Raw genomic sequence first — 144179 nt, forward strand, 5'->3', positions numbered from 1 at the left:
CTGGCAATAAAATGGTGCTGCCATGTGGAACGCAGTTGTTGCCATCAGAAGGCTCATCAGTAGCCACAGCAGATGGCTTGCCAAATCAGACAGGGAATGAGGTAGCTAACAGGACCTGTTCCTAAGTACAAATGCCCCCTTAAGAGACTTTGCAGGCATTTTAAGGGTCCTGCAGTAAAAAGGGATGACAAAACCCAGTGAAATCTGGGTTACTTTATTTTTTATTTTTGGAGATGGAGTCTTACTCTGTTGCCCAGGATGCAGTACAGTGGTACAATCTCAGCTCACTGCAACCTCTGCCTTCTGGGTTCCAGTGAGTCTCCTGCCTCAGCCTCCTGAGTAGCTGGGATTACAGGCGCCCGCTACCACACCTGGCTAATTTTTGTATTTTTAGTAGAGACAGGGTTTCACCATGTTGGCCAGGCTGGTCTTGAACTCCTGACCTCAGGTGATTCGCCCGCCTCGGCTTCCCAAAGTGCTGGGATTACAGGTGTGAGCCACTGCACACAGCCAAGTCTGGGTTACTTTAGAAGCTAAGAATACATTTGCGGATGAAGTATCCTCCAGTGTCCTCTATCCCTTGGGAACTTAGCTCAATTACGACAGCCTGATCAGAATATGAATTGAGGAAAATAAAGCTTGACATAGTTTTTGAACTTAAACTCTCTAAGTAATGATGTAGTGGGGCAACTACTAACTTGATGAAAGTCAATTTACCAAAACAGAAGTAAGGGAGTTTAAAGAAATGTCATGCAATTATCGTAGTCCATTAGATTCTAAGATACCACTGAAAGGTGTGCCATTATTTTATGAACCCCTACGAAAGAAAAAACTGCTAATTACAAATTATGATTGTAAGACACAATTTGAAATGTTACAACATTTTTTAGAAAGTGTCATTGAATTGATGAAATATGAATTATAAATACTTCATCTTCTTGTGGTTTGTATGTTATACATCTTAAAAGAAATATTTTAACTCTTAAAAGAGTTATTGTCCTGGGGTGAAAGCAGACTAAAGAGTCCAAATTCCCTTGAGAGGTACATCATCACGGCGGAGTACAGTTTGCTAGCAAAGTTTCATGATCCCATCTGCTGAGATCATATTTATCTAATTCTATGCTCGTCAAGAAAATAAATTGGTGTTCCTAGCATCCTTCTCTACAAAGAGGGAATGTGCTGACCGGTCTGCTTAGGTATTCCATTATGCTTGGCAGTCAAAACTTTTATTGTGAATTAATATATCAGCATTTGATTTACTCATTAATCTCTTATACGTTTCATCTAACTGAGCTTGATCAACTCCAGTTCAACTGATTCTCAGCCTGCAAAGCTAAGAGCCAAACTCTGGAGGAAAATGATACCACAGCATCATCAACACTAGGTGAGGCACCAGTTGAACAATGAGCTGATCTCTTTCTTTGTCAGTTTTAACATGCAAGTTTCATGTGCATGTGAACTCGCAACTTTTGATCCATTCCACCATAAAATATTTGAGAGCTGAGTGTGTTCTATTTACCTTCACATCCTTCAGGGGGCATGCATAATGATACGCTGAGTAGCATAGCAAATGTGTTCTTGAATATTAGATATAATTTTCATTAAATATGTGTATACTAAATCTATTTTGTACTATGTTTTACGAGGCTTTGTTTTAATTGAGATTTGGAGAACTTTATTATCTATTTCCTTATTTCTTCCATTCCCTGGTAAATTGAGAGTTGATTGTACCTTTTTGTCTAGCTCTTTCCTTGAAGTATAAAAGCTATTGAATAGCTTCAAGGAACTGTTTTACTCATCTTTTTCTGACAGTGCCTAGTACAGTACCTTGCATAGAGTAAACGATCAATGAATGTTAGTTGAACTGAATGGAATTATTTATTGCATACCTGCTATGTGTAAAGTTCTGTGCTCAGGTCAGCATGGGACAAAAATAAGTATAAAACTTGGTTGCTGTTTACATCATCTCTCTTTCTACTCCACACATCCTCCCTACCCCCACTCCAATGAACAAACATACTGAACTATTTGCAGTTCCACAAGAGTGACTTGCTTTACAGTTTTGGTATTAGGAGGTTGATCCAGAACTAGTGGGATACTGAGCAAAATCCACACTTGATTTGACTTTATTACTAGTAGATTAATGTTTCATTTCTTTCTTTTTGGTTGGAATTATGAAGTATTGGAATGAGGAGAATTATTTGTTTTTATTCAAGACTGAATTGCATTTTGTTTTTGAGCAAGTCATTTGAGACCACAACTTACTTTATGTTTTTTATCAGGTAATTCCATTCACTGGTAATCTGGTAATAACTAATGGATTCATATACTGTGTAAAATATGGTCAGATTTTAACATATTAACAGTAACCACATTATTAAAAAGTCAAAAAATAACAGATGCTGGTGAGGTTGCAGAGAAAAGAGAACACAAATACACTGTTGGTGGGAATATAAATTGGTTCAACTGTTGTGGAAAACAGTGTGACAATTTCTTAAAAAGCTGAAAACAGAACTACCATTCAACCCAGCAATCCTATCACTAGGTATGTGCCCAAAGGAATATAAATCATTCTATCATAAAGACACATGCATATGTATGCTCATTGAAGTACCCCTCACAATAGCCAAGACTTGAATCAACCTAAATGCCCATCAGTGGTAGACTGGATAAAGAAAATGTGGTATGTATACACCACGGAATACTATGCAACCATGAAAAGAATGAGATCACATCCTTTGCAGGAATACGGATGGAGCTGGAGGCCATTATCCTTAGCAAACTAATTCAGGAATAGAAAACCAAATGCTGCATGTTCTCTTATAAGTGGGAACTAAATGATAAGAACACAGGGACGCAAGGGAGGGAACAACACACACTAGGGCCCACCTGAGGGTGGAAGGCGGGAGGAGGGAGAGGATCAGAAAAAAATAACTACTGGGTACTAGGCTAAGTAACTGCGTCACGAGATAATCTGTTCAAAACCCCTGTGACATGAGTTTACCTGTATAACAAACCTGCATATGTACTCCTGAACCTAAAATAAAAGTTTCAAAATAACAGCAACAACAAAAACCAGTAGCAGCATCTTGCTTTTTCTTTCTTTAAAACATTTACCAGGTGTATTCATTGGAGCATCATTTTATTCACAATGTATTATGAATTTTCTCCCAGAGTCAAACTGTTTTCCACATCTTGACTTTCATTCTCAACTGCGATTTCCTTAAATATTTTGGCATTGAGCCACATAACTCGTCTTTGGATTTTTCCAGTACCTGTATTTTTTTTTTTTCTGTCCATAAGTTTATTGTCTTTATCTGAAAAATCCTCATAGAAAATTGTTTGGTTTAGCTCTCAGCAGCTCACTCCTGAACTCTGAGGAAGTTTGCCTTCATTGAGCTACCCAATCTTTCTTCTGAGCAAGGGACATTTTGGGACGGTTCCACCTCTTCTTTTTAACTTCTTTCTTGGGCTTCTTTTCATAGACTAGACTCTCTCATATAGCAGCATGAGCTTTCTCATACAACTCCTCCATCATGTCTGGAGTTACGCTGTTCTTTATGTATTGAGAGAACTGTTTCTTGAAGCATCTTCATCTTATTCCGTTAAGTAGCACATGTAATCTGAAACATTCTGGCCCATGATGTGCTTCTGGTGTACTTCTGCATTACATTTCTTGCTTTCAGAATCATAACCAGGGAATTATTTAGTACTGTGAGGGACAGACAAGCCTTCATGCACAGCTCCCTTCAGGGCACCAAAACCTTTATTGCCAGTGATAGTTCTGGCAAGACCTGCATCCTAATTGCAGGTAAAGGCACCTGGCTGACCATCAATGCTTACCACATTGTAGTTATCGCCAGTCGCCTCCACTTGGCCTTCATAGATCTTGTCCATGCCAAACCTATTGAGAAGCCTGCGGGCCAGCAGCAGGCCAGTACAATACGCTGCAGCATTAATTTGTCAGGTCAACCTTCACACTGTATTTTGGCAGTTTGTGTGCATATGCCGTGCAGACTATCATATCTCCCTCTATACGGGCATAAGCAATCTGACAAATGATATCTCTGTTTGTTACACGAACTATCATCCTGTATTTGGGTGTGTTGTATTTATTTTTATCCTGTATCACCAAACGTTTCTGAGCATAGTAATCAGTTTTACCCTCTTGTCATCTTCTAAATTTCACTTGGTATCTCTTAAAGTAGGCCTTATTCTTAATAACTTTTACAAACCACATCCTGCAGAACAGAGACCCGCGTCTGCGGCTCAACAGAGACCTTACGTGTATTTTTTTTTCTTTTTGCATTACTTTATTCAAGTTTTCTGTCATTATGTTTCTCCTATTCATAGACAGTTTTTGAGATCTATTTTGTTTGTACAGCGTTTCATCAACTATTACTACTTCTGCTATTATAATTACTGTGATTACTTTTACTGCTATTATGACTTCCACAGTATTACACTTCAGTTGCTGAGTTCTAGTGTAAAAAGCAGCTTCATTAGTGAGACACGTTTTTGATCATGGCTGAGTTCTGAGTGGTTCTATTTGCTTGTGTGTTTTGTCTGCGCGTTAGTCAGTGGTGCACATTTATGACAGTTATTTTCTTAGTAACTGCTTTTACAGTGATATAATGTGAGAATTTCCATAGTGCATAATATTTTTGTTCTAAGTCCAATAGTAAACTGAGAATGTCCAATTTTAATGGATTCTGCAAATGAAATGATCCAAAGTGCACCCCTTCCCCATTGACTGCAAATGTATACGTATTTATATTTTATTGTTTACACATTCATATAAATAAAAAAGGAAGATTTGCATTTTCTTTTTTTTCTTTTTTTTTTTTTTGAGACGGAGTCTCTCTCTGTCTCCCAGGCTGGAGTGCTGCGGCGAGATCTCGGCTCACTGCAAGCTCCACATCGCCGGTTCACGCCCTTCTCCTGCCTCAGCCTTCTGAGTAGCTGGGATAAAGAACCCAAAGAACTGTGTGACTTTGAGAAAATCACCTTACTTCTCTTTGTCTCATTGGGTTATAATGAAATCAAACAAGTTAGAACAATGTCTGGTAAACAGTAAGCACTCAAGTGTTAGCTATTAAGTAATAAAGCAATTAATGTGTTTAGTCAAATATTTGTTGTTTGGAATCTATGTTTGCTGTTGCCGAAGGCATCATTCTATAGGAAAGAGAATGTTTCTCATTCTTCTCAAATAAATGCAGTTATGGTATATTCTTCTGAATGTCAATAACATCTTGAGGGTTTGGAGGGCCACAGTAATGACAACTGTACAACTAAAGAAAACTTTTTTATTTTTAATTTTTTAGATGAGTAAACAGAGGTTCAGAGAAGCCAAATAATTAAGGCGGGACCAGTAGATTTCTCAAGAACTCTTGGTTAATCTTAAACACGTTAGCAGTTTCTTGTTGGCTCAGTCGAAAACCAAAATAATAGCCCACTCAGTGTTTCTCTGCCCCCAGGATCCTGTGGTGAAGGCTTGTTAAAAATGAAAATTTCCAGAACCCTCTCAGGACTGATTCTCTGAAGGGTTAACCAGCATCTTAGGTGCTTCTTATATAACTTTAATTCGTAGAACCATGACACTTTCAGTAAGGCAGGGAGAGAGTATCCTCAGAGAGTCAAACTGGAGCAAACCTCGGCCACCTTTTAGGGCCGGCTGTCCGGGTAACTGAGATGTCACACTTGATGCTCTGCCTGGCCATCAAGCAACTCCCAACCATCTGCCCCCTTAAGATCCTAAAACCTTCCCTCTGCCATTACTCCACAGTTGTGATTGGCAAATATTGCATTCTTCGGCTGTTTTCCTCAACGGGAAGAAATAACAGAGATTTTTGCAAGCTCGTGATCATGGAACTCAAACCTGGGCCTGTTCCACCTTAAAGGGCCTAGGCATGCCTAGTGCTTGGGTCTTGCAGAGTTTGGGCACCACCATATTTGGAGCGTGCCTACTTTGGGGCGGGAACCTCCTTGGGAGTGATTAGGTCAGCGCTGGGGGAGGTGACCTTGTTTGGTTTCTGGCACCCGAGAACAGTGGTGCACTGTTTCCGCTGCCCCCGTTTGTCTAATTGGCCCAGACGCTCCACCAGTGCGAAGCTTTCCGGGAGCTCCTCGCTGGCCACCCCCGCGGCCCGCAGCCCGGCAGAGGCGGGAAAGCAGCGCGCCTGCGCCGTGGGAACCGGGGCTGGAGGCGAAAAGCGGGGAGCGGAGGGGGGCCGCTGGAGCCGAGTAGCGTACAGAACGGCGTGTGACGCGGGGACGCCGCGCGCTCCCAACGTCGCCCCGGTTTGACGCACACGGCACCAAACTGTGAGTTTCAGGGGTTATTTGGTCAGATTCGCCGGGACCCGAGTGGGTTTCAGGCCTCTGGGCTGTGGCAGCGGCGGGACTGAGGGTGGCGGAAGAACTTGGGGGACCCGGCCTCCGGCTCTCGAGCCCGGGGAGCTACGCCCTAGGCTGGGTCCCAACCATCCGAAAGGACGCATTTTGCCGCACAGGCTAAGATGGCGGCGGCGGCCGAGGAGGCGGAGTTGGTGCTACACAAGGAGCCCGGGTCCCGGGTTCGGGGAGGCGGCGGCCGCAGCGGTCGCTGGGGGCCACGGAGCCTGAGGTGAGCGGCGGCCGCCGCCGCGGGGCGGGACTCGGCGGAGGGATGGGGGGGCCTTTCCGCTGCGGCGTCGGAGGATCCGGTAGCGGACACAAAGGGGCTGAGCTGGGCACTAGACTTGGGGGTTTTGTTTAGTCACATGAAGCCGAGCAGCCAGTGAGCAGTAGGGGGAAGGGGCCGAGATCAGGCGGCTTGGGGAGCCTGGCGGTCGCCATTGCAATGCACTGAGTAACGGGGCGGGTCGAGAGCGGTCACCAACCCCTCTCGTTGAGGCTGCTCGGTTGTGGCCAGAAACGCCGGCTCCGGCATTTACTGTACACACCCCTCCCCTTACTTGGGACAGGACTGCATAGCCCTTCCCTCCCCCCGTCCTGCAAGATCTTATGCGACTAGGTGCCTGGGAAGTAACAGCAAGAGGTAAATCTCTCGAAGTGTTTGGGTTGCCAGGGCTTGGTGGGTGTCCAGCTAAAGCTTTTTGCCTCTCCAGGTCTGATTCTCTGGCCTTTGTGTCCCTGGGAAGTGACTCTGCCAGAGGAAAGCAGGTGTGCTCCACTTCTCCCGTGAACCTGAAGATGAGTTGTCCCAGACTCTTCTCAGTGATTGGAAGCTTAGGTGGTGGAGCTAAAGGTTACTTGTTACGAGACTTCTACAGACAACTCTTGTTGGGATCCATCTATGGTTTAGCAACATTAGTGGAAAAGTTTTCTTGAACTGTATAAGTAATACTGACTTTGAATATAAAAACGTTTATATTTAGACTTCAGATTTTGTGTGATCATCAAACTCAACGAGGGGATAAACATAATTGGGGGCGAATGATGGTCCTGTCTTGTTAATACTTTCAACAGAAGTATCAAAACACCACTGTCTATCCTGTCCAGTCCTGACTAATTCCACGCTTGCTGCATCTGGATGGTAGATTTGTTTTAATTGTGTATTCCCTCCCTGCAGTAGTTTGCTTTAGTTGTAAACAGTTTTTGGTCCCATAAGAAGGAAAACGTTTCAAAAAATAGACAACTAAAGTTTCTCAAAGAAAGGAAACCTGGCTCTTTGCCTTCAGTGGCATGTGTAAGTATCTAGGGAACTTGGTGGCAGTAATACTGCATTTTAGTAGGTTTGCTAAGAAAAAACTCGGTTTTATAATAAGGCTATAATCTAGCTTAAGACTTTTGAATTGGTGAAACATAAAGCTTGATTAGTATTAATGCAGTGGTATGTATTGCTTTTAAAAGCCTTACGATTTCTAACAAAGTTGTACTGCAATTATATCATACTTTGTGTTGGTATTAACTAATGAAGTACAAGATTTTGAAACACCTAATGTTTTGTGTTGGCTATTAACAGAATTCCTTGATTGGAGGGATATTTAAACACATCAGTGTTCAGGTCTCTGTGTTCAAATTGAAATTTGAATTTTTCAGAATTACTTAACTTTCATTTCCTTGTTCTTTTCAGATATTTATTTTCTCTTTTTTTAGCTTTTCTTCTAATACAGAACAGTCTTGTATTAATGAGTAGGAGATGCATTCACATTAGCAAATGTTTTCCTGGATCATGTAGTTTTACTGTGGAAGGAATATCAAAGAACAACTGCTCTTACCCTCCTCTTTTACAATATATTGAGGTCCAGAGATGATTTAAGTTAGTGGCATAATGGAAAATTGCCTTTCAGCCTCTACCCATTGCTGTTTGTATTTGTCATATTGCTGGGATGAGAAGGTGAATATCTACAACTAATAATGGTTAAAAAAGGGGATGTTATTGAGAATACTTGTTAATTAAGTATTATTAGGTTCATGAGAACTTCTGTGACAATAAGTTTAAAACTTTCGTATTGGCCGGGCACGGTGGCTCACGCCTGTAATCCCAGCACTTTGGGAGGCCGAGGTGGGCAGATCACGAGGTGAAGAGATGGAGACCAACCATCTTGGCTAACATGGTGAAGCCCTGTCTCTACTAAAAATGCAAAAATTAGCTGGGCGTAGTGGCGCGCGCCTGTAGTCCCAGCTACTCGGGAGGCAGAGGCAGGAGAATCACTTGAACCCAGGAGGCAGAGGTTGCAGTGAGCTGAGATCGTACCGCTGCACTCCAGCCTGGCGACACAGTGAGACTACGTCTCAAAACAAAAAACAAAAAACTTTCATATTATATGGTAACTTAGTTTTTAAAGTGACTTTCAGTGAAACAAAATCAGGTACAAAATACAGAAATATCGGATAGTTTCAGAGCAATGTTGCTTTTGAATTTTAAGGTTTTCCAAATGTAGTCATGACCCAGAAATTGAAAAATTAAAAAACAATCAGGTACTTGATAAATTTCTTTGAAAGTTTGAAATAACTGCTGTTATTGCCAGTTATTACATAAGAAAAGAAATGAGATCAATGCTGAAAATAATGGTGTCTTTCATTTTGTAATAGTGTTTTGGTTGGATAAACAAATGTGCCACTCAGAATGTTCCTTTTTTTTAAAACAACTTTTTAAGACTACTGCTTCTACTGAGTGGTATCTCTAAGGTCTGTCAGGAAATTGAACAAGTAGTGACTGTCATTTATGGTGCGACCCTACAGTGATCTTTAACTTCTTTGAATGTCAAATTTAGCAAAAAGTTAACTTGTTTTAAGGTTTTAAAAGTTTTTATGGGTCATTTCAGGTGCTTTTAAATTACTGATTTTTGTAAGTTGATAAGCTGTTTTACAATTTTCAATATTATGTGAGTGGATTTACTTACACTTTCATTTTGTGAAAATTAGAGTCACTTTCAGGTTATTTGTAGTTATAAAGTCGTCTGTCACCTGCCAACCTTAAACATTTTCCAGTTTTAATTTGTCCTTCAAGTTATGAGAGTGTTTTGGGTGAATTGAGACTGTTAATGGGTAGCAGGAAGAGAAAAGAAAGTTTCAAGGAGAATAGAAGTGGTGGGATATCTGCAATCTAGAGAAAGGTCAGGTCCATTTTTTTCTGTCATCCTAAATACTGTTCTTTAGGGTTACTTATTTTGACCATTTTCTTAGGATGTGATGGTTCTGGAAGGAAAAGTGAATCTTATTCTTGTGGGAAGGCTTTTCAGTCAGGTCCTAAGACGATTGTAGCTTGTAGCAAATAGAGAAATTGGCATGTTGAGTTATCTAACCCTAATTTTATAGAGCACTTGTTTTAGCCATTTTTTAAAAGTGTTTTCTAAATGTTTTAAATTAGTAACCTTGTAAAATAAAACAAGAGAATGAAGAGTGGATACTATGGATACATATTCAGATGAGCTTTTATTTACACTTGTTATTTTTCTGGTGAAGAGAATGTGTCATAAATGGAGAATCTGTAAGTATTGAGTAAAGTGGTCAGGTATAGCATTGACTGAAGCAGTTCTAGACGTGGTGTTTTTGATTCCGGTTTATTACAGGGAAATAAATTGCTATTAATAGTGCAAGCCATTTACACCATTGAGTTTTGGGAGATTTGAGAATCATGGAACTGATGCTAGCACTAGCTCACCCTGCTGGTTGGCTAAAAGATATCTCCTCTTCTCCTTAAGAAACAAACATGAAGATCACAGGAGACCCTGAGGGTAGTAGAACTCTAAATTAAATTCTTTCTTCAAGGAGAGGAAGTTCCCATGAAAAAGGTGTTTTCTCTTCTCCAAGGTCGTAGTTGCTGCATTCTATTTTTTTTTGCCGATCTGCCAAGTTGAACCATAGAGTTACTATCCTTTCTTTTTCTTTCTTTTTGGTGGGGGGACAGAGTCACCGTTTGTTGCCCAGGCAGGGGTGCAGTGGTGCAATGTTGGCTCTCTGCCACCTCCACCTCCCATGTTCAGGTGATTCTCCTGCCTCAGTCTCTCAAGTAGCTGGGATTACGGGCGCCTGCCACCGTGCCTGGCTAATTTTTGTGTTTTCAGTAGAGATAGGGTTTCACCATGTTGGCCAGGCTGGTCTCGAACTCCTGACCTCAGGTGATCCACCCGCCTTGGCCTCCCAAAGTGCTGGGATTACAGATGTGAACCACCGTGCCTGGCAGGAGTTACTGTTGTTTTTGAACTTCCTGGGAACTCTTATGTGATTATGGAGAGTTAGTAGATTTTTTTCTTTTAATTTCAACATAAGAAATCCTTTGACAGTTGAGAAATGTTAGGAAAACAGCCCTGTGAGACTAACTTTCCAGGAGGAAAAAAGCAGAGGATTTCAAGAGGAAGAGGACGAGGAGCCTGCCAGGGCAGAAGCAGCAGCAGTGCACACTTCTCTTGGTTGGGCGAAAGTGAGACTGGATTAAGGTTAGCGTTTCTGAGAGATTTTCTTTCCACTCTCCTTCTACTAATCTTGGCCCTACCCCTTCTGTCTGCTAGCTGTAGTCTTTCCATTTCGTTTGGAATCCTTGAAACAGATCTTGTAAGTAAAAATAAAGATAAGTGATTTGTTACATGAAACTTAATTCTGCTAGCCTAGATTTTGGTAGAATTGAAGTTGGGTTAGAGTGATGAATGCAGATTTTATGTGTTAAGCCTTTTGATATGTATATCTTCTTTTAAGTTGGAAATACAGCTTTTAAAATACTTTATACAGGCCGGGTGTGGTGGCTCACACCTGTAATCCCAGCACTTTGGGAGACCGAGGTGGGTGGATCACTTGAGGTCAGGAGTTTGAGACCAGCCTGGCCAACATGATGAAACCCCGTCTCTACCAAAAATACAAAAATTAGTTGGGCGTGGTGACACGTGCTTGTAGTCCCAGCTACTTGGTAGGCAGAGGCAGGAGAATCGCTTGAACTTGGGAGGCATAGGCTTCAGTGAGCAGATACTGTGCCACTGCACTCTAGCCTGGGTGACAGAGTGAGACCCTGTCTCAAAAAAGAAAGACTTTGTACAAACTCTAGAAACATAAATATGTCTTGAGCCAAATAGACAATTGAAAATAAAAATACCTAATAAAGTGTTAAGATTAAAATTCTTTACACTTTACAAAGCATGTTTACCTGTAGTCAATCAATTTTCCATCTAATTTTTTGAAAAGATTAATATTTTACTTACAGGTATCTCTTTCCTTAGTTTCTTGAGAAAGATGTTAAGTGCAGTCATGTGCAGCGTAATGGTGTTTTTTGGTCAGTAGTGGACTTCATTTACGATGGGGTCCCGTAAGATTATAATACTGTATTTTTACTGTATTTTATGTTCTGTGTTTAGATACACAAATACTTAACAGTTATGTTACAATTGTGTATGGTATTCAGTACAGTAACATGCTTTACAAGAGCGTGTTGTGACCTAGGAACAATAGGCTATACCAAGTAGCCTAGGTGTGTAAGCAGCCTCTACCATGTAGGTTTGAGTACACTTTGTGATGTTTGCACAGTGACCAAATTGCCTAAGAACGCATCTTTCAGAATGTACATCCATGCTTAAGTGATGTATGATTGTAAAACTAGTACTTTCAGAGCACCACTTAGTGGGGAGGAGAGGGGTGATTCCCAATTTATTGTTGGTTTGTGAAGGTGGGTAAAAGCCTTCACAGAGTTGGAATTGCCTTTTGTTTGCTACTGACTCACTAAATACTTTACACACAGACACACACCTCTGTGCATATATATACACACACACAGAATCACAATTGCAATTGTAATTATGCATATATAAAGAGGCAGGATGTGATAAGTTTTAAAAGTGTAAGCCTTGAAGTAAAATTGGCAGGGTTCAGATTTAGCTGTGTGAGCACTAAGCAAGTGGAATTAGTAATTACCATCTTCAAAGAGGTTTAGGGTTGATATTACCTAATTCGTGTAAAGTCCTTAGCTTTCTGGCACACAATACTGAGTAAAGTAAGTGTTAGTTGTTAGAGTAATATAGTTATTGTTACCATTGTTTGATTATTCTTTCTACATTAACTTGAAATTTTCACCTGTGAGTGATTTGGAGTTGTATACTTTTGCTAATGTACCATTTTAAGCCATGCCTATAAAGACAAGGTTGTTATAGAGGAAGTGAGAAGTAGGCATCAAAGTGTGCCTTCTCTGATTCTAGCAGTAGAATCTTATAACCAGGTTAAATATTTCAGGAATGCATTCCCAGCACTGTCAGCAGATGAGTAGATGCACTTGGGAATGAGTACATTTTAATGAAGTTATTTCCCAACCAGTGCATTGGTTTGTCTTTGTTACACATCCTGAATTTCTTCACTCTTCTTTCAATTTTTGACTGTGAGGCCATGTGGTGACCATTAGTAGAGAGAAGAAGGTCAGTGACTATGCATATTTGTAATGTACATATAAACCCAAGATGAGAGTGAGGAGTGACTGGTAGGTAGCTAGATTGAGGAGGGTGGAATCTAATCTTTTCATTGGATAGTCTGAGTTGGGAATTTCCCAAACAGCATTTCCTTTTGCTGTTTTCCTCTCCACACTTTGTTTTGTATATGTCTGTGCTGGTATGGTGTTAAAGTTATCAGTTCCCCCTCTTTAATTTTCTTTCTACCACTAACCTCCTAGCACAAACACAGATTTTAAGCTTATAAGCAAATTTGTCAAAGACAGCTTATAAAAATAATTTTAGGTTCACATGAGGAGGGGTGCTAGTATGAAATTGTAAGTTTTTCATTTATGCTTGGAAAATATTTACAGCAATTTGGAAAGTGAGGGGTGAAGTCACCCATAATCTTATTACCATTATATAATTATTAGTATTAAAGACAGATGACATTAAGTAAGCATCTACTATATTCTTTTAATAATCCTGTGATATATATATTCCCACTTTACATGTGAGGAAACACATCCACTTAATAGTGTAGCAGCCAAGTTTGAACCTAGGTACATCTTGAGAAAGGTCTGGAGAGGAGACCTTTCTGTTCTACCTTCCTGCTCTTCTTTTATATATATCCTTTTACCTAGTTGTTATACAATTTGTAAGTTTCATCTCCTAGTTTTAAAACTTAGCATTATAAAAACATTTTTCTCCCTACCCTTATTTCAAGTGGTGTCGTATTGCTCACATTGTCTATTCATACCACCATATAAAGGCTCTTTGTCTTGGCTGCTGGACATTGATACAATGATATTGACCAAAATGGATGCTGCCCTTTACTGAGTGACTAAGATGAAAAAAATCAGACTTAATCAGAACTAATACTTTATGGGATTTGGATTGCTACAGGTTTAATCATGCCATCTATCCTTGCTGGTGGGACATTTGAACTTAGAATTGTATATAAGTAAAATACAGATGAGAAATTGAATAATTTATAGCTATCTGAAAACAACTTTTTAAAATATATTTTAACACTTTGAAATGCCTTGCGCTTCCTTGTGAAAAATCTTAAAGGGATATTAAAATTAAATGGGCACTTAAAACTTATCTAGTTACTATTAGTAATTCCTAATATAATTTTATTTAATTCATAAAAGAAAAAAGCGAATTCTGGCACTCATTGGGAAGATGGCATTATATGTTGATATAATTTGTGGGACATAGTGACTATAGTTAATATTGCATACTTCAAAGTTGCTGGGAGAGTACATTTTAAGTGTTCATACCACAAAATATAACTAAGTGAGGTAATCCATATGTTAATTAGCTAAATTTAACCATTGCATAATTTATATGTTTTTCAAAATGTGTTGTACACCATAAATATATACAATTTGTATTAGTTTAAGAAGAAGAAAAAGATAATTTGTGGGCATTTATAAATAGATTGTATAGGTCAACACTGCACAGTAGAAATATAAGTTGAGTCACAAATGCAATTTTAGATTTTCTATAGCTACATCAAAAAAAAATAAATAGGTGAAATTTTATTAATGGATTTTTATTTAACACAGCATATCTCAAGTACTATTATTTCAACATATAAACATGATTGAACTACTTTACATTTTTTCTTTTTTTTAACCATATTAAGTCTTCAAAATCTGTTGGTATTACATACTTAAAGCACATCTCAATTCAGACTAGCCAGACTTCAGGTATTCAGTAGCCACATACAGTTACTGTGTTAGACAGTGCAATTACAGATAGTCCTATAGGGGTACAGAGAAAGAATAATATAGAAATAGAACTGAACAGTAAAGAATGGCTGAAAACAGAAAATGCTTGAGAAGAATATTCCCATAAAGAAGTGATGGGAATTAAAATTAAGCAAATACAGTTTGATACCAGGTAATAGAGTGACTTGAATCCAGTTTAGGGAATATAGTTTGGGGTATGTGTGTGTGTGTGACTGCGAATATGTATTGGAGGGTGCCTAATTCATGTCTCATACATGAGCACTTGATACATACTGAATTAGCTGGGTGCATTGGCTCACGCCTGTAATCCCAGCACTGTGGGAGGCTGAGGCAGGCAGATCACCTGAGGTCAGGAATTCGAGACCAGCCTGGCCAACATGATGAAATCCCATCTCTACTAAAAATACAAAAATTAGCTGGGCATGGTGGCGTGCACCTGTAATCCCAGCTACTTGGGAGGCTGAGGCAGGAGAATCGCTTAAACCTGAGAGGTGGAGGTTGCAGTAAGCCAAGATCATGCCACTGCATCCCACGTGGGTGACAGAGTGAGACTCTGTCGCCAAAAAAAAAAAAAAAAAAGATAAATATTGAATTAATATTTAGAGAGAATTAATGTGACACCACAGAAAATGCTGGAAAAAACATCCTAACAAAGCCTTGTGGATCTTCAAAAGGGAAAGAGTTTCGTTTAGGGAATATTGATGTTCTGTAATTAACAATACGATGGATTGATAAAGAAGGATGAGAATTGAGAAAAGGTTTTTAGATTTAGCTATTATTGGTTACTTGTTTTTAAGTGTTTTATTTAGGTATAACTTTCAGTGCACTTACAGTGAGGTGCACAAATCTTAAGTACAACTCAATAAATTTATACATATAAGTATACCCAGGTAACTCCCAGGTACTGGGAGGTACTGGGTTACACCTGGGGAGAAGAGGATGTAAAAAAAGCATAGACGTGAGAGTTGTGGAATGCAAGCATTTTCCCTGGTTAGAGCCTATCTATTTTAAATGAATTACCCAGATTGAGATGTAGAAGAATGTTTTTCTTCACTGATTAAAGGCGCCTTGTGCTCCCTCCTATTAATTTCTCCCTATAGAAGTAACCACTATTCTAGCCTCTAACCTCTATCACCATAAATTAGTTTTTGCTTGTTTCTTTTTATTTTCCTTCCTTTTTTTTTCTTTTGAGACAGGGTCTCACTCTGTCATCCTAGCTGGAGTGCATTGGCACAATCTCAGCTCACTGCAACCTTCACCTCCCAGGCTCAAACGATCCTCCCACTTCAGCTTCCTGAGTACCTGGAACTACAGGTGCGCGCCATCATGCCTGGCTTATTTTTTTTTTTTTGTAGTAGAGACGGGGTTTTACCATGTTGCCCGGGCTGGAGTTTTTGTTTCTGAACTTCTTATGGCATATTTGTTCTCCTTCCCAAGGTTAGTGAGAATTGATGCTTGAATCCATCTCTCTTTTCTTCTGTCCTTGTTTGGCGTTGTTATGAACTGGGAGGTAAATCAGGTGAAATTTGGTACTATGGCCCTTTTTTCCCCCCAGTGACAAAATCAAAGAGGTGCTTCTTAGTGTTCATAATAGTACTCCTTTAGACATTAGTTTTATGACTTGATATTTTGTTTAGAATGCAGAGATTTGAGTTGCCTCCACCGATAATATAGTTGCCTGGCTTGCTGTCATTACAGTGTTCTCTAGGCATATAGCCAGGAAGTAGGTGGAGGAGGTTGTGGATTGCCTCCTTATATAACGGTTTTTGGAGCCTCTTTGATAGTAGCTTCCAGGCATTTTATCAGTTAGCTATTAGGCATTTTAGGTTGCTTATTAAGGTATATGGGTATTTCTGATTTTAGTTTTAGAAGTAGGAATAAATAGGTGTACTTTTTTTTTTATAGGTAGGTATCTAACCTGTCCAACAGAAAAGTAGAATATAACTAGAATGTTACCTTATGGACAGTTGCTTACAAGTGTGAATGGTTAAAGCCCATGTAGGAGACTTTATAAATGGAAAACTGAAATAGAATTGTTCATCATGGTTTTTACTTTTAGTGCTTGAATCAGTTTTTTTCCCCAAATGGAATTAATAGTTGTAGCATTATTTTTTGTAAATACTGAATAGTAGAAACCTTATTGTAGTATAGAAATATTAAATTGGTGCTTTGCAGATAAAGAATTTTTTTCTGAAATGTGTATTATAATAAAGTTGTTAAAAGTACATAATAATAAAAAATGTGTCTTCACATTCTAGTATATCTAGTTTTGAAGAATGAATATGTAAATTGTGCAGAAATGGATATGAAAAGACTTTCTCATTAACATTTGGATTGCGAATGCTCTTGAGTTTATAAATGAAAATATTTACTCTATATAAAGAAGTTTTGTCTTTTGGAATTTGTAATAAATTTGTTTAATATACTCTTGCTCCAAGGATTTTAGTATTTGTCTTGAAGAAATAATAAAATCTCGCCTGTCAACTTTTCTTATTGTAGCTTTTGTGAAGTATAAAAGGCTAAAGCAAATTGGTTAAATTAGACATTAAAAAAACTATATGATTATTATCTCCAAAATATTGAGACTTTATACATAACAGCTTTTGGGGGCTAGATTTAGAAAATCACTAACATAAAACAATTAGAATTTTCTTAATTATCATCTTCAGAACTAATGTATGTAGGAAAAAATACACTCAAGTTTGTGTTCTGTGTTTACATGTTGTTTTGACAAAAATGAATGTTACATTTGAATTTAGTTTTGGGAGATTTCAGTTTTTTTGTATTCAGAAAAGTCTTGTCTGTCTGGTTGTATTTCCCCCAGTTTTCACATGTTTTATTTAACTGGGTTAGTTGTCATACAAAATTCAGCTAATGCTTCACTAGGAGTAGGGATGCACATATACAGAGCACAGGATATGGCGTCTACTCCAAAGAGCTCATGATCTAAGATATAACTTGAAGAGTACTTAACTGTGAAACATTTAAATTACTGAGCTGACAAAATAAAATCTGTAATAAGATTAATTAATAAAGCTTCTTGACAAAAATAATTTTTTAACCTAGATTTTGAAGAAGTGGTATGTATAGGTTGGTGAAAAGGGAAGGAAATAACAGCTAGGGGGAAGAGCATGTTAAAAAAGCGCAGATATTTTGGGATGCTGAGGCAGGTGGAGCACCTGAGGTCAGGAGTTTGAGACCAGCTTGGCCAACATAGTGAAACCCAGTCTCTACTAAAAATACAAAAAAAAAAAAAAAAAAGAAATTAGCCAGGTGTGGTGGTGGGTGCCTGCAATCCCAGCTACTCGGGAGGCTGAGACAGGAGAATCACTTGAACCTGGGAGGTAGAGGTTGCAGTGAGCTGAGATTGTGCCACCACACTCAGCCTGGGTGACAGAGTGAGACTGCGGCTCAGGGGAAAAAAAAAAAAAAGCACAAACATGAGAGTTGTGGAATGCATGCATTTTCCTTGGTTAGAGTCTATTTTAAACGAATATAGTAAAAAATAAGATTGTGGCATGAGCTGGAGGGATCTAAAGAAGTTTGGATTAGAAATTGGAAATAAGGAGTTCTGAAGATCATTGAACAGAATTACATGAAGAAATATGATTAGCAGCCAGATACAGCATGATTGGAGAGGAGATTGAAGTGAGGAAGGCCAGTTAGTGTTTATTATCTTGGTGAGTGGGAAGGGTATATTAAGAGTAAGGATATGTAGTTTTAAATAAGTCAAATCAAATATTGTGGCTCCTCAGTTTGTAGTACAGAGCTAAAATAAGAATAAGAATTTTATTATCTTCTGATATTCAAAATAAATGGAGATAGAGTTTGCATATAACTTACTAGCACTAAATTGAGGTAGGCCTTTCTCTTAAAAAAAAAAAAACTGGCTTGGACTTTTTTTTCTGTTAAGTTTATTTTGAAAACCAAGAAAGTTATGCTATAATGGCGTTTTCCTAAGTAAAGAATATTTAAGGTAACTGGTAAGAACTTGTATGCTCAATTTTGAGTTAAAATTCTATATTTTATTCATGGCTTAAGAGACATTATAATTTGCATTGGAGCTGGTGGGAAAACAGGAAATAATAAAAATTAACAATGAGTACTACGTATTTATATTTGTTTTTAAGTAGACACTTGTTTTAAAATATAGGAACATTTGGGAATACTCTGCTTTTATAGGAAAATAATGTTCTTAAGATGTAGGGTTTTTAATAATTCCTAAATTGAATGTACATTATGTTTTATAATGGGTAAAGGTCATTTTTAAAATAGAATTAGAAAAACAGGAAAAATTATAAAAGTAATACAATTTTTTAAATCCTCGTGGTTTTTTTTTTAAGAGTTAGGAAATAGAACAGAAGCTTGGGAACTAATAGTTTTAGAGTTTTAAGATACCATGTTTTAGCTTAACATTTACATTTTAAACATTGTCACAGTTAAATTAAGCTTTTAGGATTTAGTATGCAGTAGTTCTCTGCTGGCACTAAGTCTTTCCCCTTCGCTCCTTTCCAACAGGTGTTGCCCAAGCTCTCATAAGCCATTCTTTTCTTTCTATTATTATTACTATTTTGTAGAGACGGGTCGCACTTTGTTGCCCAGGCTGGTCTTGAACTCTTGGGCTCAAGCAGTGCTCTTGGCCTCCCAAGGTGCTGTGATTACAGTTGTGAGCTACTGAGACCAGCCTTTTTATTCTGATGGTCAGTACTGATGAAGTCCTTTCCAACTTTGGGCACACAGCCTTCCGTTATTTCTGCCGTCAGTTTTTTGTCTTTCTACTGTGCTTTTCAACCTTGGTTATTTATGAATCACCTTCATCTGCGCAATTATTACTTACCATTTAACTGCAGCAAGTAAAGACATTAATAGTGAGGTTTTTGGGAACGTGGTAAAATCAGGAGGTATGTTTCACTTTGTCCAAGTTATCTGATGAGGCAGATCAGCTAAAGCAAAATACAGTGGGTTGCTCCCTACTATCACTGGGACCTAGAGATTTCATCTACATCTCTGAAAAATGAGGTTTCTGTATGATAGTATGGGTGAAAAGGAATGTCAGCAGAACTATCAGCTGTTTTCTGATTATCCTGATGAACTAGTGGTATAGGAAGCTTTTCTGAAAATGCTGCTCTGAGTTGCTTGCTTAAGTAGTCGCTTTTTAATACCTGTGTATGGCTCCATAGTTCTTGAGAATAGCCCTATCTCCATTTGTTTGTAGATGAGAGAAAGCTGAACCTTCTGCTGTCAGTGGAGAAGGCCTAGAATTAGTCTAGAACTGGTGCTGTAGGGCCCTGGAATGCTTCAGGAATTGGTGTCTGCAGGGACCTCTGAAGGAATTGTCTAAAAGTCTGTGTAACAAGTGAGCAACACTGATGGTTCCAGGAAAGGGACTCCTGCCTCATCCAAGTTTTCTTCTTTGACGTTCAACCTGAGGATCTCTGTACTTGAGAACAGTAAGCACAGTTCAGGTTAAGGGCATCATACTGGAAAACAGAGAATTACATGAAAATCTACATGTTGATCTGAGAGTTATTCCCAATCTCTTTTTCCCTCCCAGTTCGGAGAATACTGGCTGACAAGTTCTTGCCCCATCTAGCTGTGAGATTAAAAGATTCATCCTGTGACAGCAAACTGATGAGATCAGGAAAAATGTCTAACTGATAACAGATGTGGCCCAGATGGATAATCCTACAGTATGTCTCCTCATTAAGACAGAATCTCTAGGCAACTTTTAAATGCCTCAACCTTAAATATGAGATTAAGGATCACCAAATATTTGAGGATAACCTTAATATGAAAGAGAAGAGGGAAATGGAAATACTTTAAGAAGAAGACAAGTTTTTATAAAAAGTTACTGATTTCTTCAGAAGTAGATACTGCATCTTTGAAACAAGAAAGGATGCTATGAAAAAGCAGTGCCCAGAAAAGAAGAGCTTCTAGAAATTTAGAATATGAAACACTTCATAGAATAATTGGAAATTCAGAATATTAAATTCTTATTAGAAGGTTGGAAGATAAAGTTGAGAAAACGCTCACAGAGGAGGACAAAAAGAGTTGTAAAGTGGGAGAAAATAAGAAAACTAGAGGATCACACTTGCATGCATGTTCAACGTATGAAAAGTAAGAATTGGCTGGATGCGGTGGCTCATGCCTGTAATCTCAGCCCTTTGGGTGGTTGAGGTGGGCGGATCACCTGAGGTCAGGAGTTCAAGACCAGCCTGGCCAACATGGTGAAACCCTGTCTCTACTAAAATACAAAAGTTAGCCGGGCGTGTTGGTATGCACCTGTAATCTGAGCAAATCGCTTGAACCTGGGAGGCAGAGGTTGCAGTGAGCTGAGGTAGCGCTCCTGCACTCCAGCCTGTGCAACAGTGGGAGACACTGTCTTTAAAAAAAAAAAAAAAAAAAAAAAAAAAAAAAAAAGGGAGAAAATGGAAGAAATTATGTGAATTTCCACAGTGAAAGGGCTCATGAATGCTCAACATGGTGACTGAAAAAAAGAACATCAAGATATATCATGGTGAAATTTCAGACACCAGAAATAAAGGGAAGATCAAGAAAGCTTTCGGGAATGGAGCACAAAGGAGGGATTAGAAATAGGTAGCATTGGAGAGTAATCAGTAATGGAATAATACCTTCAAAATCCTGAAGGGAAGTTATTTCCAAACTCTTCATTCTATACCAATCTATCAAGTGTGGTAGGAGGCTAAAAATATGAAACGTATGAGGTTGTTAGAATCTTTACTTCAAAAGTGCCATATCAGGAAGTTACTAAAAGGCACAGGCTCCATCAAAGTGATGGGATAACTAAAAAGAGGGGGATCCGGGAAATAGGATGCAGTACAGGAGAAGAGTAAAGAGAATTTCTAGGATGATTATGAAGGGAGATTCAAGGATAGTGCTGTACAGGAGGTCTGAAGAGTAACCAGTTCGGCTTGGGACAGGAGGATGAAGGGATCTAGATGGTGTGTCTTTAGAGGGGGAAAAAAAAAAAAAGGACTTTTCTGATTTAATTTATAAGGGATATTTGTTGGTAGTTTTCTTATGATAACTTTATCTGATTTTGGTATGAGGGCAATATTGGCCTCATAGGAATGAGTTAGGAAGTGTTCCCTTCTATTTTTTGAAAGAGTTTGAGAAGGAATAGTGTTAATTCTTAAAATGTTCCCCAGATTCCAGGGAAGCAGTCTGGTCATGGATTGTTTGTTTGTTTTTATGAGACAGAGTCTTGCTCTGTTGCCCAGGCTGGAGTGCAATGCACAATCTTGGCTCACTGCAACCTCGAACTCCGGGGCTCAAATGATCTCTCCTCCTGCCTTAGCCTCTCAGGTAGCTAGGACTACAGGTGCTCTCCACCGTGGTTGGCTAGGTCCTGGACTTTTCTTTGTGGGAAGTTCTTTCTACTTGATTTAGGTCTATTCAGATTTCCTGTGTCATCTTCAGTCAGTTTCAACAGTTTGGGTTTTTCTAGGAATTTGTCCATTTCATCTGCACTATGTAATTTGTTGGCATACAGTTGCATAGTGTTCTTCTATAATCCTTTTTATTAATATAAGGTTGGTAGTAATGACTCCTTTTCCATTCCTCACTGTAGTGATTTGAATCTTTTCTTAGTTTAGCTGAAGGTTTGTCAATTTTGTTCTTTTCAAAGAACTAACTTTTGGGTTCATTGATTTTTTTTTTTCCCCCTCTACTTTTTTTCTGTTCTCTATTTCTGCTGTGTTCTTTATTTTTTTTTTCTTTTGCCTGCTTTGGGTTTAGTTTGTCTTTTCCTAATTTCTTAAGATAGAAAGTTAGGTTGTGGATTTAAGACCTTCTTTTTTAATGTAGGCATATATAGCTGTAAATTTCCCTATAATAAGCATTGCATTTACTTCATCCCATAAGTTTTAGTATGTTTGTTTTTATTTATCTCAACATATTTTCTGATTTCCAGTGCAATTTCTTCTTTGGCTTACTGGTTACTTAGATGTTTGTTGCTTAATTTCGACATATTAATTTACCAAATTTCCTTCTGGTATTGATTTCTAGTTTCATTCCATTGTGGTCAGAGAACATACTCTCTGTGATTTTTATTCCTTTAAAATTTATTGACACTTATCTGATGGCCTAACACATAGTACATACTAAAGAACATTCCTTATTCTGCTGTTGTTAGGTGGAGCGTTTTGTAGAGTTTATAGTGTTCAAGTCTTCTATTTCCTTGATCTTCTGTCTGTACTATCCATTATTGAATGTGAAGTACTAAGGTTTCTAACTATTATTTTTGAATTCTGCCTTTCAATTTTGTCAGTTTCTACTTCATATATTTTGGGGTTCTCTTATTAGCTGTGCACATGATTATAAGTGGCATGTAATTTTGATGGATTGACCTTTTTGTTATTACAAAACATTCTCTGTTTCTAGTAACAATTTTTTGTCTTAATGTCTATTGTTTCTGCTGCGAGAATAGCTGCATCAGCTCTCTTTTGGTTGCTTTCTGCATGCTATAACATTTTTGATCTTTTACTTTCAGTTTATTTGTATCTGTTTAATCTCAAGTGTGTCTCTTATAGCCAGTATATAATTGGATTATGTTTTTTACCCATTCTGCCAGTATGTGCTTTTTGATTGGAGTGCCTGATTAATTTGCATTTAACATAATTACCAGTAAAGTGGAATTTACATCTGCTGTTTTGCTCTTTGTTTTCTATATATATCATTGTTTTTTGGGGTGGTTATTCCTCTAGTCCTCTAGTACTGCCTTTTGTGTTAAATAGATATTTTCAAGTGTATTACTTGAATCACTTGTTTTGTACTGTATATTTTTAATTCATTTTTGTAGTGGTTGCTCTGGGAATTATAATTAACAACTTAATTTTATTCTAGTTGAAATTAATACTGTTAATCTTAATAATATACAAAAAGTTTGCTCCTATATAGCTCTGTTCCCTCTCCTTCCTTCGTGCTATTATTGCCATACATACATCCTTTTATACCTTTTAAATCGAGAGAAGAAAAAGTCACAGAGAGAAAACAATTATACTGTCTTTTATATTTACCTATGTAGTTACCTTCACCATACTCCTTATTTCTTCAGATGGATTCAGCCTGCTATCTAGTGCTCTTTCATTTCAACCTGAGGGATACTCTTCAGTATTTGTTTAAATCTGTAAATGTCTTAATTTCTCCTTCTGTTATGAAAAATAGTTGTAGAATTCATGGTTGAGAGTCTTTTTCTTTCAGTACTTTGACACCATTGCCATCTGGCCTCCATGGTTTCTCATTAAAAATTAGTTGTTAATGTTACTAAAGATGTTTGTCTGTGACAAGTTGTTTCTTTCTTGCTTCTTTTAGGATTCTCTCTTCCTTTTTCAGCAGTTTTAGGATGATGTGTCTAAGGTGTAGATCTCTTTGGGTTTATCCTCTGTGTAATTCCTTGTGCTTTTTTGGATGTTTAGGTTAATGTTTTTCATCAAACTGGGGGAATTTTTAGTCACATTTCTTCAAATGCTCTTTCTGCCTCATTCTTATCTCCCCTCTCTTCTGAAACTCCTATTATGTATACGATGGTATGTTTAATGTTGTCTCACAGGTATTGTAGGCCCTATGCATTTTTAAAATTGTTTTCTTTCTGCTCCTCACACTGGATAATCTCAGTTGATCTGTTTTCAGGTTTGCTGACTTTTCTAGTGAATTGTTCATTTTAGTTATTGTGCTTTTCAATTCCACAATTTTTTTTTGTTATAATTTTTTATCTTTTATTGATATTCTCATAGTTTCAGTTCTTTAGACATGGGTTTCTTTTAGTTCTTTGAATATGCTTAAAGTAGCTGATTTTAAAACATTGTCTGGTTTAGTCAGTGCTATGTCTGGGTTTCCTCAGGGACAGTTTTGTGGACTGCTTCTCTCTCCATGTGTATGAACCGCACTTCCTTCTTCTTCTTTTTTATATCTTGTAATTTTTTGTTGAATACTGCACATTTAAAATAATGTCACAACTCTGATAATCAGATTCTCCTCTCCTCTCTGCGCCAGTGTTGTTATTTTAGTGATTTTTTTCGAAACTAATTCTATAAATTAATCTGTATTCTTTGTCACACGTAGGCACTGAAATCTCTGCTCCGTTGGCTTAGTGGTCAGCTAATGATTGGACAGAGATTTCCTTAAATGTCTGGGAGCTATACATCTTTTTGTTGAAGTTATGTGTGTGTTGGGACACTCCTTCAACACTTAACCAGGCAGTTTACAACTCTGCCTTACTCTTTAGTTCCTGCTTGTGCAGAGCCTCAAGTTTAGCTAGAGGTGAGCACTTAGGTCTTTACTGGGCATGTGTACAGCCCTTTCTGTACATGTGGCTTTCTATAGTCTCAGGAATATGATGGAGCTTTATAAAGCCCCCAGCTTTTCTTTTTAAAGATTTTAGTCTACTGTTTGCCTCAGTTGTTCTTCTCTCCCTCAGCCAGCTGCGATATGAAACAGTTACCTCTTTTTGACAAATGTCCTTTGGTTGTCCTAGGGTATTAGGGGAAGCTTTTTATACTAGATAAGTGCTGAGTCAAGTCAAATTAAACTAGCTTTGGGAGTAGAGCTTTCCAGGAGACCACCAGACATGTTAAATAATGAGTGCAGTGGCGTGGTCATAGCTCACTGCAGCCTCAAAGTCGTGGACTCAACTGATCCTCTGGCTTCGGCCTTGTGAGTAGCAGGGACTACAGATGCATGCCAACATGCCTGACTAATTTTTAAACATTATTTAGAGGTGGAGTACTACCATGTTGCCCAGACTGGTTTCAAGCACTTGGGCTCAAGCAGTTCTCCCCACCTCAGCCTCTCAAGTAGTTGGGATTATAGGCATAAGCCACTGGGCCTGATCCCCCAGGCTGCTAATTTTGAAAGCCACTACCCAGCTATGGGGGAGGATGGGAATAGGGGAAGATGAAATGCCTTAAAGTGTACTGGTCTTCCCAAATAAGATTCAGCCATTTATCACTCTTCCTAGATTGCTCCAAGCCTTTGGCTAATTTCCAGAGTTCACAGAATGTTGATTTTCACAGTTTTTGCCAGTGATCTTGCTGGTTTTATGGAGGAGATGATTTTCGAAGGTCTTTGTTCTGAAATTTTTGCTTATATTCTACTGTTGAATTTTGGGAGTTTTAAAATATTTTAGATATGAGTCTTTTGTTAAGTATATAGTTGGCAAATATTTTCTGTTATTCTAGAGAATATGTAGGGTTATCTCATAGTGATTTTTATTTTACGTCCCTGATTCCCAGTGTGACTGAGTACCTTTTACTATGTTTATTGCCAAGTTTTATAAATGTTTTGTGTGTCTTTGGAAAGAATGTGTATGCTGCAATTTTTTGGGTGCAGTATTCTTGTCTGTGTCTTAGTTTGGGCTACTGTAACACGTACTATAGACTGGGTGGCTTACAAACAACAGAAATTTGTTTCTCACAGTTCTGGAGATTGGAAGTCTGAGATCAGAGTGCCAACATGGTCAGGTTCTGATGAGGGCTCTGAGCCTCTGATGTCATATTTTTGATTTAGTGTTGTTACTACTTTCCTTCCCCTCCCCCTTTTAAAACTCTAGTTGTTGGTTTTCTCTGCCGGCCACAAACCCAATTTTTGTTTTCTGAAAATAACTTTTTTTCACCTCATTTTTGAAGGATAGTATCATTGGATATAGAAGATGTTGTTTCAGTGTCTCCATTTTTTCTGATAGATCAACCATTAATAGTATTGTTGTTTTTGATATGTTAACCAGTCATTTTTCTTTGGCTGCTGTCAATGTTTTCTCTTAGGCTTTCAGCAGCTTGACTATGATATGTATGCATATGTGGCTCTGTATATTCTGCTTGGGTTTGTTGAGATTCTTGGATTTGTTAAGTCAGTATTTTCTACTGAATTTGAAATGTTTTTGCCGTTGTTTCTTCAACAAAAATTTTTTTATGCTCGTTTCATTTTCTTTTTGGGACTTGATTTACATATGTTGGACTGCCTGATAGTGTCCTACTGGTCTCTTAGGATCTGTTTATTTTTCTTTAGTCATTTTACTTTCTGTTCTTTGGATTAGACGGTTTTGTTTCCCTGTCTTCAGACTCACCAATTCTTTCTTCTGCTATCTCTAATCTTCTGTTGAGTCATCTGATGAATTTTTTATTCTGGTTATTGTATTTTTCAGTTTTTTCTTTTTTTAAGTTTCTGTCAATTGTTTGAACATATTTTCTTTTAATTTTTGTAACATACTTAGAATAACTGCTTTGAATTAATTCAGGTAGATGCAGAATCAGTATCTGTTGATTTACTTTTCTTTTTTCCTGAGTCTGGGTCACATTTTCCTCTTTCTTTGCCTATCATGTTATTTTTTGCCTGCACGTTATGGATATGTTTTAGATTCAGTTAATGTTCTTAGAATTGCTGGTCTTTTTTTTTAAGGTAGGTAGTTAACTTACCTCGGCCCATACTGCAAACTTGGTCTCCCCTGATGTATGCAGCTGTGGCCATCTCTGCTCTCTTCTAGCTTTCCATTGCTGCTTTTTTGGCCTGGCTTCTTGGGGGTCTCCCAGTGAGTAAGTTGGTTGTTACCCAAAAATTTGTGGAGATTATAGTCTGATTTTGCGCTGTGGTTTTCTTGCTTCTTGGAATTTTACTAATTTCCAGCTGTTCTGCGGAGCTTCTAACCTTCACTAACACTTCAACCTTGTAGAGCTGCAGCTTCCTGCCACCTACACTGCATAGTTGGGGAATGCACTCTGTTGAAAGGCAACAAACTCAGTAATAACAGTGCCATTTTCAAGTGTAGCATCATTCTTTCTAGTTTCTGCCTACTTTTTCCTCAGTCCCTTCAGGTCTTCTCTGTGCCTACTGGTTTATCAGTCATCCAATGATTTGGGCAAAGTTTATACCTAGAATTTTTGTTTCACCCCTCTGGTTCTCTGACTGCCGTGTTTTTCCCATTTAAATTTCCGCTGTTTTCTCAGGCCTAAACACCAAGCCCTAGGGTGATAACTATCTTTCTCCAGAGATAATTTTTGTGTTCTTGTGGGGTCTCTAGCATTCTGTGATTACTTTAATTAAATTGTAGTGATTGAAGGATGGATGGGTGCATAAGGTATCTATAGGATGATGTCTCTATTTTTGGCTTGGATTTCTTCCATAGTAGTTTCATTCCTAAACATGTTCTCTCCATGAAGTGTGGCAAAGATAGCCACTGGCTGCTCTAACTTACATCATTCTCGTAGCTGTTTCTGCTGAGGATTCAAGCGACACTTTCCCAATAGTTTTTGCAAATGTACTAAGAAGCATTCTGTATCTCCCATTTCTGGATATAGTCCCATCCATGAACAAATTACTGTGCTAGGAGAACAGGGTAATCTGATCAGCCTGAGAGTCACTTGTTTATCCTTCCATTCAGGTGCCTAGGATTGGGGCCACTGTAATAGTTGAGTAAGAATGTGTCCCTATAGGGAAATTAAGGTTACTATTAAGTAAAAATAGAGGTAATGTTAGAGATAGAAGATTGCTCTATAACAGTTTTTATAGATTTTGGAGTGTCCTGAAAAATTTCACTGTATTGCTGGATCCAGTAAAGTTGTGTAGGAACAATATTTCACAAAAAATTATAATTGAGTGGTGACATTACTTACAATAATGATTTTGGTCAGTTTATATATCTCTGAGTTTGAAAAATTTTGTGACAGAATGTCTTGTAGAGTTACTGCTAATAAAAGAATGAAATAGATTTGGTCCTTTATTCCCCCCTTGTCTTCAAAAGTTAAGAGACCTAAATCAAATGTTAATATAAAGTAACTCCTAGGGCTAAGAAAAATTTCTTACAGTATTGTTAAGATAGAGTTGCCCTGTCAGTTAACTATTATTGTGTAACAAATTACTTTGAAACTTGGTGTGGTTTAAATCAATAAACATATATTGTTAGAAAAAGTCTGTGCGTCAGCTAGGCGGTGTTTCTGGTCTTGACTGGGCTCATTTATGAATCTGCATTTACCAGCAGGTCAGGAAGGTGGCTCTGCTTCTCTTGGCTGGATTCTCTCATATATTTGAGCATTGACTGGCCATAAGGTTGATCTAGGATGGCCTATATTGAGTTGGCTGTAGTTTGGTCTAGGGTATGCTGTGACATCTGGGTTACCCCCCCATCCTGAAGCAGATGAGAGTTAGCTTGTTATCATGGTGGTGGCAAGGTTTTGAAACAGAGAGCAGAAGTATACAATATCTCTTGAGGCCTAAGCTCAAAACTGGCAAACTGTGACATCTGCTGGATTCCACTGGTGTTTCTTATAAGGTCAATCCCAGATTTAAGAGGTCAAGGAGAGGACACTACTTCTTTTTTCTTTTTATTTTTTAAGAGACAGGGTCTTGCTCTGTTGCCCAGGCTGGAATGCAGTGGCACAGTCGTAGCTCACTGTAACCTCGAACTCCTGGGCTCACGCAATCCTCCTGCCTTGGCCTCTTGAGTAGCTAGGACCATAGACGTGCACTACCACACCTGGCTGATTTTTGTATTTTTTGTAGAGGCAGGGTCTCCTTGTGTTGCTCAGGCTGGTCTTGAACTTCTGGCTTCAAGTGATCCTCCTGCCTTGGCCTCCCAAAGTGCTGGGATTATAGGCATGAGCCACTGCAACTGGCAGACCACCTCTTAAAGAGAGAAACTACAAAACTTCCTTGCCAAATACATGGATAACGAGGTGAAACAGAATTGGGCTATTTTCACAATTGGGCTTTTTGTTTCAGTTGGTAAAATTAGATTAATTTTCAGTGTTTAGTTCTGAACTCACTATATTTCAGTAAGAATTGTTTGCATATAGAAATTGGGGCAGGTACAAATTTTGTATATCAATCTGTCCAGTAGTCCAGATTACTCTTTGCTGTATTTGTTTCATAAGTCAGGTCTGATGAGATTTTGGAAGCATTGTTTATACACTGAATTACCAATTGTAAGTAGATGTTGGTAAATTAGCAGTTGTTCAAAGGTGATTCATTTATATCTTTTTTTGGGGTCATAAATGACTTATTTTGGTGTTCATTTATTATTCTAACTTTGAGATTTACTTTTTTTCTATTCCTTGTATGCTGTGAATTTTTAACAGATTTGTTGAAGTACAATTGACATATTAAAAAATCACATTTAAAGTAAACAATTTGAACAGATTTGACGTCTGTATACACCTATGAAATCATTCAAGATAAGGAACATACCCTTTAGTTTTCAAAAAGTATGCTTATGCCTGTTGGTACTCCTCCTGTTTGCCCAGACAGTGACTTATCTGCTTTAGGTAATTTATAAGGTAATTTGCATATTCTGGAATTTTACATAAATCAACACATGCAGTATGTACTCTTTTTGTTTGGAGTTTTTTTTTGTTTGTTTGTTTTTTACTCAACGTATTTTTTTTGAGGTTCATTCATGTTGCATGTATCATTAGTTCAGTCCTACATATTCTGTTGCAGGTATATAATGTAAGGATTCACATGTTGATGGACATTTTTCACCCAGTGTTTGAATATTACAAATAAGGATGGTATAGACATTTGTATACAAATCGTTTGATATGGTTTGACTCTGTGTCCCTACCAAATCTCATGTTGAATTGTAATTCCCAGTGTTGGAGAAGGGACCTGGAGATAGGTGATTGGATCATGGGGACAGATTTCCCCCTTGCTGTTCTTGTGGTAGTGAGTGAGTCCTCACGAGATGTGGTTGTTTAAAAGTGTTTAACACTTCCCCCCTTCACTCTTATTCTCTTGCTCCACCATGGTAAGATAGATGTGCTTGCTTCCCCTTCATCTTCTGCCATGATGGCAAGTTTCTTGAGGCCTCTCCCAGCTATGCTTCCTATACAGCCTGTGGAACTGAGAGTCAGTTAAACCTCTTTTTTTCATAAATTACCCAGTCTCAGGTAGTTCTTTATAGCAGTGTGAGAATGGACTAATACATCGTTGTGTGGACATATACTTTCATTTATTTGGACAAATACTTAGGAGTTTCCACTCCGTGACTGGATCCTGTAGTAGATATATGTTTGATGTTTTAAGAAATGGTGAAACTTTTACAAAGTGATTGTACCTTTTTATCTTCTCATATGAATATATGAAAGTTTTAGTTCCTCTACTTGTTCACCAACACTTGGTTTGGTTGGTCTTACTAATTTTAGCCATTCTTACAACTGTGTAGTGATACCTCTTTGTGCCTTTAATTTGCATTTCACCAGTAACAAATGATACTGAGCATCTTTTGATATGCTTGTCATTCATATATTGTTGCCGAAGTGCTGCTTCAAATCTTCTGCCTATTTTGTAATTGGATTGTTCTGTTATTGAAGGTGTTAAAAGCAGGTTTATTGAGATATAATTGACATGTAATAAAGTACACATATATAAAGTATACAGTGAGAAAAGTTTTGACACATATATATACTTAGGAGGCCACAAACAAGATGATGAATATATTCATCACCCCCAAAAGTTCTCCTGGTGCCACTTTGTAATTCTTCCTTTTCTGCCACGTTCCTTTTTGGGGGTCTGTCTCTTTAACAGCATATAGCTTAGGATTACTTTCTTTTCCCACTGAGGCAAGACTCCTTTTTATCTGGTGTTACGTGAATTAGGAGATTTTCCACTCTTAAGAGAACAGGTACTATTGTGCTGTGTGAGACTAGGGCAATTCCCTTTCATCCTTTTGGGTGACTCTTCCTTGCTTGGATAGTTTCCACACAGAGTTGCTCTAATCATTATGTAGCTAGATACTTGGGAGTGTTCTTTGTTTGTGGAGTTATCTTCTCTTCAGTACTCTGCCCTGTGATCTTTAGCTGTTGACTTTTTTAGGCTTTTAGCTCAGTCTCTTCAACTCAAGGATTACCACCAGATTCTGCATAGATACTCTTTCCTTGGGCAGGGATCTGTACTTTCTCCAGGCAGTTGTTTGCTCACCTTATTTCCCTTTCAGGGTTCACCCTTAGGGGTTGCCTAATGTCTAATATCTGAAAACTAGTGTTTCGTATGTTTTCAGGGAGGAGGGCAAACCCAATTCCTGTTACTCCACCTTGGCTCTTACGTGTACTTTCTACTCTTCATATTTATATTTTATTTTGGTAAAAAACACATAACAGTAAATTTACCATCTTAACTGTTTTTAAGTGTACAGTCTAGTAGTGTTAAGTGTATTCACATTGTGTAACAGGTCTCTAGAAATTTTTCACTTTGGAAAAGAGAAACTCTGTATCTGTTAAACACTAATTTCACTATAAAAGTTATAGACTTTTATAACCACTCCACTTTCTGTGATTTTGACTATGTTAGGTACCTCATGGATGGAATCATAAAGTATTTGTCTTTTTGTGATTGGCATATTTCAGTTATAATGCCCTTGAGGAGATTGAGGTTCATCCATGCTATAGCATGTGATACAATTTCCTTGTTTTAAGGCTACATGATATTCCATTGTATGTATACACATTCCGTTGATCTGTTTATACATTGGTGGACAGTGGGTTTCTTCTTTCTCTTGGATCTTGTGAATAATGCTGTTGTGAACGTGGGCATGTAAATATCTTTTTGAGATTCTGCTTTGAATTCTTTGTGTATATGCCCAGAAGTGGGATTGCTGGATCATATGGTGATTTAACTTCAAATGTTTTGAGGAACTGTCATGTTTTTCATAATGGCTGCACCATTTTATATTTCCCCCAACAGTGGACCAAGGGTTCCAATTTCTCCACATTCTCACCAACACTTGTTATTTCCTGGGTTTTTAAAAATAACAGCCTCTAGTGGGTGTAAGGTGATAACTTGTAGTTTTGATTTGCATTTTCTGATGACTGGTGATGTTGAGTATCTTTTCTTTCTTACTATATTTTTTTTGAAACAGAGTCTTGCTATATTGCCCAGGCTGGAGTGCAGTGGCACAATTATGGCTCACTCCAGCTTTGACTTTCCAGGCTCAAGTGATTCTCCCACCGCAACCTCTCAAGTGGCTGGTACTACAAATGTGTGCTACCACACCTGTTTATTTTTTACTTATTTTTAATTTTTAGTAGAGACAAGGTCTTGCTATGTTGCCCAGGCTGGTCTCAAACTCCTGAGCTCAAGCGATCCTCCCACCTCAGCCTCTCAGAGTGCTGGGATTACAGTCATGAGCCACCACACTGGGCTGAGCATCTTTTCATATGCTTGTTTTATATGCCGTCTTTGGAGGATTGTCCATTCAAAAACTTGGCCCATTTTAAAATTCAGTCAATTTTTTGTTGTCAAGTTCGTTATGTTACATATTTTGGATATTAACCTCTTACCAGATACATGATTTGCAAATATTTTCTCCCACTCTGTAGGTTGTCTTTTCACTCCGTTGATTACTTCTTTTGATGTACAGAAGTTTTTAACTTTTAATGTAATTCCATTTTTTGTTCCCTGTGCTTTTGGTGTCATGTTCAAGAATTCATAGCTAAATCCAATGTCACGAAGCTTTCTCCTATATTTTCTTTTAGTAGTTTTATAGTTTTTGTATGTGGTGTAAAGGGTCCAACTTCATTCTTTTTCAGGTGGATATTGGATTTTCCCAGTACCATTTGTTGAAAAGACTGTCGTTGCCTCACTGTATAGTCTTGGCCCCCTTGTCAAACACCGTTTGACTAGAAATGCATGGGTTTATTTCTGGGCCGTCTATTTTGTTTCATTGGTTTATATGTCTTTTTATGCTGGCACCACTGCTGTCTTGATTACTATTTGTATTTAGTATGTTTTGAAATCAGGACTTGTGAGGCCTCCAACTTTGTTGTTCTTTTTCAAGTTTTTAGTATGTATTTAGTATGTTTTGAAATTAGGACTTGTAAGGACTCCAACTTTGTTGTTCTTTTTCAAGTTTGTTTTGGCTCTATGGGGTCCTTTGAGATTCCATATTAACTTAAGGATAGGTTTTCCCGTTTCTGCAAAAAATGCCATTGGGACTTTGACAGGGATTGCATTGAATCTGTAGATTGCTGTGGGTAGTATGACATTTTAACAATAAATCTTCCAATCTATGGATACAGTGTGTTTCCATTTATTTGTATATTTTATGGTTTCTTTCAGCAGTGTGTTATAGCTTGCAGTGTACAAGTCTGTTGGATCCTTGGTTAATTCCTAAATATTGTATTCTTTTTGATACTATTGTACATGGAATTGTGTTAATTTCTTTTTCAAATTGCTTATTGAAATACAACTGATGTTTGTGTGTTTGTGTGCTTTTATTTTTTGTATCCTGCAACGTTGCCAAAATAATTACTTCTAACATTTTTTTTTTCTTGAAAATTTAAGAGTTTTATGCATGTAAGGTCACATCTGAGAACCAGGGTAATTTTATTTCTTCCTTTCCAGGTTGAATGCAGTTTATTCCTTTTTCTTGTCTAATTGCTCTGGCTAGGACTTCCACTGCTGTGTTAAATAGAAATGGTGACAGTAGGCATCCTTGCTTTGTTCTCAATGTTAAAGGAAATGCTTTCAGTCTTTCACTGTCGAGTGTGATGTTAGCTGTGGGCTTTTTGTGTATGGCTTTTATTATGTTAAAGTTTCCTTCTATTTCTATTTTGTTTTCATATGTTGAACTGTCCTTGCATTCCAGGTGTAAAGCCCACTTGGTCATGATGTGTAATCCTTTTAATGTGCTGCTGAATTTGTTTTGCTCCTATTTTGTTGTAGATTTTTGCATCAGTATTAATCACGGATATATGTCTATACTTTTGTTCTTGCTTGTTGTGTCTTTCTCTGGTTTTGGTGTCAGGGTAGTGTTGACCTTATGGAATGAATTTGAAGTATTCCCTTCTTTTGAATTCTTTATGAGTCTGAGGAAGCTTGGTGTTAATTCTTGTTTAAATGTCTGGTAGAATTCTCTAGTGGAGCCATCTGGTCCTGGGCTTCTCTTAGTTGGGAAGTTTTTGATAACTGCATCCAATCTCTGTTTACTAGTTATAGGCCATTCAGAGTTTTTATTTTTCATGTCCTCATTTTGCTAGGTGTACATTTTTAGGAATATACCAGTTTATTCTAGGTTATTCAATTGTTGATGTATATTGTTCATAATATTCTGTTATAATCCTTCTGGCATCAGTTGTAATGTCCCCTCTTTCATTTCTGATTTTCATTTTTCAAGTCTTTTTCTTAGTCTAGCTAAGGAGTTTATTGATTTTGTTGATCTTTTTTTTAAAAACAAAAAAAACAAAAAATAAAAACCAAAAACGAACTCTAGGTTTCACTGAGTTTTTTTCTTTCCTTGTCTTCTTCTGTATTTAGTTGATCTCAGCCCTAATATGTATTATTTTTCTCCCTTCTGCTATTGTTTAGTTTAGTTTGTTCCTCTTTTTTCTAATTTCTTGAGATACAAAGTTAGGTTGTTGATTTGTGATTTTTTTTTTTTTTTAAACATGTAAGCTTTTGCTGCCATAAACCTCCCTGTTAGTACTGCTTTAGCTACATCTCATAAATTAGTGGTTTGTTGTTTTTGTCTCCGGATATTTAAAAAATTTCTTTGTAATTTCTTTGCCCCATTGGTTGGTTAAGAGTGAGTTTTTAAATTCCACATGTGTGGATTTTCTTGTTTTTCTTCTGTTATTGGCTTTTAGTTTCATTTCACTGTGATTAGAGAAGATAGTTGGTATGATTTCAGTCTTCTTAAATTTATTCAGACTTGTTTTGTGACCTACGTTTTATATAATTTTAATATGTATCTGAACTTTCAGAGTTAATTGTAAAGACTTTTCTGAATTGTCAGTGTTTGGTTTTCTAAAATATGTTCACGCCTCTTCAGCATATTTACAATATTTTTGAAAATTAATAGACATTCTTTTTTAGAAGTTTTTAGATTTACAAAATATTTGAGCAGGATAGTATAGTGTTCCCATGTTCTAACCACCCCTCCAACTGTCATTTTTCCCTGTTATTAACATCTTAACGTTAGTACAGTACACTTGTTACAGTTAATGAACCAATATTGACACATTATTATTAACTAAAGACCATAGTTTATTCAGATTTTCTTAGTTTTTACCCAGTGTTCTTTTTCTGTTCCAAGATATATTACATTTAGTTGTCGTTTCTTCCTAAGCTTCTGAAGACTTTGTTTTTGATGACCTTATAAGGTTTTTTTTTTTCTTAGCAGTTTTGAAGAATATTGGTGAGATATACTGTATGATCTTCTATTGGAATTTGTCTGATATTTTTCTCATGATCAGACTGCAGTTATGGGTTTTTGGGAGGATGTGTTATACTTGACATTTTAGTATTCAGGTGTTCTCTTAGAATACTGCTTGAAGCAAAACCATCTGTGCCAACTGCTTTTAAGTTTTATCCTCTTTTTTTGTACTCCCCCCCCCCACTTATATAAGTAATATTCCAATTGTATTTCTTAGGTATAGATTTTAAAATACGTTCTATCATACTTCTTTGTAAAATCTTTTTTTAAAAAAATATGTGTCTTCGCTATTATCAAAAAGATAACACATGTTGGCAAGGATGTGGAGAAAGGGAGCCCTTGTGTACCTTGCTAGGAATGCACAATAAACAGCCATTATGGAAAACAATATGGCAGTTTCTAGAAAACTAAAAATAGAATTACCATATGATATAGCAGTCCCGCTTCTGGTTATATATCTAAAGGAATTGAACTCAGTATGCTGAAGTGGTATCTGCATGTCCATGTTCACTACAGCATTATTCACAATAGCTAAAATATGGAAGCACCCTTGGTGTCCATCATTGCATGAAAGGATAAATGTGGTATATATGCACAATGGAATACTTTTCAGTCTTAAGATAGAAAAAATTCTGTTATTTGCAAGAACATGGATGAACCTGGAGGACATTATGCTAAGTGAAATAAACCAGGCACAGAAAGACAAACACCACGTAATCTAAATTGCGTGTAGAATCTAAAAAAGTTGAACTCTTAGAAGTAGAGAGTGAAATGGTGTTTACCTGAGGCTGGATTGGGAGTGCATGGGGCAAGAGGAGATGTTTATCAAATGGTACAAAGTTTTAGTCAGGAGGAATAAGCTTTAGTGATCTGTTGCACAGAATTATGAAATATAGTAATAATGCATGTATATTTTAAAATTGATGAAAGAGTAGATTTTAAGTGTTTTACCACAAAAAAATAAGTATGTGAAGTGATGGATTTGTTAATTAGCGTGAATTAATCATTCTACTATGTAAGCATATGTCAAAACATCACATTTTACTCCATAAATAGATAATATATACAACTATTATTTGTCAATTAAAAATTAATAAAATAAAAACAAAGTGTCTCAAATATGCTGGTTTAGGTTTGTGGGGAACAAATGCAGTTAAAAGGTTTTTTTTTTTCAGATTTTGGAGAGTACGAGCAAAGCAAGGTAAAATTAAACAACTTAAGTCGAAGTTTGTTTGTGTGTGATGTTTGTATATGCCTTTATTTTTTACTGTGGTAAAATATGCATAACAACATTTACCATTTTCAAGTGTACAGTTCAGTGGCATTTAAGTATGTTTATATTGTTTGTGCAACCATATATAGTTTTTAAAATATGCATTGGTCTGCTAGGACTGTCATAAAATACTACAGACTGGGTGGCTTACACAACAGAAATTTATTTTCTCACAGTTTTAGAGACTGAAAATTCAAGATTAGGGTGTTGGCAGGTTTTGTTTCTCCTGAGGCATCTCTGTCTTGCAGATGGCCTGCCCTCTGTGTGTACATACCTGTGTCTCTTAGAATGATACCAGTTGGGCCAGGTGCAGTGACACACGCTTGTAATCCCAGAACTTTGGGAGGCCAAAGCGGGTGAATCACTTGAGGTCAGGAGTTCGAGACCAGCCTGGCCAATATGGTGAAACCCTGTCTCTACTAAAAAAAAAAAAAAAAAAAAAAAAAAAAAAAATTACAAAAATTAGCCGGGCATAGTGGCGTGTGCCTGTAGTCCCAGCTACTTGGGAGGCTGAGGCGTGAGAATCGCTTGAACCCAGGAGGCAGAGTTTGCAGTGAGCCTTCATCTTAAAAAAAAAAAAAAAGAATGACACCAGTCATATTGGGTAAAATCCTCATAAGTTACCTTATTTAACTTTATTCCTGAAAGGCCCTTGCTCTAATGTCATATTTGGGATGAGGGTTCAATATAAGAAATTTGGGGGGAGACACAGTTCAGTTCATAACATCTTTTATATAGAGGTGCTTCCAGTTTATCGCTATCTTCAATGTATTAATTTCCTGTGGTTGCTCTAACAAATTAGCACACACTGGTTGGTTTAAAACAATAGAAATTAATTCTCTCACAGTTCTGGAGGCCAGAAGTTCTAAATCAGTATTATTGGGCCAAAATCAAGGTGATGGCAGAGCTTTGTTCCTTCTAGAGGGAGGCTGTAGAAGAGAATCCATTACTTGCTTCTCCCTGATACTAGTGGGTGCTGGCATTCCTGACTGTGGCCCATGTCCCTCCAGTCTTCAAAGGCAGCATTTTCAGTTCTCTCTGCCATGTCATCGTCTTCTTTTTTGGAGACAGAGTCTTGCTGTGTTGCCCAGGCTGAATTGCAGTGACATGATCTGGGCTCATTGCAACCTCTGCCTCCTTCATTCAAGCAAGATTCTCCTGCCTCAACCTTCTGAGTAGCTGGGACTACAGGTGTATGCCACCATGCCCAACTGATTTTTGTATTTTTAGTAGAGATGGGGTTTCACCATGTTGGCCAGGCTGGTCTCGAACTCCTGACCTCAGGTCATCTGCCCACCTTGGCCTCCCAAAGTGCTGGGATTACAGGTGTGAGCCACTGTGCCTGGCCTCTCTGCTGTGTCTTCTCATTGCCTTCAGAGTGTGTCTCGTTCTTATAAGGATACATGTGATTGCATTATGGCCCACCCAGATAATTCAGAATAATCTCCCCTCTCGAGATCCTTAATGTAATCATATCTGAAAAGACTTTTTTTTTTTTTTTTTTTTTGCCATGTGAGGTAACATTCTCAGGTTTCAGGGATCAGGGTGTGGATATCTTTTGTGGGGCGATTGTTCAGCTTATCCCACTCAGTTGTTTATAGTAGACTTTTAATGTTCTTACTTTGATTTTATAGTTTAGTTTTTAACAGGCCCCCATGTTCAGTTCTGGGTTGGTGGGAGATGATGGCATTGGGTGGCAGAGAAAGTATCTCATCTTTTCTGTATACTATGCAGAAAATTCTAGGTCTGTGGTTTTGGGAAGGACAAATCAGAGATGATAGTGAGTATGGAAATAAAACAATTAAAGTAATCTAGCTTGATAACAGAGGTAGGTATGGTGGTGCTGTTTTTTAAATAATAGAGAATTTAGAAGAGTCACAAGCTAGTTTCAGGTATGGGGAGGAGGGGATGTATAGAGTTTGGGACACACTGAGTTTTTAGAGCTTCTGAAATATGGTAAAATTAGTAATGATAGGTGTGTTTTTGGCAAATGCATGTTTAGTGGATTGTTGGAATAGAAGTCACTTTATACTAAATTAAGGATTAAGTTGAAGATGGAAAGTATTGACACATTCTATTCTCTAGAATAAGGGTGCTTGGCATTTAGTAAGTACTTAATCAGTGTTGGCTATTATGAGAATTACTATAGTGTTCCAATACTATAACATTTTTGTCTTCAGCTGTTTGGTGTACGTCTTGATATGTACATAATATTAAATAAATACTGATCTAGAAAGATGTGTGTTTTGTTAATTATTTTCATTATTGCCATTGCCATACTATTAAAATTAATGAAAACAATTTATTGTAGATTAAAAAAAAAAAGAATTAGAAAGTTTCGATTTCTCGTTTGAATAGATTATTATTTCTCAAAAAAAACAGTGGGATTGGGGGGGCACTTAGCAATAGTTTCCTAAAGATTAAAATGATCGTATTCTAGTTGAATGCTTTTTTTTATGTTATATCAAGAAATATAATTTGATTTATGGTTTTTCATTTAAAATCGTGGTGTATTGTAGCTGTAGTTATTCATGCTTGACACAAAAAATTAAACCTTGGTCTTTGTATGTATTCTTTCAGGTTTGATTTAATTTTGGATGAGATTGTTCTTGCAGCAAGATGTTAATAAGACAAAATCTAGGTAAGTAGAAGACTGCTTTGTTAAATGTACATATCGAGATAGGAATAATACCAAAAAAAATGTCTTAAAAATGTGGTGTTGAGTTCAGAACCAAAGAGTTTTTAAATAAAATTTTGAAATGCAAATAACTGTCTTTTTGACACACTTGGTCCACTTGATTTGATGGGAGTAAAATTACAGCTATCAAATTGTGGAACTAAATTTTTAGTTTCCTTCTTTTGTGTTGAGGTTAACTAAAGCATTCAGGTTTCCAGTGAATATTCTAACATGTTAGAAAATCAAGTTAGTGTTTGGTTCAGCCACTCTTCAAATTGAACTCTCACCACTTCGGTAAGACATTTATTGTGTCACTTCATTGTTTTCTCCTTTGTTGATAAAGTATATGAATAGTCATTGCTTTTGTGAATTTTGCTTCATTATTACTGTTAAGGAAACACTTTCCCAAATGGGACATTTGCCAAATTGTGATTTCTTTCTGTTAATATAGTATTCAAAATTGTAAATTATTGTTTTAATGTTTTCCTAATGGGTGTCTCTACTGAATGACCTCTCTAATACAGCATTCTGATTAGCTTTCTAAGGCTGTTCACTTTCAAAAAGTTGAATTGGCATCATGTACTTTTGGTCTGGTATGTGAAAGAATGCTTTTAAATAATATAAGCTGTTGACATGTTTTAAAAAGATACATTTACTGTTTATTGGTAAGTGAATATGGCTTCAAAACGGAAACAGGGGAAAACGAACACTGAAAAAATTGGAGTTAACTTGGTTTTCCCTCTAACCAGATGTTTCAGCTGTCAAAAATTTGCTGATCTCAGTGTTTGTTAAAAAAAAAAAAAGTCTAGGATGAAAAGTGCTGTAGTTCAGTAATATGCACTGAAGGAAATCTCAGTCAGTGGTTTGGGCATGTTTTGAAGCAAAATTTTCCTTTTATTGCTATTATATAATAATAATAGTAGTGGTAGTGTGAAGAGTACTTATTGTGCTCTAAATTCTATTAAGTGCTTGTCATACCTTATTGATCATTATAGTACCTCCTATTGTGTAGAAAAATTTTATTTTTTGCTTTATAGTGGACTATTTTTCTTTAGGAAGAATAATTTACTTTTGTAGCATTTATTAGAAATAACACTTGCCTATATATCCTCTTACAGTGGAGAAGAAGCCAGACTTTTGTACTTGAAGGTCTTATTAGGGATTTGTTTTCTAGTTGAATATACAGTGTCTGTTAGAACTTTTGTTCTGATTTTCTGTGTTTGATATTGCTTGTGGGATGACACTGGTTTAACTTATTCTGACCTTATTTTCCACCATGCTTATATATGTATTTTTTTCTTTTTTATTATGGTATAGTTTACATATATATAGTAACATAAAATTTGAGGTATAGAGCTGAATGACTTTTCGCATACACATTCATACATGTAACCGCCATCTAGATCAAGATATAGAACATTTCATTACTTTAGAAAGTTCCTTGTGCTTTCCCCGCTTCCAATCCAATAGCTTTTTTCCCCTGAAGTAATGATCTTTCTGAATTCTGTCAGCATAATTTAGTTTTGCCTGTTCTTGGATTTTATATATAGTATGTACTCTTGTATCTGGCTTTTTCATTCAACATAATGTTCTTGAGCTTCATCTATGTTGTGACTATATCAGCAGTTCATTATTTTTTATTGCTGTTTTATTTTTAGTAATATTCCATTGTATGAACACACTACAAAATATTTACGTTTTCTCTGTGATTTGGTTTATTGGATTCTCCATATTTCTGTTCCTACTTGCTAACTTTTCTATACTCTTTTCCTTCTTCTACCTATCTCTTTAATTGTCCCCCATCACTTTCGAAATAAAATGTAGTAAACCCTATAACACGGCATGCAGTTATCTCACTGTAGCTATGCCAGAATGCTGAGGATTATATGAATAAACTAAGTATGATGTTTCATATTCCTAGTTCTAGTCCTAGGTGCTTGTTGTCACTTTCCCTCAACCCCGTGCCTCCCCAATTGCCAGAGCCCTCTCTGCTAGTTGTCAGCTGATCTTCTGAAATAGCCTATCTGAAGCATCTGTCTGATCCTTTAAGCCAGGCCTGGGCATAGTTTGTCTTCTTTATTAGACTATGAGTTTGAAGGTAGATACCATCCATGTCTCATTTATCTTAGTAGCACAGTGCTGGGAATACTGTGTGCATTCGGTAAATGTTTTGTTAAACATAGATCAATGAAAAGTGTTCTTTTCTCCCAGGCAAATAGAGATTCAGAATGCTAGCCGGAATGGGATGGGGGCATTGGCACTTCAGTTGCTGTTGGGCCATAGGAAGGAGCCACTGAGGACAATCCAGAGACAGCATTATAGACATTTTAGAAAGAGAAATAAATTATTTCCCAAGTCTTCTTTCAATGGCTAGTAAAATATTCTTAGTTCAGTCCTAAAGTAAGACTGTCATTGTTGATTTTGATTAGTATTTCCAAGTGGAGGTATTAATCCATGTTGCAGAAATTTGAAGTGTTTGCTATGAAGAGTGTTTTCTTTGTGGGTTTGTACTAGTTATTTCTTTAAAGATTTTGAAAGGTTAGACTAATACAAGTAGAAGATTGGGAACACTAGTCACACATGTAAGAAGTGAAGAAAACTTTTCCTCATTTCTCTGAAGGTAAAAAACTGTTAGGATGGAGGAAGAAATTGTAGAATCATAGCCTGGAACTGTGGTAACATTTTCGATTCCCACAACTGAGGAAGCCTGCTATTTGTTGAAAGGTATTTAAAATTTTTTTATTGTAGATATGTAATATAACATATATGAACAATATGCTTTTTTTGTTTTGTTTTTGAGACGGAGTTTCGCTGTTGTTGCCCAGGTGGGAATGGAGTGGTGCAATCTCAGCTCACTGCAACCTCTGCCTCCTGGGTTCAAGCAATTCTTCTGCCTCAGCTTCCCAAGTAGCTGGGATTACAGGCATGTGATACCACACCCAGCTAAATTTGTGTTTTTAAGTAGAGATGGGGTTTCACCATGTTCGTCAGGCTAGTCTCAAACTCCTGACCTCCGGTGATCCACCCTCCTTGGCCTCCCAATGTTCTGGGATTACAGGTGTGAGCCACTGCACCCAGCCTAAACAATATACTTTCTTAAGAAATAACACACTTCTTAAATTTTAAAGCATTTTGACTAGTGGGTTTTTTTTTTGTTTTTTTTTGTTTTTTTTCCTGTGTTTGAAATTTGGCTAGTTGGTTGACTATAGTAATCATCTGTAGATTTTTATGCCTGAAGCTTGATTGCCCTCTAGCAAGTCCAAAGCAAGAAAAGGTTCTTCCCCACTGGGATCAATTTGTTGCTTTTCCTTTCTGTAGCTTCTGCCATAATGCTTGAACACATAGTTGGACATTGACCTTTTCTCATGCTGTTCCTTCTGTCTTCCCACAAGGATTTTCTTAGACATAGATTCTTACCGTATATAGACCTTGGTTCTTTTTTTTTTTTTTTTTTTTTTTTTTCTTTTTAATCCTGGATGTGAACTGTGTTTAGTCCTATTGTTGGTTAGGGTTGAGCAGCCAGAGAAATTTAACCTTGAGATTGCCTAACTTACATGTCTCCACAAATATTTTAGACTAATTTTTCTTCTCAGAGGCTGCTAGCTGTACCTCAGTTGCAGAGTCTTCCTCTTCATTTTGTGCTTCAGTATTTAACATAGGCAGCAGCTGCTAAGACTGCAGAATCCCCGAATCCAAGAATTTGAAATTCTTTATGGATATTTGTCTTAAATTAATTTATCTAGTTTCTAACTTCTCTGTACTTCATTTTCTTTAGTAGCACTGTAGATGTGCTGCCCCTTGTTGTAGCATGAAAAAGAAAACTTTTAAATTAATACAGTTCTTTGTTCTTCATTCTAGATGAGATTATACAACATACATTGACCCTTTCCAGCTGTATTGCCAAGTAACAGTTAGTATTTAGTATTTCACTTTTTTTTTTTTTTTTTTTAAGACAAAGTTTTGCTCTTGTCGCCCAGGCTGGAGTACAATGGCGCAATTTCGGCTCCCTGCAGCCTTGTCTCCTGAATTCATGCGATTCTCCTGCCTCAGCCTCCTGAGTAGCTGGGACTACAGGTGCATGCCACCACACCTGGCTAATTTCAGTATTTTTAGTAGAGATGGGGTTTCACTGTGTTGACCACGCTGGTCTCTAACTCCTGACCTCAGGCGATCCACTGGCCTCAGCCTCCCAAAGTGCTGGGATGATAGGCGTTAGCCACTGCACCCAGCCACATTTAGTATTTTCAAAATGTAAATTTTTTATAAAAGTCACATGTGACTTTATGAGCAAATAGTACAGCAGTGTTTAAAGTAAAAAGTAAAACTCTTACCTCCCACCCAGCACTGTACTCCCCATAAGTTACCAAAAATAGCTGGTATGTATTCTGCATCTTTCTCTTTCTGCTTATCAATATATTTTGGACATTTTTCTATATATGTACCACATTTATTATAACTGTTACCTTATTAATATTTAGGTAAATCTCAGGATATTTTGCCTGTATATAAGTATTGCTGCAATAAATATTTTTGATTATATCAATGGGAGTGTGTGAGAGTGTCAGGATAATTTGTAGCAGTAGATTGCTGGGTCAAGGATATGTGCCCTTTAACTTCTGATATAATAAAACTGCAATGAGGTTGTACCACTTAATATTCTTATTGCTAGTTTATGAGAATATCTTTTCCCACATTCTGCTAAATATTTGTTTTATCCTGCTAGTTTAATTGGCAGAAAGTAGTATTTATTTTACTGTGCATTTTTTAAATTGTGAGAGTGCTCAAAGGTTTGAAATATCACCTTCATTACAACTTAAATTCTATTGGAGAATATATGTGAAGATTTTTATTTTTTGCTGTTAAGTCCATCAGTTCCATCAATTAACATACCTTTGTGTTTTAGGTGTTACAGTCAAAGTTAATATTGAATAATCAGATTATTTGCCTTTTTTTTCCCTTCATACTATTTTTTTTAAGATAAATATTTCCTTATGGCAAATTTCTTTATAGTTTGCTACAAACTAACATCAGCATAGCCTGTAAATAAAAAGAAAATAAAAGCCATTACTAAATATTAGGTTCATTAAGTCTAGATTAATAGCAGTCTGCTTAAAATCTATTGTCTTTTACAACTCAAGCATTAGAATACTTTGCTTCTTTGTGGTTATTTTTTACTATTCTTATTATGTATGATAAGCTACAGTTATTAGTCTTAATTCCAGCTTTAATATGAGTGAACTCCTTTTTTTTGAATTATTTAATTCTAGAAAACTTAAATACTTAAATTTACAACTGTAAAAAAAGAGCTGAGAAAATCCTTAGTGTTACTATGATAGATTTCTCTGAGTCATTTTTACAAATTGGCATCTTTTGGTATTTTTAAAATAGTATTTTCTAGTGTGATGCCTTTATTCCTAGATATGTTTATAGTACTATGCCATATTATATAAGGGATTTGAGCATCTGTGGATTTTGGTATCTGGGGGGTTGTCCTGGAACCAATCCCCTTCAGATGTGAAGGGTCAACTGTATATCTGTCTCTCTTGATCTACATCTCTTAAAACTCACCCTTGGTTTCACTGTGCTGTTAAATTTGTTTAAAGGGAGGCTACATTGTTCTTTTTTGAAGTTGAGCTGTCAGTAGTTTTTCCAAAGAAAGTTTCAGCCATGCTTGGGTTTAGTATAAAAGTTTCTTTCCAAATCTGAAATGTTTTTAAACCTAGCAAAGACTAAGTGGCCAATATCATTCCAATGTGTGAACAGGAAACCATAAAACTGCTCCTTCAGACCAAAGAATTTTGCCATGGCTATACTTTAGCCTTCTATGATTGGTCTAAACTGTAAATAAAAGTGCTAAATAAAACAAGGCAATCAGTAAGCCTTTACTGAAATCTAATATTCTAGGCACTGTGCTATATGTTAGGGATGCATAATTAGTCATTAGAATTCCCAGTATCATTCGACTAATTATAGTACAAATGATGAACACAATACTGCCAAGTCTGAGTAGTACAGTGTAGTAGTAGGCCTGAGGAGGACGTTTTTAAGGAAGAAGTCAGGAAAGGCTTCATAGAGCAAGATATCATTTAGAGTTGAGAAAAAGAAGAGAATTTTCACCTTGGGAAAATATGGGCAGATGGGGCATGAACTAAAGCTCTTATTTTAGTTTCTAGACATTATTTCGTAAAAACAGTTTCATTTAACTGAATGTCCATATTGCCAGAGTTACTGAGTTTCTTAAATGTACTGAAGTGTACAGTTTACCACAGCTTAGGAATTTATTATTTGAACTGTTTCCTTGTGCTATTTTTTTCAAACTGTGGAAACAAGTTTAATTTTTTGAATCTACCAAGAAATAAATGATACTGTGAAAACTTTCATCCTCATTATTTTGATTATTATAATATTACACTTAAGTGTAAGAGATTCAGAAATAATAAATGACTGGCTTGAGGTTAGGTAGGTAATTGCAGAGGCAGAATTGGAACCTAAGTCTTCTGATGTCTGATTTACTATTCTTTTGAGATGACCATTAAAGTAGATATTTGAGACCAGGCGGGGTGGCTCACACCTGTAATCCCAGCACTTTGGGAGGCTGAGGCAGGTGAATCGCCTGAGGTCAGGAGTTCAAGACCAGCCTGGCCAACATGGTGAAATCTCGTCTCTACTAAAAATATAAAAATTAACTGGGTGTGATGGCAGGCGCCTGTAATCCCAGCTGCTTGGGAGGCTGAGGCAGGAGAATCAATCACTTGAACCTGGGAGACAGAGGTTGCAGTGAGCCGAGATCGCGCCATTGCACTCCAGCCTGGGAGACAGAATGAGACTCTGTCTCAAAAAAAAAAAAAAGTAGATATTTGAAACTTTTACGGTCTTCTAACTAGGCTGAAGCCTGTGGGCTCAGTAAATTTTTGTTTAATATTTTATTGATTTATCTGATGTTTTATGAATTGGTGATTGTAATTAAGTTGGTTTTAGATCACACTTTACTAGTCTGAGGAGAAAAGATGACTAAATAAGTAATTATAATCAAGTATCATTAGTATTGTGATAGTCTCTGTTCCTGGAAGGCAAGGGCCGTGTCTGTTTTATTTATTAAGATATATATTCAGTACTTTAATATAGCTAATACTTTACTCATAGTAGACATTTAATAAATATATATTTAATGACTGGATGGAAATATGGCAAGGCCTCCCAGAAGTGACACTTAAACTGAAACTTGGAGGAACTGTTTGGTGATTAATGTAGATAAAAAATATGGGGAAGGCCTGTTAGCAGAAGAAATAGCATGTACAAAGGATGAGAGGTAACAGAAAGGGAAGATTGCTGGAACTGAAAGAAATGTAAGTTTTGAATGTAGAGCTCACCGTGGGGTGTGGATGTGGGGAGTGGCTAGTGTCAAGAGATAAGATGAGAGAGTAAGGCTGGGCCATTTTATTGAGGCTTTTATAAACCATTGAAGGAGTTTAAATGCGAGGAAATGATTTTATTCTATCTGTTTTAGCAAACGAACCTAATTAAAATGGGGAGAACAGATCACAGGGAAAGCTAGATTGGAATCAGGATGACTAGTTAGTATGGAGAGCATGCTAGCCTGACTTGAGAGTGGTAGAAGTGGGGATAGAAAGATGTGGTTGGATTTGAGGGAGACTTAGACGACAAAAGAGACCAGCTTTGGTGGTTAATTGTAATGGAGGTGGGAGTGAGAGAATAAGGAAGGAGTTAAGGATGACTCATGTTTCTAGCTGGGCAGTAGTGCTGTATTATTCACAGATAGGTACTGTGAAGAAGAACATTTGGAGAGAACAAGAGCTACATTTTAGATGTATTAAGCTTTAAGTAGCTCAGGACTTGTGATTAGAAATGTCAGGTGGCAGTTAGATATGAGACCTGTAACTTGAGATGTGAGAATCGTCAGCATGAAATCTTAATGTCTCTCAAATTCTTTTTTTTTTTTTTGAGACAAGTCTTGCTGTATCCTCTAGGCTGGAGTGCAGTGGTGTGATCTTGGCTCACTGCAACCTTCGCCTCCCGGGTTCAAACGATGCTCATGCCTCAGCCTGGGATTACCGGCGCCTGCCACTATGCCCAGCTAATTTTTGTATTTTTAGTAGAGATGGAGTTTCACCATGTTGGCCAGGCTGGTCTCGAACTCCTGACCTCAGGTGATCTACCCGCCTCAGCCTCCCAAAGTGCTAGGATTACAGGCGTGAGCTCGCCTGACTCATTTTTTAATTCTAATATCTTTCTGCAAGATATTACAAAGCGTGTTTATACATTAAATATTCTATTGACCTAAAGATTGCTCCATGTAGACTTATGAGCTGCTGTTTTTATTAGAGATTCTGGCCTCTGCTTATTGTTAATTGAACAAGATTTAATACCATTAATGAATAATTATGCTACTGATGGCAAAAGTCTTACCAAAAATATTGAATGGCTAAGGGTGTATTGAATGTATTAAATCTTAGATTTATATTAGTGTGTCTAAGTAGCTGAATATAAATACTAATATTTGATAATGCAAATATTTTCCACCCTGAATAGCAAAGTTTAGGTTAAAGTGATCCTGTGGTCTTTAGATTAATCATGATTCAACAAACTATTAGAATAAAAGTTACACACAACAGTATGATCTTGCCTACCTTGTTAGCCATTACTCACTGTCTAGAGCAGTTCTTGGCACAGAGGTCCTCAATATTTGTTGAGTAAGCAATCAGTATTGACATACAATGCTTTAATAGCTAATACAATTTTATTTTTGGTCAGGTTACAGCAATGGCAGACTGACTTTTTTAGTTCTTAAAAAGAGTCTTATCCCCAACTTAAGGAATTATATTTTTATTTGAGCAATATTTTCCCCCTTAAATTACCCTTTATTCATATTTATGCCACCTTCTTTCTATATACTTTGCTTCCAGCAAACGGACACATTTCTGTTTCTAATCAGAACATTTTTACTGACATTTATGAAACAAGTCTTCTAGTAAAAACAGTTTGGACATTTCACTTGTGTATTCTGACATCACCATGTCTAATGGTGATTCGTCACCTTTGCTTTCAAAACCTATTCTTGCTAATGGGATGACCATTCTCTCGTCATGGAGCTCAAAATCTCTCCAAATATTTGTAGTGCTTACCTTCTGTTATAAAGATTTGGTCAGTTATTAAGTCTTTTTGCTGTTACTTCGGCGATATAACATGTATTTATCTTTTTCTTTCTATTCCCATTGCTATTGTTGTTTGCCCATCTTTTACACTCATCTTGGATGATGTGTCTGTGTTCATTTCATTTGGATAAGACCATTTGATTCAACTCTTTAGGAAGTTACCTTAATTATATTACTTGTTCAAAAACATTAACTACTCCTTAATAAATTTTAATTCTTAGGTATTATATCTAGGAGGTTCCAAATTTATGTTCTAATCAACAGTTTTATCTCCTGCTATTCTTTAGTAAGCATTTTGCTGCAGCCTGATTATCATTGTTATATGAAAAAACCCTCACTTTCATCTTTACTCATACCTTCTTTGCCAGTCTCATCCTCAGTTTATCTCTACCCTTGAAATCTAACTCATCCAAGAAAGCTTAGCTCAAATCCTGCCTCTGCCTTGAGGGGTTGACATAGTCCCTGGTATATGGGATGTAGTTCTGGTATATTTCCTCACCCATCCCTAGATTCATGGTGGAGATCTCTCTAACCAAGACAGATTAACAAGAGAAGTGCATACAAATTTATTTAATAAAAATTTTGCATGACATGAGAGACTTCAGATATGAAGACTTGGCAAAACAACAGAAAGCTGTATTACTATGGACAGTTATGCAGGAGAATGATTAGAGGACAAAAGGGTATGATCTAATGGTGATAAACTAGGGTGGAGTTAGCAAAGCCTGTTTGTTCAGATTCTTCTTGGCATCTCTATGTGACACATCTATAGGGACACCTATCCCATAAGAGTTTTAGGAGAGAAGGGAGAGAAAAAGTCAAAGAATGACTTTCCTAGATTTTATGGCCTACTTCAGGGGAGAAAAGAAGGAGAAAGAGAGACCTTCCTGCTTCTGCTGTTTTCTCAAATGCCAAGGTGCCATATTTTGGGGGTAGCATTTCCTACATCTCATTACTGGGAAGTCACTTTCTCTTGATATTTATGATTGTAAACTGAGCTACCTATTAATTGAATGACTTTAAAGTGTGATAAGATAATGAAGTGCTAAATATTGACATCTCCTGCAACACCCTGTATAGTTGACAGGCTCCTCTATTTTTTAAACTGGTAAAAACAAAAACCGTGGTTACCTTATATATATATATATATTTTAACAGACATTTATATGTTTACTCTTTCTATGCTTATCAGATATTTTTTGTCTGATGGATTAAAAGTCAAAACCATGATAAATGCAGACTTACTTAACATTTATATAGTGCTTACTACCTGCCAGACGCTGTTATAAGTACTTTTTAAATATTAACTCAATCCACATTTTACAGATAACAAAACTAAAATATGAGTTTAGCAATGGAAGAGCTAGGATTTGAATGGAGTAGTTTAGCTTGAGAGTCTTTGCTATTAAAGCCTTATGTTATACTCCTCAACAGAGTGGTAAAATAATTTAGTAAATATTAAAATAATTCAGTGAAATAACGTAAGAAATACTACGCAGGAAAATACATAATTACATGTATACTCTTATTTATACTCTCACCCATTTTTTTCCTGCCCCTCATGTTATTCTGGAGCAAATCCAGAGATATTTGTTATTTATTGATGTCTACCTCATCCCCATTGGTAATTTTTTTCCAGTTTTTTATTATGGTAAACTATAAGTAACATGAAATTTGCCATTTTAACCATTTTTAAGTGTACAGTTCAGTGTTACTGTATACATTTATAATGTGCACTCATCACCACCATCCATCTTCATAATTTCTTGTCTTGTAAAACTGAAACTCTATACCCATTAAACAACAATTCCTCCATTTCTTCTGCTCCTGAGGTCCTGGAAATCACCATTTTTCTGTCTCTTTGAATTTGACTACTCTAAGTGTCTCATAAGCAGAATCATATAGTGTTTGTCTTTTTGTGACTGGCTTATTTCACAAGTGTGTTGTTTTCAGAGTTCATCCATGTTACAGTATTTTGCAGAATTTCCTCCCATTTTAAGTCTGCATAATATTGCATTGTATGTATGTAACACATGTTGTTTATGGTGGACACCTGTGTTGCTTCCACCATTTAGCTATTGTGAATAATGTTGCAGTGAACATGGGTGTACAAATATCTCTTCAAGACCTTGCTTTCAGTTTTCAGGGATATATAGCTAGAAGTGGAATTGCTGGATCATATGGTAATTCTATTTTTAGTTTTTTGAGGAGCCACCATAGTTTTCTGTAGTGGCTGCACCATTTGACATTCCCACCAACAGTGCACAAATGTTCCTATTTCTCTACATCCTTGCCAACACTTGATATTTTGTTTTTGTTTTTTGATAGTGGCTATTATGTGTTATGATGGTTTTGATTTGTATTTGCCTAATAATTAGTGATGTTGAGCATCTTTTCATATGCTTATTGGCCATATGTTTGTCCTTGGAGAAATGTCTATTCAAGTCTTTTGCCCATTTTTTAATCATGTTGTTTTTCTGTTGAGTTGTAGTTCTGTATATGTTCTAGATACTACTCCCTTGTTAGATATATGATTTGCAGAGATATTTTCTCCCATTCCATTGGTTCTGTTTACTCCGTATATCTTTTGTGGCACACAAATTTTTACATTTTCACAGAGTTCAATTAGTCTTTTTTGTTTGTTTGTTTGTTTAGACAGAGTCTCATTGTGTCGCCCACGCTGGAGTGCAGTGGTATAATGACTTGGTTCACTGCAACCTCTGCCTCTGGATTCAGGTGATTGTCATGCCTCAGCCTCCTGAGTAGCTGGGACTACAGCACTTATTTGCATGTTTCATTGTTTTCCAGCCTTTAGCTGTATGCTTAAAATGCAAATGGAATAATATAAGAATATAAGAATAATGAGAAGTAATACTTGGAAATGTTCTGAGAAATGATGAAAAAAGGGCCTGGTTTCTATCTGATTGAAAAGAGATGAGACTTGGGAGAGCAGTCAGACTCCCTCTGTCCTTCCCACCTCTTCTCATCCCCTCCCCTAAGTGCTCTGGCTAGGAATTCTAGTACAATGTATGTAGAAGTGGGCTTTTCTTGCCCTGGCGTGGTGGCTCACACCTGTAATCCCAGCACTTTGGGAATCCGAGGTGGATGGATCATGAGATCAGGAGTTCGAGACCAGCCTAGTCAACGTGGTGAAACCCCATCTCTACCAAAAATACAAAAATTAGCTGGATGCGGTTGTATGCACCTGTAATCCCAGCTACTCAGGAGGCTGAGGCAGGAGAATCGCTTGAACCCTGTGGCGGAGGTTGCAGTGAGCCGAGATCAGGCCATTGCACTTCAACCTGGGTGACATAGTGAGACTATTACCCCCCATCAAAAAGAAAGAAAGAAAGAAAGAAATGGGCTTTTTGTGTATTGCTTTTATTATATTGAAGTAGTTTCCTTCTATTCGTAGTTTGTTGGATCTGGTTATTAACGAAAGGATATTGAATTTTGTCTTTTTTTTTTTTTTTTGCATCAATTGCGATGGTCATGGGTTTTGTCCATTGTTTTGTTAATGTGCTGTGTTACATTGATTTTTTTTTTTTATGTTGAACTATCCTTGGATTCCAGAAATAAATCTCACTTGGTTATGGTGTATAATCCTTTAAATATGCTGTTGAATTTTGTTTGCTAGTATTTTGTTTGAGGTTCTCAATCTCTTTTCTTTCTGGATAAATGAAGGCATACAGATAATTTTCATAATAAAGCCATACTACAGTGTATATTTATAGTTCAATGGAATGTAAGTAATTTTTTTTTTTTTTTTTTTTTGAGATGGAGTCTTGCTTAGTTGCTAGGCTGGAGTGCAGTGGCGTGGTCTCTGCTCACTGTAAACTCTGCCTCCCGGGTTCAAGTGAGTCTCCTGCCTCAGCCCCCTGAGTAGCTGGGACTACAGACACGTGTCACCACGCCCAGCTAATTTTTGTATTTTTAGTAGAGATAGGATTTCACCATGTTGGCCAGGATGGACTAGATCTCTTGACCTTGTAATCTGCCCGCCTCAGCCATGTATTTTTTTAATAGATAATAACTTATATACCCTGGTATTTGGTTGTATATGCTTCACACTAATTACAACACATGATAATCATATGATATCTGAACGCTAGACCATTGTTTTCAATTATGGCTGCACATCACAATGCCAAAGGAGATATTCACACACACACTATTGCCAGTCATTTAGATTGGAATTTTTCCGAAGGGGACTGAACATCAGTAGTTTTAAAAAAGTCTTCAAGTACAGAAATATTTAAAAATTCCTTACATTGTTTTGGCTACACATCCAAGTTGTATGGGGTGCTTTAAAAAGTCTATAGGCCTTGAAGTGGAATCAAATTCCAGGGGAGGAATTGCACAATCTGTCATTTTTAAAAGTTTCCCAAGTTTATCTGAAGCACAGCTAGGTTCTTAATACTGGTCTAGAATTTTCTCAGTCACAAGAAAGGTTAATTAGCAATTTATTTTGATTAAGGTAATTTGCAAGGGCCCTAAATACAGATTTTCTATTGTATGGGCCGAAAGGAGAGCCATATGTTTTATATTGTCAATTATATAGGAGCTAAGTTGTTTACTTAAGGAAATTGACATAGGTGCTTATCTTCATATTAATCTAATTGCTGTATGGGGTTGCAATAATATGAATAGGCAGGACCACCAATTATTTTCTTAGGCAAACTTGTTCTTATGTCTAAACTGGTATTCTGTTCACAACTCAGCATTTAGCATAAAGCATGTTCGAGGTGACCTTAGTTTTGTGTTTTCAGAAGACAGAAATATTCATGTGTATCACAGTAGAACTTAAATGCAGTGTGATTTAAAACATCTCATTTGTTCTGCCAAATTGAACATATTAGTCTGCTAGGGCTGCCATAGGAAACTACAGTAGACCTACCTAATCCGTGGGGGATACATTCCAGTACCTCCAGTGGATGCTGAAACCTCAGTACAGAATTCTATATGCGCTGTTTTTTTCCTACATATACATATCTGTGATAAAGTTTACTTTATAAATTAGACACAATGAGAGATTTAAAACAATGATAATAGAACAGTTAAGTAAGGTTTACTTAGCACAAGTACTACAATACCTAGACAGTTGATTCGATAACTAAGGTGGCTAATAGATAGGGAGCATCTACAGCATGGATCCACAGGACAGAGGGATGGTTCATACATAACCTGGGTGGGATAGAGCAGGACGTTGTGAGATTACATCACACTACACAGAACTGTGTGCAGTTTAAAAGGGTTGAATTGTTTATTTTTGGAATTTTTGATTTAATATTTTCAGACCATAGTTGACTGGGTAATTGAAACCTCAGAAAGTGAAACTGCAGATAAGGGGTGACTATTGTACCATAGACTGGGTAGCCTAAACAATAGAAATTTATTTTCTCACATTTCTGGAGGCTAGAAGTCCAGGATCAAGATGTTAACAGGCTTGGCTTCTTAACTGAGGCCTCTCTCCTTGGCTTGCAGATGACTGTCTTCTTGGTGTGTCCTTACATGGCCTTTTCTCAGTGCATGCCCATCTTTGGTGTTTTCTTATAAGGACCCCAGTTAGATTGGATTAGGGCCTATCCTAACGGCTTCATTTTAACTTAGTACTAGGGCTTCAACATATGAATTTTGGGGGGAACACAATTCAATCTGTAACATTGCATTTAAAGTGTTCTCCTTTATAGGTAATGAATTAATGAGTGGAATTATTTTGAATTATTGGGTGCTGCTTACTGAAGAAAATTTGCCAAAAATGATGACTTTGTTTTTGTAATGAATATTTAACCATACTTTCAGAATGTAATAACAAGATGTGGTGCATTGAGTCAGATGTGTGACTTTGGTTTGCTGTGGCAAGTAAATAGGATAAATGCATCTAGATGTGCATATATGCTTTCAAGATATACTGATAAATGTATCTATTTATCAGTATATCTATTTGTCTCTATATAGTGAAAGGTATTCTTAAAGTATTTAGGAAACGAATCATAAATCTGAAAGGGAGTTACAGTATACCTTATTTTATGTCATTATGCAAAGTTATTTTAAAAATTTATTCAACCCACTTTAAATATTATTGTGATATTTAAGGAAACTCTAAAAATTTGTACTGTCTGTTAAAATTACACAGTTTAATCTGGAGATAGTCATTGTTTAGGCACTAGAAAGCTAATGATACAACAATAAATGTGACAGATTTAAATTATTTTCTCAATTCAGAGAAATAGTAGAGGTATTAGAACCATTGTAAAAAGTGTGTTTATCACACATCACATTAAAATGAGAGGCTCCCCCCCAAAACCGAACTGTATTAGAATGCTTATATACAGTTTGAAAGGAAATTAGCTAGTTAATAAATTTTTAATTTGGGGGCAAAAAGTTGCCTATGCAATACTATATTTTGATATTACCCTATTGTAAATTATATCTCATATGCAGCCTTTTAAGTTTTCAGTGCATATCAGTACATTTACATACACAGGGAATTTTTAAAATTTTCCTGCAATTTCCTGCAAAATAACTGATGATGAAGCGTGTGAATTAGTTATATCACTAATTGAGATAAGGTGTACAATGACAATTGCTATTACTTTTCATGCACTTTTAAATTGATTGCATGGTCGAATATCAAAATAAGCTTGGATTTTTTTTTTTTGAAACGGAGTCTCACTCTGTCACCCAGGCTGGAGTGCAGTGACGAGATCTCGGCTCACGGCAATCTCCACCTCCCAGATTCAAGCAGTTCTCCTGCCTCAGCTTCCTGAGTAGTTGGGATTACAGGCATGTGCCATCACGCCTGGCTAATTTTTTTTTTTGTATTTTTTTTTTAGTAGAGACGGGGTTTCACCATATTGGCCAAGCTGGTCACGAACTCCTGATCTTGTGCTCCACCTGCCTCGACCTCCCAAAGTGCTGGAATTACAGGCGTGAGCCATCGCTCGCGGCCATAAGCTTGGTTCTTTTTGTGCACTCACTGGTGGCTAGGGGCAGCCTACCCAGAAATATGCAATGTGTCTGATGAAACCAGTTGAAGTTAATAAAAGGAAACTTTGTTGTGTTTAATTCCTATAATTGACTGATTTCAGGGCCTTTTTCATTTGTAGTCAGCCTGTGTTGGCTGTGTTTCTTCATTAGGTTGACTACTACCTTTTAGTTGTTCAAAACAGCATAAGCAATAGAAGACATGGTTCCCATTCTCTCGCAATCACAGGGAAGGTTTTTGCTTTTGTGTTTTGGAACTTAGGTCCATTAGGAGAGAGATATCAATACTCATCAACTGAATATTTGAAAGAGTTCTGAAAAGAACAGTTCTGTAAGAGCATATGTCAAAGGAGCTTGACACAGAGTGGGTTGAGGAGAGCTTCACAGAGTAAGTGACCTTAAGAGCTGTGATCTGAAGGGAGATTATCAGTTAAGGTTAACTAGATTTGTGTGATGGAGGGCTGAGGATTCCAGACCAAGGGAACTACATGTATAGAGGCCCTATGGTGAAGAGGAACATGTTTGGGGAATTTGAGAGAAGGCCAGTACTTTGGATCACTGAGAACTGATGGGAGGAGAGTCTGAGACTACAGTGGAGAGATAGGCAGGGCCCAGCAAAGCCATTTCAACTGTGTACAAGATTTGGGATTATATCCTGAGAGAAGGGAAAATGTGTTTTACAGAGAAGTGGAAAGATGACTCTGCCTTTGGTGTAGAAAATGATTAGAAAAGGGAACACTAGATTCTACTTAGAAGTCAGACATGCATTAACTTTAAGAAACTTTCTGCTTATGATAATGAACAAAAAAGTAGTCACAAATTGTGTTCCACACTCTAGGCACTATTTTGGATGTCAAGGGTAGGTCAGTGAGCAAAATGTCTCTGTTCTCAAGCTTACTTTATAGTGCAGAGAAAAAACAAATGATCAAATAATAATGTATCAGGTGTTAGTACTATAAAGAAAAGTATCAGCAGAGAGGGGCATAGAGAGTTACTAGGAGTGCTCTTCCAGTAACTTTATTTTGGATGTTATATGAAGAACCAGGAAGGAGATGGACACAAATGTGAAAGAACTGATCCGTATGTATATTTGGAGGAAGAACTTCAGGCGGAGAATATTAAGTGCAAAATAACCGGAGCATAGTCGAGACATAAAGGCCAATATGAGTACATTGAGAAAGAGAGTTGGGGCTGGGCGCGGTGGCTCATGCCAGACACTTTGGGAGGTCGAGGTGGGTGAATCACCTGAGGTCAGGGATTTGAGACCAGCCTGGCCAGCATGATGAAACCCCATCTCTGCTAAAAATACAAAAAATTAGCTGGGCGTGGTGGCTGGTGCCTGTAATCCCAGATACTTGGGAGGCTGAAGCAGGAGAATCGCTTGAACTCAGGAGGTGAAGGTTTCAGTGAGCCGAGATCATGCCATTGGATTCCAGCCTAGGCAACAAGAGTGAAACTCCATCTCAAAAAAAAAAAAAAAAAAGAGAGAAAGAGAGTTGGTGGGAGATGGGGTCTAGGACAAAGTGCATTGGATATGAACTATAAGACTCATTACTTATATCAAAATTTAGTCCTTTTTTGCTGATAACATTTTATGTAATTAAAATAGTATTCTGTTATTTTACACCTTTTAGGAACTATTTTTTGTCCTCCTTTTAAATAAGAAAAATAAACAAAAATTTCAGAAAAGAAGATTAGTGTTGAGGGGTGAATTATATCCCCCTCCAAATTCTTATGTTGAAATCCTATCTCCCTCTACCTCAGAGTAACCTTACTTGGAGATCGGGTCTTTATAGAGGTAATCAGGTTGAATGAGGTCATTAGGGTGGGCTTATCCAAGTATCACTGATGTCCTTATAAAAAGGAGAAATTTGGATACTGAGACACTAATAGAAGGAAGACGATGTGAAGAGACCTAGGAAAAAGTGGCTCTCTGCAGGCCAAGGAGAAATCGGAAACAGATCTTTCCTCACAGCTGTGAGAAGGAACCAACCCTACTGATACTTTTGTCTTGGACTTCCAGTTCCCAGATATTTGAGCCAATAAATTTTTGTTGTTTAAGCCACCAGTTGCAGGACTTTGTTAAAAGGCGATTCTAGGTTTTTCTTTTATCCTAGCAAATTAATACAGATATTAACTAAAGACTAAAATTTACTCTCCTCACTCCTTCCCCATACTTAACAAGGGTAACAGATTGTTATGAAACCTTCCAGGTCTTTTATTGTGTTTGTGTGTATGTGTGTGTGTTTCATTAATTTGTAAAGCAACTTATATCTTCTAAGAGAATGTGGGGAATTTAAAAACAACAAGCAACAAAAAGTAAATGCTACAGCATTATATTATAGTTCCTTGCCTTCCAAGAAAATTTTTAACTCTAAACCTGACTCTGTCACAAGATAATATACACTACTCTTTTCCAAAAAAAAGACCTCTTTTATTTTTAAAGTTTCATGCTAAGATACTTCACAATCTTATTTAAATTTGTTAAAAGGTTGATTTTTCCATTCCAGTATAATATTCCAGTATAGCTTTTTTTGTTGCTTCAGTGTGGTATTTTGGAAAAAGAATTTGTTACCACTTGGTGGCACTATGTGGCTTAAAAAGGAATCACATTGTATGCAGTTAACTAGACTGTTCTACGTAAATGATTAAATTCAGAGGGAAACTGTTTGATACAGAGCAACTTAATATAGTAAATGTATGATTCTTTTGTAAATAAAATAACTGGTATTGTAGAGTTTTATTAAAATGTCATGGAATATAAAAATATAAACCAAGGCTTAGTTTGGTGGGTAGGGAAGTATATAAATTTTTGATAGAAACCTCCTTTAGGTCAGGTGTCATTTATCATTCTGTCTTAATCCTCTTCTTTGTCTAGATGTGAGAAAATAGATTTTTAATATTAGAAACAAACATCTTCAACTTTAATAGTAATTAATGTTTTCCAAGGTATATATTTTATTTTCTCTTATATAAACTTAAGAAAATGAAATTTTTTCAAATGATTAAGATAAGTAAAACTTAAAGGAAAACAGAAAAATTAAATATATTGAATGATGTCTTCCTGCAGCATATTGAAAAATCAAACAGTCCTTTTAAAGATCCTGTATGTTTCATTTAATTAGACAAAGGATCTTGAAATATAAGAGGAAAGTTACTTTGTTCCAGACATAATTTTTGCTCCCTAGCAATTGACATCTAATACCATAATTGTTAAGGTATTTGTGTAATATATTGTTTTCTAGGTCACATGTACAGCATATAAAAGATGATGCTCTGTGTCTTTTTAAAAATTTAAATACAATACATACAGGAAAATGCATGAAGTGTAGGGTACAGCTCAGTGAGTCATCACAAAGTAAACACTCCATGACCACCACAGATCGAGAAATAGAATACTGCCAGCAACCCAGAAACCCCATTTCTTTTCTTAGTCGCTATCCCTGTTTTTTCTTTCCCAGATTAATCACTTGCCTGACTTCAAAGAAAATAACTTTTTTTTACTTGTTTTTGAACTTTTACAGAAATAGAATTATACAGAAGTATTTTTTTGTCTATTTTGTTCAACGTTATATTTGAGAATTGGGAATTTTGTCAGATATAGCTATGGTTCACTTGTATAATTTTATCACAATTTGTCATATTACTGTAGGACATTTGGGCTGAATAATGCTGCTGTGAACATTCTTGCATGTTTCTGGGTGCATATGTGCAACATTTATATTAGGTGTATACCAAGACTAGAATCTGGGTCATTGGTTTGACCAGTGTGTATATATTCAAATTTAGAAGATGACACAAGAATTGTTTTCAAAATGGTTGTATCAATCACATCAAGTAAATGAGGATTCCTGTTGCTCTGTATCCTCACTAACACTTAGTATTAATATCCTCTAATTTTAGTCTTCTGAAAGATGCATTTCCCTGATCCAAATGGAGTTGAGTACCCTTTCATAAATGTACTGGTTGTTTCGGTATCCTTTTTTGCAAAGTCTCTTCTCTCCTCACCACCTTAACAAAATTACTGTTGAGCTTTCTGTTTCTATCTTACTGGTTTATAGGAATTATATAGTTTATGCATACAGCCCTGTTTTTCCTATTGGAGTTTCTGTACTTTTCCTTTCGCTTTTAGGAGTTTTTATATGCTCTAAATACAGACTCTTTGTTTGTTACATTTAAAATATATATATATATATATATATATATATATATATATATTCCACTTTGGCTTGACTTACACCTTCTTAATATTATCTGTTGATGAAAGGAAGGTCTTAATTTTAGTATAGTCCATTTTATTATTGTTTGCTCTTATAGTTAATGTCCCATTTAAGAAGTCTTTCCTTGCTCCAAGGACATGAAGATACTCTCTTATGCTCTGAAACTATGCTTCTCAACTAGAGGCAGTTCCCTCCTCTCTAACCACATATCTCCCACCATCTGGGTGAGACATTTGGCAGTGTGAATACATGTTTAGTTTTTATAACTGAGTGAGTGGAGTACTCTGGTCATCTAGTGAGTTGGGCTAGTGGTGCTGCTAAATATCCTACAATGTACAGAATGTTAAGCATCCTACAATGCACAAAACAAACATCTAGCCAGGGTATCACTAGTGGTGAGGTTAAGAAACGTTATCCTAGGATCTTTATTATTTTGCTTTCTACCATCCACCTAGAACTTATTATTATTATTTTGTATATTGTTTATTACGTATTTAGATCTGCCTTCTATCTAGAACTGATTTTTATATAATGTGTGAGGCATAGAATCACCTTTTCTTATGTGTGAATGTACGTTTTATATGACATCATTTATTAAAAAGATCACTTCCCTACTGCTCTGTGGTATCACCTTTGGCATAAATAAAGTGACCATATGCATGTGGGTCTGTTTATGGACTCTGTTTTTTTTCCCCTGTTGGTCTACTTTTGTCTATCCAAAGCACCAACACTATGGTCTTTTAATTACATGGCATTATAATAAGTCTTTATCTCCACTAAGGCGGGTCCTCCTACCTTGTTGTTCTTGTTTCATTGCTTTCCATAAATTTTTAGTCATAGCTGTTTTATAAAATTGAATCTATACATTGAGAGAGTAAACATCTTTATGATATTAGGTCTTATAGTTCACGAGTGGCAAATTATCCATTTATTTAGCTCAGTGAGACTGTAATTCTTTGTTCTCAGGATCTCTTTGAACTTTTTAAAATAACTTTTATTTATATGATTATATCGGGTTATTTGTTGCTTATATCAAGGTTGTTTCTCAGCCTTGGCACAATTGACATTTTGGGCCAGATAATTTTCTGTTCAGTGGACTGTCTGTGGATGGATACTATCTGTGCATCATAAGATTTTTACCTAGTCTCTAGTCACTAGATGCCAGTAGTACTCACCCAGTGTGGCAGTCAAAAAGTCTAGACGTTTCCAAGTGTATTGATCATAGTTGAGAACAATTTTTACTGCTTTTGAAATTAAATTTAAATGTTTATAAGTTTATTTTAATATAATACTATTCCATTACATGTTAACATGAGTAACACCATTTTGAGAAAAATACACATTCCAGAACAAAATTTAGTGAGAAGAGTACCATTGTTTTACATGTTTTAAAAATATCTTTAATGTCCCAATAGAAGACAGTTGGGTTCTTATACTTGCTTCAGTTCAGATATTGTACATTATATAGCCTCTGGAAAACTCCATTGTACACTTGTGAAAGAATGGCAGTGAAAAGGCAAATAAGGTTTTAGTATTATTATGAAAATAGTTTTGTTTATTGAAGATCTTCTAATAAGGTCTTAGGGACGCCCCCTGGGCCCCCAACTCACACTTTTCAGATCTCCTGTCCTAGAGATCACAGTATGCACCCTTGACCTAACTTAATCAAACTGTTAATAAATTAAGTAAATTAGATTGATAATTTGTTAATTTGTTTTATCTTTCCAGACAATGCAAGAAACTGAAAACATTTTAATCCTATTCATTTCCTTCCATACTGTACCCCTTACTCAACTTATTTGCTACTATACTCTTGTGATTTTAAACTCCGTATATATTTTAGCCAGCATGAAACCTCATCATCATTTGCTGTGTAGCTTTACCTGCATATTTACCACTTATATCACTTTTTATTCTTTCCTCCATCTTCAGTTCTTCATCTGTGATTTTCTATTTCTGAAGATCACTTTCTATTGTACCCTTTAGTGTAGGTCTGTAGTGAGAAATTCTCTTTGTTTTTGTTGTCTGGTCATGTTCTGTATTCCACCCTCACTTTTGGGTGATTATTTTTTAGGATTCTGAGTTGGCAGTTACTTTCTTTTAACGAGGATGTTACTCCTTTGTTTTCTCTGCCTTCTGTTGTTTCTGTTGAGAAATTGTTAGTCTTGTCAATGTCCTCCATCCAAAAAGACTAGCAGGAACACCCGTAGTTGAACACATTTTTTACTTGTTGCAATGAAGGAGACCACACACTAAAGGGAGCTTTGGGGTGTCTTACTAAGAGGATATTAGAGGGAACCTATTAGAAGATTTGGGCTTTGGTTGAGTAGTTTGAAGAGAAGGTCTAAGGAAGTGGAAGTTTGTCCTAGATTGGGTGTTGTCAGGACATGGGATATTTTAAGATTGGCTATCTTTTTTAAACGGAGGTAAAATTCACATTACATACGATTAACCATTTTTAGTGTACAATTCTTTGGTGTTTAGTGAACAGTAGTCCCTCCTTATCCATAGAGTGTACATTTCAAGACTGCCAGAGGATGCCTGAAACTGCAGGTAGTACCAAACCTTATTGCCGTCAGTCAGACACGTTTCTGTTCATGTCTTTCACCCATAAATTTAATGACTTTTCTGTTTTACCTAAGTTCTTAAAATGCACCATGTTCGTAACTTTTGCAGTTTGAGGTGTGACAGGAAAACTTGCACAAATTTCTTTTCCCTTCTTTGCAGTTTAGCGAATAGAAGATTTGTTCTTACTGTAGATCTTAGCAACCTTAGCATTTTTTTTTTCTCTTCTTATTGAGAACTTTCACCTTTTTATGTAAAGGAAACGGTTTACAGCTTCTCTTGGACATATCTGAATTGCCAGAATCACTACTTTTGTACTTTGGGACCATTATTAAGTGAAATAAAGGTTCTTGAACAAAAGTACTGCAATATCATGACAGTCAATCTGATAATCAAGATGATTACTAAGTGACTGATGGGTGGAGAACATATACACTCGACAAAGGGATGATTTGTATCCCTCAGAGTGGGATGGTGCAAGATGTCATCAAGCTCCATAGACCAGCAATTTAAAACCTGTAACTTGCTTCTTTCTGAATTTTCCATTTAATATTTTTGGACTGTGGTTGACCACAGGTAACTGAAACTGTGAAAAGTAAAACTGTAGATAAGGAGGGACTACTGTATTTACACTGTTGTGCAACCACTAGTTTCTAAAGTGTTTTATCACCCCATAAAAACACTGTGTATTCATTACATAATCACTTTCTATTTGCCCCCTTCCATCACCTGGTAAAGTAACCTTAACCTTCTGTCTCTATATATTTGCCTGTTCTGGATATTTCATATGAAAGAAACCATAGAAAGTGTGACTTTTTGTGTCTGGCTTCTTTTACTTGGCATAATGTTTTCAAGGTTCGTACAAGTTGTAGCATGTGCTTCATTTCTTTATATGGCTAAATAATATTCCATTGTATGGATATACTGCAATTTACATATTATTCCTTAATGAATATTTGAGTTATTTTTACTATTTGGCTTTTATGAATACAGTGCTATCAACATATACGTACAAGTTTTTCTGTGGACATGAGTTTACATTTCTCCTGGATGTATATCTAGGCATTGAATAGCTGGATCATATGGTAATCTATCTCAACTCTTTTAGGAACTGCCAAACTTACTCTCCATAGCGGATTCACTGTTCCCACCAGCAGTGTATGAGGGTCTCTGTTTCTCTACATCAATGTCAGTAATTGTTAGTTTTCATTTTTTTGTTTGTTTATTAAAGCTATTCTAATGGGTATGAAGTGGTATTATTGTAGTATTGATTTGCATTTCTTTAATGACCACGATGTTGAACATCTTTTTATGGGCTTGGTCATTTATATATCTTTTTTTGAGACATGTCTATTCGGGTCCTTTGCTCATTTAAAAAATTAGGTTGTCTTTTTGTTGTTGAGGTTTTTATATGTTCCGGATATTAAACATTTACCAAATATATTTCAATAATATCTGCTGATATACACAGGATTTTTACTTTGATAAAGTTCAATTTCTGGTTTTATTTTATTGTTTTTTTTTTTTTTGGCTGTTTGTGCTTTTGATGTTAAAGAATCCATTGCCAAATCAAGAGTCATGAAGATCCAACCCATGCCTTCTGAGAGCTTTACAGATTTAGCTTTTATATTCAGATTGTTGGCCCATTTTGATTTAATTTATGTAACTGGTGTGAGACAGGCTTCCAACTTCATTCTTTTGTACGTGGTTATCCGGTTGTCCCAGTATCATTTGTTGAAAAGAGTGTTCTTTTCCCCATTGAATGGTCTTGGCACTTTGTTGGAAATGAATTGGCCATAGATGAGTGGGCTTATTTCTGGACTCTTAAAATCTATTCCATTGGTCTATATGTCTACCCTTCTTCTACTGCCACATTGATTACTATAGTTTTGTAATCAGTGTTCTGAAATCAGGGAGTGTGAGTACTCCTTCTTTTTATTTCTCAGTATTGTTTTTGTTGTTCAGGGACCCTTTCAGTTCCATATGAGTTTGAGGATAAGCTTTAACAATCCTGCAAAAAGGCCTTTAGAATTTTGATAGGGATTGAGTTGAATCTGGGATCTCTTTGGGGGAATTTTGTCATCTTAACAATATTGAGTCTTGAAATCCATGAACATAGATGTATTTCCATTTAATTAGGCCTTTAAGTTTTTCTAGCAACGTTTTGTAGTTTTTAGTGCACAAGTATTTTACTTTCTTGGTTACAGTTATTCTTTTTTTTTTTTTTTTTTAAGAAGGAGTTTTGCTTTTGTTGCCCAGGTTGGGGTGCAATGTTGCGATCTCAGCTCACTGCAACCTCAGCCTCCTAAGTAGCTGGGATTACAGGTGCCTACCACCACGCCCGGCTAGTTTTTATTTTTAGTAGAGACAGGGTTTCTTAATGTTGGTTAAGCTGGTCATGAAGTTACACTTATTCTTTCGGTTATTTTTTTGTTTTTGATGCTATTGCAAATTGATTTATTTTCTTAATTTTCTTTTTGGATCATTCGTTGCTGGTATATAGAAGCACAACTGATTTTTGCATGTTGCTGTTGTGCTTGCAAGTTTGCTTTATTTGTTTATTAGCTCTAGTAGTTTTTTTGTGGATGCTAAGGGATTTTCTATGAATAGAATTATGTCAGCCACAAATATAGTTTGACTTCTTCTTTTCTAATTTGGACGCCTTTTATTTCTTTTTCTTACATAATTGCTCTGACTTTTAGTACAATGTTGAATGGCAGTGGTAAAAGTGGTAGCCTTGTCTCTTACTGATGTTAGGAGAAAAACTTGTCTCTCACCATTGGCTATGATGTTTGTTATGGGTTTTTCATAGATGCTCTTTGTCATGTCCTTTTATTACTCATTTGCTGAGTATTTTTTTTTATCCTGAAACAGTGTTGAATTTTGTCAGATGCTTTTTCTGCATCTATTGAGATAATCATGTAGTATTTTTTCTTTGTTCTATTAGTGTGATATGTTGTATTGATTGCATTTCTTATGTTGAACTGCCCTGGCATTCCTGGGCTAAATCCCACTTGGTTATGTTTTATGATACTTTTAATATACTGTTGGTTTAGTTTGCTAGTATGTTGTTGAGGATTTTGGTGTCTGTTTTCATAATGAATATTTGTAGTTTTCTTTCAGTATCTTTGGCTTCGGTATTAGGGTAATGCTGGCTGCTTAGAATGTGTTAGGAAGTGTTGTCTCATCTTCCATTTCTGAAAGAGTTTCAGAATAATTAGTGTTAATTTTGTTTCATAGAATTTACCAGTGAAACTGCATAGTCCTGGATTTTTGCATTTGGTGAGGTTTTTGATTATTAGTTAATTCTCTTTACTTGTTCTAGGTCTATTCAGATTTTCTATTTCTTCTTGACTTCATTTTGGTAATTTCTGTGTTTCTAGGAATTTTTCTATTTCATCTAGATTATCTAATTTTTTGGCATCCAATTATTCATAGTATTCTCTTATAATTCTTTTAATTTTTAAGGTTGGTACCAGTGTTCCCACTTTTATTCCTGATTTGTCACTTGTGTTCTTCTCTCTTTTGTTGTTGTTGTTGTTGTCAATTCCTTTGTCAACCTTGTTGATCTTTTTAAGGAACCAACTTTATTTTTTTAATTAGAGGGAGGCTCAGGTAGGGGTTTCTTGTTTTTGTTTTCGAGACAGAGTCTGTGTTGCCCAGGCTGGACTTGAACTCCTGGGCTCAAGTGATCCTCCTGCCTCAACCTCCTGAGTATTTGTGACTAAAAGAACCAATATTCTCTCATCTCTGTTCTAAAGACTGATTATTTCCTTCCTTCTGCTGGCTTTGGGTTTAGTGTGCTCTTCTTTTCCCTAAGGTAATAATTCCCTAAGGCATAAAGTAAGATGGCTAATTTGACATCTTTTTTAATACAGATATTTACAGCTGTAAAGTTTCCTCTGCATGCTGCTTTTGCTGCATCCTATAAGTATTGGTATGTTGTATTTTCATTTTCATTTGTCTCAAGATTGGCCATCATACTAAATCTCATCTATAGGGAATGCAGACTGAAGCTGGACAAACTTACACTGGCATACCCTGTTTTATTGTGTTTTGATTTATTGTGCTTTTCATATATTGTGTTTTATATAAACTGAAATTTTGCAGCAACCCTGCATCAAGCAAGTGTACAGGTATCATTTTCTCAACAACATATGCTCATTCATATCTCTGTATCACATTTAGGTAATCCTCACAGTGTTTCAGACTTTTTATTTTGTTAGGGTGATCTGTGATCAGTGATCTTCAATGTTTCTATTGTAATTGTTTTAGGGCTCCACAAACCGTGCCCCATCAAGATAGTAAACTTAATTGATTAATATTGTGTGTGTTATGATTGCTTCACCAACTGTTCCTTCCTTGCCTGTCTCTTTCCCTCTCCTTGGGCCTCCTTATTCCATGAGACACAACAGTATTGAAATTAGGCAAATTTATAACCCTACAATGGCCTGTCTTAGTGTTTGAGTGAAAGGATGAGTCACGTGTCTCTCATTTTAAATCAAAACCTAGAATTAAGCTTAGTGAGGAAAGCATTATACAAGATGAGATAGGCCAAAAGGTAGGCCTCTTGCAGCAAACATTTAGCCAAGTTTGTGAATGTAAAAGAAAAGTTCTTGGAAGAAATTAAAAGTGCTACTCCAGTGAGCACACAAATAGTAAGAAATTAAAACAGCCTTATTACTGATATGGAGAAAGTTGGAATGGTCTGGATAGAAGATCAAACCAGCCACAACATTCCCTTAAGCAAAAGCTTAATCCAGATCAAAACCCTAACTCTCTTCAATTCTCTGAAGGCCAAGAGAGGTGAGGAAGTTTCGGAAGAAAAGTTTGAAGCTAACAGAGGTGGATTCACAAGGTTTAAGGGAAAAAGCCATGTTATAACATAAAAGCGCAAGGTGATGCAGCAAGTGCTGATGTAGAAGCTGCAGCAAACTACCCAGAAGATCTAGCTCTGACAATTCATGAAAATGGCTACACTAACCAACAGATTTTTCAGTGTAGATGAAACAGCCTCCTACTAGAAGAAGATGCCATCTAGCACTTTCATAGCTAGAGAAAAGTAAATGCCTGGCTTCAAAACTGAAGCCTGAGAGACAGGCAGACCCTCTTGTTAGTGGCTAATGCAGCTGGTAACTTTTAAGTTAAAGCCCAATGCTCATTGAACAATTTCATAAATCTTAGGGCCCATCAGTATTATGCTAAATCTCTACCTGTGCTCTATAAATGAATCAGCAAAGCCTGGATGACAGTGCATCTGTTACAGCATGGTTTATGAACTATTTTAAGCCTACTGTTGAGACCTACAAGAAAAGACTACTTTCGAAATATACTCATTGACAGTGCACCTGGTCTTCCAGAATCTCTGATGGAGATGTACAAGACGAATGTTGTTGTCATGCCTGCCAACACAGTATCCATTGTGTAGCTCATGGAACAAGGAATAATTTTGATCTTGAAGTCTTACTATTTAAATGCATTTCATAAGGCTACAGCTGCCGTAGCTAGAGTCATTCCTCTGATGGATCTGAGCAAAGTAAATTGAAAACTTTTTGGAAAGGATTAGCTATTCTAGATGCAACTTAAAACATTTGTGATTCATGGGAGGAGGTCAGAATATCAACATTAATAGGAGTTTGGAAGAAGTTGATTTCAACGCTTATGTATGACTTTGAGGGATGCAAGACTACAGTGGAGCAAGTAACTGTAGATGGGGTAGAAATAGAAAGAAAACTAGAATTAGAAGTAGAACCTGAACACCGGGTGCCATGGCTCACGCCTGTAATCCTAGCACTTTGGAAGGCCAAGGCAGGTGGATCACTTGAGGTCAGGAGTTCAAGACCAGCCTGGCCAACATGGTGAAACCCCATCTCTACTAAAAATAAAAAAAATTAGCCAGGCATGGTTGCGCAAGTCTGTAATCCCAGCTACTTGGGAGGCTGAACCAGGAGAATCACTTGAACCTGGGAGGTGGATGTTGCCGTGAGCTGAGATGGCAACACTGCACTCCAGCCTGGGCTCTGTCTTAAAAAAAAAAAAAAAAATGTGGAACCTGAAGGTGTAACTGAATTGCCGCAATCTCACGAAAAAGCCTGACCAGATGAGAAGTTGCTTCTCTAGTGAAGAAAGTGGTTTCTTGAGAGGGAGTCTACTCCTAGTAAAAATAGTGTGAACATTGTTGAAATGACAACATAAGATTTAGAATATTACATCAATAAAGCAGTAGCAGGGTTTGAGAAGATTGACTCCAATATCAAAAGAAGTTTTGCTGTGGGTAAGATGCTGTCAAACAGCATTGCATGTTACAGAGAAATCTTTCATGAAAGAAAGGGTCAATCAATGTGTCAAACTTCATTGCTGTCTTATTTTAAGAAGTTGCCACAGCCACCCCAACCTTCAGCATACACCACTCTTGATTGTCAATATTAAGGCAAAAATCTCAGCAAAAAGACTAGAACTCACCAAATGCTTAGATGACTGTTAGTATTTTTTAAAGCTATAAAGTATTTTATTTTTATTTTGTTTTGTTTTCGTTGTTGTTTTTTAAGACGAAGTCTCACTCTGTCACCAGGCTGGAGTGCAGTGGTGCGATCTCAGCTCACTGCAACTTCTGCCTCCCAGGTTCATGCAGTTCTTCTGCCTCAGCCTCCCAAGTAGCTGAGATTACATGCACCCGCCACCACACCTGGCTAATTTTTTGTATTTTTAGTAGAGATAGGGTTTCACCATGTTGGCCAGGCTGGTCTTGAACTCTTGACCTCAGGCGATTCACCCGCCTCAGCCTCCCAAAGTGTTGGGATTGGCGTGAGCCACTGCACCCAGCCACAATAAAATACTTTAAGGTATATACATTGTTTTTTAGACATAATGGCTTTTGTGTACTTAATTGACAACAGTATAGTATAAACATAACTTTTTTTTTTTTTTTTTTTAAGTTCCAGGGTACATGTACAGGGTGTGTAGGTTTGTTACATAGGTAAATGTGTGCCATAGTGGTTTGCTGCACCTGTTAAACCGTCACTTGCATATTAAGCCCAGCATGCATTAGCTATTTTTCCTGATGCTCTCCCTTCACCCCCTACCCCATAGGCCCAGTGTGTTCCCCTCCCCATGTCTATTAAATGTAACTTTTATATGTACTTGGAAACCAAAAAAAAAAAAAATCGTGGCTCATTTTATTCCAATATTCACCTTATTGCAGTGGTCTGGAACTGAACCCACAGTATCTCCGAGGTATTCCTGTAATTGATAAAGAAAGTGACACATCACTCATTTTAGTGGGTCGGGGGGGGATGTTTGGTTGTGTTGCACAATGGTCTTGTCTGACATGGATGTTTTATGAGATACTATTTTTTTCTTAAGACAATGTTGTGACAGAACATCAGATAGTCTGATAGCACGAGGTTAGTTCTTGGACATTGGGAGCTGCTACCCCCCGCCATCCCTTAGTCTATAGGTATTCTTTTATAGGTATTCTTTTTTTCTGTGGCTGCTTTTAGTATTTTTTCCTCATTGTCTTTTATTTTCATTAGTTTTCCTGTGATGTATCTAAGTGTAGTTTTTATTTATTCATCTCAGAGTTCCAGGTGCTCCCAGAAGCTTTGGCTTGATGTGTTTTGTCAGTTTTACAAAATTCTCAGCAATTATCTCAGAAGCATTGCTTCTGTCCTATATTCTGTCTTTTCTTCTGTGATTCCAACTAGATGTTGGAATGTATGTGTGATCTTTTACCATATCAGTTTCAGCTCTTACTCTTTTCTCTATTTTCCATGCTTTTGTCTCCCCTTGCTTCATTCAATATACTTTGTTTTGGCCTTTTTCTAGTTCACTAATTATCTAATTGTATCAGCTTTCTGGTTTGTTACATAGTGGCCAGACCATATGGTCTACAGTGATTTCTGTTTCTGTTGGAAGTTTCTCAGTGGTTGTTGAAATACATTCTCAGATTTTATAAATGTTCTGTGTTTTGAAAAAAAGAATGTCTGGTTGTTATATAGAGCTCTCCCTATATATTTGATCGGTGGTCTACATACTTTGTTTTCACACACCTCTATAATTTTGGAAAACTATGGTATTTTTAAGTTGGCATCTGACATTTTTCTCACAAGCGAGAATAATTGTGTGTTTATACAGTATATTGTATGCATAATTTACATCTCATTTCTTCAGAATCTTTGTACTGTAGATTTAATTCATTAAGGTTACAGAAAATGTCTGCCTTGTAACATTTAACAAAACCAGTCTTAACAGCTAAACCAAGGTGACCCTTTGTCAGTAAAAATGGCTTCATTTTTAAAATTCAAATAAATGTATTTTTATCACTGTTGATGACCTTTTCATTTCTGAATTTTAATTCTAAGACTGGGAATCAGGGAGAGGGATGAGAGAGAAGTATGGAGAGACAGCCACTGGAATCTTCCCTTGAGTTGTTTTTTGATTAAGACTGTGTAGCCTTCAAATTTTCCTATTATGTGCTTTGCTGCAATGGCCTCTGCCTAAGGAGCTCTGTATTCTCAAACCTTTTATTTGACTCTCGAAAGGTTTTTACACACTGGAGCATTTGCGCAATGCTAACAGTTTGGGCAGCTCTTTTCTTGACCCTTGAGGTATTCAGTTAGCAAGATAGATAGAAATCTTTGCCTTTGAAACTTAGTTTTAGAGGAGGGATGCTCCAACTACAACCACAGTAAATAAATACATTGCATAGTGTGGTAGAAGGTGTTAAGTGTTATGGGAGATGGGAGAAGGTATAAACTAGTATAAGTGGATTTGAGAATGCCAGCAGTGTGGAGAAGGTAAGGGTTTTGGGGTGTCAGTTTAACTAAAGTGGTCCTGGTTGGCATCATTCAAAAGATAATGATTGAGCAAAGACTTGAACCAAGATGAGATAGTTTGCCATGAGACTATCTGGGAGAAGGAGCATTCCATCTGAGGAATAGTCAATGCTAAGGCCTTACGCTAGTAGAGAACGTATTCAAGAATAGTAAAAACAAAACAACAACAAAAAAGCTAATGTGTCTACAGCAGAGTGAGTGAGTTGGGGAGAGGAGTAGGAAACGAAGTCAAAGGGTTACTAGGTAGTCTCTCTCTGTAGGTCCTTACAGGTCATTGTAAGGACTTTTCCTTTTTTATCTGAGAAAAACAGGGAGTCATTTTAGAGTTTTGAGGGACATTATCTGTATGGATCACTCTGATTGCTGTGTTGAGAATAGATGGTAAGTGACTAAGGATCTGTCCTTGTACTAATACCAGATTAGTCAGCTGATGAAGTCATACAGGGGAGAGGTAATAGTGGATCTGGGTATAGGAGTGATGAGAAGTGATTGGATTCTGGATATATTTTGAAGATAATAGCAGTAGGAGTTCCTGATAGTTTAGATATGAGGTGTGAGTAAACAAGAACGGTGAAGGTTGCTCCAAGGTTATTGGCCTGAACAACTGATATAGTTGAGGAAGGCTGTTAGATATGTGTTTGGAAACTTTTCTTTTGTACAGTGAGAGAAGGGTGATCTTTAAAAGGGAGATGGGTAAGCAGAACTAGAGTATTGTGAATATAACATCCAGATCAATTTTAGGGAAAGAGTACATATGGAAGTTGAGGAACTAGAAATTAATACTTTACCTGCATACTCTTTGAGAAGTCACTTCTGCTGCCTCAGCCATCTGAGTAGCTGGGACTACAGGCGCACGTCACCACACCCGGCTAATTTTTTGTATTTTAGTAGAGACGGGGTTTCACCATGTTGCCCAGGCTGATCATGAACTCCGATCTCAGGCAATCTGCTCACCTTGGCCTCCCAAAGTGCTGGGACTACAGGTGTGAGCCACTGCGCCCGGCCCCAACACTATTTTTTTGAATCAATAAATGAACAACAAAAAGGATTCAGGAACGGTGTTTGGTAATATAAGCAAACATTCTCCTTAGCTGCACACTGGGAATCCTGTTGCTAAAAACACGCAAATTTAGCTGCTAACCAAAAATCGGTACCATACATTCAACCTGAATATCCATGTGGGATTGGTTCCATGACCCTGCAAGAATACCAAACTCCAGTGATGCTCCAGACCTTTATATAAAATGATTTTGTATTTGCATATAATCTGTACGCATCCTCCCGTATACGTTAAACTATCAATATATTTCTTGCAATACCTAATACAGTGTAAATGCCAAATAGTTGTTATACTTTATTTGTTTCTTATTTGTATTTTTTATTCTTGTAATTTTATTTTTTATTTCTTTTGATCTGAGTTTGGTTGAATCCAAGGATGCAGAACCCATACAGAGAGCCAACTATATTTTTGTTAAGACAATAATGTGAGAGAGAAGCACACTAATACATTTTGTTTCAAGAAAAGCAAATTTCTTGTATTTGAATTATTATCATCCTAAATTAAGATACTTGTAGAATAGTGATTATCTTGAAATATTTTTCTTAGATCATAATAGGATTTTTTCTGTTTTCAGAAAAATAAATTGAGCAAGGATAAGAACATTAACAAGAGTTCACATTTAATACGAAACATTTCTTTGAAGTAACACTTTCAGTTTTGTCCTTTTTTTAGTTCTCAAAGATGTCATACTTTTCCATGTGAGTGTATGGAATAAGTATATTCAAATATATAAATTCAATATGTTTGAATTTGCATAGTAGAGTTTGAATGTATATAATACAGGTGAGAGGTTAAGTACTCATTATAGATTGTTACAGATTTACAGAATTTTTTTTACGATTTAAATCCTTCTTTCAATAAATTAAATTGTAAATCAGTGAAATAATTCAATCTTGAATGTCATATTATTCAAGTTCTATTTCTCATTAGACTTTAATTTTATATTTTCTAAATGTGAGATTAAGCAAATTAATTTATGGAACTTTTATAATGACAGATTATTAAAATCTACAGAAGTTTAAGAAATCTACATGTTAAATAAAATCTGTGAACGTTTGAATTTGAAAAACTTAAATTGCTGAGGCATTAGAAGGAAACTAGTATACATTCGTTATGTTCCAAGCTTCAGGCTAGACATGCTGGTAAGGTTTCTGTTGGTCATCTTTTCCCAAAAATGAAATACGGTTGACCCTTGGAACAACATGAGCTTGAACTCTGCGGGTCCACTTAAACGTGGATTTTTTTTTTTATGAATATAGTTGACTTTCTGTATCAGTGGGTCCTGCATCTGCACCCAAACCAAATGCAGATCAAAAATACAGTCTTCATGGCATGTAAAACCCACATTTAAGGAGGGCTTGCTTATCTTATCCATAGATGGTGTCAAGTGCAGGGACTTAAGTATGCATAGATTTTGGTATCCACCAGGGTTTTAGAACCAATCCGTCATGGATACTGAGGGATGACAGTAGTTTCATCTGCATTAACAATCTATTAAGGCATCAGTCGTCTCTTCAGCTGTTGTAAGGAATCCCTTTAAAACCACCATGTTTGCATTTGCAGTCATGCCACTAACTTTGATGTGCATACTATAATGTGCCTTGATCCTGTGTAATATACATGGTTGGGGCAAAAGTTTCATTAACAGCACTTTGAACATTCTCAGCTTTTAAGTTCTTCAACAAATTACTAGTGTTTCCTGAATAAACATTAAGCAAATAGATATCTGACTTGGTGCTGATTCTATACTCTAAAACCGTTCTTTTGTTATTTATGTCCTGATAATTGTTGTGAAATGTATAGGTATAAATTTTTTGAATGGTGAAATTGTCTTTGCCCTTTAAAATTATTTCTATTCTGAAGCAATTTATTCCATATGCATATATATTTATCTCACTGCTTTGAGTATAATTGTCTCTATTTTCATTTATATAATTACATACAGTCTCTGACTTACAATGACAGTGATTCAATTTTGCGATGGTGCAGAAGCAATGTGCATTCAGTAGAGACTGTATTTTTAATCTTATCTTTTATTTTTTATTATAAAATTTTTATAGACTGTGTCAGATTATTTTGCCCAATTGTAGGCTAACGTAAGTACATTTAAGTAGGCTAAGCTACAATGTTCAATAGTTTAGATGTATTAAATGCATTTTCAACATGACGTTTTCAATTTATCATGGGTTTATTGGGAGGTAACCCCATTATAAGTAAAAGAGCGTCTGTGTATGCTTTGTATTCCTAGGACTTTCAACACTCTCACTTTTCTTGCATTTATTAGACATGATGGTTTAGTATTTATATAATATTTCAAAACTGAATACAAACAGCGTACCCATCATAGGGTAAAGAATACCAAAAGGCTCAAAGTAAAATGACAATTTATGGCATGATACTTTCTGTGGAGGGCAAAGTTGACACATTGCGTCTGGAATATGGGATTGACACACTTTAGCTACATTGGTTTCTTTGAAAGTTTCACAGTTAACGATTTGAACAGATAGGTTTTATAGTGAACTGACCCATGTTACACAAATGTGGTCAAAATGTTTGACCAGTTACATATATATCACTCATTTCAAATGCTTAAATGCTTGAATTTGTCTTGTTGGAGCCATGTGCATATGTCATTTATGATGTAAGCTGAGACCATCACTTATTCTAATTATATGAAAGCATAAACAACACAACAGTCATTCTGTGCTAACTGTGACTTAGCACTCTCCTTTGGTTGCAACTGTAATTTATTGCCTTGCTTCTTCCAGTTACAAAATTCTTCATTAGGAAATTAATGTTTGATTAGTGAACATCCATTTGATTTTCTACTACTGTTGATTCTCATTGTTACATAATTTTGCCATGTCTTTAAAGTTATGTCTTTGTAGGACCTCCCTGCCCCCCTTGCCTTCATCCACACAGTTACCTGCTTCCATTTACCATATGGGAGCTTCTTTAGATGTGTTAGATTATATTTAGTATTTACTATACTTTGCAGTAAGAATGATCTTGAGTTATTGGGTGTTTATGGTCTGGTACCTACCATCTGTCGTCTGTTAAAAATTGAGGATGGTACATGGCATCAGGAACAAGCTATTCAACAGGTTCAGTATAATTTGTTTACTTTATTTTTTAAATTGCAATCTATATATCAAACTCAGTGCCTTTTTAAATTTGTGTTTTGGTATTGCCAAGAGGAAAAAAAAAATCTCTGGCTGTAACATTGAGTTTTCATGACACAGTTAGCTCTGTGGCAGTGTCTTGGTCATTTAATGCCATATTTTCACTGTTCAAGAATCAATTTATTGACAGATCATAAGTTAACTAAAGGATTATTTCAGGTAATTGTGAATTTAGAGAATACTTTTAAGGCTCAGTAGTGCAATTCTTCAGTTTTTAGCTCATTATTTCAAATAATGTTAAATGTTAATTATGTAATAACTAAATACTAAACATTTGTAGTACATATTAGAAGGGACCTTAGAAATCATCTTATTCAGTCCCCAACTCCATATTCCTGTCTGTAATGTTCTTGACAAGTAAGCAAGAACCATTCTTGCCTAATGGTAACCTTCTGAACCATTTTATTATTTGGCTTGGTTTTAGAGTCAGTCTCATGCTGGATACCCTTATAAGTGTTCTATATTTTTTTAGTGTTTCTTCTCAATGTGACATTTAGAATAAGTTATTACCTGGATGGTACACTCTATCTTCTCTTGAATTGTGCACTAGGTGAGATTTAGGTATATATGTTTGTACATTGTGTATGGTATATATAGGTTTAAATGCTGCAATAATTTTAAATGTAATATTTCAGTTAATTAAGATTCGTTTTGTAGTTTGACACTTGTGAATGGTATTCTCTTCTTGACCCAGTCTCATACATTACTAACTGAAGTTGTCATGTGTTTGCAAGGATAATTTAAATGAACATAGAATTTGTGAAAACCTGACAGATCCTAACTATAACTCAGCTAGTGGGCAGCATTATAATTTATTTATAGCAGTGTAATATAGCAGTTAATGAACTAATATACAATGAGGGCAAATTGTACTATATTTTTGCACGAAATTATACGACACAGCAAAGGTTGGCATTATGTAGTTAAGTACCCACAAAATGTTAACCTACTTGCAATAAATACAATTAATAATGTACATAAAAGAATGGAATTAAGCTAATTTTCTATCACAAAAGAATTATTCGTGAACAGAAAGTGGACAGCATAGATTTGATGACAGAAAGGTTGTATCTAATCTGAATTACTGAGTGACCTAGGAAGCTTGCTCAGAGGGATTACAGAATAATTATGTTAATATGCAATTATCACCTCATTTCTTCTGTAGTAACCTCAAGATGTAGTGTAGTGAGGGTGTTATAGCAAGTGCTGATAGTTTGCAAAAATACTGATGTTTGAGATTTCTGAGACAATAAGTCTAGCTTGAGGCATATAAGTGATGATCTGTCATCTTGAAGACAGATCTGACCTTTGTACAATTTTTTAATGCTCACAGTATATAACTAGAGGCAGTTATAGCTGTAAAACTCATTATGATTTTCCAGCAATTGAAATATATTTTATGTAGATTTAAAGTTCTGTTTGCAGCTTTTTAAAAAGGTGTCTGAATTTTTTTAAAGAACATTTTAAAATTCAGTTAAATGAAAAATTTTATGATTATATGATTATCTGGGGAAGCTTTAGTAATGGTGTCTAAACATTGTTTTAAAATCTTAATTGATATAGCTAATTCATTGAATTCATTGAATTGAAATTTAAGGAGTCCAACAGTTTATCTATCTTAATTTATTAGCTTCTGTTTTTTAAACTTAGTGAATAATGCCCACCTTCAAATATGTTCCTACTTTGTTATAGTAACCTAAACTGGTATTGATGTCTCTGTTATATATACATTTGACTATACAAAGGTAGTTGAAAAACTATTTGAGATGGTGTAAAATTAACTCAGATCAAATAGTTTCTTGCCTAGATGCCTCATAACCCAACATGAATGTAGTAAAATAATTTTTGATGGTGTTAAAATTCTGTATCCATTATTCAGTGCAACAGATTTTGACGATCCATTGTTCTGCGTGGTATCTCAGGACAACAGCTATGAGTATTGAGTACTGTTATTAATAAGGAGTGTATTTGGAGCATTGTATAATTAGAATATATTCTGAATATTTTAATTGTTTCTAAAATAAGTACCCACAAAATGTTAATCTACTTATAGTAAATACAGTTAATAATGTACATAAAAGAACAAAATTAAGCTAATTTTCTCTGAGTAAAGAATTACTCATGAACAAAAAGTGGACAGTATAGATTTGACGACAGGAAGGTTGTATCTAATCAGAATTACCGAGTGACCTAGAAAACTTCCTTACTTAGTCAACTTTTGTAACATATTTTCAAACTGATGCAGAAGGTAATGTCTTTTATTTTTGAGTAGAGATAATTATTAATTTGGGGGTAAGTAAGCCATGTCATGTGGATGTGAAGGAAAACTTTAATTGTTAAAGTCTTCATTTTATATTTTAATATATTTAATCGGATTTTTTTTGCTAGATGTGTTTTGTAGATAAAATCATTTATGCACATATATTTTTTCTATGTTTTTGAACAAAACAGGTTGATATCTTCAGAATGTGAACTTATGAAAAGCTCTTATAAAGCCATTCTGGTAATGAGGATGCAGTCTCCAAGCTGACATGATGTTCTCATAGTTTGTCACCCTGCTGTTCAGGGGGTACCAATGAAGTTGCTTTAAATGGGAAGCGTCTGTTCCATCTCTAAACCTCTAACACCAGAACAGATGGGTGGGACATAGAACATGGAAGGTTTTACCTCTGAGGTGGTAACAGTGAAGCCACTCATTAACACTGAATTTACCACTTCGTTAGCAACATTGCTTCCTGTTGAGAAAAACTAATATAGGCTTTCAAATTGACTGAGCATATATTTGTCCACCTCTGTGATTATAATAAGTGGGAACATAAAGGAAAGTAACTGTCTTTCAAGCCAGTTTTTTGTCGTTCATTTCAGATTTATGAGATTGTTGCTATTGAAGCATTTTATATTTTCTACCTAATTTAATGAGAAATATCAGGAATGAATAATAAGTGTAGCATTAAGGCTTGCTTTTCTTTCCCTTGACATTTGCACACCCTTTCCTAACACATGTTTATGTGCTGCCCATTTTTAACTTCTGTGTGTGTGATGTAGAGACTCCTGCTGGGTGATGCATTAGCACCATTTTGGAGTGATATCATTGAATGTGATCTTATTGGAAGTCTATTTTTATTACCACCATACCAGAAGTTTGCCAATCTCAGAACAGAATTCTAAAACCTATGAGGGGTGGAAAAAATAATTGTTGGTATAAATAACAATGTCAAAGATACTGGTAATAGATATTTTTTGTATTAAATAACATTTTATGGAAAGAATAAGATTATAAATGCTTGTTCTAAGTTATAAAATACAAAAAAGGTAAGAACAATTTTATTATTCTTGAATTAGATTTAATGTTTTACAAAGCATGAAATTGGTACCCTTAAAAGGATAGTAAAAATATTGAACTTTATTGAACATGTTTTGATTTGTAAATGTTAGATTGTGAGGTCCTGTTGCCCTAAAATAATATTACTTGTTATGCAAATTAAAAATACTACAAAAGAAAAATATACAGGCTTCGTTCTTTATCTAAGAGCAGGAAACTAACTTGTCTTGTTTACCGTTATTTCTGGAATACGGGATCAATGCATGGCACAACTAAGTGCTTAGTAAATATTTGGATAATAACTGCAAAAAAGGAGAAGAAATATGGAAGCTTATGCCAATACTTCAATTAGTTAATACCTGGGGTTGCCAAATAGCAGGTTCTTTAAATTGTACATGAGAATTATTGGATATTTGAAGACCTTATTATAATTACTGCATTAATAAATCAGAACCTGATGGAACTTGTATTTGAATGGGGTATCCAAATTTCATAGGAACAAAACTGTTTTTCTTCTTACACTTTAGGAACTTGTACTTTGATTTTGAAATTGTGTTTTTATTAATCCAATACTTACTCAGTCTTTTATTCAACAAATATTGCCTGAGCAATGCCAAGTGATGTACTAGGTTCTAGAGATACGATAGTGACTAGATTACATTCCCAGTCCTCTAAGAGCAGGAAAAGAACAGGTTGCAAGGGAACTTTTCATAGTAAGGGTAGTCATTACATAAAGTCATCATATGAATGGACCCCAAACATTCAGAAATACTATTTGCTTTAAAAATATTGTACTTTTTTCTCATAATGATTAAATAACTTATCAAAAATGCCTAGAAAAGTTTTATCTACATTTTATGTGAAATAAATTTAAAACATATGTTTATGCTATTTTATTGTAAAATGTGTTAGGCCGTTGCACTAGACCACCAGATCAAAAATGGGATAACTGCTTTTAAAGAATGCCTGGAATTTGGGGCCCCACATATGAAAGTTTGACATGAAACTTCATTAATTTTAACTTTAGTGAAGTTGAAATTCACTTTACTAAAATTTAGTTAACTTTAGTAAAGTTAAAATTATAGTTAAGGTTAATTTGAATAAGGAATGAACAAAACTATGAATAAAGCATTTTAACAATAAAACATTGATGTTGATAGCAAATATGTTCATTCAAATAAAGTTTTTTACTGAATGGCGTTTTGTTACCTTCCTTCAGGAATGAACTTATAAGTGACAAATCTTTCATTTCTCTGCAGTATTTGATAATTTATATTATTCTCTCGAATAGAGTGACTGCCTCTGATAAACCTACTTAAGTGAAAGAATTTTCTTTGTATTAGCAATCTCTACATGTGGTTTAAAATTTTTTCAGTCTGTAGCATATTTACATTGTTTTTGTGTCTGTGTGTATATGTGTATCTTTGTGTATGCTGCTTTTCCCTAGTATGTTTGTGTATGTTGCTTTTCTCTAGACATTTTGTATATATGACGTATTGGATTGTTGTTGTTGCCTAGCATGAAGAACAATATTAACCTTTGAGGTGCTTTTTAAATATTTCAATATGTTTGTGTTCTTTCATTCTTGGAAAATTATTAGAATGTCAATATAAAGAGTAGAAAATTAAACTAATAAAAATATGTACTTTCAACTCTCCATACATTCTAATAGTATTTTTTCTTTCATGCAAATCTAAATTTTTTTTTTCCATTTTCTAGACTAAATGTGTTAAATGGGCTTGCCAACAATATGGATGATTTGAAGATAAACACCGATATTACTGGTGCTAAAGAAGAACTCCTAGATGACAACAATTTTATCTCAGACAAGGAGAGTGGAGTTCATAAACCAAAAGATTGTCAGACATCATTTCAGAAAAATAATACATTGACTCTGCCTGAAGAACTGTCAAAGGACAAATCTGAAAACGCCTTAAGCGGAGGCCAGTCTAGTCTATTTATACATGCTGGTGCTCCTACTGTTTCTAGTGAAAACTTTATCTTACCTAAAGGAGCTGCTGTTAATGGACCAGTTTCACACTCCTCCTTAACTAAGACTTCCAATATGAATAAAGGCAGTGTTTCATTAACCACTGGGCAGCCTGTGGATCAGCCAACAACAGAATCTTGTTCAACTTTGAAGGTAGCAGCTGATCTTCAGCTGTCTACACCACAGAAAGCAAGTCAACACCAAGTTTTATTTTTGTTATCAGATGTAGCACATGCTAAGAATCCCACCCATTCCAATAAAAAACTACCTACCTCTGCTTCAGTTGGTTGTGACATTCAGAATTCAGTAGGGAGTAATATAAAGTCAGATGGCACTTTAATAAATCAAGTAGAGGTGGGTGAGGATGGTGAAGATTTATTGGTAAAAGATGATTGTGTCAATACAGTAACAGGAATTTCCTCAGGTACAGATGGATTTAGATCAGAAAATGATACAAACTGGGATCCCCAAAAAGAGTTCATTCAGTTTCTTATGACTAATGAGGAAACAGTAGACAAAGCTCCACCTCATTCTAAAGTAGGTCTAGAAAAAAAAAGAAAGCGAAAAATGGATGTAAGCAAGATAACTCGTTATACTGAGGATTGCTTTAGTGATTCTAATTGTGTACCCAATAAATCAAAAATGCAAGAAGTAGACTTTCTAGAACAAAATGAAGAGCTACAAGCAGTAGACCCACAGAAATATGCTTTATCAAAAGTGAAGCCTGAATCGACTGATGAAGACTTAGAATCTGTGGATGCCTTCCAACATCTAATTTATAACCCAGATAAGTGTGGAGAAGAGAGTTCACCTGTTCATACTAGCACTTTTCTTTCAAATACCTTAAAAAAGAAATGTGAAGAGAGTGATTCTGAGTCACCTGCTACTTTCAGTACCGAAGAGCCATCATTCTACCCCTGTACAAAGTGCAATGTGAATTTTAGGGAGAAGAAGCACCTCCACAGGCATATGATGTATCATTTAGATGGGAATAGTCACTTTCGCCATCTTAATGTCCCAAGGCCATATGCTTGTAGAGAATGTGGACGGACATTTCGAGATCGCAATTCACTTCTAAAACATATGATTATTCACCAGGAGAGAAGACAGAAGTTGATGGAGGAAATTCGTGAATTGAAAGAACTTCAGGATGAAGGAAGAAGCGCACGATTACAGTGTCCTCAGTGTGTGTTTGGTACCAATTGCCCTAAAACATTTGTGCAACATGCTAAAACCCATGAAAAAGATAAAAGGTACTACTGCTGTGAAGAGTGTAACTTCATGGCAGTGACAGAAAATGAATTAGAATGCCATCGAGGCATTGCACATGGGGCAGTGGTAAAATGCCCGTTGGTCACTTCTGATATAGCCCAGAGAAAAACACAAAAAAAGACTTTCATGAAAGACTCCGTAGTAGGATCATCCAAAAAATCAGCTACCTACGTATGTAAGATGTGTCCTTTTACTACTTCAGCCAAAAGTGTTTTAAAAAAGCACATGGAGTACTTGCATTCATCATCATGTGTTGATTCATTTGGTAGTCCTCTTGGACTTGATAAAAGAAAAAATGACATCCTTGAAGAACCTGTAGATAGTGATAGCACTAAACCATTAACTAAACAACAGTCAACCACGTTTCCAAAGAACTCTGCTTTAAAACAAGATGTGAAGCGAACATTTGGATCAACCTCACAATCAAGTAGTTTTTCAAAAATCCATAAGCGGCCACACAGAGTACAGAAAGCTCGGAAAAGCATTGCCCAATCAGGCGTAAACACTTGCAATCAAAACAGCTCTCCTCATAAGAATGTTACAGTTAAAAGCAGCATTGACCAAAAACCTAAGTATTTTCATCAAACAGCAAAAGAAAAGTCTAATGCCAAGGCAAATAGCAACTATTTGTATAGACACAAATATGAAAACTATAGGATGATAAAAAAATCAGGTGAATCATATCCTGTGCATTTCAAAAAAGAAGAAGCTAGTTCATTAAATTCTTTACACCTGTTTTCATCATCAAGTAATTCTCACAACAGTTTTATTTCAGACCCTCATAAGCCTGACACCAAAAGACCTGAAAGCTTCAAAGATCACAGACGTGTAGCTGTAAAGAGAGTAGTTAAGGAATCTAAGAAGGAAAGTTCTGTTGGAGGGGAAGACTTGGATAGCTATCCAGATTTTTTGCATAAAATGACTGTTGTCGTTTTGCAAAAACTTAATTCTGCTGAAAAGAAAGATAGTTATGAAACAGAAGATGAAAGTTCCTGGGATAATGTTGAGTTAGGAGACTACACTACACAGGCCACAGAAGATGAAACCTATAGTGATATTAATCAAGAACATGTAAATTTATTCCCTTTATTTAAGAGCAAAGTGGAAGGTCAGGAGCCTGGAGAAAATGCTACTCTTAGTTATGACCAAAATGATGGCTTTTATTTTGAATACTATGAAGATGCTGGAAGTAACAACTTTTTGCATGAGATACATGATCCTCAGCATTTAGAAACTGCAGATGCTTCATTGTCAAAGCATAGTTCTGTTTTTCATTGGACTGATTTGTCTCTTGAGAAGAAATCATGTCCTTACTGCCCAGCAACATTTGAAACAGGTGTTGGGTTATCAAATCATGTCCGGGGGCATCTTCACAGAGCAGGATTAAGCTATGAAGCCCGTCACGTTGTATCACCAGAACAAATAGCCACAAGTGACAAAATGCAGCATTTCAAAAGAACTGGCACAGGAACACCTGTTAAACGAGTTAGAAAAGGTAAGTTCTCCATGGGAATAATTTGGGCTAATAGGTCTGTGTTCTAATTCTGAGGATTTAAAAGTTCTGTTTGAATTTGGTCTCCATTAGAATCATATAATTTTATGTTTCAGAATTAACTCATTTTAGGGTGGTCAGTTTATATAAGAAAGTCTGATATTACTCTTAAAAATTTTTTTTTTAGCTATAGAGAAGTCTGAAACCACTTCTGAACACACTTGTCAGCTCTGTGGTGGTTGGTTTGATACTAAAATTGGATTATCAAATCATGTTAGAGGCCACTTGAAAAGACTTGGAAAGACCAAATGGGATGCTCACAAATCTCCAATCTGTGTTCTGAATGAGATGATGCAAAATGAAGAAAAATATGAAAAAATCTTAAAGGCTTTGAACAGTCGTCGTATTATTCCCAGACCATTTGTAGCTCAAAAACTTGCATCAAATGATGACTTTATATCTCAAAATGTTATACCTCTTGAAGCATACCGTAATGGCCTAAAGACTGAAGCTCTGTCAGTGTCTGCATCAGAAGAAGAAGGGCTGAATTTCTTAAATGAATATGATGAAACAAAACCTGAACTGCCCAGTGGAAAAAAGAATCAATCTCTTACACTCATAGAACTTCTTAAAAATAAAAGGATGGGAGAAGAAAGGAATTCTGCTATTTCTCCGCAAAAGATCCATAATCAGACAGCAAGAAAGAGATTCGTTCAGAAATGTGTTCTTCCATTAAATGAGGATAGTCCGTTGATGTATCAGCCACAAAAAATGGACTTGACTATGCACTCAGGTAAGAGGACATTTATGACTATCCTATACACAATTTAAATGCAGTTCAATTATGCCTTCTTTAATGGAATCTATGCGGAAAATACTTTCTCACAGTCTTCTTGTTTAAGCTGCTTTTTTTTTACAGAGCACAGATTGGTTATTCTACTGTCATTTCTGTATAACTCATCAATTGATGCTCATTAGCACTGAGTTCTCTGTGCCTCTTTTCTTGGTCTGAATGTAAGGTGAGAACAAAAGCAGAAGAAAACCACACACACACAAAAAAACAAACAAAAAGCTGATCTGTGAAAATAAAACTTGCTGTGGCTGGAGGATGGTTGTGGATAATGTTCAAAAGCATAGCATTATTGAAAAGGCATACCTCTGTCATATTTTTGCGAGTTCTCCAAGGTGATCATGTTTTCAAGATTTAGCTGTTGGGTTTTCCACTGCGTAGGTAAAACAAAAAAGACTCTTAAAGCTAAATGGTTTGGTGTCTTTGTGATTAACCCAAAGAAACATCTCCGTCTCCAATTCCTCATTGTATTGCGGGATAGTTTGGTTTTGGAGAACAGGTGTGAACATAAAACATATTTGTTTGGGGTTTTAGGTTTTAAGATGGTGCTGTAATGGAACAGAACAGATGATTTAGCTTAGTGCTTGTGCACCAATAGTTTTTCCTTTTGAAAGGAATATTTTGTATGTATTGGCAAATAATGTGGCAGATAAAGTAGCCAAACTTTATTCAGTATTGCCAAGTCTGGTTTATACTTTTAGACTAGAAAAATTTTAAGTGTCTTTTCTAGATTTCTTTTTGAAGGTTAATAATGTTGAAGGTTTATGTAAATGGTCTCATGATTAGAGCTGTAAGTTGAATGTGTCGGAGGTAATAGTTAATGGATTAATAACAAGTAACGTTACTGTAAAGTAATGTTGTTTATTTGCTTTGGGGCAAACATTGTGATATCCCAAATAGTTGTAATGCAATTTTGATTTAAGGAAAGATGACTTTGTGTTGTAAGTGGTCTGGAAAACAATTTATCTTGTATGAGCTTCTGTTTAATATGGCTTTTTCTTTCTAATAAAGAGTCTCTGAAAGTCAGTAGCTTTCAATATTTTTTCAGAAGGATAAGATGTGTTAGCTGTGTTGAACAAGGGGTAGTATACTTCAGAGATGGAAAATGTATTTGTGGCTATCACAGTAATGCTGAAGAAACCGATTGAAATGTGTTGGGGGAGTGAGGATTGTCTGAGAAGTTAGGAGTTTCTTATTGTTTGAACATGTTTTTTCTGTGATGACTAAGATGTTAGCTTGTTGATCATTTATTTAGCACAAAGATTTTAGCAACAAACTTTAAATCATTGACTTTCATTATTGATTGCGCATTCAGAGTAATGAACATAAAATACCCTGAATAAAATGTTGTGTCTAACAGCTGTTCAGTGGTGTGTTTTACCACCTTTTCTCCCAGCCTTCATCAGAAAGCCTAATTTAGTACTGAGACTTTTACGGTTTTGTGGGTAAAACACTTTAATTACCACTTTGTCAACTAGACTTTTAAATTCTTTTTATTGGTAATGTTGTAAGCTTTGAAACTTCTCAACAGAACCGTGGTGTTCAAATCACAGGATTGTATATTAGTAGGTTTAAGAAATAATCTGCGTAACACAGAAATCTGCAAGAAAGTGATAATAGGTGTTATATCCAGAGGAGCTCAAAGGTTCAAGTCACTCCTCTTCTACCTTTCCAAAGAGCATGAGTTGGCTCTAAACACTAACTACAAACTAATAATAGTTAACTTAATTTCCCCTCCTTATTTTAAGTTAACCTATTTCATTGAACGTTTTGAAAACCATCTTTATTGTGGTGCTTTTCTACACTCTTTAAGCTAAGAAAATTTCACTTTTTGAAGTGAGAACTGGATTATAGTTTTCTTTTGAATGATAGGTATGCCTGTGAAGCTTAGAACATGTGTGCATTGCAATACGACGTTTACAAGTGCTGTTAGCCTGTCCAACCACTTACGCGCTTATGCACGAAAGAAGAGTGCTGGACTTTTGACTGGTACAGGTATGTTTGAACAGATATCACAGCAAGTCTGTTTGATACAATACACTTTTTTTTTTCCCACCAGACTGGTGTTAATTCAGATCATATTTATAGCTTTCTTTAGTAAGCTGCAGTTGAGTCTGAATACACATTAAATTTCAGCAGCTTGTAAACTGTTAGATATAATTCTAAGCTAGTTAATCTTTTTCTTTTGGCTCTTATTGACTTAATTTGGGGAAAAAACATTAACCCAAGAGGTGTGGAACTTTTGAGTCTACCTTAATCCCATTTCTTTTTTAGAATACTATTTTTGATTTTTAAATTTATTTTAGATTCCAGTAAAACACCTCTCTTTATAGTTCTAGTCAGGCACAGTGGTGTGCCCCTATAGTCCCAGCTACTCATGAGGCTGGCAGGAGGATCACTTGAGCTCAAGAGTTAGAGGCTATAATGTGTAATGATTGTGCCTGTGAATAGTCACTGCACTCCAGCCTGGGCAACATAGCATAAAAATATTGTAGTTCTAGCTTGGGGAAATCCTTTTAGCAAAGGAAATTATAGAGATATTTCAAAATGTAGACTTGGTTAGTAAACTAAGCAAACTAATGAATTTTCATTAGTCTATAGATTAGATCTTTGAAGGGGTGAGCCTTAATAATGGCTTGTGTTGACAAGTGAATAGATTTTTCTTTTAATACTTCTTAAATATATTAAGGATTAATAAACTTAGCTATGCACATAAGTGTTAACATGCACATTTCTGTGTTATTTTTGGTTGGTTAGCCTAACCTTGCAGATACCTCTTAATACTGCTCATCTGTGAAAATTTGATTAGCTTACTTCTATGTAATATGCTTCTTATAACCTACAAGATGCTTTGCACTTTTCATTTGTAGTCTTTTAAGCTACCCTGCTTCAGCAAATCTCATTTCCTTCACATCTTAAAATATACCCTCTTTTTGACATAGATCTACATAAATTCTTTTGCCTAAAATTCTTTCCAATCTTTTTATTTCTCTTGCTCTTTTTTAGATCACTGCCTCCTGCTTTCTTCTAGTTGTTTGCCCAGCTTTTTTGTTCTTCCTTGTGTCCTATAACTTACATCCAATATGTTCTTGCTTTCAAAAAACCACTTATATTTATACTAGTGTCTTCTGCTTCTTTGCATTCTTCCTTAACTTGATATACAAATGACCAGGGATGAATGTTGACGGTTTATATTAAAAAGAGAGGAGCGGGGTGAGTTTTAGTCTACTGGATTAGGCCTCCTACTCTGAGATTATAATTTTTATATACCTTTATCACCTTTATCAGGCTTGGCAAGTGATTGCAGACATTAGAGGTGGGGGACAATGAAAATAAGAGACTGTACAAGTGGGAAATCATTAGTTACCATACTTGCTAACCTTTATTGAACATTTACTATGTGTCAGGCACTATGCCATGCAATTTACATGTATAACATTTAATCTTCACAACAACCATACAAGTTGTAGGTACTGGAATTCTCTTCCATTTTATAGGAAACTAGGACTTAGAGAACTTAATTTGCTCAAACTTATACAGTTAATAAGTAGCAAGGTTGTAATTCAGATCAGGGCTATCTTACCTAATCTTTGTTTTTAATCACTGTTTTCTACCTTATACAGGCGGCCTATTTTTGAATTTCTTATTTTTAAAATAAGAAATTGAAATAAAAATAAGCAATTGAAAATTCTAAAACGAAGGTGGGTGGGTTTGTTTGTTTGTTTGTTTGTTTGTTTATTTAGAGATGGAGTCTCGCTCTGTCACCCAGGCTGGAGTGCAGTGGCGCGATCTTGGCTCACTGCAACCTCCACCTCCCTGGTTCAAGCAATGCCCCTGCCTCAGCCTCCCTAGTAGCTGGGATTACAGGTTCATGCCATCATGCCCAGCTAATTTTTTTGTATTTTTAGTAGAGATGGGGTTTCACCATGTTGGACAGGCTGGTCTCGAACTCCTGACCTCAGGCAGTCTGCCGGCCTCAGCCTCCCAAAGTGCTGGGATTACAGGCGTGAGACACCGCACCCGGCCTGAAGGTGGGTTTAAAATGGGGAGTACTCTGGTGAAGATTGAATACATAAGAGTCTAATTAAAAAGAGCAGAGATCCAAGAAGTGCTTAGGCCTAGATTAGACTTTGGAGGACTTAGTGTTCCATTCTGATTATTCAAGCAGATTATGCAGATATCCAATAAGGCAAGATATCTCCAGTCCAGATTTTATTAGTCCACTAAAAAAATGCTTTTACTTCATCTGAAAATTCTGCAAAACACAGGATTAATTACCTATAAATAACTGGTAGTAAATTTCCATTTACCAAGAATGCATTTATGAAGATTATCTAAAAAAAATCTTCATTGTCAGAGAGAAAAGTAACGTAGGATGACTGAGAATATATTTAGGTCCTCAAGAATAAAAGAGGGTGTTATTTTAAAAATATGATTAAGTACTAGCCAAAATATTAGAAGTACTAGGAAATAGAAAGCGTGTGTTTGGCAGTCCTAGGCAAAGAAAAGGAAAATGAGAAACTGAAGAAAGCCTAGGGTCATATTTTCCACACCCAGTAGCCACTTTTGACAAACTTTAAAAACTAATGCTTCTTTTTCTTGGAAATTCTGAAACATTTTTCCCTCATTAAAAAAAATCTTGATCAGTAGAGCTATACAGATGTCTTTGCTGCTTATTCATGCCAACTGAAAAGTTTTTATCAAGCTTTATTAACTTTTTTATTTTCCAAATAGAGAATTCTGTATTATATTTGCAAACTCCACATACCTATTATTCCCCATATCAGTATCACTGTTATAAAGCAGTAGTCCTAATAACCTATGGCCCTAGAAGGTTCCACTCGGTTATTATAAGTGATTCGTTAATTCATATGAGTAAAAGGCATCATTTTTCAAGAATACATGATCTTTTAATGAATAAAATGCAAATTCATTTTTATAAAATCTTACCTTAGTATATCACAAAATTGGAACAATGTAAAGGAAAAATAGGTGGGAATAAAGCCTTCCTAACCATGTCCAGTATGTATATTTCTAGTTTAAGCAGTCTTAATTCATGTGGATTTTAAGTTGTGTGGCACTCTTGAATACAAAGCTTAGATACCCCCAGACTAAATGGTAAAGGCCTGCTTTTGGTTACCTGTGATAGAATAAACTTTCAAGCCTTCTTAGAAGCCACCAGCTCCTGGTCTCTTCTGTGGGAACTGGTGACCTTTTGAGGGAAGCAAAATATATCTTCTAACTTATAATCCCTTCAAGTATCCTGAATACGCTGAAAAGGATACCGCTATTCTTCCCAAAATACCTGTTTACTGGTGACCTAAATACTTCTGATGTTATGGTTCTCAGTCTTTATTGGGGTCACCAACATCTTTGAGAATTTCATGAAAGCTATGGGCCCCATCCCAGAAACATGCACTTATTCATTCTCAGATAAAAAATTTTCTGTGTATAGCCTTTGCATATCTCCTGAAGGCTATCATCAATTTGTCTGGTGGAAAATTGAGAAAGGAGAGATGCCAGAATAAAAGGAAAGTAGAAACAGAACTAGGAATCAGAAGCCCTAAGAAGTTCTTTTTTGTTTTTTTTATAAGAGCAGAAGATGCTTAAAATATAAGAATTGCATAATAACAAAACTAATTCTGGGGTCATAAATATAAATTAAAATACATCTTCCCTGATATTTATAAAAGGAACCGATGGAGGAAATAGGAAAGGTTTAGAATTGGAGATTTGGAAGAGGTAGGCAGACTTAGGACAGTTAAATTGTCATAAAAGAATAATTTCACAGATCAAAGTTTTGCTGAGAACTGTCTCAGTTTATCTTCTGTTGGGTAGGTTCAAATAATAATTTTTATGTGTCTTTACTTGTAGATAATTTATGAAGCTGTTTTACTTCCTTTCCCCGATCAATCTTTATCAAAACAGACTAGAATCAAAGGGTTTATTTTGTATCCTATATCGTAAATTTAAGGCAGACTTCTTACTCAAGAGTTTATTCCAGTTATTTATAGAATGCAGTAATGGTAGGTTTTTTTTGAGATTTTGTTCTCTTTAATGTTTTACATGCTCACACAGATTATTTCTGGTTAATTTTCTAAACAGTTTAATAAGAACACTATATAGTTTTCATTAAATATTGAAATTTTATAATGTAGCTTATATTAATTACTTCTGGACTTTTTATTTTACTGATTAGCTTTTTGTGCCTAATGTTTTAATTAAATGATGTATTTTTATGCTGGCAATATTAAGAACATAGTTCTATTAAGTTATTAATGGAGGGACTGTACATACTGGTTTGCCTTGTCACACCTAAGTACTAGTGCCTCTTTTACTCTCATAAGTGTCCTGGATTGAATGATAAATTAATCATCCTGGTTATTAAAATTGATAAAGCATTTAAAATTAAGGTAAAGCATATTCTATCAACCTAATCTGCAATCAGGAAATAAAATATATTTTGAGGTCAAAATAAGAGTGAATTTCAGCAGGTAGGGAAAGGGAAATACAGTCAGAGTAGAGAGAATGTTGTTAAAGGAAGTAGATCTGTCAGTGAATGCCACAATGCTTCTCTGTGGTAGATCGCATGTTGTTATCCTTTGAAAAGAAGAAACAATGATGGTAGCATTCAGCATTTTAATGGGACTTTATTTTATATCTTGGCCACATATACAAACTTATATTAATACAAACACACAATTCCTTGTTCACTCACCTAAATGTACTTCAATATTTTCTTTTTTAGTATATTCTTTGTTGTGAAAAATTAATGCTGGTCATGAGCCAGTAAATTGATTTGCTGCCCACTAAGAAGTCACTATCATACATTGAAGTCACTGTCCTAACTGCCTCTTTCTCTTAGGGGTCGGTACTGACTAGAACCAATGGTAGTAGTATCTTAGAAGTCATAACTCTTCTGTGGCAGCAGGTGAATTTTCTATACGCATTTTATCCAAATTTTTCTCTCTAGATCACTTTTGAAATCAAATGCTAACCTCTGGGACTTAAAGTAATTGGAGATTTCTAGTTACTCATTTAAAATTAATGCAAGAAAAATATTTTTATATTTGGGAGGGGCTTCATTTCATTATCTTCAGAACACTTGTGTGTGTGTGTGTGTCTGTGTGTGTGTGTGTGTGAGAGAGATGGAGTTTCACCCTCGTTGCCCAGGCTGGAGTGCAATGGTGTGATCTTGGCTCACTGCAACCTCTGCCTCCCAGATTCAAGTGATTCTCCTGCCTCAGCCTCATGAGTAGCTGGGATTACAGGCACACGCCACCATGCCTGGCTAATTTTGTATTTTTAGTAGAGACGGGGTTTCTCCATGTTGGTCAGGCAGATCTCGAACTCCTGACCTCAGGTGATCCTCCCGCCTGGGCCTCCCAAAGTGCTGGGATTACAGGCATGAGCCACTGTGCCGAGCCCAGAACACTTTCTTGATACATTTTGGAAGTAAAGCCCAGTTGTTGCTATTCTGCAACAAATGACTTATCCATCATAATTATTTGACTTTTCTGATGAGGTCAATGCCACTAGTGCAATATATTAACAGTTTTTAAAAGTCAGTGTTTTATTTTTTATACCATCTACTTTTAAGTGTAATCGTAGTAGGTTTCTTTTGTCTGTTTTCAGCTTTAATGATATAATTGGCCACACAGGACTGTAACAAGTGCTAATGAACATGTAGTACAGTGTCAGGTGCTGAATGGGTTTGTAAGCCACTAGAAAAGTCATTTTTATGTTGTGGAAAGTGCTGTGGGAGCACTTTCTGATGTGACAGGAAAAGTAGTATTGTGAAAGCTTCCCAATGTGCATTAAATTACTTGGTCATTCATGAGTGTCACTGTAGTGTCTTTTAAAAATAATACGGTACTGCATGTTTGAAAAATTGCATGCTTTCATAATGGTTCATTCAGCTTGAAAGAGTGTAAGTAGAAAATTTTGATCTTAGTAAGATTAAACTCCAAACGAGCGAACCTGCTTCTACTTAAAGCAAACACCTTGATAATTCTTCCAGACTGGACTGAGGGGGGATATGTGAAAAGTACGAGACGTGTCTCTACTGTCAGAGAACTTAGGAAAGGATTGTTGACAACATACATAAAACTATCAAAATTTGGAAACTGTGCAAGATGGTATACAACTAAATGGCATATTGGCTTTAAGTGTTGTAGGTGTTCAGGTTGATTATTTTAGTCTAAGCCTCCTTTTGAGGGGAGCTGGGAATTAAGTGAGATTCCTTTTTTTTTTTTCCTGATGCCCTTACTGTTTGTCTCATTGAATTAGAGCTTGTAGAAAAGAGAAAAAGAAAATAAATAAAAATAGTTCATGCTGGTATGTTTCTTGTCACTTTTCAAATGCAAGAGAACTACAAAACTAGCAGTCACACAAAATTTTATTCATTCAACAAAAGTTTGAGTTCTTGTACCAAGACTGTGCTCATCGCTGAGCCAGTAAAGATACTGCACTCCAACTTCATAAACATAATCATAACCCAGTGGGAAAAGATCAAGTATGGTGTTACAGAAAGGTTTACATGGTTTCAGCCACACCCTTAACTTGAAGGATGCAGTAGAGTTTTAGGAAGACAAGATGAAGTGTAGAACATTTCAGGCAGAGAAGAACATAGTGTGGACACAAAGGTATGAAATTTGGACTTCAGGTGTCAGGAGTGAAACTTGGAGTTCAACTATGAGAAGATTTGGTTACAGATGTTTGGGAAAATTGTAGTGCCAGAAAGGTGGGGTTGGTGCTTTGAATGCTTGGTAAAAAATAAAAAAAATTAGGAAGTCGTTAAAGAATGTTTTAAAAATAAGGGGGCTGGGTGTGGTGGCTCACACTTGTAATCCCAACACTTTGGGAGGCTGAGGCAGGCAGATCAGCTGAGGTCAGGAGTGTGAGACCATCTTGGCCAACATGGTGAAACCCCATCTCTACTTAAAAAAAATACAAAAAATTAGCTGGGCGTGGTAGTACACACCTGTAATCCCAGCTATTCAGGAGGCTAAGGCAGGAGGATTGCGTGAACCCGGTAGCCGGAGGTTGCAGTGAGCCAAGATTGTGCCATTGCACTCCAGCCCGGGCAACAAGAGCAAAACTCCTCAAAAAAAAAAAAAAAATTAGCTCAGTGTGGTGGTGTGTGCCTGAGTAGCCTCAGCTACTCAGGAGACTGAGGCAGGAGAATTGCTTGAACCTGGGGGGTGGAGGTTGCAGTGAGCCAAGATTGCACCACTGCACTCCAGCCTGGGCGACAGAGTGAGACTCTGTCTCATAAATAAACATAAAAGAAAAATAGGCCAGGCGCAGTGGCTCACACCTGTAATCCCAACACTTTGGGAGACCGAGGTGGGCGGATCACCTGAGGTCAGGAGTTTGAGACCAGCTTGGCCAACATGGTGAAACTCCATCTCTACTAAAAAATACAAAAAAGTAGCCAGGCATGGTGGGTAGGCGCCTGTAATCCCAGCTACTCAGGAGGCTGAGGCAGGAGAATCACTTAAACTCGAAAGGCAGAGGTTGCAGTGAGCTGAGATCATGCCATTGCACTCCAGCCTGGGCGAGACAGCAAGACTCCATCTCCAAAGAAGGAAGGAAGGCAGGCAGGAGGGAGGGAGGGGAGGGAGGAGGGAGGGCGGGGAGAGAAAGAGAGAGTGAGAGAGAAGAAAAATAAGAGAATGGCATAGTCAGACTTTTATTTTAAAAAGCTATTCATGAGACAATGAAAAGATGGGTCTTTATATTTCTTAGCTATAACTTATTTCTATAGTACTGTTCTTCATTAAGAGCATATATGTGTATACATTTATCTGCACAGTAACATATCATTTATAAATGATTAGCAAGGTAGTGAATTATCTGAGTTGAGTAGATTCTCTAGGTGACTGAAGACTAGTCCTTCAACTGTTAATAACTTGATTTTTCCTAACCAATTTGGTGGTTATTGCTCTAAAATGTTGTTCTTATTTTTGCCTTGAGTAGCTTGGATATAATTTAATCCAGTATTTTGGGTAACCCTCTACTAATTGTTTTATTATTCCAGCAAGAATTAGGCTATTTCCCCAGCATACTAAAAAATGATGGGCTGATTTTTTCACTAATTCAACATGTATTTTTTTTCACCTCCAACTGTGCTAAGTATGCAGAGGTATATTGGATCTTACAATACAGTAGAAGTACATATATGCATAACTGCAATACAAGACAAATTGGTAAGTGCCATTGAAGAGGTATGCGTGAAATACTGTGGAATTTCAGAGAAAGAGGAAGACACTTTCAGCTAGACTAGGATCTCCCAAGGCTTTTGAAATTAGCATTTGAATGGACCCTAATGTATAGCCAACTGAAATGGAAATGGGGGTCAGGCATGGGGAAGAGAAATGCCTGAAGGAAGGAGCAAGGCGGGACAATGTGGGAAGTTTATTGGAAATACTAGGAAGTAGGAGGTAAGGGGGAATTGAGTTGGATTGGTAAAGTGAGTCACAAAGATGACATAAAATGCTAGTCTAAGATGTTGGAATTAACTTTGTAGTGGGGAACTATTTGAATACAGAATTTGTGTAATGCATTTGAAATTGCTTTTTAAATAAAGGATTTGGCGGAGAGGAGGAAAAATTGCAGGGTAGATGATTTTAAGAGTCCTGTACCAGGTCAGTGACATTAAGTATGTAAAGGAGGGATAATAGATGTATGGGTAATATTACGGAAATAAAATAAGCAGGATATGGTAGATTAGAGATAAGAGATGGCTCAGTATTTTAAATCTGAGTGGGAGGAGGATGGTTATACCAGTACGGTTAATCAGTCTGCTACCATGCTGTCTGGTAGAAGGGCAGGCTTCATTACTTCTCTTGTCATTTACTAGCAACACTTCATCATCCAGCTATCCACTATAACAAAGTGTCATTTTAAAAGCTGGAGATCTCCAATTTTGGAAAAGAGAGCTTTATTTCTTAGAAAGCTTGAAGCCTGCAGGCTTGGAAGTGAGACAGAGACCAAAAGCAAGCCCTTCAAAGGAGGAAGAGTGAGACAGGAAGTTATGCTGAATGGGTTGGCTAAGTATACATATTCAACAGGTTATATAGGAGGAGTTATGAATATTCATGAGGGGGTGCACACATGCTTAGTGTGCAGGCTCCATGTTACATACATCTCATGTTCACTTTGAGGTGAAGACTTAACATTTAATCATAGGAAAATTAGGGTTTACATGTCAAAAGGTGAAACAGAGTTCATAGGCACCCTATGTGCAGCCTCCATGGGCCAGCTAGAACCAGTTGGTGATCTCTTATCAGGAATGCTGGTCAGTTCAAAACCACAAAAACAGAGGGGAGTCCAGTTTCTGAGTTAGGCGATTGGTTGATATCCGTGGTGGAGCAAGTCTTTTGAAAGGGTTGGTTTCTTTTTAACTCTTAGGAAAGAAAGTTTAATGGTGGTTAGTGAGGGAGGGAACCTAATGAGACATGCTTCACCTCCTGTCCCATCATGGCTGGGAACTCAATTTTTAAGGTTTCTCTGGGGTCACCTTGGCAAGGAGGAGGGTATCCATTCAGTCTGCTGTAGAACTTAGAATTTTATTTTTATTTCTCAAAAGTAAATAACCACACTTGTTGAATCAGTAAGTTTGTTTTTAGGAGAATATAACCGAAGAGTTACACCATTGTAGCATAAAATACTTAAATTTTACAATGCTTGTTTTTTGCTGCTCATTGATTCCAAAAGGAGGGTGATCTATTCTGACTGACATCTTGTTTTTCATGCAAGTCTTATCTAATTTCCTAGCATTACTGTTGGTTTTATTATTTACCAAGTTTCTGGGTTTTACTTTTTTTTTTTTTTTTTTAATATTTGTTTGGGCATTTTAAATGTATCTAATTCTATCCTCAGTTATAATGTTTGTGTTTGCTATGATTTTTTTTCTGTAAGCCTTAAATAATGAGATTCAGAAAATATCATTAGGTATAGAGTTTATTCAAGCCCAAAACTTGAGGATGGCTACCTGGGATGGCCACCTGGGAGCATAGGTTCAAGTTGCCCTGGATATACACTGTGATTAGCAGCAGTTACAAGTGAGTTTTTAAGGAAAAAAGCGGTTTCTGTGTTTATTTACCAAGAATTTACATTAAGATAACGTAAGCTATGAATTGGCTATACATTGTTCTTTGTATCACAGATTTCAGGAACATAAAAATAATGGGTGAGGCATCAGGTCAGGAACATAATAAATGCCTAATTTAAACAATTGCCCTCCCCCCAGTCGGGGGGTGGGCATGAGAGTCACGTGACTCAAGTCCCCTACTCCAGTCTTTCTGGGCCTGGTAAATCTCGCATGCTGTACATAGCTGACTGCTCTGAGCTGTTTTCCTTCTCTCAATTCTAACTTGAATTTCTTGAATGCTATTTGTAATCTGGATTAAGATAGAAGTAACCCTTATAATAACAAGGCATGTGGTTGGCCAGAGCTAAATTTTAGTGTAATGTTTTAATTGACTTTATGGAAATAATAAAATAACACCCAGACTTTCTCTGTTGGAGGTTAGGGCAAAAGGATGCCTTATTGGTAGGTAGTTCCTCACTTATTGCAGAAGTAGAAAAAAGTAGAAAAGTAGAATTTACTTTTTTTTTTTTTTTTGGTATGCCTAGGGTTTGAAGAATGAAGTTAATTTTTGTTATCCAAGGTTTATGTTTTTAATTGTAGCTTAGCTGGGAGTTGGCTAACACAGAAAATACCTGATCAATACCATGTTTGGTTGTAGTTTGAATTTTGGCTGGAATGTGTAAAGCTCTTAAGAACTATAAAAAGCCAAATCAGATCCATTGCAACCATGGATTTGTGACATTGAGATTTACTAATATATTGTTATGAGTACCATCTAATTTAAGTTAAATATGATTATATCAAGGATAATTTAAAGGAAATTTTAAAATTAGGTGGTTTTCTTAGCTAATTTTAAGATCAAGAACAATTTAATTATTGTTACTACATCTGAAATGATATATCAGAAATAAGGAGATTTTAGAGGGCAGGGACTGTGATTATTTTGTTTGTAATTCTCAACAAAAGTGACTTAAAGCAGATTGTCATTATGTACTTTAATGTTTATTCTTATTTCAGATGTGTCTTAGAAAAGTGGTTGATATTGATAGCTAATGCCTATTTTGCTTAATAAAACAGCATACAAGTCCAACTTACTTGAAAAGAAAATTTTAAATGTTATTTTCTTACCTGTTACCACAAAGAAGTAATACGTTTGCTATCCTATCAACTCTTAACTGACCAGTAAGCCACTTGTAGTTGTGATATTGTTAGCTTTTTTAGCTTTGGGCAAGCTGGTAAAACTAGCCTGCTTCTAATTTCTGTTTATAAAAATGTGTGAAGTATCATATTTATGTCTAGCTTTTCCCTTTACATAGAGAATAGTTGCTCAAAATATTCTTTAGTAATCATCCCCTCTACTTTGAAATAGTGGGGGCTTCTACAAGTTGTACTTTTTCTTTAACTGAATCCATTCAAGTTTAAATATAAAAGGCTACTTCCATTTCCTTTAACTCTTCCTCTGAACTATAAGGCTGTTGACTATCCTTAATATTAATTTCCTACTTTGTAGGACAAACTCAAGCAACCAGTCCTTGTGGACTAATAATTTGTTAAACCACAAACCTAATTCTTAAAGCAAAGGAAATCTGCTTTCCACGTATTTTGCATTTCATCCTCTTCCAGGTAAATTATTAAAACATGCAGGATCTAGTTAACTTTGCCACTGATTGCTGTGTGATTGAGTTACTTATCTTTTTTTCAGTCATTGGGAGTGGAAACTCTAAAAATTAATGAAAGTTATTTAGGGTACTAAAAAATTATTTAATTTTAGAGTGAAAATATCAAGGGAAAATGATGATGAAAATAAATACTTTTGAGGTTACTAAATGTGTATCTTTATACTTCATTCCTGATTATAAGGGAAACATTGCTTTTTTTAACTTTAAACTTATATACTCATCTTCGGAATAATGAAGTGGTATAGCTAGAAGCAAAGAACTGATGTTGGTAGGAGTAGGGGAGTCTTTTTCAATTTTCATACTGTGTAGAGATTAGGGATTTAACAATTTTTCTCTTAATAGCTTTTTTTTTTTTTTTTTTTTTTTTTTTTTTTTTTTTTTTGTATGGGCCAAGAGATTGAGGGGTGGAACTGAATGCAGCCTTTCTCATTTATGATAGTAGATACTCAGGTCCCAGGACTGCTATTTGCAGAGTCCAATGCAAAATGAGTACGTGGTAGACCTCGTTCAAAAATTAATAATTTCAAGGCTGCAACAGTAGAGCATTAAACCGAGTGTGGGGCTCTCCCTATGTGGCTGCACAAGTTGGACACCCATGAAGCTGGTCTCCTAGGCACTTTGTACAGAAAGAAAGATGAAAGCTGAATAAAGGAAACTTTGACTTCTCAACAATTGGCTTTCTCTACCCCATTCCTGTTTTACACAAGCTAGCATGTTTTTGTTTGTTTGTTTGTTTGTTTTAAAAAGGCCCTGATTCTTTTTCAGTTGAGGCCAAAGGAAAGAAAATGGTATTTGCAGTCTTTTTATATGCTTGGGGCTTATGAACCTTGAAGGATTAGTGACAGTTATAATTGAATTTATTACTAACACAGAAACAGAAAACCAGTACTGAATGTTCTCACTTATAAGTGGGAGCTAAACAACAAGAACACATGGACACAAAGAAGGGAGCAACAGACTGAGGCCTACCTTGAGGGTGGAGGGTAGGAGGAGGGAAATAATTTTAAAAACTACCTATCAGGTACTATGCTTATTGCCTGGGTGATGAAATAGTCTGTACACCAACTCCTGTGACAATTTACCTATATAACAAACCTGCACATGTACCCCTGAAGTTAAAGGTTAAAAAAAAGAATTGAGTTTATTTTTCTATCTTACACTTGTGTACCCTTTGGCATGTGTGCATCCTCTTCCCACCTCACCACTGCCACCACAACCTCCAGCACCAACTTTTTAATAGTGGTGGAATGATGGTTTACCTGTTTGTGTCATGTTTATTCCTACTGCAGTTCTGAGTGAGGTCACAGCTAATATTGTCTACCAAACTTATACAGTCCAACCACTTAGAGAAAAAATTTTCTTCCCTCTTGTGCCTCTGTCTTTGGGTATAGATAACCCAGTTGTTTCACTTTGTCCTAGAGATACCAGCAACCAATTAGAAAAGAAACGGATTAAACATGCTTTTAAGTAATTGGGCAGGTGAGAATGATTACAAATAAAAATACTTTGGTAGTGAATGTTAATTTAGTTATGGTGTGCTTTATCAAAGAAGTTCCAGATGTTTTTATGAACTCTCATTCTCTTGGGTCATTTATATTGTGAAGGAAAAAGAAAGTGAAACTCGTTGAAGCAATTATTGTATAAAATGGGCAGAAAGGTGGAAAGAGCAAAAGATTTTAATAATGTCAAAGTCAAAACTAAATTCTTAATCTTCTTTGGGTAAAACTAAATAATGGCTCAGAAAACAGACGAATTTTTATGTGTTGTGTCATCTATTTGCTTTGCACCAATCTGGTTTAGTGCTTTGGCGTATTGTTGTCGTCATGATCATTGGTCATCGTATTCGTAGCATAGCAGTGTGGTGTTCTTTTTGAGGACTCATGAGTTTATCGTATTTCTCTTTCATATTTGTATTTGACCAAGACAGATATCTTACTGGAAGATATATATATATATATTTTTTTTTTTTTTTTGCATTTTACCTCACAGCTCAATTTATTCTCTGTATAAGTAAAATATTCTCAGTAGCAATTTAGATCTTTTATAAATCAGGTAACTTGAAAGATTTTTGACAGTCTTTTGGTTGAAATTGATCACTTAAACAGTTTGCCCACTGATTAGTAATCTCAGGAAGGTTTGGATGACTGGATTTGTTTCTTTCTAAAGAAGCTTATACTTGAGAAGAAAATTAACACTTTCTAAAAATAAATTTTTAATATATTTAAATTATAGAAACAATGTTAGATTTAAAATACTTTGTAAAGAGAAAAGTGTGTGTGAGTTTTTTGTTTTTAAGTTCCTTGGAGTGTTTTGGTCACTAACAAGTGCAAATAAAATCCTATTACAAAAAAAAGGCTTTGTGTAACAAAGTTATCTATTTGGCAGATTATTCATATAAACAACTCTGTTAAAGCTTTGGCTGTTTATCACAGATATTGATGAGCTGCATTATACTAAAACTGAATGTGTTAGTGATCTGTATTTAATGTTGTAGTGGCTCCTGGTACAGTCCAGAACAAAACTACTTTTCCCTCTAGATATAATAAAATCTCTTAAGTGAAAATATTGGTATAACAGACATGTTTGTACCTCATCCTTTCATTTATTGAAATTTTCTGTGTAAATCGTCTTTTTATGTAGAGGATCCTATATAGATGTCCCCTTTTTGTGCAGTTTTAATATGTTAAATATTCAATTTTAAACAGATTTTCCCAAAGGTATGGTCACTATCACAGGAGTGAGTTTGGATATTGGCATTAGAAAAAACTATTGTAAAATATGTTCATGTCTCACCTACTCAAAAATATAACATTTCAGGAGATAATCTAGAATTGATGAAGATATTAAAACACTGAGGCATTTAGATTTCAATTTCCAGAGATCCCAGATTTTTAATATTTTAACTTTATGGATAAGTTTCTAGGCATTCTCAGTGCATGAGATTCTGTAACCTTAACTTTGGAGCCCTGGGTTCTAGAGATGATCGATCAGTCATATGCTGACTGAGTTGTCCTGCTTTCCAAGGTCATAATACCTTCAAATATTCATTGCTACAAAAATGATGGCATTCTTATTTCAAGTTTAGATCTGATCATTCATAACACAGCCTAAACTTAGGAATTTCCACAGTCCATAAAGCATCAAAAGCCATAAAATAATTCTTTTTTTCCCTAAAGGAAAACCAAAAATATTTCTGTATTTCAGAATAAACATACCCAGTTCCATTTTTAAAATATTACAACATGTAAATTTAAATGCTTTATAACTGATAAAGTGTTCTTTTGCATATTTCCCTACCATCCTCTGCCCTTCTTCCTCAATTTGCTTAACACCCCTAACATTAACATTCTGTGAACAAATTTTTAAGGGTTGTTATAATGTATTCTATTTGTATCCTACAGTAATTTATTTGCATTTTAAAAGGAATTTGAATACAGTGTGGCAATTTTGACAACCAGCAAGCTCATCAAAGTAAGATTATACCTGTAGTCTTATGAGACACCAAATGCCTGCTCTATTCTGCCTAACACAGACAAGGATCCATCTTTACAAATGGAAAGAATAGCTGACATCTAGTAGCAGTTACTCTTTGAGTTACCTCAACTCTATTTCCAGTATATGAATTACTCATAACCCACTTAAATTCAGATTGCTTACCACAGCGATTAGGAAAAAGGTTTTTCCTACTGGTTACAAAGCATATCGTATTTCACTCTTGTAGTTGTTGTGAATAACCTAGTTTCTCTACATAAGCTGGACTGGTCAGTGATTTATATCTAGGATAATGAAGTACGTGCGACTGCAGCAACATATTTAAACAAATGATGCACAGTGTTGTACAGGAATATTACCTGTATCAAATAGGAGTAAAACATTTTCATTCTTAGGCTGTCTAAATATTAATGGTTAAATTACTGGGTTTTGCTTTATTTTTACTACAGAAGTATTTGTTGAGTTCCTACTACATGCCAGGCTCTTGACTGAGATAACTAATAAGATCCTTATAAGATTTTTCTATTCCAGAGTTTGGTTGTTTAGTTTTGAATTACCCATTCTTTAATACCTAACTTGACTTCTAGTAGTTCTTTACTTATTAGACTCTTCTTCTAAGGATAAACAGAAAAAGACTGTGTGTCCTAGATTTTACTTTTGAATAGGCAGGTGACAGGAAGCTGATACCAGTGACTTCAATTTAGGTTTCTTGTGGTTTTGAATTTTCTATATGACATTTCTGTTAGCATTGCCATTTGACTAAGGAACTATGTTTACTGGTTTTGTGATAGTAGCATCTATTCTTTTGGAATCTGGACTTTGAACAATTCATTTCACAGTCATTGAATAGCCAGTTCCTTCTCTCTTACTTAGAATTTTTCAAGGGAATTTTTCACATGACAGGATAATGGAAGAAAAGCCATTTGGATAACTCTTCTGTTACATTTGTATCCCTCCCCCCTTGGATCCCTACAGATAAATTCTTACCTTCTCTTCCTGCTAATTGACCAGCAGCACCCTGGATTGCTATCATCCCTTTGTCTAAAGAAATGGTGTAGCTGTATTCAAAGACCTATAAAATGTTATGTGCTATCTATTTCTGCCTATAAAAAAATACCTTTTTTTTCTTTTTAAAATTAGGTTGTTTTAGAATAAATAAAGGAAAAGTCAAGTAATGGAAAAATTTCAAGAACAGTTCACATACAATTTTGGTCTATTTTAATATAATTTTTTTTTACCTTTTCAAATCACATTTTAAAATAAGCTATTGGAGAAAAATGTAAAATGAAAAATATGTAAAGAATAGTTAGCATAAAACATGAGATCCAGTTGTAAATTTACATGAAATAATATGGATTTATATTTATTTTCTAGTAAAATAAAACATATGATTGCATAATTGATTATTGTATATGGAATACAAGTTAAGTTCAAAAATGAAAGTTGAACTTTTTTTGTCCTTTCAAATGTAGGGCCACCATACAATTTTAAGAGCTATTTTTTATTATAGAATTAATGGTGAGTCACTATGAAAATTGATTTTTCATTGAGCTTTAAATTACGTTGTCCATATTCCCTTACTAAGTTTTCCAAATATATAAGACCTACTTAATGGAGCAGTAATCAAATGCAAACTTAATTTAATGATCTCAAAAGGTTATATTTTTCTGGAAATAAGTAAGATTTAACCAGATGTTAAAATTATATATGATTATAAGAGTAAACATTGCCATTATTGTAATAATTGACCAATTTAGTAGTTTTGAGTTATTTAGTTACATTTTCTCAGTTCTAGTTTGGCGTGGTAAAACATTATTTGAAAAGGCAGTACAGGAAGAATACAGATAGTATTCTTCAGTACAGAAAATACTGCTGTACAGTACAGATAATATTACTGCTATTACAGAATCAGCAAGTTGAATGCATGCTTCAGGGAAAAGGGAAATGAACGCAGACTTTTTCTAACTGATTTAGATCGTCTGTCTGACCTCTCTAGAAAAATATGCGTGTATGTATATTTTGAAATATATAAGGAATGTTAAGTCTTTCTCTTCCTCTTTTTAGCCTTAGATTGTAAGCAAAAGAAATCAAGGTCAAGATCTGGAAGCAAGAAGAAAATGCTAACATTACCTCATGGTGCTGACGAGGTTTACATTCTCCGATGCAGGTATATACCTCTTTTGCCAGATCTGATCAGTTTCTTCATACTTTGCTTTGAAACATATTAGCTATTTCATTTGGGGTTTTTAATTTGTGGCAGAGTGTGCATTCTCAACAATCAAGTTATAAATGAACTTTTGGAGATAGGCTTAAAATCTTAATTCAGCTAACAATATCCTGTACTTCAACAACTAATGAATCAAGTTTTTTACATTAGCTAATAGTAATGTAAATCTACTATACTGTGACTTATTTAATAGCTTGGCCAGGTGTGGTGGCTCACACCTGTAATTCCAGCACTTTGGGTGGCCAAGATGGGTGGATCACTTGAGGCCAGGAGTTTAAGACCAGCCTGGCCAACATGATGAAAACTCATGTCTACTAAAAATACCAAAATTAGCCAGGCGTTGTAGCGGGTGCCTGTAATCCCAGCTACTCAGGAGGCTGAGGCAGGAGAATCGCTTGAGCCCAGGAGGCGGAGGTTGCAGTGGGCCCAGATTGTGCCACGGCACTCCAGCCTGAGCAGCAGAGCAAGACTCTGTCTCAGAAAAAATAAAAAAGAATAAAAAAGTAGCTTTCCTTGTGTTTATCTGGTTTGTATGGTTTAACTTTGTTTGGTTTGATGTTTTGCTATCTTGAGTTCTCACTTATTGGGAACACATTTTTCTCTCCCCTCATAGTCACGCCTTCTTCTGTACTCACACTCACAACACACATGAAGAAACACAGACACAATGCAATTTAAGGAATGCTAAATTGGGGAAGGGTCTTTTCTAAAACATGACATATTTTGGAGTAATGGTTGTTGTTTCAAGTGAATTAAGATGTGTAGATGTTAATTTTAACCTAATAATAATGCTCCCACCTATACAAAGATTACTGGAGTTTATTATAGCTGTTAATAAACATATGAATTGGGAGTTTTGATGTTTTATTAAATCATTTGACTTTATTTAGAAACTTTATCAAGTGTTGTCTTTAAAATACAGTAAAGTTTATTCCTTATGTTTTAGGATTTTATGTGAATTGGTTTTAAAGAAGGAGAATTGGTCATGTTAAGAGAACTGTTATCTTTCTGTAGGTTTTGTGGCCTAGTCTTTCGAGGACCCTTGTCTGTTCAGGAAGACTGGATTAAGCACTTACAACGACATATTGTAAACGCTAATCTTCCACGGACTGGAGCTGGCATGGTGGAAGTCACGTCACTACTTAAAAAGCCTGCCTCCATTACAGAAACTTCATTTTCTCTACTAATGGCCGAAGCAGCTTCATAGAACCAGGAAACCTTTTGAATAGCCAATTTGAATTGGATGTAAATTTGAAATTCTTTTTTTTTTTAAAGCCACATTAAATTATCTGTTTATAAATACTAAAGCAGGAAAATGGGGGAAAGTGAATTACAATGACATCAGAGCAAATCGAATACTTAAAACAGTAAGTAGTCTATATATTTTATATAGGGTGGAAGATGTGTTTTTAAGGTTTATGAAGTTTTATTGGTTAACTGTGTTCACTCAATAAAAAAGCAGTACATGTAAGCAGCCATTAATAAACTGTTGCACATGGATACTTATAGACAGACTTATTGGACAATTACGTTTTTTGCAGTGTTACCAGAATCAAGGCTCTGTTTATTCCCCACAAGACTTGCATAGAAAAATAAGATATTATATTTTGTTTGTATGTATTTAGTGTTTTGTATAATACCAAGAACCGCTGACTAAATTTACTTAAATTAGGGCATTAAATATCATGTACTTCATAGTTTGAGACTGTTCACTCAAATAGGGCAGAGTACTATTCTATCTAGATGTGTAAGTGTTTTTTTTAAAATCACATGGAACGGTTTTTTTTATACTAAAAAGTGGAGGGAGATTTGTTTAAACAAGTATTTCTAAAAGAAATATGTACATAGTTCTGGAAATTATTTGTGGTAAGGAAATATTCTTTACTCCAGTTGCATTTCTCAGACAATAAAGTGGTGCATCCATGCTACCTCCTACTTTGTCAACAAAGATGCTATTTACCCTTTACATTTTTGTATCATAATAGATTTTAAAAATCTAATGTTCTTTATTGCAAGACATTCTTTTGTTAACAGGTTTGTTTCTTTTTAATGTTTTACCTAAAATTTGACATGCTTACAGAACAGGTTTGCCTCTTACTTTATTTAACATTGTAGAAATGTAATTAATAAACAATGCTCACTACACAGTTTAGAATAGACGTTCTCATTTATATTATCTTCCAAATTTGATCAGTTAGCAAAACTTAATACACCAATTAAAATATTTCTACATATGATGAGAATGTTTACAATTTAAATTTTAGAACTTGTTTTGGATGTGATTATATGTACGAAAATCGTGTAACACTATGCTCATGCTAAGAACCGACATAACAGAATTACTGAAATAAATGTGCTGTGAGGAATGGAAAATATGGTGCAGGTGTCTTGGTCATGATAAATTGTGATTCTTTTTAAAATTTTTTTCCAAAAACAAATTAGTTCTTTTAATCTGAAATCAGATTCCTTTATAAACAACAAGTTTTTGTATGCAAGCACCATTTTATTTCATGTAGTATGGCTGATACTATAGTTGAACCAAGGATATGCATTGATTCTTTGCTTCGTATGTAAATAAAGTTAAAAACCGTTAAAATAAGGAGTATTTTGGTAGAGTATATACATACCTCACTGCCAGTGAAATTGCTTTCCTATGGTATATCTCCTTACCAGAAAAATCTCTAAATAAAAAAAGGTTTAAAGAAAATTAAAATGTGAAACATTTCTTATTTTTATCATTGGTGGAAATAGTTCACTTCAGGTTGTGTTTCATTGGATTTAAACTGTTTATACTTACCAGGTTACTTGGTTCACAGAGTATAGTTTTTCTGGAATCACCTCATTGGTCGATAAAATGTATGTGAGAAAGATCATTTTTCCCCCTTTCATGATTAATCAAACCTCTAAATTTAGAACCATCTTATATGCAAAATTAGAAGGTTGGACTAGATGGATCATTCCCAAACAAGGATCTCCTGATCCTTAGGTTAATAGATAAGGGAAAAGTACTTGTAAGTTATTTTCAATTTTACAAAAGACCCGATAAAAACTATGTATTTGTCTATAGTGACAAAACTAAAACATCACATTTCTTTACTTTCGACTGAAAATATATCAGGTCTGTATATATTGGTTATCTCTTACTGAACAAGTTTCATTGATAGTTATATAAGGTCTTTGAACATATATTTTTAAATTGGAAGACATACTACATAGCAGGTGGAATCCACAAGTAAAAAAAAAAAAAATCATAGCAGGATTCTTGTGGGAAGGCTAGTAATCACTAGAGCCCCTTTCCACTCTAATTGTTTTTTTTTTTGTTTTGTTTTTTTTTTTTTAAGACAGGGTTTTACTCTGTCACCCAGGCTGGAGTCCAATGGTATGACCATGTCTCACTGCAGACTCAACCTCTCAGGACTCAACTGATCCTCCCACTTCAGCCTCCCTAGTAGCTGGAATTAAAAGCACACGTCATCACTCTCGGCTAGTTTTTGTATTTTTTGTAGAGACAGAGTTTTGCCATGTTGCCCAGGCTGTGCTTAAACTCCTGGGCTCAAGAGATCCTTCCGCCTCGGCCTCCCAAAGTGTTGAGATAACAGTCATGAGCCACCAACTTGACCCCCTAATTCTTACACTTCTGTGATTTTGTCTTATTAGGCCAAATATCAACATGTGTGAATACAAGGAGAAGAATTCGTTTGACCACGAGTTTCGGAATCAAAACTACATTTAATTTTAAAATATATTAAGCTATATGTAAACAATTATTTCTCCTTCTAGATATATAAAGAATTCAGTCATCAGAATAAAATATTTCATGTCAGAAACAGTAGACTAGAGTGACTCCTGAAAAGTAAATTAAGCGAAGAACATTTTTCATAGTAAAGATATTAGGGTTACAAAATTTAAAGAATTCTTTAGGAAGCATTCAAAATTCATCTTTTATTTGGCAACTAGAAAGTTAGTATATTTTCATTTGGTTCCCACTAGAAGAAAAGTATGAAATATTGTCTCAAGTTACATGATCGATTTTTATGTCAGCATATGATCTGATTTATCCTTCAGTATTGACTAATTTTCTTTTAATTCTTTTTCCATTGCCTGAGATATGTGAGCTTCTAATGCTAAATTAGGGCTTTAAAAAATTCCAGTCTGGGCCGGGCGCGGTGACTCACGCCTGTAATCCCAGCACTTTGGGAGGCTGAGGTGGGCGGACCACAAGGTCAGGAGATGGAGACCATCCTGGCTAACACAGTGAAACCCTGTCTCTCTACTAAAAATACAAAAAAATTAGTCGGGCGTGGCGGCGTGCGCCTGTAGTCCCAGCTGCTGTGGAGGCTGAGGCAGGAGTATGGCGTGAACCGGAAGGCGGAGCTTGCAGTGAGCCGAGATCGCGCTCACTGGGTGGACAGAGCAAGACTCCGTCTCAACAACAACAACAAAAAATTACAGGCTGAAGTGTTAATTTACTTAGTGGCTTCAAGACAAAAAAGTTAACTTCTATGTGTTGTTTTCCACTATACTTATTTCTAGTATATTAGAACTGTGGCATAACTCATATCTGTATTTTAAATTTTACTTATTTAATTATAGGTTGGGGAGATAATGGCTTCTCAGTAATTTACTAGACAAACTTTTTTAAAGGACATATTCGTAGCTTTTCAAGGACTGCGCAATTAGAACACAGAGTCCAAAGGATCACTCTGGGTTTTTCATCACTAAGAAAATGTAATAGACCAGGCACAGTAGCTCAGGCCTGTAGTCCCAGCACTTTTGGAGGCCGAGGTAGAAGGATCACTTGAGCCCAGGAGTTCAAAATCAGCCTGTCCAACATAGCAAGACCCCATCTCTATGAAAGAATTTTTTTTTTTTTTAAAGGCATGGTGGTGTGCACCAGTAGTCCCAGCTACTCCAGAGGCTGAGGTGGGAGGATTGCTTGAGCCCAGGAGTTCAAGATGAACACAGTGAGCTATGATCATGCCACTGCCGTCCATACTGGGGCAACAGAGTGAGACCTGGTCTCCTTAAAAAAAAAAAAAAAAAAAAATGTAATCTATGCCCATTTAAAAAATAATAGAAAAACAAAAAAAAGTGGGGAAATCACCTGTGATAGTATCACTCAGATACCTACTTTTAAATAGCTTGATATATTTATGTCTCTTATCTATCTCACTGTTTCAATATAATTATGATCAGAATGTATTATAACATATCTTGTTTTACCATTAATTTTAAATTGGGGTGCTGCGTTGTATACACTAACGTTTGAATACCACATAATTTATGTTAACCCTTGAATGTGACGGAAGCCAGTCCTCATCTGTGATATTTCAAATGACAGACTAGAATCACCTTTCATCCCCACTGCAGAAGATAACTATCATATTTATTTCAACAATTGGAACTTGTTTTCTTATTTTGAGGGCCAGCCACATTTAATTATAGCTCTTTCATCAGTAGCCCATACCTTTACTACAACTTTGGTTTTTCTTATCACAAATTGTTGAATAAATACCTTTAATAGTTTAGGCAAACAACAACTGTAATAATAAAATTTACAGAATTGATTCCTCATACTGCATGGTTCTTAAATTAGGCCAGAAGTCAAGGTAAACAAAGAGTGCATATAATCTAATAAATTATTGATCTATTGTTAAAATTTTAGATAAGAAAAAGAAAAAAATACTTATAATTCCCCACATTAAAAATTCATCATATGTCCCTCTAGTCTTGTTTTTCTGTTTGTAGACTTTTTCCTTTAAAATAAATAAATAAATAAGAATTTGCTATGCAGAAATTGACCCTTTATTCTCTTAGCAGTAGATTCATGAGCATTTTCATGCCACTAAATATTCATCTTAAATATATTTAAATTTTTTACAGTTTTCCATTATCCTATACATTATTTACTCCTCCATTATTGCTCATGTTATATTGTCTCCAGGGCTGGGCATCATAAAGAATGCCTTTGTCGGCCCGGCATGGTGGCTCACACCTGTAATCCCAGCACTTTGGGAGGTGAGGTGGGTGGATCACCTGAGGTCAGGAGTTCAAGACCAGCCTGACCAACATGGTGAAACCCTGTCTTTACTAAAAATACAAAAATTAACTGGGTGTGGTGGCGGGCACCTGTAATCCCAGCTTCTCAGGAGGCTGAGGCAGGAGAATCGCTTGAACCTGGAAGACGAAGGTTGCGGTGAGCTGAGATCGTGCCATTGCACTCTAGTCTGGGCAGTGGAGCAAGACTCAGTCTCAAAAAATAAATAAATAAATAAATAAATAAATAAATAAATAGTGCTTTTGATGATCATTCTTGCTGTAAATTCTATACATCCAAAATTATTTCCGTAGAATAAATTTCTAGTAGTAGAGTTAATCAAGAGTTGAATATTCCTCAGAGAGTTGAGGCTTTATGTATACATTTCCAAATTGTTATTCAGAAAGGTTATATAACTGTATTCTACTAACTTCAGTGTATGAGACTGGTTTCAGTTCCTCTCATCCTTGCCAGTATATTCTTCTAAACAAAACAAAACTTTGCTTATTTAGTATGTGAAAACTGGTATTGTGTTCATTTTTAAGTGGTAAATGAAAAAAAATGTCAACTTTTGTTCTTAAAGACATTACCTTTCTGATTTAAAATGAATATAATAATATAATACATACAATTATATTTTGCTGGATAATATGTCTAAAATAACTTAAGCTCTGATTTCACAATTGGCCACCAGGATAATGGAGAGCTTTAAGTGTCCTTAACCTCTAGTGTTTTTCAAGAGATCTTTGACTATTGAATTTTGTGGTGTGTCTATATATACTTTTCTGGGAGCTCCATAGCACTTAATTGCTCTGTGACCCCCACCTCCCCCCAAAAAAGTAAACAGTAACTTCTTTGAAAGTAGCATATGTCACCATATCAACTGTCAAGTGGTTTGTGTTTTTGAATATAATCCTAGACAAATTTTAATTAAAATTAACCCTCAAAATCTTCCATCATATAAATTGGTGTTGTGTGAGAATTTTTTTAAAAAATCTTCTGGCATAGGTATTTTTGTTTGCTTTTATATAATGTGAAAAATAGATAGCATTACATGTGAATTGTTTTGTGTATTCTGAACAAGTTGGTAGAGAAATATTATTTAGAAGTTTGCTCTAAAAAGATGATTTCTTAAGGACATAAATCCAAAGATTTAGTTCTTTCTTAAGTTTCTAAGGTCAAACTCATGGGTTGTTTTTTTGTTTGTTTTTTTCTATTGATGAGTTTAGCAAATTTCAGCAAATACTTTCAAGGAGCTTTTAGATAATGTGTAGTCACATTTACAACCTTAGTAGAATTTTTAAAACATTTAAAAAAGCATTTCTAAATTCAGTATATTCAGTTACTATTTCAAGAACCTCCGTTCCCTGATTTGAAATCTTTTCAAGTACATTAATATCTTTTATAAATAGAAAAAATTAGTCTTAATGTGTAGAACGTTGAATTATCTTGGCTATTTCAATGCCTCAGATAACTTAAGATTTGTACTTTAAAAATGATTAGTACAAGTCCATGTTGATTACTCATTTACACATTTTTAGATTGGATTTAGAAGGCTGAACTGTTAGGCTAATAGACCAGATAATTCTTAAATATTATAAATACTCAGAATGTTTGAAGTATGAACAAATTGCCACTTACCAAATTGGCTTTATTGTGAGATAAAGTACGTAAATATGTTACTGTGATATGTAAAGAAATAACCTTAATTACGCTAAAGACGAGATGTAGAACATTGCAAGCATCCCCAATTAAATTATCTTTCTCTGTTTACCATTATTCTGACTTTTCTAATAATCATTTGTTTATCATTCTTAATAGTTTGACCTCTTAGAAAGCATGCAGTCTGCTTTGTCCTGTTCTTGTATTTCATAGAAATGGAATTACACTGTGTGTCCTCTTTTGTGACCTGTTGCTTTTGCTTAATACTGTCATTGAAGTTCATCTCTGTTTTTGTTAGTAACTATAGTTTATTCATTTTCATTGTTGTATATTATTATATAGATATGCCACATTTAATTATCCATTTTGGTTCTTGATAGACATTTGGGTTGTTTCCAGCTTATGACTTTTAAAAGCAATGGAGCTATGAACATTTTTATTATGTCTCATGATGAACATCTGTAGGTTTCTCTTAAGTTGCATGCCAAGGAGTGGGATTTTTTACTCATAGACTATATAGTTTCTGCTTCTTAGATAAAGCCAAACTTTTCTAAAAAATGATTGTACATGTGTTTACTCCCAGAAGTGTGTCAGGGTTCTTGTTCCTCTGTATCCTAATACTGTCAGACTTAAATTTTTACTCAATAGTGCATATAAATATTTCATTGTGAACTTAATTTACATTTCCCTGATTACTATAAGGCTGATTATCCTTTCTTATGTTTATTGGCCACATGTGTTTCTCTTTTGAAAAATGCCTTTACTGATCACCCATTTTTTTTCTATTGGAGTGTCTGTCTTTTTCCATATTGACTCTTAGGAATTCCATTAATCCTTAGGTTGTATGTGTTGCAGATATCCTCTACTTTGTGCCTGTACTTTTCACTTGCTTTATGGTGACTTCCAATGAATCCTTTTAAATTTTTTAGTCATTTTATGGCACATATTCTTGGCATTTGTTTGTCTGATGATGCCTTTATTTGGTTAATTTTTTTTTTTCCCACTGTTTAGGGTTTATTTGATATTTTAGTTAGTATGGCTATTCACTTAGTTCTAGAATGATATTTTTACTGGGTATGGAATTCTATATTGATAGTTATTTTTTCCTCACATATTGAGGCTGTTCCATCATTTTCTGCCTTGTTCTTGCAAGTTGTTGTTGCTCATCTTAAAACAATCTGTTCTGTATTTTCTGGGTGATTTTTAGATACTTATATTTATCTCGAGTTTTTAAAGTTTTCCTGTAATATGTCTGTGGGAATTTTTTGTTGTTGTCCAGTTTGAGATCTCTGCTGGGATTCTGGAAATTTCTGGGCTGTTTATCTCTCAACTGTTTTTTTCTGCCCCATTTTCTCTCTCTCGTTCTTTTGGGACTCTAAAATATGTGTTAAATCCTTCTCACTGTGCTTTCTAGGTTTTGTGTCTTCTCTGTTTTCTTTCTCTTTGTCTCTCTGTGCTGCATTCTAGTTTCTTCCCCTGATTTTCTCAGTGACTGTTACTTTAGTTATACTATTATTCAGATCTAGAATTTCCATTGGCTTTTTTTCAGATACACTTTTTATTGTTTTTAGTACCCTAGCTTGGCTTTTATTTCTTAGAATATGGCCCAGATAGTTATTTTTATATTCTGTATTTGATAGTTCTGGGACTCTGAAATAATTGTGGGTCAGATTCTGTTAGTAGTTCCTTTTTTCTGCTTGTTCATGGCATCTTGTTTTCTTATATGCCCATATATGTTTGACTATATGGTGGGCATTGTATTTGAAATCTATTATAGAACTATTTTCAGGCCTAGGACAGTATCTTCTCCCATAGGATTTTCATTTACTTCTGCCAGGTGTCTAGGGGTGCTACTAGTTCAGAACACCTTAATTCAAGGCATTTACCTGGCCTACTCAGATGACCCAAAGTCAGGCTATAAGAGCTATCTCATCAGTTGTAAAAGCCTGGTTTTACAACTGGTTCACCTTTTGCCCGGTGGGTATAGTTTTGTTGTTCTAGCCCCATGAGGCCATTGAAAGTGCAATTTAGTTTTATAGCTATTTATTGAGATCGGACATTTCCCCCTGGGCAAAACTAAAAGATATCCCTACTGCATGGCCTCACTGGGTTTCTTGTCTTCCTTTTTTTTTTTTTTTTTTTTTTGAGATGGAGTCTCGCTCTGTCACCCAGGCTGGGGTGCGGTGGCCGGATCTCTGCTCACTGCAAGCTCCGCCTCCCGGGTTTAAGCCATTCTCCTGGCTCAGCCTCCCGAGTAGCTGGGACTACAGGCGCTCGCCACCTCGCCCGGCTAGTTTTTTGTACTTTTTAGTAGAGACGGGGTTTCACCGTGTTAGCCAGGATGGTCTCGATCTCCTGACCTCGTGATCCGCCCGTCTCGGCCTCCCAAAGTGCTGGGATTACAGGCTTGAGCTACCGCGCCCGGCCTTCTTGTCTTCTTTAAGATTTTTTTTTTTTTTTTTTTTTCCTGTGAACTCTGTGGAGAAGTGTCTTTCGGATTTTTGGCTCAGTAATCCTTCACTGTTGTGTAAGTTCTTTGATGCCTGTATGAAGTTTTTGTTTTTATTAATCCAACATTTTAATAAATCATTATAAATTTTCTGAGATTGGGGATTTTGAATGTTCACTTCTAGTGTAGACGAGTACTGGTATATAGCATGCATTCCAGTATTTACCGAATGAATGAGGTTTTTTTTGTTGGTTTTTTGTTTTTTGTTTTTTTGAGACTGACTCTTGCTCTATCGCTTAGGCTGGAGGGCAGTGGCACGATCTGGGCTCACTGCAACTTCCGCCTCCTGGGTTCAAGCGATTCTTCTGACTCAGCCTCCCAAGTAGCTGGGATTACAGGCGCCCACCACCATACCCAGCTAATTTTTGTATTTTTAGTAGAGACAGGGTTTCACCATATCGGCCAGGTTGGTCTCAAACTCCTGATCTCAAGTGATCCATCCGCCTCGACCTCCCAAAGTGCTCAGAATACAGACATGAGCCACTGCGCCCAGCCTGTGAATTAGCTGTTTTAAAGCACTGCGTTTTTCTCTTCCACATATATTTTAGAATTTGTTTGTCAAATTTGGGAACATCCTGAGATTTGGTTTAGAACTACACTGTAATTTGTGGAAAATGGGAAAATATGTCTTCCCTCTTAGGAACATGATATGTTTTTCCATTTATCTTTGTCTTTTATGTCCTATGGGAAAGTCCTATAGTTTTCTTTATAGAGAACTGCACATTTCTTTTAAAATTTATTTTTATGTATCTTAGTTTTTGTTTTTGTTGCTAGTGAAAGAGGGATTTTATACCAGAATTTTCTAATTCGTTATTGATACAAAGGAATTCATTCAGTCTCATGCTGAACTCATATTCTAATATTTTTTTCAGTTCTCTTGAAATTTCTAAGTAGCCAATATTCTCAAAAATATGACATTTATCTGTTGCTTTCCAATTTTATTCTTGTTCTTTTTCTTGTGTTCTTATACTACGAAGGATCCCCAGTACAATATTAGCAGGTATTTCTCTCTTGCTTCAGATTATAACAAGGATACTGCTGTCATTATTGAATGTAATTTTGCTTAAAGTTTCTTGTAGACAGTTTGTTGAGTTGAAAAGAGTTTATTTCTTGTTGGATAAGAGTTTTTGCATGTTTTTGTTTTAAATAACAAAGGAAATATCGATTTTAGTAAGGATTAACTGTTGTTGTGATTGCCATGTGATATCTTTCTTCTTTAATCGGTTGATACTAATAAAATACATTAATAGGCTTTTAAACATTAAGTCATCCTTAAATGCCTTTTTGTAGTCATGATGTGTTGGTTAATACTGTACAACTGATTTGTTTCTGCAGGTTGAGTATCCCTAATCTGAAAATCCAAAATGCTCCAAAATCCTTGAGTCACTCCCTTGAGTATTGACATGATGCCACAAATGGAAAATTCCACACCTGACCTCATGTGACAAGTCACAGTTAAAACAGTCAAAACTTTGTTTCATGCACAAAATTTAAAATACTGTATAAAATTACCTTCAGACTGTGTATAAGGTGTATATGAAACGAATGTTGTGTTTATACTTGGATCACATCCCCAATATATTATGTAAACAATATAAGGATTATGTATATAACCTAATAATTTCTTTGGGTTTTGAAATATTTGCATATCTAATATAGAATATTTGCATATATCGCATATATGCAAAATATTTCAAAACCTAAAGAAATCCAAAATCTGAAACACTTCTGTTCTTAAGCATTTCAGATAAGGGATACTCAATCCATATTTCATTGAGGAATTTTTTTCATATATGTTTATTAGTAATATTGGCCTGTACCTTTCTTCTGCTTTACTTGTCTGGAATCTAAGTTGGGCTAGCCTAAGAAAATGAGTTAGGAAATTTAAATTTGTCTATACTTTGACAGGGTTTTCATATCATGGACAATATTGTCTTCTTAAAAATTTGATGGTACTCATCCATAAACTCATCTGAGTCTGTCACCTTTTGAGAGATCAATATTTTGGATAAGTTTACTATGTCTTCTATAATTATAGGTTGTTAGTGTGCTTTTCTTCTTTTTGAGTCAATTTTGGTTATACTTTCCTAGAAGAGTATCCATCTGTTCTAGATTTTCCAAAATTTTGGAATAACTTCTAGATAATATCTTCTTAAAAGTTATTTAATCTCTGTATCTGTCATTTCCTCGTTTACTGATGTTTTCTTCTCTTTTTCCTTAATTAAACTTACTGAAGGTTTTTTCTGGGGTGTTTAAGTCTTTACAAGAACTTACTCTTGGTATTTTATTTATTAACTCTTCTACCTTCCAAAACCTAAATTTTATTTCCCACTTTTCTGGTTTTCTAGTAATTACATGTAAGGCTACATGTTTTTCTATCTGTATCAATTTGATATCCCACAGGTGTAGATATACTAGAGCTATTGTTGTTTACGTTTTACATTATATTTCAACTTTGATTTACTTTTTAACCAATTTCTACCTTTTGGGAATTTGTTGAAATTTTTTCTGTGGTCTAAGATCTATGATTACTTGCCGGTAGTGTTTCATGTGTTTGAAAATAATGTATAATCTCTTTTTTTGATATAGAATTTTATATATACATGATATGTAGTTTATTTACATATATTTTAAAATATAATTTATATATATAGTCTGGATTTAAATGATGCTGTTTTAATTATATTTTCTTTCTTTTCTTTTTTTCTTTTTTTTTTTATTTGAGATGGAGTCTCGCTCTGTTGCCCAGGCTGGAGTGCAGTGTCACAGTCTCGGCTCACTGCAACCTTCGCCTCCTGGGTTCAAGCAATTCTCCTGCCTCAGCCTCCCAAGTACCTGGGATTACAGGTGCCCGCCACCGTGCGTGGCTAATTTTTGTATTTTTTAGTAGAGATGGAGTTTTGCAAAGCTGGTTGGCAAAGCTGGTCTTGAACTCCTGACCTCAGGTGATCCACCCACCTCAGCCTCCCCTAGGATTACAGGCGCAAGCCACCGTGTCCGGCCTACTCATCTATTTTCTACATAATTTGTCAGATTCTGTGAAAGATAGTTTAGGGTCTCAGTGTGATTGTTATTGTATCGTTTCTCCTAAACCTCAGTTTATTTTTACCCATTGTTTTTAAGTATATAGAGGTTGTTGCTGTTATATCTACTTGGTAGATTGTTCAGTTTTTCAAATACAAAAAAAAAAGGAGTATCTTTTTTTCTTCTTTCCTAATGTCAGTTTATTTTGGACGTAGAGCTGGATTTGCTTATTATTTCACCCAAGTTAAGATGAGTAGGTAAATATAACCATTCATATTTTTGTGCATATGTTTACACTTACTCTTATCATACTATGTTTTCTATGTATTGTGCTTTCTTAATGATTCCTTTTTCAACTTCTATTGGATTGATTGAGGAGTTTTTGGTTAATTTTTATGCATATATTTGTATAGAATAATACAGGACAGAGAGAAATACCTCTTTCCTTAGATAATACATGTAGTTTTCTAGATTTTTTAAAATTGTTTTTAATCCATTTGGAATTTGCTTTTACAGTATTGTATGGGAGTCCATTTCTTATACCAAAAAATGGATATCAACACCACTTATTAAACAGTTTTTCTTTGTCTAACAGAATTGAACAACTTTGTCACATACCAAATTCTTGTGTAACCTAGGATCTGCATCTGGAATCTCTATTCTGTTCAACTGTTCTTTTTGTCTTTTTCTTAATACCATATTTATTTGATTGCAGAGTTAATACTATATTCTAATAATGGCAGAACAAGTTCCCTGTCCTTCTTTAGAATATACTTACCTCCTTCACTGCTGTCACAGTGAGATCTTCAGAATGATTTTACTACCCTTCTAAATTTTGAGTCCTTATTGTCATAATCCTAAGTAATATATCCCTTCCCAATTAAATTTAAATTTACATGAGTAACCAGTGTTTCCTTTTCTCTAATTCCATCTTGAGGCCTCTTTTCTAGTTACTTTTCTTTTGCCCTGAAAGATGAATAATTAATTGACCAGGTAAAAGATCACTGGAGGCAGTCCATTCTCTCAGAGTGGATAGATGCTTTTTGTCTCAGGGTGGATAGACTAGCTATTTCATTGCCGGTCTAACCTCTTTTCTTATAAGTAACTTCTTCTTTCTGCCTGGATGTTTATAAGATCTTCTGTTTAGAGTCAGGAACTTTACCAAGCATGTCTAAATGTACAGCTTGGGACTTACTGAGTAGATTTCAGTCTTTCTCTAACTCAGGTAAATTTTTCTACTATTACCTGCCAAATAATTTTATTTTTTTCTTTTATTCCTTTGTCTCCTTCTAGAGCTCCCATTGTATGTTAGATTTCTTTGGTCTATTATTTAAATCTTTTCCCCTCACGGTTTCCATTTACGTATGTTTGCTTTGTACTTTGAGATATTTTTTGTGCTTAGTGACCATCCTCCTTTTAAAACTATCATTTAAATTTTTTTGTTTGTTTTTTTTTTTTAAGAGACAAGGTTTCGCTCTGTCACCCAGGCTGGAGTGCAGTGGCAGGATCATAGCTCACTGCAGCCTTGAACTCCTGGGCCCAAGTGATCCTCCCAACTCTGCCTCCCAAGTAGCTGGAATCAAGCCACCATGCATAGCTCTCATTTAAAAATCTATTTAAAAAATAATGTTACTAAACTTTTGGAAGTTGTGTGTGTATGTGTATGTGCTGCACGTGAATCACCTTAAATGCTCTTATTTTTATTCATGTTTTCATCTTCTCTAGCATTTCTATTTTACTAAAGGTGTATTCTGATTACTCTGTTCATTTTCCTCTCATTGCTGGGACTCTTTAAATGGGTTGTTTTTCTTTTTCAGCTCATTGAGTTCTGGTATGTTTGTTGTGGTGTCCTACATGTTAGTAATCTTCCAAGCAGTAGATAGTGAAATGGCAGTTCCTGTTGAAGTACCTGAAGGATGTGTCTGGTCCACTATCACCCTGAGCTCTCTGGGAGATAATCTCTGGGTCTCAAGATAGGGGGGACTCAGTCCACTTATTCTTTCAAAAACACATAGGACACTTACTTGTGGGCCAGAATTGACCTTCTTCCCTGGAGCCTATGTATTCCTGATACTCAGTCTCTCCTGAGGTACATCTTCTGGTCCTCCACACTGAGCTTCCAACACTTGGAGAAGAAAGTTGCATATTGGTTCTCTTTTCTCCAATAGGAGCCCCAAGCCTCATACACATCTACACCAGCTACTACAAGTCCCAGTCACCATCTGGCTTAGGAGAAGAGTAGAGGAAAGGGAACCTGTGTTGAAATCACCCATGCATTTTATCTTTTTTCTCCAACAGCACAAGAACTTTAGTATGCTTTACTTCCCTCACATTCAGCAACCTTTTTTTCCTTTTAATCACTTGAAATTTGGCTTCCATATTATTTTTTTATTTATTAACTTTAAGTCTTGACCCTTTATTACTTAATATTCTGTGTGAAGAAATGGGAAAAATGCATATAGCATTTCTGCTGCATACTGAAGTGTAGTGGTTGCCTCAAGGAAAATTGATATGCAGTTTGAGTTCCAAGCTGAACTAGTTATTATTTTTATGGAACATTTTTGCAGATTGTGGTAAAATTGATATAACAGAATTAACCATTTTAAAGTAAAAAATCTAAAGACATTTAGTGCATTCACACTGTTGTCCAACAGTCACCTCTACCTAGTTCCAAAATGTTTTCATTACCCCAAAAAGAAACCCTGTACATAGGAAGCACTTGCTCCCCATTTTCCCCTACCCCCAACCACTGGCAACCACCAGTCTACATTTTGTGTCAATGGGTTTACCTTTTATACTTCCATACTAGTTTTTAATCAATATTTTGTAATTTAATTCTTAAATTCACCCTCCATGATTTTTTATACATAATTTACTCTTAGAATAGTTAGAATACAACCTCAAGGAGCTTTTTTCGCAAAGGGCTTTTAACCTTATGGGTGGTATGCTCTCTGAATCTTTGTACATCTGAAAATGTACTTCTAGTTTGGGGGTAGAATAGATTTTCCCCTAAGCCTCTGAAGATTGTTCCATTGTCTTATATCTAGTATTGTGGATAGTCTGGTGCCAATCTGGTCTAATTTCTTTGTCAGTCTCCCACCCTCCCCCATGAAAATTGTAAGATTATCTTTTTATCCTTAATGTTCTGAAAGTTCACCAAGATATGTCTTTATTTTTCCTTCATCCTGATCAATCAGTATTTTGTAGGCATTCTCAATTTTGAGGACTAATGTCTTTTCAGTTCTGGGATACTTATTTTTATCATTTCTTGTTTCCCTTAATTATTTCTGTTCTATCCTTGTGGCACTTCTTTCGGGTGTATATTAGGACTTATACATCTGTCCTCTAAGTCTTAGTTTTTATTGCGCTGTCCTGTGGGAGAACTCCTTAGCTCAGTCATCAACACAGGTTGACTCTGAAGCTCTGTGCATTCTGCTAATCAGCTATCTGATGAGTTGTTTTGGGGTTTGATGTTTTGGTTTGTTTGTTTATTGGCACTCAACGCTTTCTATATCTAAGATCTTTAATTGTTTTTCTTAAGGACCCATTTTGTTTTATGGATATGATTTCCTCTTGGCCCTCAGGAATTAATTATATATGTTTTTAAGTCTCTTTACACTATTGAATATTTTCTTGGGGTTAACTCTTTTTTTTTAGTTTGATGCCCTTATTTTATGGTGTAGGTTTTCCTCACATATTTGGTGATTCGTGCTTGTTTGCTCATGTTTTAGGGTCCTTGCTAGCCTTTCTGCAAACGTTACATTAATTCGGCCTGTTTCTGGTGATTGTAGGGAAAGAGTACAACATATAAATATTGAGTTTTCTAGAAATGGAGGCTGTTTCTTTTTTTGGTTTTGTAGAGCAATGTCATGGCCTTGCCATGTCTGAACTGAGAGAACCCCAGCCTCCAGAGCCCTTACCACCTGTTGTAGCAATCTTCCTACGCATGGTTTGGATTAATTTCCTCATTTAATTAGATTTCCTTTGCCTTCTGTTTCTTCAGTTATTACATTTTTTTATTAACCAAAATATGCTATTTTCCCCCAACCCTATTATAGGTTTAAATTTTTTCTTTATGTCCAACTTTAGGGATTAGATAATCCTGCAGTATAGTCCCTTTTTTTAATTGATTGAAGAATTGTTCATGTAAATAATAGTGATACATTATTTTCCTAAAGCACTGTAAAGTGAAGTCATAAGACATGGTAGTTGTGCTTCAAAAGTGTTCTTTTTTAGCTGTCTCAAATCCTGTATTTTTTTTCTGCGCTTAACTTTTGTAAGTCCTTTCAGAGTATCACAACAATGCTGTCTTTCTACTCTCTACAACCACTGGATATGTATTTTTTATGAGGTACATAGAAAAAGATAAGGAGGAAAAGTATTTTTGTAATATGTTAACCTAAAACATAAAGTGATTTAAATGAACACATTTTTTACCCTGTGATTTAAGTTGTGTATTCTGCATTCTGCTTTTTGTATTTGTTTTTAGAAGGTGACATTTACTGCTATTCATTTCTCTTTGCTTAAGGTGGTAACCAAGCTGCTAATTTGAAATACTTGTTATGGTACCATTTCAGAACTAAAACATTGCTTACCAAAGGTGAATGATACCATATGAACATAGTTTTTGCAGACCCTCCTAATATTTTGCATAATATGTTTAAGTCTATACATCACAGATCATAGCTTCATTGGCCCTCTTCTTACCTAGGAGGCCAATACAATGAAGACTTAGGGCCATTTACTAGGAAGATGGAACTTATGTTCGCTCATGTATAACGTTAAAGGTCTATTATCTCTGTTAGACATCTGTTAGTGTCATATTTTCTCTTCTGATAGGGCAGGCAAATGCCCTTGCCCTTGCCCTTCTCCCTCCCTCCCTCCCTTCCTTTTTTCTTTCTTTTTTTTTTTTTTTTTTGGACAAGGTCTCACTCTGTCACCCAGGTTGGAGTGCTGCATGCAGCATGGTCATAGCTAACTGCAGCCTCAAACTCCTGAGCTCAAGTGATCCTCCCATCTCGGCCTCCTGAGTAGCTGGGCCTACAGCCATGTGCCACCACTCCTGGCTAATTTTTAAAATTTTTTTAGAGACAGGGTCTCACCGTGTTGCCCAGGCTGATCTCGAACTCCTGGCCTCAAGCAATCCTCCTTCCTCAGCCCTCCAAAGTGCTGGGATTATAGGCATGAGCCATTGCCCCAGCCCCTTTCTCTCTAAGACTAAAGCTAATGTGGCTATTTGAATTGGTGATTGGGAACTTTAGTATACAGTCTGATGTGTGGTGTTGGGCCCACACAGTTTAAAAGGAAATCGCTTTCCTACATAGTTACTGCTAAAACCAAAGGATTCTAAATGGTAATGCTGACACAACAGTAAATTTAATTTAATTCATGTGAGAGGGAAGAAAGTTCTGACAGTATTTACCCTTCATTGTTATTTCTAAACTCTTCTTCCTCTTCTTTAAAAATCCTCAGGTTTGAAGCTTGTGCTTTCAGACTATACCACTGACAATTCCCCAGTATACCAAAGCCTTGAACATTTTTAGCTCCCGGTTACTCTCTACAACACTACCCCATTCTAAATCTTGAGATTTTTATCATCCAAGAGAAAGTGACATTAAAGCAAATTACCAAAGAAGGTGATGTAATCAGCAGTATAATTATCTTGGGGAAAAGTATTGGGCTCTAGGAAGTAAGTGCAAAGGAGCATGGTTGGTGTTCTGAAGGAACCGGAAGAAGGCCGCTGTGGCTGGAGAGAAACAAGTGGAAAAGTGGGAGATAGAGTCAGAGAAGTAATTTAGAGTTGGTCATGTAGGGCCTCTGTGTCATTGTAAGAAATGTAAGATCATAGGATGTCTCTAACAGACTTAGCCTTCACCCTTTCTTGGCCTCATACTCTCATGATCATGCTCTAAACCTTGTCTGTCTTCATGAAACTGCAGCCTGTTTTTCTGTTTCAATATTCCTACTGTCTGAACTACCACTTCTTATCCTTCTGATTTTACTCTCTCTTATACCCTGACTCCAGTAATTCTTCCACATCACCAGGGCGTAGCAGTCCATTGATGTTACTACCTTTTCACTGACTCTCAGCTGCCATCCACTCCCTCCATGTTTTCCCTTCCTTACCCAAATTATATTCATCGGTCTGTCATCAAGATTACTCTCTTATAATCACTCTTCCCTTGTCCCTCTCACTTTCTGTGCTCTCTTGGCAAAATCCCAACCCCAGTTAAACCATTCTCCACACTTATTTTCCTCCATCTTAAAACAAAAAACCTTTTTTTTGACCCCTGCCTTCTGCAACTATCAGTCATTTCTGTTTTTCCTTTTAAAGCAAAACTTCTTGCCATAACCAGATATCATTATGATATAGTGATAACATAATTATAGGTAATATTTATTGAGTACTTGGCTGTGTGTCAGATATCATTCCAAATATTTTACATATATTAATCTTTATTCTCACAGCAGTCCAATGAAGTAGAAAATAGCATTTTTACAATGAGAAAAATGAAGCATAAAGACCAGCTTTCTCAGTAACTGATCAATAGTAAGCGAAATTAAAAATCCAGGTGGTCTGGCATCAGAGTCTATGCCCTTTACTATTAGGATCTCAAGCAAAATGTGTTTTAAATGTCCGTTCTCCTGCAGGCAGCTAGCAGTACACTCAGGTTCCCAAGAATGAGTATACCCTACTCCAGTCCTCGTTCCTCGTGAGGAGTAGGGCTAATAGTCCTGACTGTTGGGCATTGTGTTTGTTATAAGGTGGAGTTTTTCATGTTATCAGAAGGTTAAAAGTGATTGCTTCTAGTCTGAGCGTTCTTTCTCTCTTGTAACCTTAGTGCTTTCTGGTTTCTTCATGCTTTGCATTTCTCTCTTACCTCTCATGTAAGTTCAGCTCAACACTGCCTCTCTCTGATAAAAGCATAAACTCTACCTCATCCTATCCCTACCACATCATAGACCAAACGAGAACCAGAGTGGGGTCCCAAGAAAAGAAGTGATAGAGAAGACTCTTCACCCTGATCTCTGGTCCAGAAAGAAAGAATCCTGGAGCTAAATCAGATTGGTAACCAACAAGACTTCTTTGTCTGAATTGCTGCTTCTGCGATTGCTACTTTGGAATCTGTGGTGGCAATAGGTGGTAGATTTTTTTTTTTTTTTAAATCAGGCACCTGTGCTTTCTATCAAAGGGCTACCCCCTACCAGTGACATAATTTTAAAACCCTTCAATTGGAGTTGTTTTCTATAGACCCTAATCTCATATATCCCTAGGGAACTTCTTTCTTAAATAATTGCCTGTAATCCATTATTTATTTGTCCTCCTTTCTTGTATTTATCTTATATTCTTTGTTACATTTATCCTTTGGGAAAGGAAGAAATTCAGTTAAACATTTAGCGTGGATGTTTTGTAACTATTGATTTAGAAAATTTTAAACAGTAAATCCTCAAAATCAATTTTTAAGTTTTAAGAGCAAGAAAAACGAGAATAACGTTGGCTGACCTCTCCCATATTGTCATTGGCAGACACAGCAGACATGGCCCCTCCTAAACAGTCAATGGCAAGGGATTACTGTGATTGTCTTAACCCTTTTCTGGGTCAAATTGTAGAGTTTATCACCATACCTAGAGAGGAGTTGTTAGTATTTGTTATTTATTGGTTTTTGTTTGATTTTTTTATTGTTCATTCTTAAAAGTTAACCTCTTGTCAGAGATAGTTTAAAATTCCTATTGTAAAGAGCAGGCAAGTTTTTTTTTCAGCCATATAGTTATACCCCTTTCCCCATTATATTTCTACCTTTCTGAACCCCCACTTCTCTTAATTACATTCCAGTACCAAAAAAGTTGAAATGTTATTAGTTTACACTGAAAGGTCCAGTCTCTACAAAAGGAACTACAAAACTACCATGATGGAATGAAAATCCAACCATTTCTCAAGTGATTACTTTCCATTATGGAAGTTTTATTTCTTAAAAAAAAATAAAGCTGATTGATTTTGTCAAACTGGCCTCAACTTAATGAACAAACCCCACTGGTCCTTTAGGAGTGATATCTGAAGCATTTATCTGTTTGGTTCTAAAGAAAATATATAACTTTGTTGGGGAGATTTTACTTAAGAATTGTAAATCCTATATGCTATTAAGTGAGTAGATCCCTTTTACTAGACATCTATCCTAGGGCTTTGGCCTAACTAATTTTAGTAAATAAAGCATTTTCATAGTGATAGCTTAAAGAAAATCGATATTATCAAGGATTATGAAGACCAAGATTGTAATTTAAGAATCTGTGACCCAAGGTCTTACTGTGATAAATACAGTTGTACCTCTGTTGGATATTGCCACCTCCTACTATAGGAAAGGGCTTTTTATGTCTATAAAAGGTAAATGTTAATCTTACAACAGGTCCTTCAGGTTGATGCCAGTAGTGTGGGTGAGAACAAAAGATAAATTGAACAAGAACATGATGAGAGATTTGATAAGCTGGACAGGTCAAAGAGAATCTAATTTCTAAAAGAACATCAGAGATTCTAGAACTAGCACTAGGGGTTGTTAGAAAGGAGACTTCTGTGAAAGCAATTTCAGACTCAATACAGTGGATATGCTGGAAGTGCCCGCCAGGAAAAGAAAAACAAATTTTGCTTCTTAGGGACGAGGGCTGAGGGAGAAGGAGGTGTTCCAGAAAACATTCATTAAAACTCATGAAGGCAGGAAGAGGGGTTCAGTTTTGAGAATGGCTCTATGTGTCATTGCCACAGATTTTCACACAGCTACTGTCTCTGATATTACAACACTTGAGAAACACCCAAATCATAAAATGATAGCTGACTTTTTCCTTTACTGAGTAAATATAATTCCCCCCAACTATAGAAAGAATAAAATTATGCAAATAGAAGACCTTTTTGCATGGTTTAAAAAAGAAACAAATGATATGTCCTGCTGTGGTCAGATGATGATGATGATGATGATGATGAAGGCAATGTTTAAGTGTAATGGTTGTTACCAGAGTGAAGCTAGGGAGTAGTAGTGGAAAGAATACTAACCCAGGTATCAAAACTTGATGTCTGCACCTCGGTTTTGCCCTGCTTTAGCCAATACAAGACCCTAAATTCACAATTGATTTAGTTCCTTATCACTAGAAAGACTACCTGATCTTGTTTTTCCACCTCTAAAATTATATAAGTACAACAGAAAAGTGTCCACACTTACGCTAATAAAATTGGTTTGAACAGTATGAAGATGATGAAAAATAGCATGTAAAAATAAGGGGACGTTTTAATTAAGTTTATGCTTTACTTTAATAGGTTTATGCAGCAATGAATTTTTTCTGGAAACTATACCTCTGGAAGAGATGCAGAGTTCATTTTGGTAAACATAAAAAGCAGAACTGGTAGCACATCATATCGCCACATGGAGGCTAGCAAATTAGACATAAGCCAGACAAAATCACAAGGAGAGCCATAAATAAAAGAGAGTCTTAATGTGATTTAAATACCGTGACTGAGTTGCATTCAGTATCTGCCCGGTCACCAAGTCCAGTGTGACGTCATCCTCTATAGAGATGTATTCTAGCAAAAGACTTCTGCATCCACCATCTGGCCCCAGACTAAGAACACATCTCACTGAATGACACATAACCCAGTGGGATGCACCAAATTTGCTTAACCATGAACACATCATCTTCTCATAACAAAAGCTGAAAATGATCCTAATTTTATATTCTGTAAACTGTGTTGTGGAAATTATTAAAACAACTGTCTTCTGGGTAGTCCTGTAAACATTCACTGATCTTTTTTCCTTTATTGAAGCCACAATAAAAAAAAAAAAATACTGTAAATTTCAGTTTAAATTGAGAAGCCAGATATCTTTCAAAATGTATCCTTTATGTGGTAAAATAGAGAATAACATTGATTTTAGTTAAGTAAAACTAAAGTACTGTTTCTGACTAGGTAATCTGACCTTCCAAACACAGGAGTTTGAGCAGAGAGTTCTAAAAATTACAGTGTCTGTTCTTTGTCAGAACCTTCTGGGAAGAGTGTGTCAAATGAGCACTACCAAGGAGAAATTTCTAAGATTTTAACCTTTTAGTTTATACTTTAAACTGAGATTTCAGGCATGTTTCAAAATAAAGACATTCACATCCTGTCTCTAAGAGTCTACTGGGCGTCTTATATTCTGTATTATTTTGGAAATAATTTACACTTCAGGAGCAATAGTTTGCCTAACTATATAATATTTGCCTAAATGGAAAATACTCTTTCTTTAGTACTTCTTTGGCATTCCTCAGACTGCTAAATATTTTGTTGGCTATTGGGCAAGAAGGAGATGATGGTATCTCTTATTTCAAAAGCACCCTGAATATACAGATCCCTGTAAATACTAAGAAAAAATTTTTGTGGTGCCTGGTACTCTTTCTGACAAAAATAGGTGCTAAAGAAGGAGCACAATATGGAACTTGGAATAAAATTTAAAATAATCATTTTCTTCACCACATTCTATAAAACTATGACCCTTTATTGAAATAAAATGAGAAAACCTTGCTAAGAACTGAGCTGCAATTAATACAAAGGATATATAAGCAACATTATTTAGACAGCAGACTTTGTTTTCTTTTAATTTATTTTTCGTAGACATGGGGGGGTCTTGCTATGTTGCCCAGACTGGTCTCAAAACTCCTGGCCTCAAGCAATCCTCCTGCCTCAGCCTCCCAACGTGTTGGGATTACAGGTATGAGCCACCGCACCCAGCCTAGACAGACTCAAAAAGGAAGGAAAATAGTCTGATAAATGAAAAGCAAAAAGTTCAAAATGAGAACAAAAAATGTTAATAAATTTATTGCCAATTTATTTCTTATAGACTGTTCATTAAAAACCAGAGTGGAAATGGTGCATATGACTGGTAAGGTAAGAAGCAATACAAGATTCTGGAGAAAGCCCACTTAAGCTGGACTTCTTCAGGGCTACAGGCATTGATAACATGTCTCATACTGTGTTTCAAAAATTGACCTGAATTATTGTGGAACAAAATGATATTGAAGGGTTATGAGGTGAATAAAGACTGCGAAACATATTAATGCTTATTCAGATATCTAGTCACTTGGACTTCTTACCCTGGAAAACCACTGAAACTGGTGTAGGAAAAAAGAAAACGTATTTAAAAGAGCAGTAGGCCAAGTGATGGCAGTTTTAACATTTTTAAAGAACAAAGCCTATTCAGCCAGTCTCATACTGTGCCCTAAGCTTCTCTCTTGAATGTAAGCTCCACCCAGATACAAATATGAAGGGCCATTATGTGGAAGATGGTGATCAGCTGTTTTCTATCTCCCGTGAGTTCCAAACAATAAATGGATATAAGCCTCGGTGTGAGGGATTTGGGCAAGGAATGAGGAACAATCTTGTAAACTGAAGTGGGTTACTGAGTGAATCTTATTCTATGGAAGTTTTTTAAAAACTCATTACTATCCCCCACAACGTTTATTGTCTGTCTGTGACATGGGTAGCCCTGTAGTAAGAAATGTGATGAGTTACACAAGAAAGAAAATCCCAAACCTGGAGAATGATCAGTACAAACATCAAATAACAAGATAGAAGCACAAAAATACATAATGACAAAAATAAGAGAGCAATATGTGTATATCAACGTAATGACAGTATTTAGCTAATTAAACTGGAAATTTTCTCAGTGCTCTTGAAATAGGAAGGGAGTCTTCATTTTTAGTTTTGTCAGTTGACACAATTTTGAAATGCGTCTGATTCTCATTGGCATCTCTGATCTGTATACAGTTTCTGGAAGAGCCTTCTCCTGGAGAGAATTTTCAAACAAACATTTGGCATCAATAGAATGTTTTTTAATCAAACTGTCTGTTTTCTATAGAACAGTCTTTGATTTCCAGAAGAGTCAAGCTGTCTTGAGAGACTGAAAACCTTAGGGCATTAGACCAGCACCAAATATATTATACTGAAGGCTGGGATTCCGGGGAACTAGGATGCCTGACTAAGATTGAAGTACTTCTGCTGATACAGATCCAGGAAGATATTAGTGGTATTTTAGATTTAAATTTTAAAACTTCAAACAACCTGTTAACAACTGTACCCTCTTGTACTTTAAGAATCATAGACTCAACATCAGTAAGAATAATAGCATTCAAGAAGTTTGCCAACGTGGCAAAACCCCATCTACTTAAAAATAAAAAAATTAACCAGGCACGGTGGCATGCACCTGTAGTCCCAGCTACTCAGGAGGCTGAGGCAGGAGAACCACTCGAACCTGGAGGCGGAGGTTGCAGTGAGCTGAGATTGTGCCACTGCAGCCTGGGTGACAGAGTGAGACTGTCTCAGAAAAAAAAAAAAAAAAACGTAGTCCGATGCAGTGGTGTGCCAGTCAGTGCTTAACAACTGGTTTTCCAGGCAAGGGTTGGGAGTAGTCACATGCACAGGTACCTAATTTGCAGCATTTGCCAATTTCTATTATGTAAATGTTCTCACTATTGCTGACTGCAAGCTACCAAAATGATGTCATCAAAAGTAGAGTTGGGAAGAAATGTGCACACTCACCTCTCATTGCTCCAGCAAACCAGTGGTCCTATGTCAGGTATCCATAGAACACCAAAGTTCAGAATCATCACTTTGACTGTCATTCAGTGACAGCTACCATTGTCATTACCAAGTAGAACTTCTCCCTCCCACGTTGTCACAAACTCTATAAAAGTGAACTGGCCAGGCATGTTGGCTCATGCCTGTAATCCCAGCACTTTGGAAGGCCGAGGTGGGCGGATCACCTGAGGTCGGGAGTTCGAGACCAGCCTGACCAACGTGGAGAAACCCCATCTCTGCTAAAAATACAAAATTAGCCAGGCTTGGTGGTGCATGCCTGTAATCCCAGCTACACAGGAGGCTGAGGTAGGAGAATCGCTTGAACCTGGCAGGCAGAGGTTGCCGTGCAATCATGCCATTGCACTCCAGCCTGGGCAACAAGAGCACAACTCCATATCAAAAAAAAAAAAAAAGTGAACCAAACAGAGGACTTCTCAGAGCTCTGTTTTTTTAAATCATAGAGACTAATATTTAGCAAAAGGATCCCCCGTGATACTGCTCTTTGTAGTGTATCACCCAGGCCTTTAAAGTTCTGGTTGCAATAAACAGAAAAATCAGTTTACCAGTCAGCAGAAGAACTGATTTCTTAGAAGCAGTAAGCCCAACCTTCAAAATAAAACAATTTGGATCTTCTATTTTGGATTTTAGTATTTGGGTGTTTACAAACTCAATACATTGGGAAATACTACTTACCATTCAATAAAAGCCTAACTAGAAACATTTCACAGCCGTTCCAGTATGTTATTTATTTGCCAATTTTTTGAAAGAGTAGAACTTTCAGTCAACATGTCAGTTTATGGCCCACCTTCTATCTTCATTCTTGGACTTGCATGTATCTTTGTGACTCCAGGAAACATCTCTCTCATATCTTCATAAGAAAACAAAAAGGGCGTTAACTTCTCCAGTGCCTGAATGAATGCCCAAATGGCTGGTGTTCCTGCCTAGAAATCAAATATTGGGTAAGAACTGGAACCTCTAGTTGCCTTCACATTTACTTATGAATTTCTGCTTTCTGTATTTAAAGGACAAAACCATTTGGGAATTGCAAAAACTTCCCCTAAACCTTAAGAGAGAAAGCAATGGATTATTAGGACATAGTCACTCCCATCATGAGATGGCTAATATTCATACAAAACTAATAATGGTGTTCATAATATTATACTTTCATCCCCATTAACAGTGAACTTGCACATGTTTACTCATTCATTTCCACAGTAGTCCTCAGAGATGTCATTTTACAAATCAGGAAAGTGAGGCTCAGGAGAGCTAAAATCACCTGTTCAATGTCAAGTAACACATGTTGAATTTTGAATATTCATCTAACTACTGAATATCTGTTTCCTTCCCACCACACAATGCTGAATAACACTGGTAACATTGTTCAGTCTCAGCCCCTCTACCAATTAGTACTGTATTTATTCAATAAGTAGGTAATAGGTGATTTTTGTGGTGAGGTCTAATGAAATCTGCCAGGATGAATAAAACATCACTGTCCTAATACAGTTTTGTTGTTAGGCTATTGTTTGGTTGGATGGTATTTCTTTTTTAGCTACTTACTTAATGTAAATAGTCTGCTCAGTTACAGTTGATGAACACATCTCTAAGTCAATGAGTTTTACCAGATTCATGTACATTCTGTACTTGCATTGCTATAAAGAAATACCTGAGACTGGGTAATTTATAAAGAATAGAGGTTTAATTGGTTCTTGGTTCTGTGGGCTGCACAAGCATGGTGCCAGCATCTGCCTGACTTCTGGGAAGGCCTCAGGGAGCTTTTCCCATGGCGGAAGGCAAAGCAGGAGCAGCCACATCACTTGGTGCCTGCTGGGTCACGATCCATCCTCATGACTGAGACACCTCCCACTAGGCCCCACCTCCAACATTGGGGATTACATTTCAACATGAGGTTTGGTCAGGGACAAATATCCAAAGTATATCACTGCACATCCAAGGTCATACTCAAGATTTATTTCTTCACGAAGTTTTTCTCTGACACAGTTAACAACTGTTAACCCAGTTGACCCAGTCTTCTTAATTGCTTTGAGTTAACAGTGCTATTTGGCATTGCTGTGAGCTAACGAATTAGATTCATTGACTGGTTCCCACTTGGATGACATGAGCTGCTGGCAAGATGACAGTGTAGAAGAAGGCAGGAAGAAGAAGGAGGAGGAAAGATCTTAGTTAAATCAACACTAAGATCTCAATCTTTGCAGCTGCCCAAGTAAGAAACGATGAAACATACAGAGGGCCTCCTGATCATTCTCCTTAGTATCATATTTTGATTCTCCTCTGATATAAAAAGAAAAATGGTAGAGAATGAGTCATGAATGATGTTATTCCGAAGCCAAACAGGAAGACTTTCTGCAGATCTCCAGCACAATCCACCCTCTGTGGTACTAAAAAATTGCTAAGATACTTTTGATAGCTAGAGTTGTGTACTCCATATATGAATGAAAGGAGTTACTAAGGGAATCTTACGGCTTTGGTAATGGAGACTGATGATGGATCTTCCTGATTCAAAGTACAATGTGACCAACGAACTTTGAATTTGACACACAATGAAGCAGTGGCTCTCCTTGATGGCAAGGGATAGATTGACAACTTAGGTGTTCCTCTTTTCCTCTGAGACATGTATCCACTGCAGAGTTTTTTTATTTTGTTTTATTTATTTATTTTTTTAGACAGAGTTTCACTTTTGTCATCCAGGCTGTATAGTGCAGTGGCATGATCTTGGCTCACTGCAACCTCCTCCACTTCCTAGGTTCAAGTGATTGTCCTGCCTCAGCCTCCCAAGTAGCTGGGACTACAGGTGCATGCCGCCACACTTGACTAATTTTTGTATTTTTTTAGTAGAGATGGGGTTTCACCATATTAGCCAGACTAGTCTTGAACTCCTGACCTCAGATGACCTGCCCACCTCGGCCTCCCAAAGTGCTGGGATTGGATTACAGGCATGAGCCATCGTGCCCGGTACCCTGAAGATCTTTAGTGGACGCTATTAGGAAGTAAGGAGCTCTACGAAGGAGTCAGATCACATCATAAAAGAGACTGCCTCACTAGAGGTTTTCCAAGGCAAACCTTTTCCCTCACATTCTGAATGCATGGTCAGGCCTGGGCCACTGCCAGGGTGTGGAGGTGTAGATATGTGTTTTCTGAACAGTGGGAGAGCCAGACCTGGAACCACAGTTCTGTATTTCTCATATGCCAAGTTTTATAAATGGAAGCCAGACCAAGAGGCATGGTTTGTGTATAGAACCACCAGATAGGACCATATGTGGAACAAAAGAGTATTTATATCCTCTGAAAGGTAGATGCTGGTTCTAAGTCATCTTAGTTTATAAAGGATACCTTCTAAAACATCTCAGCTCAATGATCAAGAAGGAAATGAAAGAAAAGCTGCTTGCTTCTAATGGTGGATACCGCTTTTTTAGGCTTGAAAAGTGGTGTGATTTGATGACATTTTTGAACTATTAAAAACCAGTGTGTTTATAGACTATTTCTAGGAGAGATTGAAATAATTGTTAAGCTACGATGGGGTGAGGCAGGGAAAGGGGCAGAGAGATCTTAATAAAAATTAAATACTATGTTGGGGAGAACTAAAGAAAAAGCATCAAAGGATAAGTAGAAATACAGAGCTAAACTGGGTGTTTATATCAACACCCATTTATCTAAGGAGAGAACATCACTTCCTAGTCACAGTGTAATTAGGTGAAATTATATGAAGTTGCTGATATTCAGCCATCTTTGACCTAAAAAATGTTCATGGAAAATGGTTCAATTTAAACTAGAAACCATTGGAAACAAGGTAGATTTATAAAATATGTAAAAAGCACACTAAAATTATCCCTTGGCTTACTAAAAATGAATGCTAGAAAAACAATAACCCAAAATAAATTATTTTTTAATGATAGAGTCAACTCATTAACCCTAAATACTTACGGATTTTTGGTCCAAAGTACTGCATATGCCCAGGGACGTTTTCAGGAAACAGCAGGTTTAGAGAGAAAGCAAGTCTAGTTAAGCAAGCATTTTGTATTAACCTCAAAGAAATTTAACACCAAGCAGTGTGTTCTATTTTTCAGAATCTAGAGGAAGATAACTAGAAAAGGGGCACATTCTGGCGAGTATCAGTGTCTTCTTGCACTCGTGGTACGGAACCTCCTCAAGCTGTGGAGTCTCACCCACAGTGTAACCTTGACCTGCGATAGCACCCACAGTCCACCACCACCCTATAGCAGGGGAGATAGTGTGTTTCTGTGAACAAGCAGGTGTTGGACCTGGCTGTGACAGCTTCGCGGTGGCCCATCCAGGCACAGGTGGGATGTGAACTCTGTCTGAGGAGGGCCCATTGGCATATTAGACCTGCCAGTGCTCATTTATGGTTTCTTGGTCATTTGAGACCAGCTGTCTGTTTACTAACAGATCTTAAAAGGCCATAGAGTACCTTTTGGTTGTAAACATAGGAGGAAAGTAGGCTAGACTTTTGGAAGGAATATTGAGTAAAAATATAACATTTTTTCCTTATGAAATTTAACAGTAATCTGATATATAAAGGGGGAGGCAAAATAATATATTCATAGAATTTTTATGGGGTAAAAAGGGAAAGAGAAATTATCAAATTTTCCCAAAATTATGGGAAAGTACTATGGGGATAAACCAATTCTTTAGTATAGTTTTGGTCAAGAAATAGGCATTTATGAGGGACTTGAGAGTTTACAATGCTTTTTCATACACAACCATCCTCAGAGGGCTTCTATGACATGGGTATCATTTTCTTGATCTTATAGAAAAAGAAACTGAGGCCTCTTCCTAAAAGTTTAGTGACTTCTCCAGGGTCATAATTAGTAAGCTAAAGAGGGATGTTCCAGATGTAAGTTTTACTGAGGTTTATTGCATGGTAGAAGGAAAAGATCCATGCTTTGGCATCATACATACCTAGGTTTGATGCCTGATACTGTTTCTTATTGTGTTACTTCATTTCTTATTCTCAAATTATCTTCTCTTACCTTCAGTTTCATCATGTGCAAAATGGCAATGGTAATCCCTTTTTAAGAAAGTTGTTGTGAAGATTAAAGGTGGTAGAGAGAAAGTATGTAAAACATTGTAGGTACTCAAAAGATGATAAATTTATGAAAATTTAAAACATCTTCTCTTTTAAAGTTAACATTAAGAATATGCAAAGGCAAGCCACAGACTGGGAGAATACATGTCTTCAAATATGTATTTCTTTTAAAAAGACTTGTATCTGGAATAAAAAACAACTCTCACAACCAATAATAAGATAAATTGTTTAATTAAAAATGAGCAAAAATGTGAACAAAAGAAGATATATAAAAGAAGATATATAAGTGACCAATTGTCATATGAAAAGATATTCAATATCATTAATCAGGGCAATGCAAATTAAAACCACCAAGTAAAGTTCTTGATGTGAAGACCTGTGAACTAGAAAGAAACCTCTCCCCTCCCCCAGCATACAGTGGCAGGGCACGAAAACTGCTTTAGATTCATTCAAAAAGGTGGAAAACGAAGTACACAGAAGTTACTGCTCCATAGACTTTCGGAAATCTGGCAGGGCACATGTTGCCAGTTTCTTGATTAGCGCCTAGTCCTACTGCCTGGGAATGATTCCCTACAGCTCTCGGCTCTTTCCTCTGGGCTTTTTGTCATCTTTTCTTGAATTTGAGAGTCATCCTTCCTTGCATATAAGAAATGGTCTATGAGGCTACCAAGTAGATTTCTCAGCCTGCTTCCTGAACTTAGTAGTTTTGATAGCCAAAAGTTTCCTATCATTTTGTAGTGTCTCAGTCTCTTTCAGTTCAAGCTGGCAGTGTTTACTGATACACTTTTCTTAAAAACTGTGTTGGTTTCCTATGAGTCTTATCGAGATTCAATCCATTAGACAAAAGCTGCACTCACAAGTCTTGTCAAGATAAGTTATTATTCTTGGGCTTCCTACAAGGTTCTGTGGGACAATGACCATAAGATCCTTAGGAGCCCTATTGTTTAATAGAGAGGATCTGTAAGGCATACTCTTGAGAGGCACCATCTTAAATCTGTCTGAAGTCTTACCAAAAGTCTTACAGTCATATATTGGACTGCAATTATATACCATGTTTTCCTAACAGCACTCCTAGATTTGAACTCTGTCCCAAAGCCATTTCTTAATTTTAGCAACATTTGCCATCTGGAAGAGCTGGCAATGAGAGACAGTTTTCTTTTCCAAACCGGCAAGTGCTTGTTAGTTTATATTTAACAGTCGTTCTTCAGCACTTTCTCCTTTTGCTTTTACTGCAAGCAGCCAAAAGGACCCAAATAATAAACTGAACATTTTGCCGGGAAATCTTCTTAGCTAGAACATCCAGTTCATTGTGTAAATTTCCTAGTTTTCATGTTATTGAAACAAACAGTGAAGCTAAACTTTCATTACCAAGTAACAAGGGTCCCCTTCTCTCCAGTTTCCAGTAACATTTTTCAAGTTCCTGTAATCCCTGTAATCCCAACAGCCTCCTTGAGGGCCATTAAGTTTCTACTAACAGTATCTTTTAAGACCATTTTGACTTGAATTAACAATCCCTTTGAGATCCCTCAAGCTTCCACCCAAAGCCAGTACCTATAATTGAGATTCTGGGTTACAGCAGCACACTCTTTCAGGTACCTGACAGTGATGGTTAATACTGAGTGTCAACTTGATTGGATTGAAGGATGCAAAGTATTGATCCTGGGTGTGTCTGTGAGAGTGTTGCCAAAGGAGATTAACATTTGAGTCGATGGGCTGGGGAAGGCAGACCCACCCTTAGTCTGGTGGGCACAATCTAATCAGCTGCCAGTAAATATCAAGCAGGCAGAAAAACGTGAAAAGGTGAGACTGGCCCAGCCTCCCAGCCTACATCTTTCTCCTATGCTGGATGCTTCCTGCCCTCAAACATTGGACTCCCAAGTTCTTCAGTTTTGAAACTGAGACTGGCTCTCCTTGCTCCTCTGCTTGCAGACGGCCTATTGTGGGACCTTGTGATCGTGTAAGTTAATACTTAATAAACTCCTATATTAGTTCTCTCCCTCTAGGGAACCCTGACTAATACACTGACTCTACTCCAAAGACCTGTTTACCTCTTGCTGTATTTTAAAGCACTCCAAAACTTAATAGTGTAAAACAATAACATTGAATTTATCCATAAAACTGCAACTTGAGCAGGGCTCAGTAGGGGTATACTTATCCCTACTCCACTTAGCTAGGGCTACTTAATGGAAAGGGACTAGAATCCATTGAAGGCTCATTCACTCATATCTCTGGTAGTTAATATTGGCCATTAGCTTAGACTGTAGCTGGGCTGTTGTCTCATACATAATCATGTAGCCTATCCATATATTCTGGACATTCTTCCAGAATGATGGCTGTCACCATTTGTCACTCATTCCAAGGATAAGTGTTGCAAGAGAGCCAGGTGGAAATTGCATCACCTTTTTCGACCTAACCTTGGAAGACATTCAGCATTACTTCTGCTGCTATTCATTAAAAGTTTTTCACTAAGGAGTGTTGTCAGATGAGAAACCCTGAAATTTTACCCTTCCAAAAGAGCAGTGTAAAAACTGACAAAAACTGTCTGAATCAACTTTTTCAGTCAGAACTCGAGAAATAACCTAAAGGCTTGAAGCAACCTGTGGAATGCCTATTCAAGAAAAACAGCCGAATAATAATGAGCTTGGTGGCATTTTAATATACCTTGCTCCCATTCCCACTCCCCAACTCAGCAGTTGCCTTAAAAATGACAGTCCACAATGCAGGCACCTGAGGGAGCAGAATGGGTTTCATTCACAAAGAATTATTTGACCTGTCTGGTGGCTTCCTGGAAGATCAGCCAAAAAGCCTTCTCTTTATTTAACTTGACTCAGAACTTACCAATGCTAAATCTGCCACACAAGTGGCATTTATTGAAACATTTACTGGCAAATGTTTCAGTTGCTCTGGCAGGAATAATGGATAACGGTTGGGGCAAACAGTAGACTAATGAAAAACTTTGAGAGAAAAGGGTGGGGAAAGATGTTCATATGGTCTTTGAAAAACTCAACATATTTCTTGGACTCTGGATGGCCACACACATGGCATAGGACTCTGTGCATGCTCAGGAAAGACCCAAGAAGGCCCTAGGCTGTCACCTCTAGCTGATCTTGAGGCTCTGCATAAGCAGAAAGTGAAGGCTAAGGCAGAGTTGTAATTACCTGCCTGAGTGCTGAAGATGTGCACCAACATACACACAAAGCTCCTCAGCAAAGACAGATTTTTTTTGACTCAAGGCATTTAAGGAAATTTCAGTGCAGTTATTAGCTGACTACTAAATTAACCAAACAGAGACTGCAGTGACAACATCACACTACAGAGAATATAGTTTTATGGGGATTGGTTCTGAAAAGTTGCCAAACAATAACTACTACCATAATCAGCAACAATGAACCCTGAGGAAAGTGAGATAATCTGATTCCCTGACTTGCCGTATTACATTATTTAAAATGCCCAGTTTCAACAAAAATTTACAAGACATAAAAAGAAACAAGAAAGAATGGCCCACACTCAGGATAAAAGTAATCAGTAGAAAATGTCCAGAAGAGGCTCAGATGTTGGACTTTCTGGACAAAAACTTCAAATCAGCTATTTTGAATATATTCAGAGGAGACCACATTTAAAGAACTAAAGTATGAGAATGATGTCTCACAAATAGAGACTATCAATAAAGAAATAGAAATTATAAAAAGTAAACAAGTAGAAATTGATGGAGTTGAAAAGTACAATAACTGAAATGAAAATTTTACTAGAAGGGCTCAGTAACAGATATGAGTTAGCAGAAAGAGATTTAAAAAGAATAGATTGCCAGGCACGGTGGCTCATGTCTGTAATCCCAGCACTTTGGGAGGCCAAGGTGGGTGGATCACAAGGTCAGGATCGAGACCATCCTGGCTAACACAGTGAAACCCGTCTCTACTAAAACTACAAAAAAATTAGCCGGGCATAGTGGTGGACACCTGTAGTCCCAGCTACTCGGGAGGCTGAGGCAGGAGAATGGCATGAACCCGGGAGGCGGAGCCTGCCGTGAGCCGAGATCGTGCCACTGCACTCCAGCCTGGGTGACAGAGCGAGACTCCCTCTCAAAAAAAGAATAGATCAACTTACATTATCCAAACTGAGAAAGAGAAAGAAAAAAACTTAAGAAAAGCAAATAGTCTCAGAGACCTAGGGTACACCATAAAGCATACCAATATAAGCATAATGGAAGTTCTAGAAGAAGAGAGAAGTGAAAGAAAAGGGCAGAAAGAATATTAGAGAATTTAATACTCAGTCATTGCCCAAAATTGATGAAAAACTTAATCTACACTTCCAAAAAATTCAACAAACTCCATGTAGGATAAACTCAAAGAGAGTTATACCTAGACATATAATCAAAGCCAAAGAGAAAAATCTTAAAAGCAGCAAAAGCAACTCATCACATACTAGAGATCTGCTGTAAGATTAACAGCTGATTTATCCTCAGAAACCATGGAGGCCAGAAGTGATGTGATTACCCAGTCAAAGTAACGAAACAAAAAAACCTGAAAAACCTGTCATCAACCAAAAATTCTATATCTAGCAAAACTAGCCATCAAAAATGAAGGAGAAATTAAGATACTCCCAGATAAACAAAATAGAGAGTATATTGCTATCAGACTTTCCCTACAAGAAATGCTAAAGGGAGGTTTTTAGCAGAATAGATAAAAAAAAAAAAAAAGACATGATCCAGCTATATGCCAAGTAGAGGAGACTCAATTTAGAATCAAATATACAAATAGGTTGAGAGTAAAAGGATGGAAAAATATATCCTATATAAACAGTAACTAAAAGCTGGAGTGAAGATACTTACATAAGACACAATAAATGTTAAAACAAATGTTGTTATTAGAGGCAAAGAAGGATGAAATATCAAGGCATCAAGAATATATGACAATTATAAGCACATATAATATATATAACAGAACCCCAAAATACATGAAGCACAAACTGACAGAAAGGAGAAATAGTTCAAAAATGTCGAAAATTGGAAACTTCAGTACCCCACTTTCAGTAATTCATAAACAATTAGGCAGAAGATCAGCAAGGAAATAGAAGCCTTGAACAACATTATAAGCTAGCTAGACCTAACACATCTAAAGAAAACTCTACTCAGCAATAATAGAATACACATTCTTCTCAACTGCACATGGAACATTCTTCAGGAAAGACCATATGTTAGACCATAAACAAGCTTCAATAAAATTTTAAAAATTAAAATCATACGTAGTGTTTTTTCCAACAAAAAAGGAATGAAATTAGAAATCAATAATAGAAGCTGGGTGCAGTGGCTCACACTTGTAATCCCAGCACTTTGGGAGGCTGGGGTGGGTAGATCACCTGAGATCAGGAGTTCGAGACAAGCCTGGCCAACATGGGGAAACCCTATCTCTACGAAAAATGCAAAACTTAGCGAGGTGTGGTGGCGGGCGCTTGTAGTCCCAGCTACTCGGGAGGCTGAGGAAGGAGAATCGCTTGAACCCTGGAGGCGGTGGAGGTTGCAGTGATCTGAGATCGTGCCACTGCACTCCAGCCTGGGCAACAAGGGCGAAACTCTGTCTTAAACAACAACAACAACAAAAAAGCAACAAATCCACAATAGGAAGAAAATTGAGAAATTCACAAATATATGGAAATTGCACTTATAAGTAATTAAGGGGTCAAAGAAAATCAACATAACTAAAAGCTGGTTCTTTGGAAAAAAAAAATCAACAAAATTGACAAATCTCTATATAGTCCAAAGAAAAGAAGAGAGTAGACTCAAATTACTAAAATCAGAAATGAAAGAGGGAACATTTCTACTGGCCTCACAGATAAAAAGGAGCATAAGGGAATACTATAGACAATTGTGTGCCACCATATTAGGTAACTAGATGAAATGTATTAATTTCTAGAAACACACAAAATACCAAATCTGATTCAGGAAGAAATAGAAAACATGAATAGACCTACAATGAAAGATTGCATTAGTAATCAAGAAACACTTCCAACAAAGAAAAGTCGAGGATCAGATGGCTTCCCTATTGAATTCTCCTGAACATTTAAAGGATACTTGACACCAATTCTTCTCAAATTCTACCAAAAAACAGAAGAGGAGGGAATGCTTCATAACTCATTCTGTGAGGCCAATATTACATTGATACGAAGGCCAGACATCATAAGAAAACTACAGGCTAGGCATGGTGGCTCAAGCCTGTAATCCCAGCACTTTGGGAGGTCGAGATGGGCGGATCACGAGGTCAAGAGATCGAGACCATCCTGGCTAACACGGTCTACAAACCCCGTCTCTACTAAAAAATACAAAAAAAAAACTAGCTGGGCGAGGTGGCGGGTGCCTGTAGTCCCAGCTACTTGGGACGCTGAGGCAGGAGAATGGCCTAAACCCGGGAGGCGGAGCTTGCAGTGAGCTGAGATCCGGCCACTGCACTCCAGCCTGGGCAACAGAGCGAGACTCCGTCTCAAAAAAAAAAAAAAAAAAAAAAAAAAAGAAAACTACAGACCAATATCCCTTGTAAATAGAGATGCAAAAATCCTCAACAAAATACTTACAAACCAAATTGGGCAGTGTAGAAAGAGGATCGCACACTATGACCAAAGTGGAATTTATCCCAGGAATGGAAAGTTGATTCAAAATACAAAAATCAATATATCACACCGTATTAATAGAATGAAGGGGAAAGACACATAAACATCTCAATAGATGCAGAAATTACCATTTGACAAAATCCAACATTCTTTCATAATAAAACATTCAACAAACTAGAAATATAAGGGATCTTCCTCAACTTGATAAAGGGCATCTATGAAAAACCCTCAGTCAACATCATATTTAATGGTGAAAGACTGAACACTTTCCCCCTAAGATCAGGAAGAAGTCAAGGATGTCTGGTCTCACTGCTTCCGTTCAATATTGTACTGGAAGGGCAGTTAGTGAAGAAAATAAAAGAAAAAGACATCCTGATTGGGAAGAAAAAGGTAAAACAATCTCTATTTGCAAATGACATAATCTTATATAGGTAGAAAGCCCTAAAAAACCTACAAAAAACTATTAGAGCTAATTAGTATCAGCAAAGTTGCAGGATATGAGATTAATATACAAAAATCAATTGTATTTCTATAAATTAGCAATGAAAAATCAGAAAATGAAATGAAAACAATTTCATTTACAATAGCACCTACAAACATAGAATTCTTAATAATAAATTTAATCAAAGAAGTGTAAGATTTATCTACTGAAAACCACAGCACATCATTGAAAGAAATTAAGAAGACCTAAATAAATGGAAAGACATCATGTGTTCTTGGATTGGAAAATATTGTTTAAATGAAAGACCTCCCCAAATTGATCTACAAATTCAATGCAATTCTCTATGAAAATTCCAGAGGCTTTCTTTTGAAGAAATGGAAAAGCTGGTTCTAAAACTTATATGGAAATGCAAGGAACCCTGAATAGCCTAACAGTTTTTTAAAAAGAACATAATTGGAGACACACAGTTCCTAATTTCAAAACTTAGTGCAGCAATCAACATAGAGTGGTAATGGCATAAGGACAGACATATAAATCCATGGAATAGAATTGAGAGTTCAGAAAGAAACCCATACATAGATTTTCAGTAAGGGTGCCAAGACCATTCAATGGACAAAGAACAGTCTTTTCAACAAATGGTGTAGGAACAACTAGCTTATCCTAATACAAAATGCAAAAGAATGAATTTGGACCACTATCTCACGCTGTATACAAAAATTAACTCAAAATAAATCAACAATCTAAATTTTGTCAGAGCTAAAACTTTAAAAACTCTTAAAGGGAAATAAATGTTAATTTTTTGGGTTTTAGACTTAGGCAAGTTTCTTACATATGACAACAGAACATAAGCAACAAAAGAATAGGTAATTGGACTTCACCAAAATTAAAAGTTTTGCATCCAAAGACACTATCAAGAATGCAAAAAAAACTACAGAATGGAAGAAAATGTTTGCAAATGATATATCTGATAAGGATCTAACGTCCAGAACATATAAAGAACTCTAACACTTCAATAATAAACAACCCAATTTTAAAACAGGCAAGGAGTTTGAATAGACATTTCTCCAAAAAAGATATACAAATGGCCAATAAGGAGATGAAAAGATGTTCAACATCATGTCAGTAGGGAAACACAAACCAAAACCACGATGAGAAATACTTTACATCCATTAGGATGGATATATAAAAAATACAGACACTACGAGTATTGGCAAGAATGTGGAGAAATTGGAACCTGCATATATTGCTGGTGGGATTGTAAATTGGTGCGGCCACTTTGGAAAATTTGGCAGTTCCTCAAAAAGGAAGAAATGAAAACATATTCACACAAAAATTTGTACATGAATTTTCATACTAGCATTATTCAAAAGAGCCCCAAAGTGGAAACAACCCAATATACATCAAATGATGAATGAGTAAACAAATTGTGGTGTATCTGTGCAATGAAATAATATCCATAAGAAGGAATCAAGTATTGATGCATGCTGTAATGTGGATGAACCTTAAAAGCATTATGCTAAGTGAAAGAAGCTAGACATGAAAGGCCAGATACTGTACGATTCCATGTATGAGATGTCCAGAATAGGCAAATCCATAAAGACAGAAAGCAGATTAGTGGTTGCTAGGGAATGGGGAGTGAGGTGGAGGTGGGAAGAAATTGGAAGTGATTGATAACAAGTATAAGGTTTCTTTTTGGTGTTAAAGAAATGTTCTGGGCCAGGCGTGGTGGCACATGACTGTAATCTCAGCACTTTGGGAGGCCAAGGTGGGCAGGTCATGAGGTCAGGAGTTCGAGACCAGCCTGGCCAATATGGTGAAACCTCATCTCTACTAAAAATACAAAAATTAGCCGGGTATGGTGGTGCGCACCTGTAATCCCAGCTACTCGGGGCAGAAGAATCGCTTGAACCCAGGAGGCAAAGTTTGCACTGAGTCGAGATTGAGCCATTGCACTCCAGCATGGGCAACAGAGTGATACTCCATCTCAAAAAAAAAAAAAAAAAGGAAAAGAAAAGAAAAGAAATGAAAAGAAATGTTCTGGCCGAGCATGGTGGCTCGCACCTGTAATCCCAGCACTTTGGAAGGCCAAGGTGGTGG

General features: G+C 36.2%; 1 protein-coding gene and 1 pseudogene across 32 annotated transcripts; one reads left to right on the forward strand and one right to left on the reverse strand.

Annotated features, from left to right (window-relative positions):
- Window positions 1-3347: 3347 nt before the first annotated feature.
- LOC697297 (large ribosomal subunit protein uL18 pseudogene) lies at window positions 3348-4240 on the reverse strand (annotated as a pseudogene).
- Window positions 4241-6278: 2038 nt separating this feature from the next.
- ZNF644 (zinc finger protein 644) lies at window positions 6279-106864 on the forward strand. 32 transcript variants are annotated; one of them, XM_077987730.1, is made up of 9 exons: window positions 6279-6324; window positions 7110-7690; window positions 39619-39679; window positions 51544-51624; window positions 80778-83815; window positions 84000-84605; window positions 86535-86657; window positions 103995-104097; window positions 105172-106864. In XM_077987730.1, exons 3-9 carry the CDS (start codon window positions 39636-39638, stop codon window positions 105362-105364), a joined length of 4188 nt encoding a protein of 1395 aa, XP_077843856.1. In that variant the 5' UTR covers window positions 6279-6324; window positions 7110-7690; window positions 39619-39635; the 3' UTR covers window positions 105365-106864. The 32 variants fall into 32 exon arrangements, with proteins under 32 accessions (XP_077843856.1, XP_077843861.1, XP_077843918.1 ...); XM_077987735.1 differs by having other exon boundaries at window positions 7110-7164; XM_077987792.1 differs by lacking the exon at window positions 51544-51624 and having other exon boundaries at window positions 6279-6625.
- The last annotated feature ends 37315 nt before the right edge of the window (window positions 106865-144179 follow it).

This window comes from Macaca mulatta, chromosome 1, assembly GCF_049350105.2.
Source record: "Macaca mulatta isolate MMU2019108-1 chromosome 1, T2T-MMU8v2.0, whole genome shotgun sequence".
NCBI lineage: Eukaryota > Metazoa > Chordata > Mammalia > Primates > Cercopithecidae > Macaca > Macaca mulatta.

Bases quoted from the DNA above. Each gene is read 5' to 3' on its own strand.
- ZNF644 (XM_077987734.1), top strand. From the start codon at position 39,636: ATGAGATTGTTCTTGCAGCAAGATGTTAATAAGACAAAATCTAG. The intron at 83,816-83,999 runs GTAAGTTCTCCA...TTTTTTTTTTAG, and splicing joins TGTTAAACGAGTTAGAAAAG to CTATAGAGAAGTCTGAAACC. The intron at 86,658-103,994 runs GTATGTTTGAAC...TCCTCTTTTTAG, and splicing joins TGGACTTTTGACTGGTACAG to CCTTAGATTGTAAGCAAAAG.